A 144,179-nucleotide genomic window follows, 5' to 3' on the forward strand; every position below is an offset into this window, starting at 1 on the left:
AAAGCTTTGGAGTTTGTATGTTGGGTCTTTTTATTCTCTTGGTAATTTGTAAATTGAATATAAAGCCTAATGGTAGGAGGATTTTTTCAGAGTAAAAAAAAAAGAATTTGGTTGCAAAAACCGTAGCTGTTCCCTTTGACCGATCAAGACTAGAGAAGGCTTGTATGTACACATAATTTTAATATATTCTGCCAGAAAATCATGTTATCAGCCTTTAGCAGTACATAGAGTGTGCTTTTGAAATGCAGCACTAACACCAGCTTATTCCACTGTGAAATGCTTTGGAAAATTAAAGCTATTTTTAAGCACTGATTCAGTTTTTATCTTCTTTTAGTTTTTGTCATAATGTTTACAGGTTTGTGTTACAGACAAGACATAAGCTTTAAAAACTGACACAAGCCCTCATATGTGCAATGTGTCTACAAAGAGACACGATTGACCTGCAGCTACTCCCACACATTTTTCGTTAAAATGATTCTGAAATTTTCTTTTAAAGTCATACACAGCTCTATCACTAAACCCATTAGAAGCCAGTGCTAGTTTTCCTTTGTTTGTGTGAGTGAGTGTGTGTGTGTGTGTGTGTGTGTGAGTAAAACAGCTTCAAAGCAGCTGTCACTCAGCCCCTGGCTAATTAAGTGAGCTTAGGCACATCGCTAAGCCCTTCAGTCTGTCTTGTTTTGGTAAGAGATTGAGCGAACCCCCTTGTAGATTCATCCTGAAGAAGCGCAGAGATAAAGCTTTGGCTTGAAAGCCAATATGTGGTTATAATTAACATTAGTATTCTTCTTCTCTCAACCTCTGTAGCTCTTCATAGTATAGGTCACGGTCAGGATATGGCATATTTCACAAACAATCCATCACTTACATGATTATATCTCTGAATAACAGTGGACATTCAATGAACTGCAAAGCAACAGAATAAAGTATCAAAGTTTTGGATAAAGCGGGGTGTGTATCAAATAAATGAAGCATGTAAGGGATGATGGAGCAAGGAGGGTTAAGAACATAAAAAAAAGGGGGAAATAATTCCCAGTGCCATTGTAAACCATTCTCAACATGCTTAGTTATTTAGTCCATCTGCCCACCTCTCTCATAAGAATGATAGAAGACCATTCAGTCCACAAAGCTCATTTGGCTACCTAACAGCTTCTGCTACATGTGTTTACGTTCTAGCCATGGTCTCATCCCAGCTGTTTTAACAGAGCAGCTTCACCTTGTGCATTGCATTTCATTTCTGATGACTTTTTTGTGTTTCTCGTTGTAATGTTTGCTTTTCTAGGATATTTCTGGTTTATTGCATTTTTCTGCTGGGTATTGGATTCTACTACTGGATTGTGGACTTGGCCTTGTTTGACTTGGATTGCCTTTGTAGGCAAATGCTTTGTGCTTATTTGTGCCTTTTCTTTGTCTTTCTTTTATTTGTTCATTATTTTTGAATGAGATCTTTATTTATAAAGATTATAGTGGCCTTGTCCTTTACACATGAGGCTTTTCTGGTTTCCTCTACCTTTGTATATTTGGGGGCATTTAAACATATCTGTATAAAGCTTGTGCATCATTTTTAGACGTGAATAGGCATTAAAACTCACCTGTAGAGTTTGGGGTCAGGCTGTTTGGGGTGAGGTAGTCCATATATTTACCTATATTGTCAAAAATTACACCAAGTTGAGATGTGCAGCTCCATAAAGTCCTCCTCCAGCAGACTATTAGGTCATATAATTTCATGAATCTATGGTTCTGTGTAAGAAGAAAATTCTAACATACAGTAAGTGCAACCTCAGCCCTTAACAAGTTTCTAAGTAGATCTCCATCTAGTGGCTTCTGATACTCCATGCTCCACTCTAGAACTTTACATAATGTAACACCTAAAGGAGTAAAACCTCACGATGTTCACTCTATGTAAGCCTCAAGTGTTTCTTTCAGAAGTGGTATGCTTAATACCATTCAGATAGAGTAGCTGACTCCTGTCAAATGTTTGATAGGAGAGGGAGGGTCCCACAGTCCAGAATGTAGATTGGCCTGCCCCTTAGTGTTGAGTATATTCTTGCTGTTCTGTTAGTTCAAGTGTTTTCTAGTAGGTATCCCTGTCTGGCAAACATCTGGGCCACCTTCTGGTAATGAGGTAAGGGCTGCTCACACCTGGATTTCCTCTTTCATCCTTTAAACCCACCTTACGTCTAACTGAGCTTTTTTATGATTGCAGAGGTTATAAATAAGGATAGAACAGTAAACTGTTGTAATCGTGTTCAAATGCCACAGCTACATGTTTCATTACTATGTTTTACTCCCCATGTGAATGGAGGTGAGCTTCATGCAGGTGCTACAGTACAGACACAGCGTAAATATGCTTTTGAGAATGCATGCTGTCACTGGATTTAATTGAATACTTTATGTGGCAGACATGTTTTTTGTCAGTCAATTCCCTTTAGCCCTCATAACATTTTCAAAAAACTAAAAGCACATTGAATGAAAGTGACACATGTGCTCATTATACCGTAAATTGGAGTCAATGTCAGTAACCTACAACGTTTTTGTGTTTGTTGTTTGAAAACAAGTCCCCTGATTTTATACCGAGGATACAGAAATTGTTCCGACCCCTTCACTTTCTGCACTTTATTGTGTTGTAGATTTAATTTTAAAGGAATAAACTTGACATCTTTTTGACCATCAGTCTACACTGAATTGCCCATAACGACAAAGCGAAAACATGTTATAGCAAATTATTTGCATTCTGCATGATTTAGCACGGGCGGCACGGTGGCGCAGTGGTAGCGCTGCTGCCTCGCAGTTAGGAGACCCGGGTTTGCTTCCCGGGTCCTCCCTGCGTGGAGTTTGCATGTTCTCCCTGTGTCTGCGTGGGTTTCCTCCGGGCGCTCCGGTTTCCTCCCACAGTCCAAAGACATGCACGTTAGGTGGATTGGCGATTCTAAATCGGCCCTAGTGTGTGCTTGGTGTGTGTTTCTGTGTGTCCTGCGGTGGGTTGGCACCCTGCCCTGGATTGGTTCCTGCCTTGTGCCCTGTGTTGGCTGGGACTGGCTCCAGCAGACCCCCGTGACCCTGTGTTCGGATTCAGCGGGTTAGAAAATGGATGGATGGATGATTTAGCACAGGTCTGCATTTGGGATTTTTTTTTTTTACAGAAAGGTCAAGAAAATAGTTTAACACACTTTAACCCATAAGCTGATTAAAAATAAACTGCATATATGCATTTATGTGAGGTGTATAGACTACTGACCAAGAATTGCATAAGATGTCCAATATTAAGAGTTAAACCATGTACTGTATGTCCTTGAAAAAGAGACACTTTTAAAATATATGCAAGAAATATTTTTTTTTTGGTCGTTTTGCTAGTTTAAGGTGTTTTGTTTGTATAGTTGTATCTCTGTAAGTTCCTAATGATACTGATTTAATGACCCATCCATTTGATAAATCCACTTTTTCCATTAAGTGGTTGTGTGGATCAGGAGTTGGGTTGGGCAGCATCAGGTTGCAGGACTGGACAGCCTGGACTGGACTCCAGTCTAAAACAGACCTAATTCACTCACATTACACCAATTTTGAGACCAAAGTAAGGCATTACATGTTCATATTTTGGGTACGAGGAGAAATCCAAATACTGATGGAAAGTCAGAATGAATGTGAGGAGTACATGCAGACTCCACACAGACAGTAGTTCGACAACATACAGTGTATCACCATAACGCTTGATTATTAATTGTTTCCATCCATCCATCCATTATCCAACCTGCTATATCCTAACTACAGGGTCACGGGGGTCTGCTGGAACCAATCCCAGCCAACACAGGGTGCAAGGCAGGAAACAAACCCCAGGCAGGACGCCAGCCCACTGCAGTATTAATTGTTCCTCTACCTTAAAATTTTTAACTCAGAGTTTTGTAAAACGTTATTGTCTGTAATTCCATGAAGTTTAGCTACTATTCCTTTAGCATTGACCTTACTAATAATGAAGGCTGCTTTTTAATCTAGGGCATTCATCTTTTGAAAAAAGTGCATTACTGCAACCATAAGCAGTATAAAGTTTGGTTGCCTTTTGGATGAGATCTTTGCTGACTTTTTTCATGGCTTTAATGATACCTTTTTTATATTCACTCCCAATCAAAGTGACTTCCAGGATTACATTGCTGGAATGATTAATCATATATATGTGTATGTGTAGTATCTAAATTCACTTGGATCGAATGTGTTATACTTGAACTTTTGACAAAAACATTTATGCGTTTGGAGGGCATGACTAACAGTCAGAATGCACGTTTATGTTTTCAGTCAAAAAGCGTTTTTTTTTTTTTTAATTGAACATACAGTAGTTGCATACTCACTAGTACTTGGGTATTCATTTATCAGCCTTGCAATATGTTCAGATCTTTGTATCCCTTCATAATTGGATATTTCTGGATATTTTGAAAATGTTCATGACTGAAGTGAATACACATGGTAAAATATTAGGATTTTATTGTCTGATTTAGGTTATCACATTTGAATTCATAGTGTAAGAAGTGACCAGGCAGGCAGATGACTCTGAGAAGTCAAGAAAGGTTGGGGTATTGCTCTGGTAGCCCTGTTTAATAAATAACTGAAAAGACAGCTAGAAATGGGTCAAAAAAAGTGCAAAGGATAATTTCTCTACCAGCGATTCTGTCATCTGAAATTGTCAGTTTGGCTTCTGATGCCACCTTCTGAGAATGAGCCGGCTTTATATTCTGGGGAGTGGAAAGGGTGGAGTATCTTGGATGGTGGGCGAGGACACTCAGCTCTCTTGGGCATTTCTTCCTTGGCTGTGGAGTAGGATGGAGAAGTTAAGGTTAAGATCAGTGCCCCCCTCTCATCTCATGGTGGTATTGTTTACCTTGTCAGAGCCACATAAGATGTGCATGCGGGACAATAGTCTGTAAATCTTGAACTGATCAGGCTATCTGCAAGTTGAAATCATTATTAGGACTGGTAAGACTTTTGTCATCATTTCATATAAGTTTGTATCACTTATTTTTATTAAGTAAATTAATGAAATACATTAAAGCATGATCAAAATAGTACAACAGATGTGCCCATCTATTTCCTAAACCATCTTGTGACTGTATGGAGACAATCAGACAACTGGGCTGGGCTATGCCACAGCCAAGCTATATAAGCTATATAAAACGCAAATTTTTTAAAATGTCCCTAATTCTGCCAGCACGTTCAGCCTCTTGTGATTTCCCAGCAGATTAATTTTTGCTTCCCAAAAATGCATAGATTCAAAAGTCTTTGTCTTATCAGATTTTTCTTCTGTACCTCTTTATTTTTATAGGTCTGGTAACATTCCCCAAAAAAGTTGGTGTTCCCTGTTTGGTTGGTGGCCAAACCCCAACTGACTAGCTCTAGCTCTCAACAATTGTGTCCTTTAATGAAACCGTTTCGCATCATGTGACTGGAAGAGGTAGTCCTGTCTGCTCCTTCCTGGAACCTCATGGGGCAGTTCCTGGTGTGAGTGGCTTCTGTGGCCTACCTGGGTATGACTTCTTTTTTTTCAGACTGATGACCTTTTTTTGAGAAGAACAGAGAACACACCTTGATGACCCTGGAGCCTCTCTCTATTGAGACCGAGTTTTTCCTGGTGCTCCACTGCCTGATGTCACACAGAGGTGGAACAAACTGTAACTCACTAGACATTCAAAATAATGCCAGTCCATCTTCAAGTAGGCAAAATTAGCTGAGTTTTTAAGCTGTCAGTTTTAAATCATTTAGCCTCGTGTGTGTTTATTTCTTCACCACCCTGCCAATAATGCCACCTAAGTGCCATTTTGTGAAATGTTTCTGCAGCATACATAGCATGTGACCTGATCGTAGCCCTATTATAAAAGGCTGGCTTGTATCAGATAGTTAGGCATCAAACATAATTTAATCTATTTAAATTATTAAAGAACTTACAGTCTTATGCTTTAATATTTTTTTTAATTCTTGCTTGTTTACCAACTCATGACATGAATTGCCCTTTGTTTTTGTTGTTGTTTATAATTCATTCTGCACTGTATCTGACCCGGGATATCTGAGTTCTCTTTTGGATCTCACAAATGAAAATAAGAAAGCAATTTTTATTTTCACGCTCACTCTTTGGGCACCATATCAGCAGACTGAATGAGTCACTTAGTGTTACCCATAACTACTAAGCATTGCTGCTCCGAGAGGTTCCATATATTTTTCAGATGAATGGAAACCTGCTGATTTCAAAGGTATTTCTTTCATAATTAGAATTCATTCTTAGGACTGGGGCTGAGTTCTCAAAATTAAAATATCTCCCAATCCTGACTCTTCACACTTGGCAGTGAAAAAATAAAATACCACTTTAGAAAGAGAAAATTGAGTGTATTTTACAATAAAAATATGTGTTATCAAACAGACAAGTCTATATGTGGAAGAGCAAAAAAAATCACAATCAAAAATAATTCCTCATACAAATCAGTCAGGAGTTCAGCAACCAGGAAAATAAACAAAGAAGGATGGCATCACTACATGGAGAATAAAACATTGTGAAGAATAGCCAACAGTTCAACCCATATGGGACACCCCAAGAGAGGAAGGATAGGGGAAGGCAGCTAATTTGGGACCCTGCTTCCCTCAAGATGATAGAGGGCAAGGTCCCTATAGTACAGGGTGGTCCAAATCTAATTATGCAATTTTCATTATGCTATAACTTATTAAGTTTATTACTCCAAGCCTGTATCCAAATGAATGGAGGACAAGTGAGACATTACATTTAAAATCAGTGAATTAATTCAATGTAAGTCCATTTTCGTTTATTACAAGATATTTCAAGCAATTCTTTTGTCTTGTATTGTTTTCCTGCATTTCATTAAAAGTTGCATAATTAGATCTGGACCACCCTATATAATGGTTCCCCCAGACTCCTGCAGAGCATTATGGACTTTGGAGTTCAGTATCGCAACCCTGCTGGGTGCCGTGGGCACCGCCAGGAGACACTGCAGAACCATATAAGGACCTCGTAGGGCACTAGGGGGCATACCGCCACTCTAACCCCCGACACAGACAGGCAGGACAGGTTCACTCAACACCATGTTTATTTACAGTTTATTCACATTACCAACACCACGCCAATATACAGTCCATTCCCTTCCTTGCTGCCAGTCCATCCACCTCCACTCCTCCTCAGGCTTTGTCTCCTTCCTCCCGACTCTGGCATCTCAATGTAGTGAGGTAGCTCCTCTTATTCAGGTCCTGGGAGTTTTTCAAATAGCTCATCAGTATTACCTGGAATCACTCCCAGGTGCACTGGTGGTCCTGTACAGGGTTCTGCAGCTTCCCTTGGCGGCCCACACAGAACCCAACAGGGCTTCACCTAACTCCAGTTCCTAACATGCCCTGCAGGAATCTGTGGTGCCACAGCCGCCCAGGAGGGCTGCCCTCTAGTGTCCCAGGGGAGGTATTGCCTTATCAATGCCCTTTCCTCTGGTCCTTCCACCTTGCTGGCATCTCGGCTAGGTAGTGACCGTGACTGTCCATCACACTGCCCCTCCCTGCCTTGTTGGACGAAGCGCTCTGTCTCACGAGGGCTGTTTTTCTGTTGGATGGGAAGCTGCTTTAGTCCAGCCCATGGTTCCGTCCTGCAAGATATAAACACAAGGGGGACGGGGAGGTGCTGCGCTGATGCCTTCTCCAGGCTCCTGAGACCTTCTCCTGGCAGCCTCTCCACCTGTGGCCAACTTGTTGGCACTTGTAACAGCGCTGCTCCCCAACCTGCATTTGTGCCCTCTGGACACTAAAACACTGCGGGAACGACCGCTCTACTTTGCGCTCAGCTGGGGCCAGACCACCCTTGCACCCCCGCGGACAGCGGCCCTCCGTCACAGTGTTCGGAGACCTGGTCTTCCCTTTCTGAGTACTCCTTATAATCTGGGGTGCAGCGACAGTCTGAGTCTCTCTATGAAAGAAGAAGAGACCCCATACTGTCTGCACCCGTCGACTTATGCGAGACCGCGGCCGGTAGTTGGGGTGTGTTGCTTTGGGTATTGGCGCATACCAGCCGACCCCTCTTTTGCGCCTCAGCTGTTTTCACCCTCACTGCGCGATCGGTCATCACAATGTGGTCAACTGTTGGACACCTGGTTACTTGAATTCCATCAAGGATTACTTCCGGATTCACTTCGCTCAGGTTTCCTTTATTATTTACGATACAGGAACCACTTACCTGTACCGCCCAGTCAAGTAGATTTCTGAAGAGTCTACTGCGTCGTGTCAGCCACTGACATGCTACCTTTAGTGGCGCCTCAGCCGTCCTCTCCATCCTCTCGACTGCCTGTAAGAGAGACTGTACAGGTTTGAGGACGGACTATTTGGCGGCACTATTTGTGTGATTTTGGGCTATACAAAAATAAATCATATTGTATTGTGTGTTTCGCTGGCTAAGCAGTCATAGGAGCTTCCAAATCTCACTTATGCTTTTGAAAAAGTTGGACTTGCCTGTAGTCCCCACACTCTTCAGCACTGGCCGTCTAAAACTCAAATCAAATTTTATTTCTCACAGACAAATTATACATACAGGACAATATATAGTCAAGTTATTAGCTGCTCAACTCCACTGACTTTGCTTTTAAGAAGGGGCAATAGCAATACATGGCTTTATAAATATTCAAAAATTATTCATAGAATTTTAAATATGTGATAAATATTAACTAAATAAATAACTGAATGCACGAAAGTTAAAAGTAGGACATCATGTTCTTCTAGACGCATTGCTTATTCAAGATGCGAATGGACTATGGACAGAAGCGCCTCCTCAGTCTCGCTGAACTGGACTGTAGACAGCAGTGGGAGTGTTTTACCTGACCACAGCATAAATTAGAGGCCGTTGTTGTGATGGCTTTCCTCCGGGCGCTCCGGTTTCCTCCCACAATCCAAAGACATGCAGGTTAGGTGGATTGGCGATTCTTAATTGGCCCTAGTGTGTGCTTGGTGTGTGGGTGTGTTTGTGTGTGTCCTGCGGTGGGTTGGCACCCTTCCCCGGATTGGTTCCTGCCTTGTGCCCTGTGTTGGCTGGGATTGGCTCCAGCTGACCCCCGTGACCTTATTCGGATTCAGCGGGTTAGAAAATGGATGGATGGATGTTGTGATGGCTGCCGCCATTGGTAATTTTCTTTGACACTTTGTGTCAATGTCCTTGAAATTAGGGAGTGCACACCCAGTGATGCATTCGGCTGATCAAACCACTCTCTGTGGAGCTTTATGGTCGTTTTTTGTGCTGCTTCTAAACCAAGCAGTAGGGCTTCCTGTCAGGATACTTTCAAAGGTGGATATATAAAAGTTCTTTAGTAATTGGGAGGGCAGCTTGAAATCCCTGACGTGGTAAGAATGTTGTCATGCCTTCTTTAAAGTGTGTTTGGCTCAGGTTAGGTCCTCTGTGATGTGAACACCAAGGTATTTAAACTGTCCACTCTCTCTACCTCTGGGCTGTTAATACCTCGGAGGTGGTAGTGCCTCTGCTGTTTTCTCCCATAGTCCTTTTGTCTTGCTGACGTTCGTTAGCAGATTTTTGGCCTACCACCATGGTGACAGACTCTTCACTTCACCCACTTCACGCCTACTCATTGTTGGTAGATATCAGGCCTACCACAGCTGACACAGCAGACTGGACAATGATGATACAGTCATGTACATCCATGCAGTTTTATGTGTAGAAGGTGTACGGGAGTGGAAAACCCTGTGTTACGACAGAGGAATAATGAAGTGCAGCCACCCACTCAAATCACCTGGGGGTCTTCCTGTCATGAAGTTAAAAACCCAGATGCACAATAAAGTGTTCAGAAGCAAGTCCCTGAGCTTGGTGATGAGCTTAGAGGGGGTTATTATGTATAAATATAGTCAATCAATAGCATTTATACATAATAATAATACATTTTATTTATATAGCACCTTTCCCATGCTCAAGGCGCTTATTGTGAAAGCTCTTGTCGTATTGCATTCCAACACTGAGCACTGTTTCCTCAATGAACAGTTCTCCTTGTGTGGATGTGTTATATCGTCATCTGCTGTTAGCTGCATCCTTGTTGAAGCACGCATAGAATTTATTAAGCTTGTCTACCGTGGCGCAAGTAGTTGCATTATAGTCAGCTGCAATGATTTGTTCTTCCTAAATAGAAACTGCCTCTGATGGTCTTTGTAATTTAGACATCACAGGCTTACACTTGGCCACCAGCACTTTCCACTGTGCAGATATGTGATCTGAGATGCATCCTGGTGTGATTTCATATCAACACACTTGGGCATCTACTTGTCTACTGCTCTTTATTTTGTCAAAATGATGAGGACCAGAGAGGGGTAGACTAAATGGTTATAGCAGACATGCTTAGGAGAGTCATGCTACACATATAAAGTGTAGATCTGGATAGTTTGTAAATGAAGTAGGGATCCAAGTGCTGTGACTAGTTTGTATCCTAAACATAATTTACATAATCTTTCATATGTCATCTTCTCATTGTAAATTATGGTTTCAAAATAGTTGGCACAAACATTATTTAAATGTTGTCCTAGCTTTTTACAATAATATACGTTTAATTATTTAAATATTTTCCGAGCTCATTATAATTATATTTTTTGAATTTTCCCCAGGGAAAGTCATCACTCTTTCCTGGATAATTTAGTTCCCACATTAACATTAGTCTTAGCTTGTATCAAAATCAGGGTCAGTCGAGCAAATCGTTACTCACATCCTGTGTAGATGAATATACAGTCACTAGGTCTTTTTTCCATTTGTAAAGCCGTAGCAAAATAACACAACACTCACAGCAAATGTCAAGGAGATTCTGTGCATAGTCCAAGTGCCAGCAAATCACATGGTATATCTTTGAGGTACGATGAAATCTAAAGCACCTGGAGTGACGTATTCTAATTGCACAAGACCACTATGCATATTCTTGACATACAGAACTGAACTTCATTGACGTTTGACCGTTTCCTTGTTTTTCGAATATGTCCGAGTACTTTTACACCTGATGCTCACCTTTTCCTCTTGCATATCTTCATGGCTGTGAATGTCATCTAGCACAATAAAATATGCATTGTGCTCCTGTCATCATTCAAAGAGGTGCTTAACAGACTGTAAGGATATGTGAACAATTGCACCGATGCAACTAGCAGAACACTTCCTTGGGTTTTTGCCTTCACTTATGAAGTGGATGTTTTATATTTACCGTATGGGCCATGATTGATGTCTATTTCATTCCATTGCAATATTTTAGTGATATGAGACTTACAGAACAGACCAATTGATCATGTCTCCCAGTGAATAACAGCTGAAATATGCAGCTTTTCAAACAGATACTGTATAAAGGTTCATGTCATACACTCTTTTTCTGAAATTGCAGAGACAGAGAGATGCTGACTTTTTTGAGTTCAGGTTTTACAGTAAATGATTTGAAGTGAGAGAATGCTAATAACACAATAAAGTAACATTGACAATGACTATTAATTCACATTCCTGTTCTCAGCTGGTATCACTGTGATCACTACCGCCAAAGGAGCTATCAGAGGAACAGCTCATCTGAGGATGACAAGTTGGAAGGTCCGGAGCAAGGAAAAACGTAAGGTCAAAAACTGGGCAGCATCACTCACTATCACATCTCGTGGCGAATTTTGATGAGGTCAGATTTGCATTTTGGGTATTGCAATGACCTTCCTTAAGCCTCCTACTTCAGATGCTGGATGGATTACATCTGATACGATCAGACAGAGTGGAAAAAGCAGGAGGGGTTCTGGAGACTTATGTGAATACAATACTAAAAAAGTGAGCACATTACAATTAAAGCTGAAATATGCAATCCAGACTTTAAAATGTAACCTGAGCACCGCCCCATTACCAAATAGGAGGGGGTTGCATCATCATGTTGATGCACTTTTTAAGCTCAACAACAGAAGTGATTCATTCTGTTGTGAACTTTTTAAAGATGAGCCATTCTGAATGCAGGAATCTTAAACCAAGCAACGCTGGATCTAACTGCATCCTCCTTTTGTGGACAGAGTAAGCTTGACCTACTGTATTCAAATGTTAATACCTTTAAATGTAAACCTGTGGTATGTCTGGACAGGTCTCACCATCTTACTGCCACCTACAAGCCTGTTATTGACACCAATGACTCTTAAGTATCCAGACTGTAAGTTCTTATGTATGTTTAGGGGGCTGTATATATATATATATATATATATGAAATATTGGGATGCCAACAGGGCCGCCCTATTTACTGAAAATAATAAATTGGCTCAAATTGTAAAGAGCTAGATGCATAATCATAGGCTGTAGTTTAAAGACCTTGGAGAGTGGTCAGGCTTTACGGTTAAAGCTGTATAAGCGCAGGGGGCTCACCCTACGAACAGACATCCTGGCTAGGATGGAAGGTGATTTCTTCACCAGACTGGAGGCCAGGATGGAAGAACAGACGAGTTGGCTGGCTGGACGAGAAAACAACTTTGTGCTCAGCAGGAATAATAAACTGCTCAAAAAAAATGCTTCTAATGAGATGACGGATAGTGTCTTGGGGATCTCCTCCCAGATCTGGACTAGGGCATCACCGAGCTCCTTGACAGGATGAGGTGCAACCTGGTGGTAGTGGATGGGCCGTAACATAATGTCCCGGAGATGTTCTATCCGATTTAGGCCAGTCAATGGTATCGATTCCTTCATTCTACAGGAACTGCCTGCATACTTTCGCCACATGAGGCCGGACATTATCGTGCACCAGGAGGAACCCAGGAGCCACTGCACCTGCATAGGGTCTGACAATGGGTCCAAGGATTTCATCCTGATACCTAATGGCAGTCAAGGTGCTGTTGTCTAGCCTGTAGAGGTCTGTGTGTCCCTCCATGGATATGCCTCTCCAGACCATCACTGACCAACCACCAAAACAGTCATATTGAACGATGTTACAGGCAGCATAATGTTCTCCACGGCTTCTCCAGACCCTTTCATGTCTGTAACATGTGCTCAGGGTGAACCTTCTCTCATCTGTGAAAAGCACAGGGCGCCAGTGGTGGACTTGCCAATTCTGGCATTTTTTGGAAAATGCCAATTGAGCTCCATGGTGCCGGGCAGTTAGCACAGGGTCCACTAGAGGACACTGTTTCTGACTGTTTGGTCAGAGATATCCACACCAGTGGCCTGCCTGTTAGAGGCCATTTTGTAGGCTCTGGCAGTGCTCATCATGTTCCTCCTTGCCCAAAGGAGCAGATACCATTCCTGCTGATGGGTTAAGGACCTTCTATGAGGGGCCCTGTCCAGCTCTCCTAGAGTAACTGCCTGTCTGCTGGAATCTTCTCCATGCCCTTAAGACTGTGCTGGAAGACACAGCAAATCTTCTGGCAATAGCACGTATTGATGTGCCATCCTGGTGAAGTTGGACTACCTGTGGAACCTCTGTAGGGTCCAGGTATGTCCTCATGTTACCAGTAGTGACACTGTAGCCAAATGCAGAACTAGTGACGAAACAGATGACGAGGGAAAAATGTCAGTGGCTTCCACCTGTTAAACCATTCATTTCTGTTTTGGGGGTCATCTCATTGTTCCCTCTCGAGTGCACCAAAGCAGCTGAAACTGATGAACAAGCCCCTCTGCTACTTCAGTGACCAGATCAATAGCCCACAAGTTTCACTGACTTCATGCTATACTCGGATTAATAAGGGTTCCTTTAATTTTTTGAGATATATATATATATATTCATAGCATCCATAGTCTGAGTCTCGATCTAATTGTATGGGTGGTTACCTACCAGGTAACACATGTGGTTGGTCTGCCAGTCTGCAAACATCCGCCACGGGCCCTCTCAGATCGAGACTCAAACTACGGATGATATGAATGTAATTACTCCGATCTCCAGGATGTCAAATAAACAAACCACACGCCATGGCGCAGCATAAAGGGACTTCGTTTCTGACGTCCGAGATTCGATCCCTGCGAGGGGTACAGTGGAGTGTGTACACCTGATGAGCCCAAATAAGGGCAAAACATGTGTTGCGTACTCTTTCATTATTTGACAGTAAACTGTGTGTATCCTTATATATACTTTGATACTATCCGTATGTATGGTGTTCATGCCAATAACCCGTATGTATGGTGTTCGTGTCAATACCTCAACTCAATACAAGTTAGAACCATGCAATGGGACTCTGCATCTGTAATTAGAACATAACGTGGCAAACGCGGACGCAGTATGCTTCAGTGACGCCGCTGGACCGCCGAGTATAGTAAGTCGGTGTTAGTTCGAGCAGATAACAGTAAGTTCGGCTGGTTTTTGGAACGTCGACTGACTTAAACCCTTCGACAGCTCCATAACCATAAGTAATTTAGAACATATCGCCATTTGCTTGGTACGTCAAAATCTATCTTTGGGCAGTTCGGTTTTGACATCCATCCTTCTGACATCTATTGGCAAACTGAGTAATGACAGCTGGGTATTAACAATGGTCATTGTTTAAATTCTAGCCTATCTCAGATCTAAAATGACCACACCAACATAATTATTACTCTGACTTTGATTAGAGTCATAAAATATGGTTTGTTGTGAAAAGTTGTTTGCCGGAAAAAATCAAATGAGGTGCGCCGAAAAGCTGAGTTCATGTCTCGCAGCCCTGTTTAAACAGGAAGCTCTTCATTACATCGGCCGAAAAGGTCTATTTTAAGCACAAATCAGTGCCATGATAACAAAATCATTTCAAGGACTTAAAAAAACAAATAATTCTATGCAGAGAAAGTATGGATTTCACAAACATAGAATTTGTAGCCTGATTTGATCGGGCTCCCAATCGCTAGTATATATATATATATATATATATATATATATATATATATATATATATATATATATATATATATATATATATATATATAGTGCTGCGTCTGAGGAAAATACAATATGGGCATTTGGGGCTTGCCGCGAACATCGTAAATGCAGGGAACTATATTACTTGGCCACTAACCTGACCACAACCCTTCCTGACTGACATATCCTGAGTCCCCAGTATAAGAAAAACCCCACATATAGTGTAACATATGATTTGTCTTGATGGCTAGTTATGCAAGACATGAAGCTTTTTGGGGTTCCTCCTTATTTTTGATCCTCTAGACCAAAAACAAAATTCATATTTAGTCCATTTTTAACCATATATTGTGCAAGAAATTATACCCTGTGGAAGGAATAAACTGGAAATATATTTAAGAAATAAACTTTGCCCTCAACTAGGGCCTCTTTGAGTCAGAAATCAGACAGGAGAAAGCATGATCATGTGTCTTTAATTTCTCTTCTCTTCTCTACTAAAGGGTATGTTCCCCAAGTAGAGGTGCCACAGAGCAAAGTTTCAGTCTTATATTTAAAAGCAATGAAATTTAAATAAGAGTGCTGAATTAATGCTCACAACACATCTAACATTTACTCAGACTAGTTCATTAGCTTATACACCTCTTATACACCTACAGCAAATGAAAGTCTCATTTCTAGCACTTAAGTTCCGCTTTTACCCTTTTATAGAAACTTTAACTCTTCTTAATCATCATCATCTCGAACATTCTGTCTCCTTGTTGTTTAGCTATGTTACCCCTAGGTAACTAAATTATTCTCTCGCAACCCTTATGATAAAGAGTAAACCAACAGGTGTCTTCAGCAAAAATGATCAGAAGGACTTGAGGTTGTGCATGCCACATCAACCAGCCATGGGGGGCTTCACCTTCTAAAGGGATACGAAGAGTCAAAGTTACTCCTTTTAACAAAACTTTTAAAAAACAGGGATCGGTAATGTAGGTCATGTGGAGGGTTATTTTATATTATTTCAAGGTTGCTGATCACAAATATGAAAACATTTTGGATATTACATTCCCTACTGGCAATAATAGTCTTCTAAGAATCACTCCCAGAAGATTAAAAATGACAAATTTCTAACATATGTATGTGGGGTATCACTTTAGGCTATTCCAAGGTTAGTGATTACGAATATGATGTTATTTTTGATTTTTGATCCTTTCCTAAGGATCTAGCCCTCTGTGGCCCTCTATCAGAGAGTTAAAAACAGAAAATGTCTATTACAATCTGGAATATTTAGACTTCAACAATTTGAAATTGAAGCACACATTTTAATATTTCAAATATTTGACATAGTTGTTGTTGTTTATTATGTACTTCTACCTCATTAAGTAAATCAATACATTTCTGATGACCATCCCAAATCAGAGCAGTTCACGGTAATTCAGACCTTTTAATACTTCATTTTTTTTGCTTTTAAAAATAAGGCTTTGAGAAGGGATGAAGTTAATTCAAATGCAGGACCCATGCTCGTAATAATGACCCCCACAGTTAGGGTGGGCTGGTCTGTATCAAGTCACTTCAGGGCTTAAAGACAGTCCCACTCTGCCTCTACTACAATCTCAACCTGTGTCATTCTCTTTTTGTGACTCATGGAATGCATTAGAAATATATGACAAATTGTAGCAAATTGTTACATGTTTCATGCATAATATTTTTATTCTCAAATGTCCATTAGTGTGTTAATGGGCAGACACAGTATAGATGTGAGACATACAACTGCCGCCTCTCTATTTCAGCCACTAAGAACGTTTAATTGGATAATGACTAGAATAATGAGAAGAACCATGCAGCACTATGTGAAAATATTTTCTTTTGGCAGAACAAAACTGTGTTATAGTCCTAATTTTTTTCAAGCGTTAGTGTCACCAGTTTGTAAAACAATTAAACTTTTAACAAATATTTATATTCTCTTTCCACCTCATGGTAACACACTTTCAGCTCCTAGTAGGTATTAAAGAAAGAGTGTCAGAGATCAGTGGATTTTAACTTTTCTACCAAAAACCAAGAGGAGTCAAAAAAGAAACCAGTTTATTGAACTTTGATAAGCTAGCTTTCATTTTTCTCTTTTCATCAACTGAAGGAATTTGTTTTGTCTTTTCTCTGTGCTAACATTCACCTCTCTGACTGAATTTCTCTTTTTTTTCCTTTGAAAATACCTCTATCTCTATATCAAAAAAGAGAATTTGCCCCAGAGAGACTGTCTTCCTTTATATTTTTAACCTATGAGTTGTCACTCAGAAGCGTGTCACTCAAAATCCAGGTCTGACCCATTCTTAAGACCACATATTTATGTCTGTAGTAGTTGTAAGTCTCTATTGGCCTGTAATCCCATGGAACATTTGCTGCTCCACCCATCCATTTTCATTCTGCCGTTCTTGGTGACAGTATTGGCATCATTTATAATCATTAGGAACTTCAGCATTGTGCCACCGAGGACTGTAAATCCGACATTTGGGCAGACTTATCAGAGAGAACAGATTGAGCTCTTTTGGTGTCTTTGATGAAGGATGTCACCAGGAGCCATGCTTCTTATACCATTACAGAGCCGGGTTGATGTGACGGCTTTGTACATTGTCAGCTCATCAGCTTGCCTGTACGAACAAGTCACACTGGGTCACTGGAAGTAAATGATTTCCTCTTTAACACCTTGGTATACATCTTGACCAGCTTCTACTGTATGAAATTTTCTGTTGATTGCATTTTCCTGAAATAGAGAAGCCAAATAAAATTCTATCTATCTATCTATCTATCTATCTATCTATCTATCTATCTATCTATCTATCTATCTATCTATCTATCTATCTATCAAGAACATTCTTAAGGCATTAACATTAAGTCAAAATCTTGATCATTTATCTCAAGATTAAAAAATTATGTCAAATCAAAAAGATAACTACAGTATACTTAGTGGATAGCAACTTAAACTTAAAATGCTAAAGGAGCCTAAATAGGAAGTTAACTTATATAGCAATTAATGTTTCTGGATATAATACATCTATATATATAATTCACTAAGGCAAGACACCCATGGAAAGCACGCCGGAAGGGGCGTGGATTCACTAAGCCGCCGACAAGTAAGACGCCAATGGCGCACACAGGAAGAAGCCACACCCACCAACTCTAAGACCACTGGATACGATGACAACTCGCAGAACCACGCCCACCAACTCGGACGCGATGACACAGGAAAAACGGCATCATTTATGTTCGTCTGTCGTAGAGTCCACATGCACGTCTGAGCCACGTTGACTGTTCATAGAGGCATGTTTCTCACGGAAGTGAATCGCTATATGCAGCGTGTAAAACAGTTTGCGAGGGGTATCCTGTATCCTCAAACCCTCCCTTTTTAGACAACTGTGTCTTTCCAGAAGTGTTCAACCATCAATAAATAATTATGTGGCGTTTGTTATGCCGCTGGTTCACTATTGTGTTATATTTTGCTCTCTCCAGAGTTCCATCTTTTCATTCACTTTCTGTTCTATTCTCACACCAACCCGTTTTAGACAACCGTGTCTTTCCAGAAGTGTTTAGAATTCAATAAATAATTTTGCATGACATTGAGCGTGTGTCTACCCGGCACAGAGAGGCGTGGGTAAGCCGTTGAACCCCATTCGGGCTGCAAACCGTGGAATTTCCACTAAGTGCGACTCGTACGCTCCCACTGGTTACGTCCCTACCCTTTGTACAACAACAACAACAACATTTATTTATATAGCACATTTTCATACAAAAAAAATGTAGCTCAAAGTGTTTTACAAAATGAAGAATAAAAAAATAGAAGACACAATAAAAAATAAAAATAAGTCAACATTAATTAACATAGAATAAGTAAGGTCCTATGGCCAGGGTGGACAGAAAAAACAAAAAAAACTCCAAAGGCTGGAGAAAAAAAATAAAATCTGTAGGGATTCCAGACCACGAGACCACCCAGTCCCCTCTGGGCAATCTACCTAACATAAATCAAACAATCCTCTTTGTATTTAGGGTTCTCATGGAAGGACTCGATGATGATGGTCACGTAGACTTCTGGCTTTTAATCCATCCATCATTGTTGGAGCATCATGATGCTTTGAGTGGGTGGTGGTGGCGCAGGCCGCCACCACAAAGAAACCGGAAAAAGAAACAGAAGAGAGAGTTGGGGTCAAGAGAGTTGGGTTGTACACACCTCCTCCCACCTCGCTACTACCGTGGTCGGGTGTCTTGGTGGATTATATATAGGAAAGCAGCTAAAACCGCACAGAGCAATGAAAAGTCTACGTGAGTCACAGGTGCATCTGGACTGTGCAAAGATGACAACGACTCAAGTGATGAGTTGGAGGTGGGCACATGAGCGGGCAGTGCATACTGAACGAGAAATCAGCAGACTAGCATGACGGAGGGAGCGGAATGGACGTCCTTCTCCTCTCCTCCCGTTCCACCTTCCGCGCCTGACCGCCGTCCAACCCCATCCCTCCGTCTGGGAGGAGAAGGCATGATGGCGGTCTGCCAGTTTTCAGTCACGACGATTGTGTGTTGGTTCGTTCCGTGCATTGTTACAATGATGCTTTTCTTGCTAATTTATTACATTACCGATTTTTCAAATATTAATTTTCTCCCTGTGCTTAAAAATCATTAAAAACCGGACTGATTTATGTGACGTATGGTACACCACGGGTTGGCTAGTATAATATAATTTTACTGTTAACATTTCTCAGGTAAACTCCTAGATTGCCCCAGAATCTCTCCGTACTGCTGTTTTTTGCCTTAGTTTTTCTAGTTTTTCATTTTGACTGTGAGTGATTGGGTAAAAACAGACCAAGGATACCAATAAAATGTTTGGGTGCCAACTGGGCAACCCTGTTTAATCAGAACCAAAAAAAATGTAGTTTAGAGTTAAAGTTTTCATTAGCCCAACGTCCCGATCCAGATGTTTTTTTAGGATAGAAGGGGCAGAACCTGGAGATGCTTGGAAAAAGCAAAACAAAAGAAATAAAATATGAATGAAGCAACCAAAACCAAGACAAGAAGCAAGAATCACGAAGACAGGGCAAAAAGATCAATAGCAAAGAGAGTGTTTTGTTTTTGTACATTTGAAGGATTTGGATGAAGCTTGATGCAGCCGCTGACCTTTTTATCCTGTAATGCTGATGAGCTCAAGGAGACCACAACCCTAGAAACATGGAACACAACCCTAATGACGGTTATGCAAAATGGCATCTAATACAGAAAAAGCAATAGGTCCCTAAACTTCATCCCTGATCATGACACTAAAGATACATCTGTTGGACTGATTGGTGGGCTCATACAAGTGAATGTGGACATGGCACCGCATCCAAGGTCAATTCTAGTCTTGTGAGCTATGCAGTTGGGATAAGAAGGTTAGAGGATGGATATATGGTGTCACGCATGCACATCTGAGATTTGCCTTCCTTACTCATCCGAGATAAGCACTACTAGTTTGGGACACGAAGGGGGTATTGTTGCTCCTTTTCTTTACACAGCCCTGAGAAATCACCCATAGAGGGAAACTAACTCCGCCCCTTCCTGTCCCTCCACTATAAAACTGGGACACTCCTGGCATGGCGTATTTCATTCTGGAGAGAGCCAACTGCTGAATAAAGCTCACTGCTTGACAGAACATTAAACCACCTTGATTTTATTTTGCTTTGTTGATTTTTACTTTCTTGAACCTTAACACACCATCGAGCGGCTGTTTGTTGTGACTATATTGCATATACTTAGAAGGGGCCACCCTGTTCGTTTCCCAATGTTTCATTTTTGTGGACTGTGTATTTCCGTGCTCAACCAGCAATGGTTGGAGACTTAATACATTTGAGACTGCATTGTAATTTCGTATGCTGTGTAAAATAATCTGTGATGGTGGACAGAGTTCATTGTATCATGTAAAATAATTTTTTTTAAATTGATTGATATGCTTATTATTCTGAGAGCTAAACTTAAAAGAAGTGGTGAGGAAGCCTTCTGCTGTTATGCACCTAAAATCTGGAATAGCTTACTGATAGAAATTCGGCAGGCTAATATAGTGGAACACTTTAAAAAACTGCTAAAAACACATTACTTTAACATGGCTTTCTCATAGCTTCATCTTAGTTTAATCCTGATACTCTGTATATGCATTTAATTATCAATATCATTCCTGGTGGCTCCATAGTCCATACTGACCCTTACTTTCTCTTCTGTTCTTTTTCCGGTTTGCTGTGGTGGTGACCTGCGCCACCACCACCTGATCAAAGCACTGTGATATCCATTGATGGATTGAAGGCCAGAAGTCCATATGACAGTCATCATCAAATTCTTCCATGAGAACCCTGAATACAATGAGGACTGATTGAGGTCATTTATGTTAGGTAGGATGCCTAGAGGGGCTGGGTGGTCTCGTGGCCTCAGATCCCCTGCAGATTTTATTTTTTTTCTCCAGCTGTCTGGAGTTTTGTTTGCTTTTTCTGTCCTCCCTGGCCATCGGACCTTAATTTTATTCTATGTTAATTGGTGTTCCCTAATTCTTTTTTTCTAATTTATTTGGTCTTTTTGCTCTTTCTTCATTATGTAAAGCACTTTGAGCTACATCATTTATATGAAAATGTGCTATAGCAGCGGTTCTCAAACTGTGGGGTGTGCTGAGGCTGTACAAGGGGGGCACCGAATAAATGAATAAGACAACAAAATTTATTTTTTATATTTTTATTTCAAATTTAAATTTGCAAGCATTTAATCACAACAAATGCATTATAACTAAAATTAAAATAAAACATTTCTAAGGCATAGATCTAATGACTAACTGATGAGCGGCGCTGCTGCTGCTGCTTTAATAGTCGCGTATTTTCAATCTAGAAAGTTCAAGACATATCGGTATCTGTCGTGAACATTCGGGTAACAGTAGATCGGATGATAATGCGGCACGACTGCACCACATTGGCAACATAGCCAATATTGCCAAATTGAGTTAAATAATATACTGCGTATTGTGTTATTTTCATGATACAACTAACATTGGTATAATATGTGTTGGACGAAAAAACGTTCGTCTCGCGCAGATTGACTTCATCGGTGTCCTCGTTTACGAGATTGTTAAAAATGAAAGCATATTTAATCATTTCTTTACATAAAAAAATAATTAAATAAGAATAAATCATTTACTCTTTGTTTTTGGGATTAGAATTACTACCAAAAACCACACAAGGCATTTTAACAGTTATTAAAGCACTGTAAAAAAATAAATTGCAAATATTACAGCGAATTAGCCGAACACATGCAAATCTTATGGAAGTAAAAATGATAGGGAACTGCGACACAGCACGAGTATCATACCTTTGTTAGTTGTATCATGGGTTATTCTCATCTATCTTATACTATGCAGGGGGTGCAGAATTATTCCAGGTAGAAGGGTGGGGGGGGGAGGTTGTGCAAATCACGAAAGTTTGAGAACCGCTGTGCTATAGAAATAAATGTTGTTGTTGTGTTGTTGAATGCCAATACAAGTAGAGATTGACACAAAAAACACTTTATGGGTGAGTGAGAAGAATGATTGATTCATTAAAGTACATTGTAATCAATTCATCTGCTGTGTTACGAGTATAACCATGTGGCTTTCTATAAAGTACACTGACTAATTAAACTAACTGATTAATAAAGTCTTAACATGTTACAGTATTGTTTCTATTTACTGTACACTGTACAGCAAAAAAGGATAAACTCAAAAGAAGGTTTGCAATTATCTCTGATCTTGGTAACTTGCCACTAATCTTTCATGTTTATAAATTGCCAGATTTTAACATGTCATATTTATAGAGCTTTAATTACATAAAATGGTATCGCACACAAACAGTTCAGCTAAATCGGTACAAAACACAGGGATTACATAAAGTTAAGCCATGAGGAGTTATTTGTAATGCAAATCAAGTTAATAATAATGTGTACATCAAACAAGTTCTTTAGTTTTCACTGACAAAGACTTTCAAAACCATGAAGAATACTTGCCTCAAAGCCACTACCTTCAAGTTTCATTTGATCATTTATGCTTTAAAATGAAATCAGACCTTGCATTTACTTAGCAGGCTGCATTATGGATTTGCCTCATTTATACTCAGGCCTTGCGAGATTTTGATTACCATGACTGAAATTATAATGGCACCCTTTGTAGTCAGCTTACCTATGGATTTGATCTGTGCATGTCCGGAATAATTCTAATGAGGACTTTCTGAAGGTACAATGATCCACAATGCAGACACCTGAAAGACATTGAGGCATCGGGTCTCCAGCTTGGACCTTACCGAACTGTCGATGAAAACAGCCAACAGTCTCCTGCTGAGCATCTGATGGGCTTTCAGTTTATTTTGGTGTGCTTTGATTGTTTTTCTTTGTTGAGAATCATTTTTATCTGTTTATCGTGTTCTTTTAGGCATGATTTGGTTTAATTCTTTCAATGCACTGTTTTTTAAGAATGCTCTCCCACTTTCATGTTGCTGGTGCGTGATTATCAATCTGTGACGTATTAGGGGGCCTACTTACTGGACTTAAGAAGAACAGGGAAACTGATGTTCTGACCTTTATGAACAATGAAAGAAAGACTCCTCACATTCTCTAAAACCAATATTCAAAACAAATTAAGAACTTCCAGTTTCTGTACTTTAATAGTTCTTGGCTTTTTGTTACTATGTGTCATTTTGACCCTTTCATGTTTATTGATCCTGATTTCTGGTTAGTGATTTCATAGTTCAGCCGCTTGGTAATATACTGCTTATTTCATGGATCAGCGTATCCACTGCTCACAATGAGACTAAGCTGCTGTTCCATCATAGGCAACCCATCCCTTCTTCCTAGTTTTGTATTGTAGCTGAGTTTGATTTCTAAAGTAATTATTGGGGGTACTATTGTTAAACTTTTTTTTCTGGGGTCTTGACCCAAGAAAATGACCACCATCACACCAATCAAGGCATCCTCATCTTTTCATACATCTCAGTTCATACAGCTTAAAACCTTCACTTCCCAACCCACCACTGTTACTTCAGGTGAGCTCTGTCCTGGGGCCTCTTCTTTTTATTATTTACCTCCTTCCCCTTGGCAATATTTTCCTTAAGTATAACATTAATTTTCACTGTTATGCTGATGACACCCAGCTCTACCTTGCTAGTAAACCCACCTCCTCTTTTCCACCACCTTCGCTTATTGACTGCATTGCTGAAATTAAATCCTGGTTCTCTTCGAATTTTCTTAAATTTAACAGTGACAAAACTGAAGTTCTCCTCGTTGGATCAAAATCATCATTATCCAAAACCAATAATCTTTCTCTTATTATTGACTAGCAAAATACCGGCATTTCGCAGCGGCAAAGTACTGCCTTAAAATTTTTATTAAGAAAAAAAGTAAAAATTTTTAAATATAGAAATAATTATTTGTTAAGAATCTCTTTGTATACCACGTTGTCAGTTCGGCCCTCCAGGTGTAATATGACCAAGCTGTGCACTGAGCTTATTCTTGAGCATGCAACATACAGTTGGCCATGTGAAAAGCAATCCTGTCTCAAATCAATGCCAACCTCTTGTAGTGTTTGTCCCTGAGACTTATTAGTTGTCATTGCGAAGCAGAGCCTTACTGGAAATTGAAGGCATTTGAATTGAAATGGGAGATCAGAGGGTATAACGGGAATGCAAGGAATAAAAACTCTCCTACCTGAGCCACTGCCAGTAAAAATAGTTGCCTCAGTTAGGTTCTTTTGCAGACACGTGACCTGAAGTCTCGTGCCGTTACAAAGTATCGGTGGCTGTAAGTTTCTCAGTAACATTATTGGTGCCCCAACCTTCAAAATTAGTGTGGAGAAACTCTACTGGATAGTGCACCGCGTCTTCCACTTCTACAACTGAATCCACAGACTGATATGTTTTCGGTTGTGAAGGTAGTTCTTGAAGTATAAACAGCGGAGAAGCCGTGGATTAAATAAAAAGGCTGCAGTTATCAGCAGGGAGACGTGAATAACATGGCGAACCAAGGGAGCGAATGAAGAGACCGCAGCGAAGGACGGTCTTATATGGAAAGGCAGTCAATTATGTGGGAAGTGTGGGGATGGAGGACGCAACGCCGCCTCACACGGCGACCGAGCTGCAGGCTATAGACGTGTATATGTACGTAAGTAGGATTCAGTTATGACCGTTACGCATAGAATTTCGAAATGAAACCTGCTTAACTTTTGTAAGTAAGCTGTAAGGAATGAGCCTGCCAAATTTCAGCCTTCTACCTACATGGGAAGTTGGAGAATTAGTGATGAGTCGTGAGTCAGTGAGTGAGTGAGTGAGTGAGTGAGGGCTTTGCCTTATATTAGTTGTTGCATGCGGCTAGGGGTGGAGCCCAGCCGGGATGCCCAGGAGGACCGGAGGAGGGCTTGTGCCTCTCCAGACCACGAGGGGGCGACCTCCCTGGTTGTGTTGGTGGCCTCGGGTAGGGGGCTTGAGAGCCCAACCCTGTAGGGGCCCGTGGCCACCGCCAGGCGGCGCCCCGGTGCCTGAAGAACCCTGGAGCCCAGCACTTCCGCTACACCAGGAAGTGCTGGGGGGAAGAAGACTGGGGACACCCGGAGGGCTTCCGAGTGCACAGCCGGCACTTCCGCCACACAGGGGGCGTGTCTGCAGAGGAATGCCAAGAAGCAGCTGGAGCCCATCTGGGGTGTGATAAAAGGGGCCACTTCCTAACATTCGAGGGTGGAAGTCAGGTGGAAGAGGACGGAGCTGGAGAGAGGACTGAAGGCGGCCAGAAGAAAGGCACAAAAGACTGTGAAAGGCCCGGACTTTTGGGGGATCGGTGCTCAAGGCATTGGGACGTGCACTAAAGTTTGTAAATATTGTAGATAGTGGTGGTCTTAATAAACGTGCGTTGGGTGAACGAACGATGTCCGTCTGTCTGTGTCCTGGGCCAGTTCCACATAGTATAGATAACTCTGTTGTTTCCCCATCACCTCAGGTCAAGAGTCTGGGTGTCATCCTCGACAGTACTTTATCCTTCCAATCTCATATTAATAACATCACCCGGTCTGCTTATTTCCACCTACGTAATATTAATTGCATTCGCCCCTCCCTCACTCCTCATACCACTGCCATTCTTGTTCACAGTCTTGTTACTTCTCAGCTGGACTGCTGCAATTCACTCCTCTTTGGTCTCCCTAATAAATCTCTCCATAAGCTTCAGTTAGTCCAGAATTCTGCAGCACGCATCATTACTCGAATCCCATCTATTCACCATATTACTCCGGTCTTGCAGCAGCTCCACTGGCTCCCGATTAAGTTTCAAACTGTTTTTAAAATTCTGTTGTTAACATTTAAGGCCATTCATAACCTCGCCCCTCCATATCTGTCTGACCTTCTTCATGTTGCCATTCCCTCCCGTAACCCCGTTTAACCACCATGGGGAGCGAAGCATTCAGCCGTTCTACTCCCAAGTTCTGGAATTCATTACCTGCCGAGCTTAGAAATATCAAATCATATTCATCCTTTAAATGTGAACTTAAAGCGCATCTATTTAAAATGGCTTTTTCTTTATGATTACAGTGGTTATGTTTGGTTTTAAACATTTTCTGATGTTTTTAGTTGTTTATAATTGTGTTTTTTATTTATTCATTCATTGTTTGTTCGGTGTGTTTGAGTTTTCAGAAAGGCACCTTGTATAAATAAAATGTATTATTATTATTATTATTATTATTATTATTATTATTATTATTATTTTCAAGGACTGTTTGATGTCCCAGGGGACAGACGTGACAATTCCACTAAAGAGAGAAGGTGATTTTGTGAGTTGTTAATGTATTCAGATTGTTGCATTTCTCGTTACAGGTTCTTTGAATTTCAAAACTGACTAGCTGTGCTACTGTCTAAAATGGGTGAAAATCTAAATAATCCTCAATAAGCATCAGAAACAAAACTTGTAGCTGCCCTGCATGGAGTGCCAGACTCTTGTGTGGCACACCTACATACAAATCGAGACGTACTCACACCAGACTATGAAGTACTAATGGAGTATCTGATGGGTACCCTTGCAGACATGGTGAGAATGTGATGTGCAATCAAAACACAGAAGGTGAATGTAGTGACAATAAAACCTAACTTTATGGAACTGTGAGACAGAAGCCTTCACTGTTTGATTATTAGCATGAATTCTATTGCTTGAAATTGCAATGTGACTCAGAAAGTAGACATGCATTCAGTGGATCAACACATTCTTAAGCATAAGTAATGAGATTTAATAACTACTTTACATATGAGTTCTTCCAGAGAAGCCACAATGTAAGGAGATATTCTAAGAACACTTAAAGAATTAGTCCAATTAAGTTAAAAGAGGAACATTTGCATTTTTTCACAATCTACCTAGACTTTATTTCTTTCACAGCACTTTTTAAGTTAGTTATTATTACAATGCTCTTTTAAAATGTATTGTTTCAATCATCCTCTAATGCTCTTTTCCATTTGAGTGTTGCAAGGATTGAAAACTTACAGTATCTCATCTGGATTGGGATAGACATACAATAATGTGAGTAAAGCTAATTTCAATTTGACACAACATATATCAATTCTTAATCTGCTTGTTCATCCTTCACTGGTTCATAGGGGACCAAAACCAAACTCAGGAGCCACCGCTAAACAGAAGCCAACATGTAGATGACAAGTAAACTGAACGGCATGTCATTTAAGAGGAAGCTGGAGTAGAAGAAAGAGACCAATGACAACACGGTGAGAATGAACAGACTCTATAAAAATGACACTTTAGCTCAGAACGTAATTGAAGTTCAAGTACTGCTATATTTCAGCCCATCCCGACCTGGTTGTATAACAATGGATCCAGAAGTGGAAACACAGCTCAAGGAGAAGATAAATAATCAGTAAGCTTGCTATTTACAGTAAATTAAAAAGATGCAGATAACAGAGATACGAGAATCTATGTCAAATGTTGTTAATCCTTTCAACAAGCTTATAAACGACAAAAAGGGTGAAATAACACCTTTTTTTTACTTAACTAAATAGATTACAAATGCAAGCTTTCAAGGCAGCTAAGGTGCCATTTCACCCTACTTTCTCCTGTATCAATCTATGGCTAACATGGTACAACACTCTACTAACAAGCTAATAAAGAACACACGTTCAGTTATGGGACACCTTCTTGGTGCCCTGGAGGTATTAGAAGAGGAGAAAATAAAGACTAAATTTGATGGCCAATGCCTCACTGAAACTGCTCTCGTCATTAGCTTAGTTTCTTCTTCTTTGCTGCAATTCTTCTTGTGTGTGTCTGAGGAGGGCTGTTGTTTGTTATAATATTAATATATTTATTGAGCTTTAAAGGCAAGGTTACCCTTTGGGACAAATAGAGTGCTATATATAAATTGTCACACATCTGTGTCTGTGGATCACCCTCCTATCTCATTATGGGTAAGTAATCCCACCCCAGGATGAGAGGGGGTGTTGTCGCTAATGGCATCATCTCTTTCTGTTCCTACACCCAGGAGAAGACGCCCAGTCCGGCCCTTCTGATTGGTGGAGTATAAAACTGAGGCACTCACAGAAGGTGGCATCTCATTCTGGACAGACACTCAAGAGAAATGGAGCTCTGAACTAGACCTGATCACTTTAAGCATCCTGTTGATTCTCAGTTATACTTTGTAGAAGTGCCATTGTGCACCATTTATGTTTGAGTATTTCAATTTCAGCTGTCATACCTCATATGACCACATATCTATCTATCTATCTATCTATCTATCTATCTACAGTCATATGAAAAAGTTTGGGAACCCCTCTTAAATCTTTGGATTTTTGTTTATCATTGGCTGAGCTTTCAAACTAGCAACTTCCTTTTAATATATGAAATGTCTTATGGAAACAATAGTATTTCAGCAGTGACATTAAGTTTATTGGATTAACAGAAAATATGCAATACGCATCATAACAAAATTAGACAGTTGCATAAATTTGGGCACCCAAACAGAGATATTACACCAATACTTAGTTGAGCCTCCTTTTGCATATCTAACAGCCTCTAGACGCCTCCTATAGCCTTTGATGAGTGTCTGGATTCTGGATGGGTGTATTTTTGACTATACTCTGCATGTCCAATTCATCATAATAACTATTTATAGTGGCTCTAAAATCCGTACTAACCCCTACTCTCTCTTCTGTTTCTTTTTCCAGTTTCTTTGTGGGGGCGGCCTGCGCCACCACCACCTACTCAAAGCATCATGATGCTCCAACATTGATGGATCAAAAGCCAAAAGTCTACGTGACCATCATCATCAAATCCTTCCGTAAGAACCCTAACTACAAACAGGACTGTTTCATTTATGTTAGGTAGATTGCCCTGAAGGGACTGGGCAGTCTCATGGTCTGGAATCCCTACAGATTTTATTTTTTTTCTCCAGCCGTCTGTTTTTTTTTTTTTTGTTTTTTCTCTCCACCCTGGCCATCGGACCTTACTTATTCTATGTTAATTAATGTTGACTTATTTTATTTTCTTACTGTGTCTTTTGATTTTCTATTCTTCATTATGTAAAGCACTTTGAGCTACATTTTTTTGTATGAAAATGTGCTATATAAATAAATGTTGTTGTTGTATTCTTCCATACAGAATCTCTCCAGTTCAGTTAAATTTGATGGCTGCTGAGCATGGACAGCCTGCTTCAAATCATCTCATAGATATTCAATGATATTCAAGTCAGGGGACTGTGACGGCCATTCCAGAACATTGTACTTCTCCCTCTGCATGAATGCCTTTGTAGATTTCCAACTGTGTTTTGGGTCATTGTCTTGTTGGAATATCCAATCCCTGTGTAACTTCAACTTTGTGACTGATGCTTGGACATTATCCTGAAGAATTTGTTGATATTGGGTTGAACTCATCCAACCCTCGACTTTAACAAGGGCCCCAGCTCCTGAACTAGCCACACAGCATAATGGAACCTCCACCAAATTTGACAGTAGGTAGCGCTTTTTGTTCTGACCAAATAACTCAATTTTTGTCTCATCAGTCCAAAGCACTTTGTTTCAAAATGAATCTGGCTTGTCTAAATGAGCATTGGCATACAACAAGCGACTCTGTTTGTGGCGTGAGTGCAGAAAGGGCTTCTTTCTCATCACCCCGCCATACAGATTTTCTTTGTGCAAATTTTGCTGAATTGTAGAACAATGTCCAGATACACCATCTGCAGCAAGATGTTCTCGCAGATCTTTGGAGGTGATCTGTGGGTTGTCTGTAACAATCCTCTGCATATGCCGCTCCTGTATTTTTCTTGGCCTGCCAGACCTGAGTTGGTTTAACAGCAACTGTGCCTGTGGCCGTCCATTTCCTGATTATATTCCTTACAGTTGAAACTGACAGTTTAAACCTCTGAGATGGCTTTTTGTAGCCTTCCCCTAAACCATGAGACTCAACAATCTTTGTTTTCAGATCTTTAGAGAGTTGCTTTGAGGATCCCATGCTGTCTTTCACTCTTCAGAGGAGAGTCAAAGGGAAGCACAACTTGCAATTGACCACCTTAAATACCTTTTCTCATGATTGGGCACTCCTGTCTATGAAGTTCAAGGCTTAACAAGCTCACCCAACCAATTTGGTGTTGCAAGTAATCAGTATTGAGCAATGACAGGCATTCAAATCAGCAAAATGACAAGGGGGCCCACATTTTTGCACAGCCAGTCTTTCACATTTGGTTTAATTTAATTCAGCTAAATACTGCTTCCCTAAAAATCTTTGTTCGGAAAACACCCCAGTACTCAGATGTTCCTAGGAAATGAAAGACATACCACTGTTATCTTTTTTATTGAAAGTAGAGTCAATTATTATGCAAGCTGAGAGGGGTTCCCAAACTTTTTCAGATGACTGTATCTATCTACACTGTGTTGAATTACCAGTTGGAAGTCAGAAGGAAGGTCTCTTTTACCACCTAAACAAATTGTTTAACTGTCCCTGAACAGTTAAAGTGCAGAGGCTGAAAATGGAAGGCCACAAAGACCAAAAGTATTCAAATAAATGAGAAATGGTCAAAAAGTCAGCTGTTATAATTCTGTATGCTATAAAAATGTATGACAATCTGTTTCAGCTTCAATTATTATTGTTTTTAGTTACTCATAAAAATAATTGTGCCATTTCTGTGATAGTTTAGTTTTTTTATATACTCTGTCATTTTGAGATGCTGTCATTATTGATATTCGCTGCAGTAAAGAACCTATATATTGGTGTAGAGGTGGTCCACTCCAACAAGCACTTGGGGGTCTCAGAACACAGAGGAACTATATGTGAAAGGGCAGAGCAGGCTCTTTTTCCTGAGGAGACTTTGTTCAGTTTAATGTGGGAAGTGACATCCTTCACATCTTCAACAACTCGTTGGTGGCTTGTGCAGTTTTCTACGCTGTGGTCTGCTGTACTGGTAAGAACACTTCAAGAGAGGCCTACGGAATCAACAGGCTAATTAAAATGGCAGGCTCAGTTATAGGACACACTCTGGACGCTCTGCAGCAAAGAAGAACATGAACAATGCTGCACATCCTCGCTCTGACACACTATCACTGAGGACTTTCAATCAATGAGTTATTCAGTAAAAGTGTGTCAACAAACACTACAGGGACTCCTTTATACCAACAGCAATATGTCTGTAAAATGCGTCACTGGGACTGGGACTGCCAAATTAGAAGTTTTTTTATCTTTCTTTTTAATTTTCTTGCTTTATAGTCATTCTGGTGTGTGTTCAGACCAAAGTGTGTGTGTATATTTATTTATGTATTTATTTATCTACCTAGTTATTATTTGTTTAAACAGCTCCTGTAAAAAGCCAAATTTCGCCCAGGGACAAATAAAGTTCTATCTATCTATTTAGCTTTTCTTCCACCCAACATTTGGGTCCTTATTTAAATTCACTTTCCCTTGACCCACTCCTTAATCCCATGATAACTTATGGTCTGACCAAAAGAGTTTTTCAGACTCGTTCCAGAAACATGTAATTAGAGATTTCTAGGGTCATGAATGCCCTCGGGAACTTAGTGAGCTGTCTTCCTAATACTCATCGTGGTGACTACAGGTTTCTGGGCAGTCCAGAACAACCAGTCCTATTTAAGGAGCCCTGTAGCTCCACATAGACAACCCAACCCAACCAATGTACAGCAGGAGGCCATGTCCACTTTTTACTGACCACCCTACTGCTACCTTTTACACTCCAGGACATCTGTACTTAATGGCCCCATTGCCATGCTCTTATTTCTAACTCTGTGCCTGTGGCATTGTTATTTCTGGTGAATCCCTTACTGCTCATGAATTGTATTAATGTATATGTAACAAAGGTGTCACATGTCAAGGTCTTAGAAAGCGGTATGTTTGATCAATAGGGCCCTGTTTTGCCTGAATGTCTAGTGCTAACCTCTCTTCTCATGAACGTCCTGCATATCACCTACCATGTTTACCCAAAAATAAGATCTACTCCGAAATTGAGCCCTAGCATGATTTTCAGGCTGTTCTGTAATATAAGCCCTACCCCAAAAATAAGCCCTAGTCAAGATCGCAAGCTGAAAAGTAAGGCGCCTAAGGCCAGGTTTATATTTCACGCGATGTGACTCATGTGCCCGAAACATCCATTAAATTCCGAGGACACCTTGCCACAATATCTCTGAAAAGGATGTTTAATGATTACATCCAATAATCCGGGGATGTGCCCATTCCAGCAGCATTGAAGCAAGGCAGAAACAAAATCCCTGGACGGGACATTAGCTCATCGCAAGGTGAACACAAGCACTCACACACATACACTAACGTCATTGTAGCTTCACCAAATCCCCAAACCTTCATGTCTTTGGATGGAAAACTGAGCACACTGTAGAAACCCACTGGGAAAACATGGAAACTCCAGGCAGGGATCACAAGGGACGCGACTTCCTGTGAGACAGCAGCGCTACCCCTCTGCCATGTGTCACCCCCATATGTGTAACTATTAGTAGTATTCATTATTTAAACAAAGTTAACGATTTATCTGTAAAATGAAACATACATATTTTTAATGTATTTTATCATGAAATTGATATCAAGTATAAATCTAAGAATTCTAAATGTGCAGAGAGCTGGAATATCATAAATTTAATATGGTCTGTGTGGCGATGCTGCTTGCTGCTGCTGTCAGGTCAGAAGGAAGTCCCAGAAACGCATAGCGATTTAACAACTGGGTCGGTTTAATGATGATGTTTTCAACAGTGTTCTTTAATGATACAACTACGAGGTTAAAGAGGACATTTTAAGTTTAAAGCTGAAATTTCAATCCATCCATTATCCAACCCACTATATCCAAAGTACATGGTCTGCTGGAGCCAATCCCAGCCAACACAGGGCGCAAGGCAGGAAACAAATCCTGGGCAGGTCGCCAGCCCACCGCAGGATGCAAACACACACACTAGAATCGCCAATGCACCTTGGACTGTAGGAGGAAACCCACGCAGACATGGGAAGTACATGCAAACTCCACGCAGGGAGGACCCGGGAAGCGAACCTGTGTCTCTGAAATTTCCACTAAATCACAAGATAGAAATTTTCATTATGTCTAATTTTTTTTTTCTCTGTGCTCAAATACACCACTGTACATTCTGACAGTATTGTGAAGGTGCAAAAAAAAAAAAAAGACGGCACAGAAGATGGTATGTGAGACTTTTAAAATGTATCGTGTCATTACTTTGGGGAATATGCGACGCTTGAATATCAAAGCACCACGGACGCATTTGTATGTCGGTATTTTGCTTCACCATATCGAACCATTCATCAAACATCGAAGGACGCACATCGATCCTGGAGGATTCTACAAGCAGCTGGAGTAGCAAGAAATTCAGGCTGGAATTCAGGGTTTGAATGTGGAGAGTTATGACGATATTCCAAAAGAAAAGGACATGACTGTATTTGGATAAATGTATATTGTTGTACAAATAAAAGATAGCCCCTGAAAATAAGCCCTAGTGCATATTTTGGAGCAAAAATTAATATAAAACCCGGTCTTATTTTCAGGGAAACACGGTACTACATCTTCTGCATGGTGCAGCCCATCTGTTAGAAACCTCAATGCTGTTTTCTCGCTTGCTCTTACACACACAGTTGCCCTTATTTAACTGCTGTTTTTCTCAGCTAAAATAGTGTTTTTGCCTTTCATTTTATGTTTTCTTTTTTATGTTTAGGTTTTACAATATGATTTGCCTTTAAATTATTCGAATAGCAAATTTTGTCACATTGCAACAGAAAAACACCAAGCCAAAAGGAAGGGATGAACACAGAAAGAACCCAAAACACAAAGCAGAAACAAAATCCTGTATCCTGTACTGCCAAGATTACTCAGAAGTCAGTTTGGATTTGTATTAGGAAGGAAATGTTATGTTCTGACCAAGGTCCTCCCCTGCCTTATGTTTAAGTTCTTTTTTACATCTATTTTGTTCATCCTTTATTTTGTAATTACTGTGATTTATGTTAATATTGTTATTTATTTTTGTCTAAATATGTATTTTATGTCAATTTTATTTTTATTTAGTTTCTTCTAGGGTAAAGCTCCATCCTATTAAAGGAAAGCAGGGAGGTGGAGTCCCTTGCAGTTCATTGAGTGCTCTTTGGTAGAGTGTTGATGTTTCTGCAATCATTGATATTGTCTTTGGATTTTTTTTCAGCTTTTTGGTTCTGTCTAATAATTTTGATGTGGGATTTTGTATTGGGACTTGTTACTGTTGGATTGCCTTGTTGACAACTCCTTTTACTTCTTTTTTGCCTTTTTGAGAGTCTTGCTATATTTTTTGGTTATTTTTGTAGTACTGGGGTGTTGTACCGTCTTAGTCATTATGGATGTAGTGAGAAGTCAAGCAAAATGACACCTTTTATTGGATAACTAAAAGCATTATAATATGCAAGCTTTTGAGGCAACTCAGGCCCCTTCTTCAGATATCTCCTGTTATGAAGATTTTTTGTCGTTCATCTCTCTGCATGACGGGGTTTTTTTTTTTGTCTTTTTTTTTTGATAATCCTCTCATTTGTGACTGCATTTTGGTTATATTTTGGGACTGACTATTTTTTTTTAACTTTTGAAGCTAAAGCCCATTTGGTCCAGTGTTGGCCGCAGTTAGCCCGTAAAGTGTGGACTTAGGCTTCCCTATAGTGTACCTTATTTAGGCAGGCTGGGTAGGATTCTGCCCTGCTTTTTGGTTATACTTTGAAGGCCTCACACTACTTTGACATTTCATGTGCTGTATTCACAATATGAAATATGAAACATTGTTGTAAGAGCTGTCTAAGATTGAAAAACAGAAAGTCAGATTTAAGCCATAACACAAAACCAAAATCGAAAAGAGAAAGAGCAATAACATAATTTAGCAATAACATAATATGCAGAAACACACCTGCAGGAAGCACACGGCACTGAAACTTTATACCATCATGTAAGTGACGTCATGCACTGCGCACTCTGGGCAATCACTGCATTGTAGAACTCTGACAACAATGAACAAAACTGTCCATTTCAAAAGAACCCCAATTCTCTTTTTTTCTAAGACTCCCTTTGCCAGTTGCGACTGTGACCTGACTTACCTGTAGAGTCAAGACTCATAGTACCTCTAGTAGTGAGGTGGTTTAAACCTCTCCTGGGAGCACTCCTGGCTAGGCTCATACGTTGCTCCTTGGACCTATAGGCTGAAACCAACTCTACCAGCTCCTGGTCTCCCTGCACCCTTGAACATCCAGTTAAGATCTGGGTCTCCTGGAAAACACCCATACTTTGTTAAAGGGGCAGCACAGTCCCAAACTTGGCATTGTGTGTCCTTGAGCAGACAGGAAGCCTTACAACATCTTGTCATCCCCTTCCTGGACTAAGAAGGTCTTACTTCTATCTTTTCCTTGTTACTCTTTTTTTTTTTTTTTTTGCAATTTATTAAAATCTAATAACATTCCATACAAGCAAGTCAAGTTTAACAAAACTAGTTTCAAAACAAATCAACCCCCACCCATGAGAAAGAGAGTTAGGCCAATTGAGTAAGACTTTAAACTTGTAAAAATAAGTACCATATATACTCGCGGATAAGTCTCCTGCAAATATGTCGGGACTTGATTTTATCGTATAATTTCTGGTATTTTATAATGTCACTCCTACTGTATATGTCGAATGTGAAAAATTCACGCTATTGGTCCAAGAGATTATGATATGCTAACGCCCACCTGAGAGAGTAACCATGGAGCACACGGCCTTGTTTTTCTATGTCGATGTGGCAATGTGCTGTATCAGCGTGTGCTCCTAAACGCTCTCTCTCTCTCTCCCTCATACACCTTTATCGTAAGAGCATCCCTTATCTTTGACAGAGCATTTGATCAGAAGAAAATATGAAGCTGGTTTTAAATTAAATGTCATTGAAGTAGCAAAACAAATTGGCAACTGCGCTGCTGCAACAAAATTCGGTGCGACTGAGAAACTGATGTGAGATTGGAGGAGGCAAAAAGATGTAAAAAAAAAATTTAGTGTCGCATTTTTGAATGGGCATATAAGTCGGGTTCTGAGTTTATAATCGATTTTTCGGATTTCAAGACCCAACTTATATGTTAGTATATATGGTAAATAGATAAATTAATAAATGAATAAAAATAAATACTACGGTGAGTTGGTGCCCTGCCTGGGGTTTGTTTCCTGCCTTGTACCCTGTGTTGGCTGGGATTGGCTCCAGCAGATCCTGTGACCCTGTGGTTAGGATGTGGCAGGTTGGATAATAGATAGATAGATAGATAGATATTTTATTAATCCCAAGGGGAAATTCACAATGGATGGATGGATGGATAAAAATAAATATAATAAGAAAGAGGGGAGAGAACCTGCTTCCTCATTTTAAATACTTATTCTAATATATTATTGATCAGAACCTTTTGAAAAAAGTTTGGTAAAGATCATCTAAGTGAGAATTTGATTTTTTCTAATTTCAGATAGTATAGGGTGGTCCAGATCTAATTATGCAATTTTCATTATGCTATAACTTATTAAGTCTATTACATAGAAAATCACCAAAAAAATCCCGGACCATCGAGAAGTGTGCAAACTGACAACATGAAGAATCGTCTTTGTGCCAAACTGGAATCGTCCCCGCATAAATCAAAGTCATCCAGATGATCTGGATCTGCATAATTAGATCTGGACCACCCGGTATATAACATCAGTTACCCACTGACTTATTTAAAGAGGCGCGTTAGGATTCTTCCAGTTGAGCAAGATAAGTCTGCGTGCCAATAGTGAAGTAATGGCCATTACAGTTTGTTTGTCCTTCTCCACTTTAAGCCCCTCTGTGAATCCACCAAACACCACTGTTAATGGGTTAGGAGGGATTGGAACACCAAGGCTGTCTGAAAGGCATTTAAAGATTTTGGTCCAGAATGATGTTAACTTGGTGCAGGTCCAGAACATGTGATCCAATGAGGCTGGAGCTTGATTGTAATGTTCGTAGGTTGGTTCTTGCCCTGGAAACATTTTGGACAATTTTAAATGAGATAGACGGGCACAATATATAATTTTAAGTTGAATAATAGTATACTTTGCGCATATGGAGCTTGAATATCTGCATTGCTACCTTCCACTCCTTTTCTGATATGTTGAGTGAGAGATCCTTTTCCCACTGGATTTTTGAAAGGGGGGGGGGACTTTAAAATGGTTTTATATATTACGGAGATGCTGTCTGATTCCTCAATTGTCCCTGTTACTCTTGTGTTTCTTTCCCTCCAAAGGAACACAACAGTACACACCAAAAGACAGTGAGCCATCAACTTATGTCTCTGATATTTTTTAAAAAACATGACACAGATGGAGAGTAAACACCGCACAGGAGGTACCTGAGATGCCAGTGCTGTTGAGGCAACAATTCTACTCATTATATAACATCACTGACTATTATCATATTCTTCTGTAGTATAAAGTAGCGTTCATGATGAAAAACACTGTATGTAATTTAAACAGTGTAGGACCTCTACTTTCAGATACTATGCCAGTGCCTCTGATCTGATCTGCTCCATCCACAGTTTAAAATTACAAATCAAACATTTCAGATGTGATTAAAGTACATACTGCAGACTTTTATTTAAGGGTATTTGCATACAATTCAGTAACTACATGGTCCCCACATTTCAGGGCATCATAATGTCTGGGGGGCGGCACGGTGGCGCAGTGGTAGTGCTGCTGCCTCGCAGTTAGGAGACCCGGGTTCCTGCGTGGAGTTTGCATGTTCTCCCCGTGTCTGTGTGGGTTTCCTCCGGGCACTCCGGTTTCCTCCCACAATCCAAAGACATGCCAGTTAGGTGGATTGGCGATTCTAAAATTGGCCCTAGTGTGTGCTTGTTGTGTGGGTGTGTTTGTGTGTGTCCTGCGGTGGGTTGGCACCCTGCCCAGGGTTGGTTCCTGCCTTGTGCCCTGTGTTGACTGGGATTGGCTACAGCAGACCCCCGTGACCCTGTATTCGGATTCAGCGGGTTAGAAAATGGATGGATGTATGATGTCTGGGACACAGTGATTGCTGGTATATATTTAGTCTATAAGTCTAAGCTATCCACCTGTCAACTGGACCCCCTCCCTACAGTTCTGGTCAAAGCCTGCCTCCCTTCTCTTGTCCCCCTTATTTCTGCTATAATTCACTCTTCTCTCACTACTGGTACTGTTCCTTCATCTTTTAAAACTGCTGCAATACTGTAACCCCAATACTGAAAAAACCTGGTGCCGATCCTAGTAATTTCAGTCCTATTTTTAATCTACCCTTCATTTCCACAATTCTTGAAAAAATAGTGGGCATTCAACTTCATTCTCATTTATCTCAAAATAATCTGTATGAACAATTCCAATCTGGTTTTCGTCCTCTCCACATTACAGAAACGGCACTTATTTAAATTACTAATGACCTCCTTATGTCAGCTGATTCTGGTTTCATCACTATTCTCATCCTTCTTGATCTGAGTGCAGCCTTTTGGCACTATTTGTCACACTACTTTTCTTAATAGATTATCTTCGATTGGCATTACCCACACACCACTAGATTGGTTCAGATCCTACCTCTCAGGCTGCGCTCGGTTCATTCAGCTTAAAACTTTCACATCCCAACCCACCGCTGTTACTTCAGGTGTGCCCCAGGACTCTGCCCTGTGGCCTTTTGTTTTCATTATTTACCTCCTTCCCCTTGGCAATATCTTTCGTAAATATAACATTAGCTTCCACTGTTATGCTGATGACACTCAGCTCTATCTCACTAGCAAACTTACTGTTTCCTTTCCACCCTCCACACTTATTGATTGTATAGCAGAAATCAAATCCTGGTTTTCTTCAAATTTTCTTAAATTAAAGAGCGACAAAACTGAGGTTCTCCTTATTGGTACAAAATCAACATTATCCATTTGTTATTGATAATTCCTCTGTCTCCCCTTCCCCACAGGTTAGAAGTCTGGGAGTCATCATTGATAGTACTTTATCTTTTCAGTCCCTCATCAGTAACATCTCTCGGTCTGTATATTTCCACCTGCGTAACATTAATCGTATTCGCAACCCCCTCACTCCCCACACCACTGCTATCCTCGTTCATAGCCTGGTCACCTCTCGTCTGGATTATTGCAATTCCCTTTTCTTTGGTCTTTCTCACAAATCTCTTTATAAGCTTCAACTGGTCCAGAATTCAGCTGCCCACCCGCATCATTACTGAAACCCCCTCTATTCACCATATCACTCCCGTTTTGCAGCAGCTTCACTAGCTTCCAGTTAAGTTCCACATTCAATTCAAAATTCTTCTGTTAACTTTTAAGGCTCTCCACAACCTCGCCCCTCCATATCTGTCCAACCTCCTCCATGTTGCCATTCCCTCCTGTACCCTTAGATCCTCTTCCTCCATCCACTTCACTGTCCCCTTCGTCCGTCTTACCACTATGGGGAGCAGAGCATTGAGTTGCTCTGCTCCCCAGCTCTGGAACTCACTACCATCTGAGCTTAGAAATATTAAATCATTCTCACTTTTCAAATCTAAAATTAAAATTAATTTGTTTAAGACTGCTTTTTCTCTTTGATTACAATTGCTCTGTCTGATCTTAATTTTTGCATTTTACTTTTGTTTAGAATGTGTGTTTTATCTATTGTTCGGTGTCCTTGAGTGTTTAGGAAGGTGCCTATGAGTAAATTAAATGTATTATTATTATTATTATTATTATTGTTATATTAAAGCAGTAACATTTAATACTTTGTAGCACATCACTTGCATGCAGTGACTGCTTGAACTTGCAGAGAATCCTCTCTGGTGATGCTCTGCCAAGCACATCCAGTGCTGCCATCTTCAGCTACTGTTTCTTTCAGGGTTTGTCCCCTCATGTTTTCTCTTCAGCATGCTCAATTAAATTTGGTGACTGATTTTCTATTTTTTAGCTTTGAAAATCTCCTGTGTTGCCTTAGCAGTATGTTTGGATCATTATCTTGTTGAAGAATGAGGTTCTGTCAGATGAGTTTGGAAACATCATATCTGCTCAAGTTCCACTAAATGCCTCCAAATACCTCAGAATTCATTGTGTGACTCCCGTCAGCAATTACATCATTAATGAAGAGAAGTGTGCCAATACCTGTGTCTTAAATGCCCAAGACAAGACACCCACACCGCCTTGTTTAAGGTGGTATGCTTTGGATCTTGGGTAGCGCGTTGCGACTCCACACTTGGCTCTTGTCATTACTCTGATACAGCTTCATCATTTTCTTTGCAGTCCACAAGACTTTTTCCAGAAGTCATTTTTCACAAACTGTAATCTGGCAATCTTGTTTTTGTAGCTAACTACTGGCTTGCATCTTGCAGTGTGGCCTCTGTATTTCTATGGATCGAGTCTTCTGTGGACAGCAGTCTTCGAAACATTGAGGACTGATTTGTCAGACTGGTATTTGAGGCTTTTTCTTCACCATAGTGAGGATTCTTGTGTCATCAGCAGTGGAGGTTTTCTTTGGCCTACAAATCCCTTTTCAATTACTGAGCTCACCAGTGCGTTCTTTCTTCTTAATGATATTCCAGACAGTGGACAATCCTAAGGTTTTACCAATGCCTCTAATGGTTTTATTCTTGTTTTTCAGCCTCATAATGGCTTCTTTGACTTTAATTGCAGCTCTGTTCTCATATTGAACAATGGCAAATACAGACTCCAAAAGATAAAAGCAAGCGGAGGTTCCTTATAAAGCAATGAAACACACCTGAGGAATCACAAACACCTCCGACTGACTGTCCCAAACATTATGGTGCCCTGAGATGGGGGACCATGTAGAAAAAGTTCTGTGATTGTAGTTACCTTTATATGAAAGACTGCAATGTGCACTTTAATCACGTCTGAACTGTTTAATTTGTAATTGTAATCTGTGGTGCAGAGGGTTAAATCAAGGAAAAAAGTGACTTTGTCCCAAACATTATGGAGGGCACTTTAAGTGGCTGCCTTAACCACTTAACCATTAACCAATAATTACAAAAAAAGTAATAATAATCCATGAAATTCTTTAACACAGTCTACATGGAATAATAGCAGTACATCCGATGATTTCAATAGGAAGCAATTTATGCAATCCTTTACCCCAGTTAGATAATTTCATAAAGGTTACTAAAGTTTAATAGCGCTAGATTTATAGATACATTTAATGATCTTGACATTTGAACAGACCTGACTTTCCAGAGGACTGTGCTTTCACCTACAGCATAAATTAAAGCATGAATAAATATAACTGTGAATCTAATCAGTCTCACTCTTTGGAATCTGCAAACCTGGCCATACACCTCTAATGGGCAATACCAGATGTTGGAAGTGGAATTCATATAAAATTAAACAGTGCCATCAAATCACTTTTATCTGTGATCATTTTTGTTATGAATTTCTTTGTTTTGACCATTCATCAAGAAAACATGCAGTCTTCCTTAAGTGCCACGTCTTTATTGTTATGCTCATTAATGTATGTATTTGTTTTGCTTAAGAGAAATCACTTGGATGTATAAATTAGAGAATGAATGAATAACAAATCACTGCTTCTCTATTGTATTACAACTCTGTTTATACTCATAACTTCAGAACAAAACATTAGTTCGCTGTAGAAAAAATGAGCTAAAGCACTATGAACAGTAGGCGTTATTGGCTAAGAAATTTAAATGTGTTGTGGTTCAAGCTGATTATTTTTAAAGATTAGAGGAATCTACTATAATGAACATTGATTGTTTAAACAATACTTTAGTATATTTGTTTGCAGAAAAATAGTTAAATGTACAGTGGATTCATAAAGTATTTAGGCCCAATGACTTACTGCACACTCAATTGTGTTTATTTTTTATTGAATAAATTTGCCTTTTTTGCCCATTAATTTACACTCAATAATCTAAAATGATAAAGTGAAAACATGTTTTCTGAAAGGTTTGCAAATGTATTAGTGATCAAAAACTAAAATCATCCATTCACAGAAGTATTCAGACCCTTAATTTAGTACTTTGGAGATGCCCGTTTGGCAGCAATAACAGATTCAAGTCTTCTTGGATTGTCTCTATAAGCTTTGAGCGCCTGGATTTGTTCAGTTTATCCTATTCTTCCTGGCATATCCTATTAAGCCCCATTAGATTTAAAGGGAAGAGTCTGTAATTTGCCATCTTCAGGTCTCCCCACAGATTTAAAATGGGATTTAACTTTGGTTACGCCAGACTGAGGTCATATGCACATTAGAACAGGTTTTCTTCAAGGATCTCTCTGTATATGGATGCAATCATCCTTTTCTCAATTTTGCTCAGTCTCACTGTCCTTGCCACCATGCTTCACCATGCTTCACCATAGGAATGAAATTAGGCAAATGATGAGCAGTCCATGGTCTTCTCCAGACACAGTACTTAGAGTTCTGAGTACAATTTTTGTCTCATCAGACTAAATAGTATTTTCTCTCATATTCTCAGGGTCCTTAAAATTTTCAAGTGACTTTTAGTCAAGAGCAGTTTCCAGCTAACCACTCTACCAGAACTGCATGGTTGATGGAGTGCTGCTGATATGTTCTCTAATCTCAGCAGATGACTTCCAAAGCTCTTTGTAATATTCCAATAACCATTCGGAATACTTTCTCAATTGTGAATTTATTATTTTAAACTTGTTGGAAATGACAGGTGTCACGTCAAGTCACTCTTACAACTCCTGAGTTGACTTAACAGCGTTGAGCCCTTCTGCAAAACCTAAAACACGAGGTCCCTTGCTGTCTGGTCTGCCTAATTAACTGCCTGATTAATAATACAACCCCCCTTAAATTAATTCTAACCTCTCAACAATACTGAATTGAGAAAAAAAAACAAACATAATAATACCAATGAACAAGAACAATATCCATAATAATAATATGAATAATCATCATTTATCCACTTCTGGTGTTCTATCTAGTATATTGGCTTTGCTAACCTCCTGTAGAACTAAAATAATCCTGTTCATGTTCAAAAGTAATCTTTTAAAGAAGATGGTGTTTTCTTTAGTCGAACAGGATATCTTTGGAATGGTGGAACTGTCTCTGCCCTGTCTGTGTCCTCCAACTGTGGGCCACTGGACACATCTTCAGGTTCTGGCATAGTAAGGGGTTTAATTACTCAGCTGTCTTCTACCTGTTCTGTTCTCTGACGATCTCCTGCCAACGGCACCAAGAAGTCATCTTGTTGCATTGCCTGTAGTGCCCCAGGTCGGTCATAACTGGGACGGATGTGGTCTTGGTGTCCACCTGCCCATTCTCTGTCTCCACCCTCCAAGAAATAGGACCAGTCTGATTGACCACATCCCCCACGCATCCAACATTTCCTTGATGACTGGAAATTACGAATATAGACATTAAAGTGGCCATTGGCTTCTTGGTCATCTTCCTGGTCATTACCTAGTTGGTCAGTTTTGTGGAACTACCATCTGTAGGAAAAGTCCCAGTGGTTCCAAACCTCTTTGATTTCACAATTCTAGAGGTCACTGTGCTTGTGGGAACACTCAAAGCTTTAGAAATGGTTTTATCCCTTTGTCCTGTGTGAAGCCTAGAGTGTAGACAGGGACCCTAATGTGACACAGACGGGCACAGAGACGAGTTTTGTATACACACACACAGTTTAATTACAGTTCACAGCTCACAGCCTCTGCCACTACTCCTCCTCAGGCTTTGTCCTCTTCCTCCCGACTCATCTTCACTTCTGGCGACCGGCTACCTTTTATAGGGCACCTGGAAGGACTCCAGATGCACAACAAGCTTCTTCTGGCCGGACTACTGGGTTTGGCAGAAGTGTGGCCAAGTAGGGCCCTGGAAATGTCCATGCACCCCCTGGTGGTGGACACTGGCCCAACAGGGTTGAGCTTCTATGCTAATGATTCATCACCCGGCTGGAAACCAATGGGGCTGCCCTCTGTCATACTCTTTCCCCCAGTCCTTCCATTACCCGGGGCTCCCAGCAGGGTAAGGGCTCCGGCCGTCCGCCACACCTGATCTGTGTCTTACCACAATGGAGTGTGAATTGTAGGACCTGAAATACAGAGGTGTGTTCCTTTCTAAATGATGTCCACTCTGTTCAGTTTGCCACAGGTGGTCTTTAATTAAGTTCTACACACATCTCAAGGAGAATTACAGCAAACAGGACCACAATTTGGAGTGCTACAGCAAAGTGTCTAAATAATTCTATGAATGAGAGATTTTAGGTGTTGATTTTTAATAAATCTGTAAACCTTTCTGAAAACATGTTTTCATTTTTTCATTATGGCAAACTGAGTGTAGACTGATGGGTGAATGGAAAATTTATCAATTTAAAATTCAATCTAAAGCACAAAAAAACTATGCAGAAAATGAAGGGGGCTGAATACTTCCTGAATTCACTGTATGTATGTATGTATATATGTACAGTGCATCCGGAAAGTATTCACAGCACATCACTTTTTTCACATTTTGTTATGTTACAGCCTTATTCCAAAAGGGATTAAATTCATTTTATTCTCAGAATTCTACACACAACACCCCATAATGACAACGTGAAAAAAGTTTACTTGAGGTTTTTGCAAATTTATTAAAAATAAAAAACTGAGAAATCACATGTACATAAATAAGTATTCACAGCCTTTGCTCAATACTTTGTCAATGCACCTTTGGCAGCAATTACAGCCTCAAGTCTTTTTGAATATGATGCCACAAGCTTGGCACACCTATCCTTGGCCAGTTTCACCCATTCCTCTTTGCAGCACCTCTCAAGCTCCATCAGGTTGGATGGGAAGCGTCGGTGCACAGCCATTTTAAGATCTCTCCAGAGATGTTCAATCAGATTCAAGTCTGGGCTCTGGCTGGGCCACTCAAGGACATTCACAGAGTTGTCCTGAAGCCACTCCTTTGATATCTTGGCTGTGTGCTTAGGGTCGTTGTCCTGCTGAAAGATGAACCGTCTTCCCAGTCTGAGGTCAAGAGCGCTCTGGAGCAGGTTTTCATCCAGGATGTCTCAGTACATTGCTGCAGTCATCTTTCCCTTTATCCTGACTAGTCTCCCAGTACCTGCCACTGAAAAACATCCCCACAGCATGATGCTGCCACCACCATGCTTCACTGTAGGGATGGTATTGGCCTGGTGATGAGTGGTGCCTGGTTTACTCCAAACGTGACGCCCAGCATTCACACCAAAGAGTTCAATCTTTGTATCACCAGACCAGAGAATTTTGTTTCTCATGGTCTGAGAGTCCTTCAGGTGCCTTTTGGCAAACTCCAGGCGGGCTGCCATGTGCCTTTTACTAAGGGGTGGCTTCTGTCTGGCCACTCTACCATACAGGCCTGATTGGTGGATTGCTGCAGAGATGGTTGTCCTTCTGGAAGGTTCTCCTCTCTCCACAGAGGACCTCTGGAGCTCTGACAGAGTGACCATTGGGTTCTTGGTCACCTCCCTGACTAAGGCCCTTCTCCCCCGATCACTCAGTTTAGATGGCCGGCCAGCTCTAGGAAGAGTCCTGGTGGTTTCAAACTTCTTCCACTTACGGATGATGGAGGCCACTGTGCTCATTGGGTCCTTCAAAACAGCAGACATTTTTCTGTAACCTTCCCCAGATTTGTGCCTCGAGACAATCCTGTCTCGGAGGTCTACAGATAATTCCTTTAACTTCATGCTTGGTTTGTGCTCTGACATGAACTGTCAACTGTGGGACCTTATATAGACAGGTGTGTGCCTTTCCAAATCATGTCCAATCAACTGAATTTACCACAGGTGGACTCCAATTAAACATCTCAAGGATGATCAGGGGAAACAGGATGCACCTGAGCTCAATTTTGAGCTTCATGGCAAAGGCTGTGAATACTTATGTACATGTGCTTTCTCATTTTTTTTATTTTTCATAAATTTGCAAAAATCTCAAGTAAACTTTATTCACATTGTCATTATGGGATGTTGTGTGTAGAATTCTGAGAAAAAAAATGAATTTAATCCATTTTGGAATTAGGCTGTAACATAACAAAATGTGGAAAAAGTGATGCGCTGTGAATACTTTCTGGATGCACTGTATTACATATATACTGTATATACATATATATATAAATACATAGATATATATAGTTATATATATATATATATATAAATATAAATACATATTATATATATATATATATATATATATATATATATATATATATATATATATATAGTGAAGCTTGGATTGTAGAGTTGCACAAGAGACAGGGTTTCCAAGGAAAGTTAACTTTATCGTTGAACATGCAGGAACAGTCATAAGAGTTTATTCAGCAGGAGTGTTTAACTTCGGCACATAGGTAGCAACTTGCAAACGTCACACTCCAGCTGCACCCTTCAGTTTAAAAGACCGCAAAGTCTTCTTCGTCGAGCAGGTTCAGTGTCTCGGAACCAGCGGCTGGGGCAGATGCAGTGTACGGAAGAGAGGACAAAAGAGTGAGGAATCGGGTACACTGGGGCTCAGTCTTTTTCTAAGCATTGTGAGAGAAGTGGTACATGTGAAATTAATATTGCCAGTCAGAGGTGCAAACAGTCGCTCCTACTGAGATATTCTTACACTAAGATCCAAGTTTGTACATGTTCTTATTGGTATCACTACCACTACCATTGAAATTTCAAATGACTTTTTATTTAACAGCATACCTTCAGACAGGTTTTCTAATTCCACAACAAACACAGTTCTTTCTCTTATTTGTTTTTCCACATCTCCCAGGCAATCTTTGTCCACCTCTTCTCTCAGCTCAGGTACAGGAACAGGATCCACCTCTATTGGGTCTCCCGTGCATCCATTATAGTGAGACCCACACAAATATACAGAATTCATTGTGTACCAGCCAGCTTCAGTCATCCTTTGAGAATGTGGCTAATTAAAGTTGTGCATGTGAACAAATCACATCAAAGTCATTTTCTGTGCACATTTCCAGAAATTTATCAGAAATGGAAATTATCAGCAATGCAAATTTGTCATGTTTCCTTGGTTGCATACATTTTATTTCTTGATCGGCATCCAAGTGTAGTGAGGCCTTTTCACAGATATTAAATAAAGCCTGCTGATAATATTGGTGACTCACTGTGCAATTGCCATCAAAATATAAAAACACGTCATAATATTTAGAGAGAGCAGACGCATTCTGTGTAGTCAGTTGATTTCAGGTTTTTATGCTATGGAGTTTTGTGCAGCTCTGCTTGATGACCTGGCCCAGGGTCTTCACCACAAATCCAAGCCCTGATTTCATTCTCTATTCCCTGCAGTATTAACAGGAGAGGAATAACACAGGTATGATACAGCCAAGAGTTGTTACCTGGCTTATGAATATTTTCCTTTTTATTTTTAAATTATTTTTCTTTTTTTTTGTAATTTTTGTTAATATTGCATTCTTGTAAATGTTGTGTAATTGTGTTTTAGCACAGTATTCCTTGTGTTCTGTGGGTTGATGTCACTTTTAAGAGATCACCCTCATAGTCTTTATACTGATGTTGTAGTAGCACTACTGAAATGAACTGCAATTCCCAGCAGTACTGTGCCATTGGGCAGTGTCGACTGATGCCACAGGGGCTGCTGGGAGAAACATGATGAGGCTCTGGATTCAAAAGGGAGCAACAAGTAGCCAGCAGGAATGTGATCATCTTTTGTGTTTCCATCATTTTCACCAGTGCATCATAACATTTGAATTACACTTACTTACACCCAAAGAGTTACAGTTTTCATTGGATTTGTGTACTTGTCCTGTCCCTGCTTGTTCATGTGGTTTTGTTTGAGTTGGAAAACTTTTTTCTCCTTGGAAGACAGTGTTGTTTTTTTTTTGTTGTTGTTGGAGTGCTCCAAATCTCTACAGATCTTCATGTAATGGCCGCATCACGGTAGGACGAAACTTTACATAATATTCAGGAGGCTCTTCACTTGGGATCTCATTTCATTACTCACCATGATTTGCATTTGTGAAACTGGACTGTGTTTGGACTGGACCAAGAGTGCTTACCATTGATTGATTTGTACCTAGTGCTTTGTTGGGTTTCTTTTGTATTTGCATTAGTTAAATAATTGCTGACATTGGGGTATATTTGGGTGGGTTCCAGCATTCACATTACTGCTTTAATTGTTTTCGCGTTTTTTATAATAAATTCATCTCCATTTTTCTGTTTAAGTTCTGAGTTGGATGTCTTAATTGTGTGTGAGCTGAGTCCAGGCTGGGGCCCCCTAATTAAGTCAAAGAAACCACAGTTGTAAGACAATGAGAATCGGTGCACCTCTACAATATTAAGAAGATGAATCCCTCAAAGGTTCTAACCAGTTACTGACCTGTAGAATTGGACCTTTTTAGCCTTAGGTTGTTTTTTAGGGAAGGCCTTAATAAAATTTTTTTTTTTGCTTTTCTTCTTGTTGGCCATTTTTGGTGCTTCTTTTTGTTAAAATATAAATACATTCTTGTGTTATGAAGAGACTTAGCTTGTCCTTGTCTTCTTAAGACAGAGGCATTTGGTCATCCCCTCCCTTTGAGGGGCATTTGTATGTATTTTTGGCATTTTAGAGTAACATATAATGAATGAACCCTAGTTGGAATTTGGGGTCAGACTGCCTGTACTGAGGCTTATTTCATTTCAATTCCTGGTATCACTGGTGGTATTGGGAGGCCAAGTCACAATTTTTGCCATTTTTATTGCATTTCCATTACAAAGACAGGCAAAAGTATTCCTCAGACTTCCTCTGGACAGTCATGTGGCTCACATGAGCCTGGAGTCTGATAGCATTGTGGAAGCCATCATATAGCAATCTGCAGGAGGAACATGGCCTGTTTAATATCAGGGTGACTTTGGTACCCACCCTGGGGCCCTGCTTGCAACTGGCCCTTCACATATGCGAGCAATAAAGTGCCAAATGAAATAAAAACCGTGTGTTTTTACCAACAGTGCAGGCAGTACCAGCATCTGCTACTCCAAACCCAGTTCGATCCCCAAGATTATATACCTATCCAAACAGACCTAAAAGCTTTTAAAAGAAAAAAAAATATGAGTCATGGTTAGTTGATATGGGTGGGGCAAACTCGCAGAAGGTATCTGATAGGTTAATTTTTTGAGATTATACATTCATCAGTCCAAACAATACAAACGCAGGTTGCAAATGAATGTCTATTGTGAAGGACACTTCCTCTTCCTGTTTTCATTGATGCATGCATGCCAAGTGTAGGCAAATGGCTACATCATTGGTATTTTCAGTCGTTTAAATAGGGATAGAGATACTTGTGTAAATGATTTAAAACTGCTAGTGTGGACAGAGATTGTTTTAGTTTAAAAGTGCCATTTTAAATGAAATTGTAGCAGTGTGGATGTTGTCTTAATTTCTACATAAAATGAATTAGTGCAGGCATTGAGAGATTGAATTATGAATTTGAGAGAGTTGTGTATGAATTATTGGAATTAAACATAAAAACAAAAAATATATACACTGCTCAAAAAAATTAAAGGAACGCTTTTTAATCCGAGTTTAGCATCAAGTCAATGAACCTTCTGGGCTATTGATCTGGTCAGTTAAGTAGCAGAGGGGTTTGTTAATCAGTTTCAGCTGCTTTGGTGCTTTAGAGGGGCAGCAATGAGATGACCCCTAAAACAGGAACGAATGGTTTAATACGTGGAGGCCACTGACATTTTTCCCTCCTCATCTATTTTGTCATTAGTTTGGCATTTGGCTACAGTCAGTGTCACTACTGGTAGCATGAGGCGATACCTGGACCCTACAGAGGTTGCACACGTAGCCCAACTTCTCCAGGATGGCACATCAATATGTGCCATTGACAGAAGGTTTACTGTGTCTCCCAGCATGGTCTCAAGGGCATGGAGGAGATTCCAGGAGACAGGCAGTTACTCTAGGATAGTTGGACAGGGCCGTAGAAGGTCTTTAACCCATCAGCAAAACTGGTATCTGCTCCTTTGGGCAAGGAGGAACAGGATGAGCACTGCCAGAGCCCAACAAAATGACATCCAGCAGGCAGGCCACTGGTGTGAATATCTCTGACCAAACAATCAGAAACAGACGTCATGAGGGTGGCCTGAGGGCCCAATGTCCTCTAGTGAGCCCTGTGCTCACTGCCTGGCACCATGGAGCTCGATTGGCATTTGCCATAGAATACCACAATCCGCAGATTCACCACTGGAGCCCTGTGCTTTTCACAGATGAGAGCAGGTTCACTCTGAGCACATGTGACAGACGTGAAAGGGTCTGGAGAAGCCGTGGAGAACATTATTCTGTCTGTAACATCATTCAGCATGGCCGGTTTGGTGGTGGGTCAGTGATGGTCTGGGGAGGCATATTCATGGAGGTAGGCACAGACCTCTTCAGGCTAGACAATGGCACCTTGACTGCCATCAGGTATCAGGATGAAATCCTTGGACCCATTGTCAGACCCTATGCTGGTGCAGTGGGTCCTTAGTTCCTCCTGGTGCACAACAATGCCTGGCCTCATGTGGTGAGAGTTTGCAGGCAGTTCCTGGTGGATGAAGGAATTGATACCATTGACTGGACCTCACACTCACTCGCCTGACCTCAATCCAGTAGAACACCTCTAGGTGTGACATTATTTTTCGGTCCACCTGACACCTTAGACTGTCCTGGAGCTCAGTGATGCCCTGGTCCAGATCTGGGAGGAGATCCCCGCAGGACACCATCTGTCATCTCATTAGGATGTTGTCAGGCATGCATACAAGCATGTAGGGGCCATACAAACTACTGAGTACAATTTGGAGTTACTGCAATGAAATTTCGCCGAAATGGACTACCCTGCCACATCATTTTTTCACTTTGATTTTTGGGGGGTCTTTGAATTCAGCCCTCTGTATGTTGATCATTTTCATTTCCATCAAATAATGTGGCATCCTTTCATTCCTAACACATACCCAGTCCATATCAGCAGAGATAGCCAGCAGGATGTTTTTCCCATTTAGATCTGATGTGTTTTCAAAGTGTTCCTTTAATTTTTTTGAGCAGTATATTATATATATACAAATAGGTTCATAGGCTCAGTACTATCACATATACAGGGTACAGTAAAATTCCTGCTTGCTAATCAATGTGTGCCACAATCAGTGAATATTACTACCTTACCTCAAAACTTCTGTCTTCTTTATCTGGAATAACAAACTAACCTGAAAGTCAGAATTATAGCACAATATAAAGTTAAAGTGAAAGTATTTGCCTGTTTTATTATTGTTTCAGAAAAGACCCGAGATGCATGATTTGCGATTTCTTTTTTTCTTTTTTTTGACAATGGGTATTAATTTTGTCACAGGGCTTAGTAGGGGTGAGCTTGTTACATTTGGCCCCATGCTTTCACTCACACCTCCTATAAATAGGCCTGTTCACTTTTCTTAACTATGCAGTACCCTCCTGGGGTGTCCTGAATGGAGGACACCCCTCTCTTTGCGATCTGTAGGGTATGTTACTGCTATTGTACAGTCATAGTCTTAGCTCTCTGCCCTTTTTGTCCACCCCAGGGTCTAGCATTTAAGGAGGAGCACAGTCCCTTTAAAGTAAGGGCACTTGCACTACATGTATTAGTCTGAAAGGCTGCCAGATGCTAGAATTTTAAGCCCCTTGTGACACTATATAGAGGTTTCTACTGAGTAATTATTTTATGAAACCATAAATCAAATTCAATGGAATATTGACAATACTCCTCCATTACAATGTAATATCCCTGGAGTAATTTAAGTGTTCTTGAATTGCTGAACAAAATATAAAGGAAACAGTACTGGCATTTAGCTTCCTAGACTTAAAAGAAAAAAAAATGTAAAGCATTTCATTAACTTAGTGTGGCTGATGACACACTAGGTCCCAGGAGCCTTTAACTTGTAGTCTTTCCCTGTTCCCTAAGGAAGATTTAAAAACAAACATTAGGAAATTTCCTTTTCGGACATCATTTTCACGACAATGAAAATATTTTGGGTATGCAATGTCATTATACCTGTTATTGAACATTTGCATGGCTTGCCCTCTGCAGGTAAAAGCTGCCTCAAGTGGAGAAGCCCAAGTAGCATATCCATAGGTTATCACAAGGTGGACACGTTAATCTCTTCATTAGACACGATTTTGCAAGCGCAATACTTGACAGTGATAGCTTTGTGGAAACTAAGTTACTTGATAGTTTTCCATTGACCAATTAATCTGTTTTTCCATCTTCATAACATAATAACATCTCAGATGCAATTGAAATAATGAAGATGGCCAGCACCAGTGACCAAAATGGGGTTCATCAGCAGAGTTGATGGACTTATTTTCAACAGAGTAGGGAGCTCTGAAACAAAATTAGACCAGACAATAGAACCACAGTTTTTTTGCAACAACCTGACATGGCATTGGTATGTAGTGAAGTTGAGGTGGGCCAGACTCAGCTTACTGGGAGACGCCAGGGCATGCTGGACAAACAACATCTTCCTGCTGGTCTTCAGTCACTTAGAAAGTACACAGAAGAGTGTTGGAGACTCTTAGAGGGAATATGGTTGCCTGTTTAGCCCACTGCAAACCTCAACAGATCAAATGGATGGAGAATGTGAATTAACATTTGCAGCATAACCAGTGACAAACGTAGGTCACTACATTTATAGCCTACCATTCACTGTCCTCTGCTCACTGCCCTCTATAGCTCTACCAGCAATGTCAACATATTGGTACTGAAGGAGGACAATATTAACAAACAACACCAAAATTATATAAACTCTAACAGCAAAATGATTGTGAGCCCTACTAAATGGACCATAAAGGTAGGGCAGAAACCTAACCACCCTACTCAAGGTGGATTACCCCAAATACAGCTAGTCTTGCATTCCAGTTTAGCAAGTCCCAAACAGGAGAAGCTGACAAATGACTAGTAAAGTCTCAAAATATTGAAAAGAGAGAGAGAGAGAGAGAGGGTTACTGTAAACCCATGGTGTTCGTAAAGGGCAAACAAAGAGTCTTTATAAATGAAGGATTTATTCCTAAAAAATAGATGCATAAATGCAAGGAAAAGCTCAAAAGAACAAAAATAGACAAACAGCATTGCCTGAAAGGCAGTCCCTACAGTACACAAGTTCCAACTTACAATCTGTAATTGTAATCATTAAAACGGAAGCAAGAAAGCCAGCAAAACCAGGAAAAGGCAAAGGAAAAACATTAACATTTCTAATGCAATGATTTCTAGATCTGGGCTTACATGTACTCTGGCCTTAAATAGCCTGACAGGGTCTCAGAATTTAATGATGTCAGGATGGCCCCGCCTCCTGGGCCCAAACACTCAAAACAAAAGGAATGGAGGCACAATTAAAAGAACTGTGCATAATAGCTGACATAACTGAAAACACATAAATACATAATACATATGATAAAACATATGCATTTAGTCTGATCTGTAACATACAGAGCTTTCTAGAGTCATACCTAATTTGAAAAGAACTTCTGTTCACAAAATTCCATGTATTTTGCAAATGATACTTTGCCTTCACATTACCTGCTTTATTATTACAAAGATAAGACAAACTTTGTGATCTTCACTTTACCCTCGTATTAAACTTCAAATCAAAAATCTCTCTCTATATATAAAATCCAATGTCTGTCTCTACGCATGTCTGTCCACTTTCATGAGAGAACTACTTAACGGTTTTAGATTGGGTCTTTTTCTATAATTTGTTTGAACATTCTGGTTGATTTTTGCGGCTTCTCTCATCGCGCTAAGTATCATAGTTCGTTTGGGGTACTGATTTATTTGAGCAAATCCGAGAGAGAGGCTGCAGGCTGAGGTGAGGGGTCAGGATCCTCCTCACTCATGCACCAATCTCCATTCAATTCTGTCTAACTCTCACCACGTATTGGAGTGTACCTTGCCTCCGCTTAGCTAGCGATACCTGTTTGTTCTGCTAAAAAAACATTACTTTAACATGGCTTTCTCATAGCTTCAATTTAGTGTAACTTTGATATTCTGTATATACATTTAATATATTTTTTTCATGTCTCCAAAATCATGCCTCATACTTCTATGATGTTCTTTTTCTGGTATTCTGTGGTGGCGATCTGCTCCACCACCACCTGATCAAAGCACCGTGCAGTCCCTACATTGAGGGATTGAGGGCCAGATGTCCACATGGCCGTCATCATCAAGTTCTTCCATGTGGACTGATTGAGGTCATTTATGTTAGGTAGAATGCTTAGAGGGTGCTGGGTGGTCTCATGGCATTGGAACCCCTGCAGATATTGTTTTTTTTCCAGCTGTCCAGAGTTTGTTTTTTTTTTGTTTTTTCTGTCCTCCCTGGCCATAGGACCTTACTTTATTCTTTGTTAATTAATATTGCCAGATTTTTATATATTTTTCTTTTTTTTTTTTCTTCATCTTGTAAAGCACTTTTAGCTACCTCCTTTGTATGAAAATGTGAGATATAAATCAATGTTGTCGTTTTTGTTGTTATCGTTGCTCAAAAGACATTATCATCTACGAGTTGTTAAGGAGTAACGTTTGACGTTTTTGAGAGAGAGATCAGAGCTATGTTTGTTTTAGAGTACAGCTGCTGATTGCCAGAGATATCACAGCCACGTGTTTCCACATGGGGGACACTCTCCAGTCTGATCTGAACACATTCAGATACTGTACCAGCGTCTGACGTTGGAGAGTACCTAACTTCCACTTGGCCAGAATTTTTTTTAATTGTTTTTTAAAGTTTGTCCTGTTTCACTACTACGTTGTGAGCTGCGGGGGACAGCTAGTAAGTAAATAAATAAAAGTATTTAATGGAAACTTAGAAAATGTATTCATAGTATCATATTCAGACTGACTGAGTTCAGTAGGTAGGTTTTAGAACCTTCTCAGCCCATTTCAGGGTTGCGGGGCCAAAGGCTATCCTATAAGAACTGTGCAATAGGCCTGGATAAACAAATCCATGACAGAGAACACTCTCACTCCCACCCACACATAAACACGCCATATTCACACACAGCAACAATTTCCAAATGCCAATTATCATAGCTTAAAAAAACTGTTGCATTTGTAATTAATTCCTTCTTTGCTTGAACATGTCTGGTCATCCCATTTTATTAAATGGGACTTGCAAAGCTACTCAGTTATGGCAAATGTTAGGGAATAACAAAAGTGAAAAGCAGACTTTGTTATACCAACTGACCATTATGGATACCCAGTGAAAGTGGCACTCTGATGGTGTCACTGAGATACTGAAATATAATCTGCTGACAATGGAGATATCAGGTTGGTTTAGTGTAAGGTGAACACTGAAGAATTGTGCTGTGCATAATGGCTTAAACGGCACAGGGTACTTCAATCATATCTAGATAACCTTTTATTTTTCCATGCTTGCATTAATTTTACAGTTAGAAAGGCACTTAACTTATCTGTTACAACTCAAAGCATCGGGAACTGTAGTTCTTTTCTGTTTGCATTGAAGCAGCTTGGAAAACTTCATACTGTAAAGAAGAAACAATTTGTTAACGCAGATATTTCCGTACATGCCTAGCTGGACTTGCTGATAAAGGATTGCCCACCTGCACACAGGCAGCTCATGACAGTGACTTCCTAAATTATCGCACATTGCAAATTGATATTTTGTTAACTTGTACTGGGGATTTGTTTGCCGTCACTAGTGCCTGTCGGAGGTGAGAAAGAAAAAAATGCAGAAAATGTACAACTTGGTGTAAACCTCTGTCAAGTTCAACTACGAATTAGTTTACTGATTCTATATGAAGGCACACAGAATTTTGATCTGTTTTAAGGCAGACAAGTTTGCAGATTCACCAGTGCTTCTCTAAGGGAACTTTCAAAACTCTGTACAACACAGTCTGTTTGAAATATCTCAATGGAAACTGAACTGTCTCCACACATTTCTTTGAACAGTAAGATTTCCATGTGGACAGACAGGCATGGATATCGTAGTAGGTGCTTCTCGCATTATATGTGAATGCACCTAATAAAAAAGGAAGTTTTGGCAGAGAAATAAATGATTGAAAAAAATATATATATATATATATATATAAAATTCAACGTTTTCTGTCTGTATGCTTGTTTTTTTTCTATAATTTGCTTGAATACTCCAGTTGAATTTGCGACTCCTATCATCTACCTAAGTACTTTGTATCATAGTTTGCTTGTGGCAGTGATTTATTTGCTCTAATTCGAGAGAGATGCAGCGGGCCAAGGGGAGGGGTCGGGGCCCTCACACACATGCCAGCCTTGTGGCGTACCTTACATCCGCTTAGCTAGCAAACGAGAGAACTACTTAATGGATTTAGTTTGGATTTTATTTCTGTAAATTGCATGAACATTCTGGTTGATTTTATGACTTCTATCATCTCGCTAAGTATCATAGTTCACTTGCTGCAGCAATTTATTCGCGCTAATCCGAGATAGAGGCTGTGGGCTGGGGACGCATGAGGGGAGGGTGAAGAGTGACGTCAGGAGTGGAGAGCCGGACGGGCCCTCCTTATTCATATGCCAGCCTACGTTTGAGTCAATGTACCTTTTGCCATGTGTTGCCATGGGGGACAGCTAGTGTGCTAATAAAAAAAAAAAGTGACTTTGCCAATCAGAATTATCGAACCATTTCAGAGCTGATTAAGTTTAGTTTGTTTTGCTAGTCATGCATACTTGTTAAGGAGTAACGTTTGACGTTTTTGAGAGAGAGATCAGAGCTATGTTTGTTTTAGAGTACAGCTGCTGATTGCCAGAGATATCACAGCCACGTGTTTCCACATGGGGGACACTCTCCAGTCTGATCTGAACACATTCAGATACTGTACCAGCGTCTGACGTTGGAGAGTACCTAACTTCCACTTGGCCAGAATTTTTTTTAATTGTTTTTTAAAGTTTGTCCTGTTTCACTACTACGTTGTGAGCTGCGGGGGACAGCTAGTAAGTAAATAAATAAAAGTATTTAATGGAAACTTAGAAAATGTATTCATAGTATCATATTCAGACTGACTGAGTTCAGTAGGTAGGTTTTAGAACCTTCTCAGCCCATTTCAGGGTTGCGGGGCCAAAGGCTATCCTATAAGAACTGTGCAATAGGCCTGGATAAACAAATCCATGACAGAGAACACTCTCACTCCCACCCACACATAAACACGCCATATTCACACACAGCAACAATTTCCAAATGCCAATTATCATAGCTTAAAAAAACTGTTGCATTTGTAATTAATTCCTTCTTTGCTTGAACATGTCTGGTCATCCCATTTTATTAAATGGGACTTGCAAAGCTACTCAGTTATGGCAAATGTTAGGGAATAACAAAAGTGAAAAGCAGACTTTGTTATACCAACTGACCATTATGGATACCCAGTGAAAGTGGCACTCTGATGGTGTCACTGAGATACTGAAATATAATCTGCTGACAATGGAGATATCAGGTTGGTTTAGTGTAAGGTGAACACTGAAGAATTGTGCTGTGCATAATGGCTTAAACGGCACAGGGTACTTCAATCATATCTAGATAACCTTTTATTTTTCCATGCTTGCATTAATTTTACAGTTAGAAAGGCACTTAACTTATCTGTTACAACTCAAAGCATCGGGAACTGTAGTTCTTTTCTGTTTGCATTGAAGCAGCTTGGAAAACTTCATACTGTAAAGAAGAAACAATTTGTTAACGCAGATATTTCCGTACATGCCTAGCTGGACTTGCTGATAAAGGATTGCCCACCTGCACACAGGCAGCTCATGACAGTGACTTCCTAAATTATCGCACATTGCAAATTGATATTTTGTTAACTTGTACTGGGGATTTGTTTGCCGTCACTAGTGCCTGTCGGAGGTGAGAAAGAAAAAAATGCAGAAAATGTACAACTTGTTGTAAACCTCTGTCAAGTTCAACTACGAATTAGTTTACTGATTCTATATGAAGGCACACAGAATTTTGATCTGTTTTAAGGCAGACAAGTTTGCAGATTCACCAGTGATTCTTTAAGGGAACTATCAAAACTCTGTACAACACAGTCTGTTTGAAATATCTCAATGGAAACTGAACTGTCTCCACACATTTCTTTGAACAGTAAGATTTCCATGTGGACAGACAGGCATGGATATCGTAGTAGGTGCTTCTCGCATTATATGTGAATGCACCTAATAAAAAAGGAAGTTTTGGCAGAGAAATAAATGATTGAAAAAAAAAAATAAATATATATATATATATATATATAAATATATATATAAAATTCAACGTTTTTCTGTCTGTATGCTTGTTTTTTTTTTTTCTATAATTTGCTTGAATACTCCAGTTGAATTTGCGACTCCTATCATCTACCTAAGTACTTTGTATCATAGTTTGCTTGTGGCAGTGATTTATTTGCTCTAATTCGAGAGAGATGCAGCGGGCCAAGGGGAGGGGTCGGGGCCCTCACACACATGCCAGCCTTGTGGCGTACCTTACATCCGCTTAGCTAGCAAACGAGAGAACTACTTAATGGATTTAGTTTGGATTTTATTTCTGTAAATTGCATGAACATTCTGGTTGATTTTATGACTTCTATCATCTCGCTAAGTATCATAGTTCACTTGCTGCAGCAATTTATTCGCGCTAATCCGAGATAGAGGCTGTGGGCTGGGGACGCATGAGGGGAGGGTGAAGAGTGACGTCAGGAGTGGAGAGCCGGACGGGCCCTCCTTATTCATATGCCAGCCTACGTTTGAGTCAATGTACCTTTTGCCATGTGTTGCCATGGGGGACAGCTAGTGTGCTAATAAAAAAAAAAAGTGACTTTGCCAATCAGAATTATCGAACCATTTCAGAGCTGATTAAGTTTAGTTTGTTTTGCTAGTCATGCATACTAAAGACATGACCAGCAGGGAGACAAAAAGAAGTCTATGTTGCTTTAATAAATATTACAATAAAGTATTACTTAAGAAACTGGATAAATTCTTTTAAAAACATCTAAAACAAGTGTGTTGACAATAAATAAAAAGGTAATTAGTACTCCACATCTGAAGCAAATGTCAGCTCACCTTAAGAGACCCCTTAAAGTTTACCTCAGGTGACGATGCAGATGTTTAATAATCAGTAAGTTCCACAACTTACCCAAAATGAGTCTATTTTCTTCTGTGTAAATGATCCTGAAATCATAAGAGACCCACAATTTATTCACAGACCCCGTATTAGCTGCTCTTCTTAAACACAACAGGAACCAAGCCGAAAGTAAAAGCTCCTGGGCCCCAGTGTCCCAGCCATTGCACTTTTATTACACTTTTATTTTATTACAATTAGCATTGTAGTGAGTCACAGCTGAAATAAATAAGCATATTGTTACAACAAAGCAAAATGGTTCACCTGTGGACCATTTACAGAAATGCAATGGAGACAAATATTATTGATGAAGTTTTTGATGGTTGTATTTAGTAAAGAATTTGGAAGGTTATTCAGGGTAGCCTTGTATGTTTTGCACTTTATGTTGGCTGAAACTCAATATATATAGCAAGTTGGTTTGGATATTATTTGACCAAGGGCAAGATCTAAGAGTCTTCACCAGACATAATGATTCTAGCATCTCTGAAATAGATGCCATCTTCACACTATATAGTCCCTGGAGTTTAATATAAATGTTGTGGAAACAAAAACAAAAGTTCTGCTGGCAAAAAAAAACTCTAACAAATGAGAGTGGTTAGTGAAGAATTGCCAAACCCATCTGAGCTGAAAGAAAGTTCATGAATATTCAACAGCTCACTGCATCAGTGGTGTGCAGAAAAATAGAAGACTGCACTGAGTTTAGTCAATTAAGAACAGGAAGATGACGCTACAGTGAACATACTATCATCAAAACTGGATGACTGAATATTGGAAAAATGCCCCCTGGTCTGAGGAATCTCAATCTCAATATCTACTGTGGCATGCACTGAATTGCTCAAACAAAAGCCAGTCTTTCTGCTCCCCCCTTCTTGGATTAAAAACACACACATACCTGTCTTATCTTCTACTAGCAGTGCAGACAATCCTAATTCATCATCACCAAACTCAATGTCGATTCCCTTGGGAATCAAAAGCTACTAAAAGCTACAGACTCACTATACAAAACATTCTAAGGCCCGGCTTCGCTTTGTATGTAAAATACCCAAGATCCTGCTTTGCCTTTCAGCTTTCCCAAAATGCACTGAACCTCTATTCAGCATGACAACACTTTCTGGCTTTGGTCTCTCACCTTAGATCTGTCAGTTGAAAAGGTTAAAGTACCTCTTATACAGCTAGGAACTGGAGGATGTAGATGAACCTGGAGCTATCAAGACAGGATGCATCAAGACCGAGTTCTGCTGATCAAAGAAAAGTTTCTTTGGCCAGCATGTTGGTCTAGAAAGTGTCAAAGTTATTGAGAACTGCATTGGGAACTAATATATATTGTTACGAAGAAATACATCACTTATTCAGATGTTATGACAGGCCATGGCAAGACACCACTCCACACAATCTCATTATATACTTTTGGTTGAGTCCCTGGTGGCCATCGAAAATTTACTTTTATTCTATGTTAATTAGTTATTGTCTAATTATAATATATATATATGTGTGTGTGTGTCTGTGTATGTAAAATCCTAAGCCTAAAAGTGCAATGATTTTATGTGACATAAATTTATAGAATTTCGTGATTCTGACCCCAATAAATAATCATTTTTCTTTTGTACATTTACAGATTTTACTAATATTCTTGCTGGGGGTTGGATGCCGAAGGTGCCAGGGGACTTGGCCGTTCTGCTCCCCCTTTCTTGGATTAAACACACACACATACCTGTCTTACCTTCTATTAGCAGTGCAGATAATCCTAATTCATCATCACCAAGCTCAAATATATATATATATATATAAAAATAAATAAATATATTGTCACAGACGGCTGGGGTACTTACCCGGCCGGGATGCCTAAAAGGACCAGAAGGGGGCAAGAATAGCTTCCGGGCCACGAGGAGACAACCGCCCTGGAATAGGAAAGGACCACGAGAAAAGATTATAACCCATTTGGACCCGTGGCCACCGCCAGATGGCGCCTTAAACCTCATGGGACCTGGAAATAGTTACTTCCGCCACACTCGACAAGATGGCGGAGGAACCTACCAGGGACGCCCGGAGTGCTTCCGGTGCAAAGGGCAGCACTTCCGCCACACCATGAAGTGCTGCCGGATGGACGTCATCAGCCACCTGGAGCACATCCGGAGAGGAATAAAAGGGGCCGCCTTCCAGCAATCAGAGAGCTAGAGTCGGGAGAGGGAGCAGGACGATGCTCCCAGGAGGAGATTGGCGGCCAAGGACAGAGATTTCAAGTCTAATTGTGGTGATTATTGCTGTATGCATTGTGTGGTGTTTTGGGACTGTGTTTATTTATGGAAAATAAACGTGTGACTTTTTTAAAGATGGGGTTTCCGACTGGTGGTGTCCGGGCAAGTCTCACAATATATATATATATATACTCAGCAAAAAAAGAAACGTCCTCTGACTTTCAACTGTTTTTACTTTCAGTAAACTTAATGTGTAAATATTTGTATGAACACTAAAAGAGTCAACACCATAAGACATAAACTAAAAATGTTTCACAATGTGTCCCTGAATGAAGGGAGGCTCAAAATCAAAAGTACCAGTCAGTATGTGGTGTGGCCACCAGCTGCTTGAAGTACTGCAGTGCATCTCCTCCTCATGGACTGGACCAGATTTGTCAGTTCTTGCTGTGAGATGTTACCCCACTCTTCCACCAAGGCACCTGCAAGTTTCTGGACTTTTCTGGGGGGAATGGCCCTAGCCCTCACCCTGCGATCCAACAGGTCCCAGACGTGCTCAATGGGATTGAGATCCGGGCTGTTCCACTGCAAGGATGATCAGCTGTCCTTCCTGTCTCCCTGTAGCGCTGTCTTAGGCGTCTCACAGTGCGGACATGGCAATTTATTGCCCTAGCCACATCAGCAGTCCTCATGCCTCCCTGCAGCATGCCTAATGCACGTTCACGCAGATGAGCAGGGACCCTGGGCATCTTTCTTTGGGTGTTTTTCACAGTCGGTAGACAAGTCTCTTTAGTGTCCTGCATTTTTAGAACTGTGACCTTAAATGCCTACTTTCTGTAAGCTGTTAAGGTCTTAACGACCATTCCACAGGTGCATGTTAATTAATTGATTATGGTTAATTGAACATGCATGGAAAACATCGTTTAAACCCTTTACAATGAAGATCTGTAAAGTTATTTGGATTTTTAAAACATTATTGTTGAAATACACAGTCCTGAAAAAGGGACGTTTCTTTTTTTGCTGAGTATATATATATATTCTTCCTTCATCCTGTAAAGGCCTTCGAGCTAGATCTTTTTTATGAAAATGTGCTATATAAATAAATGTTGTTGTTGTTATACTTAGGCACGGTCATTTGTCGGAGCATGATTAGACAAAAACTCGTAACAACTACCAGTTACAACTAGCAGGGTTAGGCAGTCTCCTCACGCCACAAAATAGAAGGAGAGGTACTGTCTTGTCTAGGATGAAGTGGTAACAGCAGATGAGGATATATTTTAACAGCAAGATGGCAGGCTTGGAAAATCAAGGAGCATGAATAAGATGGGACATTGTAGTAGTATGGAGGCTTGCTTGGTCCGTTATCTAGTAAAGTCAGAACCAGCCTATTAAACCTCTTCTCCAGGCTGTCTATGATGTCTTACCCAGCCTAGCAAATCTTCACCTCTACGGTAAGCATGAGGAACCCTCTTGCCCAATTGGCTCTGAAAGAGGCACACAAGAGCACATCCTTAGCAGCTGCCCAAAAGCTCCGACATGGTCACTGTCATTGGTGATCTGATCAGGTGCTGAAGCAGTTAACAAGAGTGTCTCCTTAGCCATCACTAATAGCTGCGAGCAGCATGGGAGTAAGTACGAAACAGCAGGGTGGCAGGAATGGGACAACAGGGGACATAGATAAAACTTAAGAATTCAGTAGGAGACAGGCTTGCTTGGTCTGACATCTGGTGAGCTGAGCCACAGTGCATTACATTTACGAAGGCAGTTACAGAGAGTGTCTACTAAGCCATGACTAAAGACTGGCACCACTGCCCCTTCCCAAAAAAAAACTTAAAAAAAAGCTTAAACCACAGCCCAGGAAGTCAGCTGGCCTACTCAAAACCACTTATACGTACCGTATATACTCATGTATAAGTCGGGTCAAGAACCCCAAAAAATCGATCATAAAATCAGACCCTGACTAACACGCCCGTTCAAAAATACGAGATTTACATTTTGTTTTTATACCTTCTTGCTTCCTCCAATCTCGCACCAGAATCTCAGACACATCGAATTTTGTTGCAGCAGCGCAGTCACCAATTTCTTTCGCCACTTCAATGACTGTTAATTTAAAACCAGTTTTATATTTTCTTCTGATCGAACACTCCATCATAGATAAGGGATGCTTTTACGATAAAGGTGTATGAGGGTGTGAGACACACAAAACAGTGCAAACATTGCTTCAGAATAGTTTGGGTATTACCGTGTGGTCAGAGAGAGAGAGGTTAGGAGCACGTGCTGGTAGAAAATAAAAGGCAGTGCGCTCCGGGGTTTCTCTCTCAGGTGGGCATTAGCATATCATAATCTCTTGGACCAATAGCGTGAGTTTTCCGCATTCGACTTATATGACCGACATTACAAAATACCAGAAATTATACAGTAAAATCAAGCCATGACTTGTACGCAGAAGAACTTAAATAAGTATATACGGTAATTGCCAGCTAATGGTCGGCCTGGACAAGCAGCTCAAATTTCGATTTCAGACTGCAGTAACATGTTTCCAACCGGGGAGTTATTTTTTCAGTTACTTTCTTTGTTATTAAATTGACAGGGCCCTAGGAGGATCGGAAAAAGAAGGCACTTGAAAGGAACAAAGTTAAGTAGCAGAGACTTCTGGTGGAATGCCGTAAACAGGAATGCAGTCCTGTTGAGGTGAGCTGCTGGCTACTCTATCAGCAAAGTTTACACACTTTGATGGGCTATAAATGAGATCAGCCATCAGATCGGTGACAGCGGCTGACGTGAAAACCTCTAGATGACTGTGGATGAAGAAGGGTGATCTGTGGACGAATGCTGCTGGGATGCAGGTCAGGGCCTAATCAGCCCCATCTTGGCTGAGGGTGTTATGGTGTTGAGAAACTCTAAAAGCACCCAATGACCCCAGAAAACATCACTGATAATGTGTCTCAGTTGCACCCTTGCTCAAGAATCTAGTAACGAAACTAAGCACTTCTTTCTTCTGAAAATAAAACTCAGACTACATGTAGTGTGTATAATAACTTCCTGAATATATCTGGGCCACAAAAATGCCATTTCTGTCTGACTTGGCTATAATTATTATTATTATTGAATGAGTTGAAAGGTCAATGTAACATCACAACTCAAATAATTAGGGTAACATTTTCTCCAAATTTTCCCACTGGGAGCTACAACTTCGAAGGGCATTCAAGTGAAATTTCTCAGTAAGAAACTTGTATTTGCCATCTGTCCCGTAGCACATGAAGGCAGCAATAGCATATGGTATGATGAAGTGCAAGATGTGCCAGTAATTAGACATGTGTGTATTTTTGTATTTGTCTCCTGAAGTCGCCTATTTAAGTACAAGTTTGCAGGAAGCAAAAGCATACCTGGAGAGCTTTAGGTGCAAGGTAGCAATCAACGTACTCTCTCTCACACCCACATATACTCACACTCATTTAGAAGGGGCCAATTGAAAGGCAGAAGACAACGTGGCACAAACAACCTTTAGCACGCATAAGAAAGTACCTGGAGAAATCCCACAAAACCATGGGATTACAAGCTTTATATACAGTAAATAGTGACTGAGCTTAATTCAGTGGTGGAGCTATGACGTTACAAAACTAACTACTGCATCACCTATCCACTCTTAACTATAAGATTATTTCAGTTAAATGTATGGTATCTCAGAAAGCATTTTGTAAATGATAAAGTGGCAGATGGGATCAATTTTGTGATACTAAGGCAAGCAGGTTTGGTCATGGGATGATCACAGAGGCAACATCCAAGTCATCTACCAGGACCTAAATAAATCAAGCCACTCTGATGTTTTGCTTATATATGAGTGTTAATAAAAGATCCTGACAATGCTGGTTAGGCTTTCCGGTCCAAAGTTTTGGCATGAAGATGTAATTTTTGATTATATTTCAGACACAAGAGTGTATGCATTGTGAGGTATTCAGTAGTATATGATGAGACAATAATATGATGATGAAAAGAAAGGGGTGCAAATTATAAACACTGTATGAGTTGAAGTTAACATGATTTAATTCTTAAAAAAAAAGGTAAAAATCCATAACTGAATACTTCTTTCCTCCCCTGGAAACTCAAACTGAAGAGAATGAATATAACCTTGCATTAAAAATGCTGACAGTACCAGAAATCCACAAAATTATTTTCAAGACACCCTATGTCACACTGCCAGGTAATTTATGAGTTAAATTAGGCCATCAAGGAATCTGACTAATCAAAAGATAATATAGCTACTGATTAAGTGCTAGGATGTACTGTGAGCCCTCAGCCATAGCAGCCCAGCCACACTCTACGGCTTACAGTACAGTATTTTGAGTATTGCTTTTCTTTATCTAATAGACCAAGTAAGGCCATAAACAAGTAAGACTGATAAGAGTAAAATTGACTAAAGGGTATACTACAATCTAAGGTCAGAGACCGTGCATGGCTGTAGCCCTGGAATATATCTTAAGATTTTAACACATTTTCGGTATTATGTGATGATCTTCATTTATCTATCCAGCCAGCCATCCTTCGATCCATTTTTAGAACGGGTTTATCCTTATTCATGAGCTGTTTTGTAACATTTAATCTACAAAAATACAGCACATTTACTATATTGGGAGTCTACAAAATTGTAACAAAAACTCTTTAGACATTTTTCATCACTGAAAAGCCATTTGTTTAAAGCCCATTCTAATGAGGACATTTTTGCTGTGCAAGATCATCACTTCAGGATCATTAAAGAAAGAGGGAAAAAATCCTTCTTTTTTTTTTTCCATTTGCAACAGCTCACGTGATGGTAAGTTTTCTAGCTTTGTCAAATAAAAAAGCAATAATTAATTACCATATTTTTTGCAGGTTTAGAGGAGGAAAACAAGAAAAAAAAAATTCTGAACCAAATGGTGTACTAATATATATAATAAAATATAGCAGAATAATATTTCAACCATGTAAAGTCAACAGCGGTATTAAGAACCACCATCACTGTCATTAACAAATGAGGAGAGACTTTAAGGTTCAAGCACTCTTCTAGTTTTCTGGAAACCCCAAGAACTCCTCATAGCTAGTGTCAGAATTTATGAAGCTCAGTTGCTTGCAATCACTTTGCAGGAGCACATACTTATCATCACACAGCATAACCTGTTCAAAGCCACCAGGGGATAAAGCAAGTTTGGACTAATGCTTCCTGAAGTTATATCGCCAGTCTAGTCCCATCTCTATTTGTAATACCACAAAGCTCTCCATCTTGTCTTTAGTTGTGGGTTTCCACTTTGAAAAATGAGAATGTGGTGGAAGCGCAGCCGGTGATTCAAAAAACTGCTCTGCATATCGGTTTGTCTCATCTGACAGTAGCTGAAAGCCAGCCTCAGGAAAGAACAGCCTGAAGTAGTCCAGTGGCTGGTAATCTGTCGAGCCCAACAGCAAGCCATGCTGTCTTGTAAAGTCCAGTAGGCAGTTTGGCTCCCACAGTTCAATGTGTGGGTATTCCTCCCACATGAACCTTGCCGTAGGTGCATCGGCTGTGCAAATGCGCTCAGCTGGGGCGGCATCGGCTGGTGTCCGATCACTTGATGCCGGTTCCTCACTCTCTTGCTCGATCTCCTGATCACTCTCAACAAAATCAGATTCTGAAAAATCAGAGTCCAACTCAGCAATAATGCGCAAAACATCGTCTGATGAGTATTTTGTTTTCTGCACTCGATTCACTCCCTCGTGAGATGTCGATGTCATCTTGCCTTTGTTTACATTTGTTTACATTTCGTAACTCACACACATGCAAGGATTACGTGCCGAGTCAATGAGCCTAACATTCCTCCAAGCAGAGAGGGAATGCCTATAACGTAACGGTGAGCTTTGTCACCATTAACAGCTGATTTTCGCCCTGTACCCCTGTATGTTGACTTTTGTCAGGTAATACACATCACGGTCTGTGACACAATATTCGCTCCATAAGATGCACAGACATTGGGGAAAAAAAGTTCATCTTATGGAGCGAAAAATACGGTAATGAATAAACAATTCATTAATTACCTTGCCTTGGTCCACTCATCTTCCTCCTTTTCGCACAAGTGTGACCGTGCTCTAATGGTGTGAGCCCTGGAATTCCTCTGCCTCCTCCAGTGGTGTTGACACTCAGGCGGTGGGCTGCAACTCACCTTTTCATGTTGACTTTGATATCTGACCACTTCTTTTTTATTTTAGCCATTGTGTGACTTTATAAACTTGAACTTTTGAGTGCCTTCATCATACTGTGTCACACCATCCTTTTGTTTCTCATACCACTGCTTAAGCCACCAAATAGTATGCTTTTCCTTGCCTCCACTTCATTAAGCAGACCTCCATTTCTCATTCCCTGAAATTCTTAATTTTTACATGTGCTTTTGTCTTTTAGCAAAACACTGAAAGGAAAGGACTATTTATATTGATTTACATATTCAAGGAGGTGAAATTCTGGGAGGAGTCGGGGTGGGACTGTAGGCTCGTGCATGTGTGTTAAAATTCACATTGATTGGGATTTATAAAGGGAAAGGGGGTAGACCTTTGCTTACATAGAGTTTTATGCATCTGAAATTTTTTGTGCATATGCAGCAAACTTTAGTGTGAATTCTACACAAGGCATTATACATGAGGCCCCAGGAGTTTTGTTATTGTTCTGTTCTTTGAAAGCTTGTTCCAAATCTTTCAAAGAAGGTTCTTCTATAAGCAGATCAGGACCTCTCCTTTCTCCTTTTTCCCTTTCTTCTTCAATTCTTTCACTTTCTCCACTTAAACCCGCTTCAAAGTGCTCCATCCACCTGTACAGCACCTCTGTTTCACTGTTTACCAGGTTTCCATCTTTATCTTTGCAGCATTATGCTTGTGGCTGATACTCTCTATAATGGGAATGTGGGCACTAAACTACACACTAGGCACCCTTGTAGTTTGGGACCGAACAGGACCAGCATCTGACATCCAAGATACAGAGCCACAGAGAAAAATGTTGGGTTTAAACACAATGGTGCAATTTATTGACAGGTGCAGGATCAAAAACAGTGTCATGTGGGCTTTGTTACACAGTCCAATTGCAATAGCACACAAAAAACAATACAAAAAGAAAAATGATGATTATTTACAATAACTACAATGAAATCCTAATGTCCCAAAAACAAAAAGAAAAATGTATATATACTACATAACTAAGGTAATCTTCCTTGAGACACAAAATCAATCAACAGTCCTAAAATATTTCACAAAAATATTTACAAGAAGAATAAATAAGTGTGTATACAAAAAGACAAAAAGTGCACTAAAACCTAAAAGTATAAATACCTCCACCAAACAATAATTACTTCAATGAGATATCTGTACTAACTATCTAAAGAAAATATATACAAAAAAATAGGAACAAGTCACTATTATTTATTGCACTTTCAAACACTTTGCGATAAAATATCACCTCACTCTGGTCAAAAGACGACCCCTACAGGCAGGAAATGCCTTTTATACTCTGGTGCCTTTTGGCCAACCAATCATGCCTCATATCGTCACCTTCCACCAATCGCGGCTCATATGGGTACATTCAGCCAATGCAACAAGTCATGGCTCTGCAAGCCTTCTACTAATTACATTGCAGCCTTGCGTGTGCCCTTGAGAACTCACAGAGTGCCGCGGTCGAACACTTTGATACCTTCTGACATTACCATAAGTTTTAACCTTCTTAATTTTAAAATGGGATCTTTTTCCAACAAATGCTGACTTTAAACTAAATGCAATACACTTCATTCACCATAGCAGTTGGTGGCAACAGAGATGTCAATACTTGATCCAGACAGTATGTAAAGCTGTGTAGGCCTCCCTAAACTTTCCATGAGTGTGTAGACACTTGTGTTTCGCAGTGGTGTCCCACTGAAGATGCACTAAACTGCTAGTACCTTTACTGTACTTGCCTGTCACACCATCTTCCACTGTACTTTCAAAGCTGTTTTCCTTTACCCTGCTAATGCCCGATTATGCACATCACCAGACCCTCTTATTTCCCCTTTAAATAATTCATACATTTTCCTCACCTCCTTGCTGACTGTCATCTCCTCCAATGAACTGAACTTTTCTTGTTGTGCTGCTCTATTTTCTTGCTTACACAGATGGTTTACAATTCTTTTTTTAGTCTATTAGTCATCAATACTTTGCCTTGTTATTCTTCGATTCATTCTCTTTCTTACTTCATTGCACTCCTGAAAAGCTCTTTTACATTCGTCTTTGTACCACTCTTTCCATTGTCTCTTCTCTTTGAATTGTACTTCTTCCTCCGCTGCCTTTATAAAAAGCACTTAAGTCCACTGCCATTTTTCTTCAATAGTCCACTCTATTCCTCCTAGTTCTCTAACTCCTTTTATGATGTTACTTTTAAAGGCCTCCTCAACATTAACATCCCTAATGAGCTTTGTCACATTGCAATTTTTTTCTATATTCCTCATTTTGTGTGCCTTACATTTGCAAGTCACTGCCTTAGTTTGGCTACCGCCATGTTATGATCACTGTTGCAGTGTGCCCCAGTGTATGCTCTAACATCTAATTCATTCCTCACATGTCTTTTGTCAATTAACAGGTGATCTATCTGTTTCACAGTCCTATTCTCTAGCAAAGTTACTTGTGAATATCTTTAAGTGGGAACCAGATATAACAGCCTCTTGATGCCTCCTATAGCCTTTGATAAGTGTCTGGATTCTGGATGGAGATATTTTTGACCATTCTTCCATATAAAATCTCTCCAGTTCAGTTAAATTTGATGGCTGCCGAGCATGGACAGCTTGCTTCAAATCATCTCATAGATTTTCGATGATATTCAAGTCAGGGGACTGTGACAGTCATTCCAGAATATTGTACTTCTCCCTCTGCATGAATGCCTTTGTAGATTTCGAACTGCGTTGTGGGTCATTGTCTTCTTGGAATATCCAACCCCTGCGTAACTTCAACTTTGTGACTGATGCTTGAACATTATTCTGAAGAATTTGTTGATATTGGGTTGAATTCATCCGACCCTCGACTTTAACAAGGATCCCAGTCCCTGAACTAGCCACACAGCGCCACATCATGATGGAACCTCCACCATGCAAAAATAACTCCATTTTTGTCTCATCAGTCCAAAGCACTTTGTTCCAAAATGAATCTGGCTTGTCTTAATGAGCATTTGCATACAACAAGCGACTCTGTTCATGGCGCGAGTGCAGAAAGGGCTTCTTTCTCATCACCCTGCCATACAGATGTTCTTTGTGCAATTGTAAAACCATGTACAGATACACCATCTGCAGCAAGATGTTCTCCCAGGTCTTTGGAGGTGATCTGTGGGTTGTCTGTAACCATTCTCACAATCCTGGCATATGCCGCTCCTGTATTTTTCTTAGCCTGCCAGACCTGCTGGTTTAACAGCAACTGTGCCTGTGGCCTTCCATTTCCTGATTCCATTCCTTACAGTTGAAACTGACAGTTTAAACCTCTGAGATGGCTTTTTGTAGCCTTCCTCTAAACCATGAGACTGAACAATCTTTGTTTTCAGATCTTTTCAGAGTTGCTTTGCGGATCCCATTCTGTCTGTCACTCTTCAGAGGAGAGTCAAAGGGAAGCACAACTTGCAACTGACCATCTTAAATACCTTTTCTCATGATTGGACACACCTGTCTATGAAGTTCAAGGCTTAACGAGCTAATCCAACCAATTTGGTGTTGCAAGTAATCAGCATTGAGCAATGACAGGCATTCAAATCAGCAAAATCACAAGGGGACCCAAATTTTTGCACAGGAAGTTTTCCACATTTGATTTAATTTCGTACAACTAAATTTTGCTTCACTAAAAATCTTTATTCGGAAAACACCCCAGTACTCAGATGTTCCTAGGAAATGAAAGACATACCACTGTTATCTTTTTTGTTGAAAGTACAGTCAATTATTATGCAGGCTGAGAGGGATTCCCAAACATTTTCATATGACTGCATTATTAAGTTTTTTATATCCATGTTGTCTTTTAATATCCAGCATGTCTCTTGAATCGCTGCAATGTTCACTTTATATACAGTACTCTTAAATCTTCCAATGGTTGTTTAACAGCACCAATGGTTGTTAAGACTTGTCATGTCCTGTGTCAGTATCCATAACTCATAATCTGTTTTACCTTGCTTAGGTCTAATCAACTTTTCCATCCAGCTATCTTCTCTGGGCTTTTTAATGGTTTAAGTCCTTGACCATGTTGGTTTATTAACCCTATGACCAACCTCCTACATGAAAGGACAGGTACAGTACTTTGATATCAGAGTGTTCTTCCTTTAGAGTGTTGCCTTCACCATGGCTGTTGAGGTCAATCTCCCCATTTGCAGTAAGCCTCCTTACTCGGCTAATGTATGCCATTGACTACCTTCTTACTCTTCTGCTGCCATACTAAGTAGCACGCCACACTGTCAATGTGTATCATCTTTTCATTACCAATTATTAGTACTACTTATGTTTAGAAAAGTTGAAATAGCTTTCCAAACTCATTATTTCACAAGGATAAATTGAGGATTATCACACAAATTAGTGGCTTGAGTCTTTTACCCCAATTCTTAAGTCTCTTTACAGTCTTCCACTTAAGTTTACATGTGAGTTCGTAATTCTCTTATCCCAGTTCAGCCATCATCATGCTCAAAGTATTAATTCTTAAACGTCTACCTTTAATTATAGGGGACCTCAATTTTGAAAAATTTTACTGTCAAAAGTGACCCCTCAATCCTAGGATTTCCTGTAGAGCTAAAGTTGCATGTCACTTTATGACATTTTTAGAAATTTAATTCATCACTGTAGTTGTCCCTGTTATATTTATCGACTTTACATATATGTTTCTTCTTTATTCGGGGTCTTTGGAGAAGTTTTAACCTTAGATGAGGTGATTTCTTCTTGCTTTGCAGTGAAGCATTACAACGAAAGAAATGTCTGCCATTACACTGATTTCTATTGTTTCTATTTGTAGTTTTTATGTTTAGTAGCCTAATTAGTTCTCTGAGTCATGTAATGATATGTACAGTGAAGTAAAAAATACATTTTCTCCAGTTTCAGGAAAACTGCCAAATAAGTATCCTTATTATTATTATTATGGGAAAGTCATGTTGTGATGCTGACTGAACCCATTAACTGTGAATGAACATATCACCTTGACACCTTTAACACCCACTCTGAATTTCATACCCACTGTGTCGTCAAGTACAATGACTACATAGAAACAGGCAGATGAAAAGAAACTTCCTGAAGCCCAGCCGCAGGGCACTACACCGTCAATCGAAAGCACAATTGACCTCTGACACTTATCTCCAGCATGCAGTGAGGTTTGGCTTTTCTATTCTGCCTCTCAATGGCTTCATCACCTGTAACTTCTTCTGCTGTCTGTTAGTTTTACTTTTTAATTTTGTTTTTCTTAGTTAATCATCAATTAATATGTTTGATACTGAATTATAAATCAGCTTGTAATTGTGCATAGCCTTAAAGTCACTATAATGAATATTAACTGAATCTCTTTCTTCAACTTTGTGTTGTTAGCTGGGTACCAGAATCAGATATGCCCATTTACAGATTTACTGACACTCTGAACCGTACAGAAACTGCCACATGCCCTCATCTCAGAAAAATCAAAATGATGCCCTGTAATTCATAGTTGCAATAAAACTGGGTTGGCACAGGGGTGCTGTGGTTACTGCTTCTGCTTCACAGATCAAGTGTCCTGGATTTTGTACATTCTCAGGTTCTCCGGTTCACGCACCCACATCTCCAAAGATATGCAGGTTAGGGGTAATATCTATTCCAAATTAGCCCTGTGTGAGTGTGCCCTGCAATGGATTGGTACCCTGTTTTCTACCTGATTCCCAGTGTTGCCAGATGTTTTCTGCTCCACCAATAACCTTGAAGTGGATTAAGGTGGTTTCAAAATGTTATGATATGCAATCAAATAAATGGCTTAATATATGACCAATAGTTAAGAAGAGAGCTCCCAGCAAGTTTATAAATCAAAATATGCACTTTTATGCTCTAGGTTTGCAGGAATAATACCAACATTATACATTAGACACTGGAGCACTGCTCTGGGAAGGTAGGCCTGCTTCTCAAAGTGCCTTAGGGATTTCAATTGCTAATTCTTCCTTCCCTTTCACGCACAGACCGAACTGTAACATCACTTTTGTTTCCATCCGGAGGTCCTACCATTTCTGGCCGTAGGGGCAATTTAAAGAATGATGGCACCAGAAGCTGATGTTAAATGTGCATTTAAAGAGAAAAAGAGCGCCATGTCAGAAGACTAAATCTGATTGGCTGGAAAGTCAATGAGAGCCAGCAGCAATGGCCTACAGAGTACACAAGACATTTGTGATTCTCATTTTAACTTTTACTTTACCTTAATTTTGTTTGTATTAAGCGGGGTACCTGATTGGTCCTGCTGTAGAAAATGAGCCTTGAGTCATTATTACAAATCATCTCTCATATGGATGTCCCTTATTTTGACTAAATGGTTGAGCCCCATGTTTTCTTGTTCAATGCAACATGGCAGACTGAAGAAATGTAAGAAAGCAGTCTCTTATCATTTAGATGCATTTACATAAAACATATACGTATATTTTAAATTACGCCAGTCAGCATACGGATAAATGGTATTTTCTAGTAACACCCATTTTGCCATCAAGTATATGTAAAATCCTAAATTAGTTAAACATATTAAAAGTCTAAGTAAATCTCTGGTTTAAAGAAATAAGACTTCTGATATGTGAACTGTTATCAGAGATGAAAGTATAAAGTTAAATATTATATATAATATAATTTCCTAATTTAAATGTGCTGGTACAAATGAAGTTAGGTTGTCCGAGTTTAACAGGCAGACAGATTTTCAGGCACTTTATTTTGGTCTTTTTCCTTACAGTCCCTAACCTGTTAATGATTTCTTCCATCCTCAACCCCCCCAAGTCTTGCCATTACAAAATGTAGGACAAATCAGATATTCAGATGGCAAAAGCAGTCCAAATAATTGTGAAACGGTCTGGTGATGACCTTGTTTAGGGTAGTGTAAAAGACAGTCCTGGTAAGGTGATGTTAATGTTAAATTCACAGAATTGTTTGCTTAATTATAATGGAATGTTAGCTTTATAATGGAAGGTTTTACTTTATTCCCCATCAGCTAGGATGTTATAGGAAAATCCCTGACATTCATCTTAAACGTAACACCTGGTATGATAGACAGAAGGATAGCCTGTTAGATTGATTCAATTGTTTGCTTGCATATGGAAAGTTACAGAAGCATAAAGTTTTCTGTCACAGTGTATGTGAAATCATTGCAGTAACGTATACAACAATGTACTTAGCAAAATAAATAGTAATGAATTTAACTTATGGGTCCTGAACTAAGATATATAAACCTGAAAAAGAAAAATTACAAGCAAGCAGTTATTTTTTGTGTGTATTATCAATTTTTCGCTTCATTTCTGTGTGAACTGTTTTTGCTTTGAGTTTCATTAAAACCTTTAAAATAAATATATTTGGACTGTGGAAGCTTTTTTTGATGTACGTGTCATACTCAGAGCTTGAACTTTCCCAGAATTTGCAGAATTTTGAAAATATTTGGAAACGCAGCTAGAGTTGGTCGCAGTGAATTCTAAGAGTGTGTCTTACCTGGAGGGACACCCTGGTTTAGGGGTTGAGAGATGTGGAGGCTCTTAAGGTTCACCCTGCAGTTCCAGATCTCTAGTCCTAGCACTTGGTGTTGGGGTTTTAATAGGGAAGCCATTGCAGGTTATTGTCTAATGGACTGGTATTTAACATCCCTAAACTTGAATAAACCTTCAATAAAATCCCTATGTTCCCCCTACCATTACCACCTGTACCTTTAAGACCAGAAAAATGTAAGACTCTAATAATTAAATTAATATTAAAAGGGTTATCTTATTCTTTAACACTAGAATTACCAGACCCTACGAAAAAAACTCGTAGCTCCGGCCCACCTTAAATCCGTTCGCACCTCTCACTCAGTGTCTTTTGTTCTGTAAATGTGCTGATTAAGACAAGCAGCAAGCAGCCTGCTATTCCATCTCCCACCACCGCAAAACGTTCTCCCAGCTCATGCCTTGATTGATTATCTGGGAGTGAAGTGCTGGAGTTTTAGAGTGGAAATAATAGATCGTTATTTAAAACATATGAATTTCATTTGTGTTCTGTTTCTACAATAATCTGTGTAAACACATTGTTAAAACAGAAACGTTTATCATATTTTAGTAGTAAATGACAAAATGTTGGCTTAAACTATATAATGTGGCGTAGTGGTAGGATTTGCTGACTTGTAATCAAGAGTCCCCGGTTCGATCCCGACTGTCTCCTATATTTGCCGTTTTCAGTAGTGAGTTGATCTTATTGTTAATATTATACAGTACACACATACATTTGGTTTGCGTCTGTAACAGATGGTGTACATTTATAGGACTTGTAAAAGTTGCCATTTTTTTTTCACTTTTATTCTCTCTAAAATTCTATCTACCTGTCCGATCTATTTTAATAATAAGAAGGCTACAAATGTGGATATTGGTGGGAGAGAATATCTCTATTTGGATCTGACTCTTGCATTGGAATGTCTTGCTAGAGTCAATAATTAGAGTTACAGATACTGCAATTGCAAAAGACAAAATCATTTTCTGATGTTGTGTAAAATAGGGATAACCGTATGTCAGCAGTGTGTTGTTGTTATGGGTTCAAATGCCTGTGCAACTTCTGCACGCCATGGTACATTTCTGTTGGCACTTTCTACGGTCTTGTTTGCACTTACTTTATAATAATATGTGCCTTCCTGTGTCCCGGTGCTTTGTTTTTGTGCCATCTTTGTATGTTTAATTATCCCCTTTTTGATCTTCTGGTGTAACATTTCCCCTGTCAAGCTATATCTTTTATTCACCTTTATACTTTTCTTTGACTAAACTCTCACTCTTCCATCTTTCACTTTTAATGGCATCAGACTTATCCACCATACCATTGGATTGTGATTTGAAATGGTCTGAAGAAATTCTCTGCTTTATACAAAGCATTTGAAACAACTGAAGTTTGGGCTTCATTGTACTAGATATAAAACCTTCCTTTGGCACATCATGTCTACGAAAAATGGACATTATGCACGCGATTATGCAAGCGATAATGTTTTTTACTTTAACATGGCTTTCTCCTAACTTCACTTTAACTTAATCTTGATAATCTGTATGTTCAATTCATCATAATAACTATTCATAGTGGCTCTAAAATCCGTAATGACCTCAACTCTCTCTTCTGTTTATTTTTCTGGTTTCTTTGTGATGGCGGCCGGCGGCATCACCACCTACTCAAAGCATTATGATGCTCCAACATTGATGGACTGAAAGCCAGAAGTGTACATGACCATCATCATCAAGTCCTGCCAAGAGAACCCTAAATACAAAGAGGAATGTTTTATTTATGTTAGGTAGAATGCCCAGAGGGGACTGGGCGGTCTCATGGTCTGGAATCCCTACAGATTTTTTTTTTTTTCTCCAGCCGTCTGGAGTTTTTTTTTTTGTTTGTTTTTTCTGTCCACCCTGGCCATTGGACCTTACTTATTCTATGTTAATTAATGTTGACTTATTTTTATTTTTTACTGTGTCTTCTATTTTTCTATTCTCCATTTTGTAAAGCACTTTGAGCTACATTTTTTGTATGAAAATGTGCTATATAAATAAATGTTGTTATTGTTGTTTTGTCAGAATTGTTTAGTTGTACATGGTTTTGAGGTCGCCGTGGCCATTCCTGACTTTAGTTTTTAAAACTGTGGTTGTTTAAATATGTTTATATACTTGATTGTATTCTCCTGCATCCTATATTCTATTGCTGTGGAGTCACCACTTGGCATGGTTTTGTTTACAGGTTCTTTTGCAGTTGGTAGCAGCTTTTTTTAGTTGTCATAACTGAAGTAATGCCAGGTCTGAGAGTATATAATTTGTTTCCTGGGGTCATTTAATTGTCCAAGTTTGTGGATATCTCACAAAAAGAAAACAAAATCCAAGTTCATTTGTGTCTTTCTGGCTCTCTAATCTCGTTTTTGACTATGAGTTAAGATCACGCTTCAGGATTCGTCATTTTGATCTCGTCTTCTAGTTATGACGTTTGCTTTGTTCTTGACTTGTCCTGATTTATCATCTTGCCCTCAAAGAATAACAGCTTTTGGGCATTGTTATTTTCAGACCACCCACTTGTGGGTACAGGAAGTTGCAAACAGTCATGATAAGGTAATCTTTTTTCATTTCAGGTGAAAAATTTCATGTTTACCTTTTCTTATTATAATGTACTTGGTGTGTGCAGTTTAACAGTTTTGTTCAGCTGTTAAAAAATACAAGAGTCTCTTTGGACTGGATTCATGTTTTTTGCTTTTTTTTTTTTTTCTGGTCTCTTACTTTTGGAATTGCTTTCAGTTTTGGCCTGACGCTTCAGGGACAGGGCTTCTTTGTAAATTAGGACTTTCAGATTCTGGGGTCATGTGGACCACAGTTACCTGAGAGGGCCATAAAAGACTCTGGTTTGCCATAGTTCTTTGCTTAATATTTTGTGCTTTCGATCAGTTTATGCCTCTAGAATTACTAGTTTGAAAATCTTGAGTTTTATTTGAAGGTATTCTTCTTCTTGGTGATATTCAGTATATGTATAAACCTTCTTCTCTTTTTAGTTTTATTTTGATAGAGTTTGCCTCCTGTGAGACTTTTCCATTGTGGATTCCCTGCATTTTGATACTTTCTTCTGTGTTTATTTAGGAACTTATTTTGTTATTCAGTTTTGACTCTGCTACTTGAGAATTCTTTGGTTTTTAGTTCATTTTGGTTGTTTATTCCCTAAGTTCCTGCTTTTGGTGGTCTGTTTATCAAATTCTTTGTTTGTTGGTTCCTCCTCTGTTTACTCTTGGATGTGTTTGTTTAATTTAGGTATTTAATTGTTGTTTGTTTCAACACAGTTCTTTATTAGTCCTTTGTGCTTAATTCAAATATTTATTTGTGATACTGTGTGTTAGATTCCTCTTTTTGTCTCAGGATAATTACACTAATTATGGCAACTAATTTAATTTACTGTTGAAATAAATTTAAAGTTTTGTTTATTTTGAAGGATCTTTGTGTTTTTTTCTTTCCCATAAGGGGAATTTAATTTAGTGTCCTAGTTTATTGGCCAATATATTACCTGACAGGCCTTTTCTTATATGTTTTAATTCCCATGTGACCTTCATGGATTTTTTGTCAGGCATTTCCTTTCTTAATCCCTTCAGAATCACCTTTGGTGTATAATGTCATCAGCTACAGTCAGCTCAGCCCTGCAGTTTCAGTGCTCATGAATATTCAAATTCCAGTCTTGTTTTCTTGTCAGGCCAGCTATTTACTATGGCAGCTTCACCTATTCTTGTTTTTCATGTTTCGCTGTCTCCTCTTGAGTTAATGTCATTCTGACATTTGCTACAGGAAGGGCATCTGTAATCAAGTCCAGATATTCTTCAGCCTTACTGATAATTTGTAATCCGGTGGCAACTTTATTTAGCCAATCTTGAACAGACTCTGCAGTGTACATATGTTTCTAGAATTGTATACTACATTTAGCAGAAACAATTCACAATAAAATAATTTTTCCCTGTGCTATAGTATAAAGAGTAACTAAAACGGATGATTTGTTCACTGTATATACTTCAGACTCATCTGGTGCATCTTGGTTTCTAAGTACATTCACTGTGCAGTTCTTATTAACACTAGAATTACCAAAGCTTACGAAAAAACTTGTAATCTCAGCCAACCCAAATCCCTTTGCCCCTCTCCGTCAGCATCTTTTGTGTTGTAAATGTGCCGATCAAGACAAGCAGCCTACTATCCAATCCCTCCACTGCTGCAGAAAGGTCTCTCAGCTCAAGTCTGTTTACTTGCGTATGAGTTACCTGGAGTTGTAGACGGGAAAATAATATTTTGTTATTTGGAATACATGCATTTCGTGTGTGTTCCGTGTCTACAACAATCTATGTAAACACATCATTAAAACAGAAATGTTTTTCATGTTTTAGTAATAATTGACAAAATGTAGACTTGGAAGTGTATAATTTGTGAAACCTGAAGGCCAAATATCAAATAAACACTTTCACAAAAAGTGCATGTATAACAAAACAAGTGCGCTTTTATTAAAGAATGTAACTGCAGAAAAAGAACTTGCATTAGGGTACGACATTGACATGCCCTTAATACGACTGCTTTGGTGGTGCAGCGGTAAGAACTGTTGACTGGTAATCAAAAGGTCGCGAACAGATTTAAGGTGGATTACGAGTTTTTTCATAGGCTTTGGTTATTCAAGTGTTAATCAGCACTTTGGCTTAAGTCTTAACAGTTTCAATGGCCCACAAAATCATTTGCTAAATCTAGTTCTTATTCTTTTATAAGGTATTCCAAATTCAAATCTATCCTTTATTTAAAAAAATCTATTAGTTCTATTAGTTTTAAGATTTGGCACATTTTGCTGTGTTTTATCAGTAAGATTATATATTTTAAATAAGTCCACTTTCATAAAGCATCCAGTTTGGATGGGCTTTCAGGATGTTTATTTGAAATTGAAACAACCAAGCTGGCATTTTTACAGACGTCTTTGGAAAAGATACAAATTACCCCTGTTGCCAAAAAAATAATAGAAGTTGACTACCTCAGTGAATTACAGTGGCATTTACTCCCAGAGACTGGAGATGGGGCACATTACAAGGTATACTCTAGGTAGCCTGATCTCCATGTCCATTTTACATATTGATGATACCACATCCTTTGTCTTTTATACCATTTTAGCATAACTGAAAAAATACAAACTGCTATGCCTGAGCACTGCTGAGTATAGCTCAGAATCCAGCACTATTGTGCCATCAAAGCTGATCATCAAGCTCCTAGCCTGGGGAATTTGTGCCACCACTTGCTAGCTTCTAAATTTTAACTTTGCATGTATAGATTAGGAACATCATTTCCTCCACACGGGACACAGTCACCTCACATTATTAATACGATGAGCCCATGACTGTATTTCTATTTTGCCTATGACTATGTGGGCAGATGCATCTTGACCTCCATCTATACATTTGACACCAATACTGTAGGCCTGATCACCAACTACATCGATACAGCTTACTGAGAAGAGATTTGCCTTCTGACTCAGTGGTGCCAGGACAGCAACTTTTTCCTTCTTGTTAGTATACTCAAGATGCATGTCATATATTTCAGTAGGCACACTTCCATCTACAACAAAGAACTGTTGAAAAGTGCAAAGTGTTACACAAGAGACAAAAGGCCATCAATTATAAATGTAAGATAGGAGACACTGTCCTACAGGCAGTAACCTCTAAAAAAGCTTTCAACATTTAAGCAGTGGGCAGAAGCAATTAAAATGGCAACAAAAACATTAGGATATCATAAAAACTGTTGAATATAAATTGAGGGACTATGCTCAAACTATATAATGCTCTAGGGAGACAGCATCTGTAATACTCTGGGTAAAAAAGACACAGCAGCATTTGAAGCAGCACACAACCAGGTGTATCTAAGAACTTACGGACATGCCGTACTCAGAGACACAGATAATTAAACCTGCTTAGTCTCAAGTAGATGAGACTCTGTGGGACCTAATTCAGGTCTTCAAAATCTTCAAAGGCATTGATAAAGTAGATTCAGCAACATTCTTTCAACTAAACAGTGAATTGTGTACATTTAGAACTGAAGCCAGAAATGTGGGAAACTGGAACAAACTACTGAGATATATAGTTGAAACAAACATATAGTTGCCAGCAGAGGACCAAAAATGATACCATATAATGAAAGTTTGTCAACCAGCTGTTTTTCAGTTGATTTATGATGCTCTTTGCTAGAAACCTTCACAGATACGGTTAAGAAATAAATATTTATTTGTAAAATAGCCAATTCAAAAGGATTTTGAGAAACTCTCTGAAAATACCACACACATTATCCATGTACATCATACAGTTGCTTCATCATTTTCAGGAAGCTCATATCAGATTAAAGTACACAAGAACTGTATTCAGCAGAACACCCAAGTAACTGATCATGATTGGAGGACCTGTCCCCTGTGGCTCTATTCTAAAATAAAAAAGTGAAATAAAGAAGCAGTAATGGATCAACATATAAACTACAGCTGGGACACAGCCTCAGAAAAGACATAACAAATCAAGGATGATCATCTCTGGGTAAGATAGCCATCTGAGAAAACAGCCATGAAGAAAAGTAATACAGAGGAAGTGTAGCATAGAGCAAAGCTTCCCATCACATCAGATATCATTTGGAAATACAGTGGAACCTCGGTTCACAAACGTCTTGGTACACGTAAAAATTGGTTTACGACCAAAAAGTTCGCCAAACTTTTGCATCTGTTCACGACCACACACTCGGTATACGAACAAGCCAGTTTCCCTTTTCGTTTGAGCGTGCCGATGATTTCCGCACGTGTTCAGTCTCTCCCTGTGCATTCCCTGTGCACTGGGGCTTAGGAGGATCCGCAGTGTTGGGGAGATATACTATGTTATTTCTAATATCATTATTTTTTTGATTGAAAAATACAGCAATAGTCTCACAGGTTTCACTGGAAGTATTTTGGAGGCATTCCTTTGTGTTACCTGGGTTTAGCAGATGATCAATCGTAGAAAATAAGACTCTGGGATTACTAGCATTGTTATTTATAATCTTAGAGAAATAGCAACGCCTCTCAAGACACTTATTGTGTTATTGTATTCTGTTATTTTAACCTTCAATATCTCATAGTGGATAGTTTAGTTTTCCTTCATTTACGCTCAGCTCTACGACATGTTCTTTTTAAATCAGACACTCTTTGGGTCTTCCATGGAATAACAATGCTAGAAGATTTTTTAACTGTCTTTTCAGGTGCAACTATGTCAACAGCAGCTCTCACATTAGAATTAAATTTTTCCACCTTACTATTTGCATTATCCTCACTATTATAGTTAGCACTATAAATGGACTGATTGCTTAGAATGTTTGTAAGTTTTAAAGCTGATGAGTCAGAGAAGTGTTTTTTTTAACAATATGCTTCTCATGCATGTTTTCTATCATTATTTCTATATTAAAAAGCAGAAGAAAATGGTCTGATAGACCAATATCAATGATCTGCTTTACATCAACTTTTAGTCCTTTGGTAATTACTAAGTCTAACGTATGACCTGCTTTATGTGTAGGCTGACTAACGAGCTGTCTCAAATCAAAAGAGTCCAGGAGGTTCCTGAATCCCTTCCACTTCCACTTTGTGCCTTAGTAAAGAATGAGAGAGAGATTGGTTAGCTAACAAAAATCGGTTTACGACCAGAGATTTGGAACGAATTATGGTCGTGAACCGAAGTTCCACTGTACAGCCTAAAGTATTCTTAAAAAATAGCCCAAAAAACAGCCCAATTAAAATGGACAGCAGTACTGTGCCTTTTCATCAGTATACAATTACGAGAGTACGCTTGTGTATTTTGAGGGAGGATACCTCTTTCCTACATTAAGGTTGCAGGTTAACAATACATTTTCACTCACAAGTGGTGACATGTTAGATGTTGTTTAGCACAAGCAAAAAAGAATTTAATTAGACTCTGTACAGGAGACAGCTATGACTCAATAGACCATTATTTCTTAAACTGGGTGAATTGTGGGGTGTTACCTTTTGAGTGACACATGGTCGTAACCCACAGTTGAATTCAATGGAAAAGGCCTACAAGTGGTTTGTGAAGTGTCTCACAATGGGTCATTTTGGGCAGTTGAAACAATCAACATTGCTCTGCTATGAATTTTGGCAATGGTTCCCCAAGTAGGAAAATTACTTTAAGGGGGACTGGGGGGAACGCAGTCTGATTGTCATCATGGCCTGAATCTTGAAGATGCTAAGAAAGGCAAAAAAAAAGCTTAATGAGCACTGCTTTAAACCTAAAAAATGTAAAAACATGACATACTGGTTACTGCTTACTTTACTGCACACTCTTCAAAATAAATTTGCTAGAGTGGCTCTTCAGAGAGATGCCATAGAGGAACAATTTTTGGTTCCCAAACCATATGAAGTTTAGCTCATCCACATGAAGTTTCCAGAAAGAGCTACTTATTTAAATTAGATCCGCAACAGGCTTCATACAGTAAATAACCATGAATAGATAATAATAAATAATAATTATAATTCTTTACATTTATAGAGCGCTTTTATCACCACTCAAAATGCTCTCCATGCAAAGAGGACCCTGGAATCCATCCCACAATCTCCTTACTGCAAAGCAGCAGCGCTACCACTGCCCACCTGCGTGGATATGGTAACAGATTTGTAAAATACCAATGACTCTGGATTTGAAAAGAACTCTTGATGTATATAATAACACAGGCCCAGGTTTTCTTAATCTGCTAGTGTCTTTTAGACTTCCATACATTAAGATTTTAGGGTTTTTTTTCTACATATTTGGAAATTTTGCAAATCGCAAAGAACCCTTCCCAGAATGAAATGCTGATTTTTCAAGAAATGCTTCTATGAGGAACCACAAAATCCAGTAAAGAATCAAATAGTGCCATTAAAAAAAATGTGTAGTTCCAGCTTTCATACAAAATTCAGCTACTCATGAAAAATAACTATGTACTAAAAGTGTTTAACAGTGTGAACCACTAGGGGGCTAGCACCCCAAACACAACAGCACAGGTAAAGTCTCAGATGCCAATAAGGAGATTTATTGTTATCCAGGAAGCACTTCTGGGTGAGGTACCACAAACCAACCTGGTCAGAATGCCCATCCACCTTCATCCATCCATTAAAAGGGACTCCCAGCCAGGTAAGGAGCCATGCCATCCTAAGTTGACAGTTACAACAGTGTGAGTATTTTAACGTCAGCAGTTTTAAACTCAAGGTATCCTATTTTTTGTATTATCTTTATTAATATCTAACTCACTTGCTGATATTAACTAAAAAGTCATTTTTCCTATACTTTACTGTTTCACTTCTTTTTATCAGTTAATTATGCCCTTGAGATGTTTGATTATTTTAAAGGCCGTTTGCTTTTATTTCAGGTCTTCCTTTAGCCTGCAAACCATTTGTGACACTGAATAAGATTTAGACATCCGTGTCCTTGGATTAGGTGAAGAATCCAAAGCGAAGTTAGGGACTTGTTGGGGCTTTGTTGTGAGTTTGTATTCTTTTTTGTCAGGTTCTGCCCTAAGATGCGTGAAGTTATGCAAATTGTGCTTGGCACCATCATAGCAATTTTATTTTTACTTTTAAAAATAGCCCACAATACCATGTTGTTTTTTCAAAGGAAACCCAAAAAAACTGCACTCCCCTGTTCAAACAGCTCAAATGGGTGCGAACCCAGCAATGCACTGCATTACAAGCAAACTCCTCAGAAGAATCACTAGCATCACAACAGATGATTGCTTGTATGGATCACTTGTTAGCCTCCACAAACCATTACTCACTTCCAACAAATTGTAACCACCAGGGGGAGCCACTGAGCTTCCAAACATCAGACACACTAATGCCCAAAATGATTCTGGATTTAAAAAAAAGATATTTATTATCCAAAACACCATTTACCAATCACCTGTGCAAAAGAACAGTAATCACAATACAAACTCCTGTTGTTTCTTCATCCTTCCATCCTCCAAGAGTTTTGCCTGCTTCCTCCCAACTCTGACTCCTTGATGTGAGGTGGCAGGTTTCCTTTTTAAGCCGGACCCAGGAATGCATCTGGTGCCACAGCATGTCCATATGAAAAGTGGGAAGGTCCTCCCCAGCTGCTCCCTTTATTGGCACCCAGGGACTCCAGCTCCCATAAACCCCTGTAGGTGTCCAAACTGGGACACCACAAGAGGACCACTGCCACCCTACTGTATGGAGGATGGAACTGCTCCCAGCTTTCGACTCCCACTGGTCCAACAATTATATTATTCCAGCTCGGCACAAAGTTGTTTTCTCGTCCAGCCGGCCAGCTCGTCTGTTCTTCCATCCTGGCCTCCAGTCGGGTCAAGAAATCACCTTCCATCCTGGCCAGGATATCTGTCCATACTCTTGGGCACTTACAAGTATATTTTCACAATTTAAACTGCCATTTTACTATATAAATTCAATTTTAAGAGAAATTTTACATCTTTTAATGTAAAAATGTAAACCTCATATGAATTGAAAGGTAGTCCCTTGCAGACGTTTTGCATTGTACACCTCGATAATAAGGGTTCGATTAACTGAACATACTGTACAGTAGATGTACTTGGAATAATTTAACTATGTTATGTTTCTAAAAACACCGCTCAAGGCTGAAGTCTGTTTCATATGTACTCTGGCATCTCTGATCTAATCTGCTGTCAATTCATCTGATGGGATTAGCTGCACTACATTAGTTAGTGGAACAATGCAATACTGTCCCATTTCACACTTCAGTTATTTTCAATTGGGAAGCAATAGCCTTGGAGAAATAAAAGTTGGTCTGAAGTTGGTAAATTGTTAGCCAGTCACAGAGCTGCAGCAGGCAATTTATTTGAGTAAGTGGTGATTTTCATGAAACTCATTAGGCGGCATGTGGAATATTTAAGATAATATGAAAAGTGCTTTATGTAGGTATTCACAAGAGGGAACACAGGAAATGAAAATGCATCACAGAAACAGATTGGCTGGACAAGCATTTTTGAAGTTCTTGTTTAAAGGGGTAGATGTTATAATTGGAAAAAGAAATTTTAAAAAGAAAAGAAATTTTCCTTGGTGTCTTTTATTATAAGAAAAGAATGTGAAATCCTTGTCAGCTAACTTTAGAGTGTAACAGCCCTGAAGCTTATTATAGAAAAAATTCCCCTTTTTTACTTATTGTGCTGAAAAAAAAATGACAATATTCTAAAAAAAACATGTAATGTGGCTCACCCCAGTGGTATTTTTTTATATTTAACCTTGTGTTGGCTGGGATTGGCTCCAGCAGACCCCTGTGACCCTGTAGTTAGGATATAGCGGGTTGGATAATGGATGGATGGACTTTATAAATGGTTCTATGAAAGCAGATCACCTGTTTTAATATTTTAATTCATGAATATACAAGGCTTCTACAAATTCATATTAATGATATAACAAAATTAGGTCCTCTTTCTTTCTCACTCTGTATTCATCAAATGTTTCGGTAAGCATTGTTGACAGAACCATACATCTACCAGTAGAGGCTAATATGCTAGCGCCATCAAAAGCTCTTAGAATAAAGGAAATTAAGTAATACATGATGAATGATGAAGAGCCATAAAGGGAATTGGACACTGATTTGAAACTTATTCTCAATACTCCCTTTCTAGTGGATTTATTAGAACAGAATAGAAACATTTAAAAATCAAGCATGCACTCGTTAAGACAAATGATCTCAGAAAGCCCCCACATGACTGCATTTTGAGTATGCAGAACCACAAAGTGACTAGCTCTAGGAAAATAACACATAGAGCAACAGCCACATCAGCATCCTTCCTTGCGTGTTTAGGTCGTCTCTAAACAGATTTTTATCCCAAACTTACAAATTATTTCATATTTTAAAAAAAAATTATATTAGATTATTAAGAAAAGATGCTAATTTCAGTAACATATAAACTGTAGATCAGGGGTCTTCAAAGTTGGTCCTGCTGGTTCCAAACCAGGTTCTTAATGAGAAGTCAATCAATGATCAAACAACATTTTTATGGTTAATTATAGTTGTCTTATTTGTTTTATGGTACTTTTAGTCTTAAACCACTGCATTCACTCTTTTATGTTGTCCTGATTAGTAATTTGGAAGGAAATTAATGAGAAAATGTGAAGAGGTGTGAACTACAGTATTTGTAAAGGAAAAAAAAAACTATGATAGAAGAATGACCTATGAACACTATTAAGTCATATAATTATATAAGATCTGCTAGTGCCAAGGATTAGTTTCTGATAAAATTTTTCTGTTTGGAACAAAAACCTGCATCCACTATGTCCCTCCTGGACCAACTTTTGAGAGCCTTGCTTTACAATGTACAAGAAGAAAGCATTCATACATCATACTGGCTGCAGCACAGTATCGGGCCCAGTACTGAATTTAGCATGTTTGAGAGCATTATGATTTCAATGCAGTCTTGTGGAGTCGTGAACAACATGGGCGACATTATACTGGTTAGAGCACTGGACAGAACTGTCCTAATGAACCTCTCCTCTGCCTCAGCCTCATGACATAGTGGCCATTCAACAAAACCGCTACTAACCGAACATTACAAATGCATATTTTTGAACATTTCACTTCACGAGCAAAATAATACCAGTGCATTTTTTTTACATTTTAAGCCAAGTGCAAAACATTAACAGTATGTATATTTTAATACTGCAAATCAAGTGTAAAAAAATACAGTTTTAAAATAATTTAAAACTAATATAGTAATAACAGGTCTACCAGTTTTATACAAAATCCACCTCCGAGCTTTTGCAATTGTGAAATCTTTAATAACATCTGTAAAAATAACTTGATGCTCCAAAATGAAGGGCCAGGATTGGAAGATCATTCAGTCTTTCTTAGTACATCATTCAAGACACTTTCATTCATTTCAGTTTACTAAAATAGCCAGGGTTTAATGTGCATAAAACACACTGTGCAATGCACACATCTGGGTAAATTCTCTGGAGCTTCATTCCATGGATGACATTAAGTAATTCAAGAAGCCTCAGTTCATGTCTTCTCATTCCTGCCGATATTTTGGAGTGTCTCTCACTCCATGTTCCAACTCACGATCTGAGATCCTCCATCACTGTTTCCTTAATATATTGAGAACGTGGTGTGAAAGAACTGGTGAGGCGGCTTTCAGCGCTTACACACCTAAATTCTGGAAAGCTCTGCCGATAGAGATACACTATGAAACTTCTAAAGACCCAACCTTTAAACTTGGCCTTTCCTTTGTCTAGTATATGAGCATGCTTGGAAAGAATAAAATTGGCAGTTCAATATTTTGATTCTTGGATTGGAGTCTTAGATTATTTCATGAACTGCATTATTGGCTGAAGGGACAGACTCGGAACCCTGTCACTTTGATTTGCATTAGCTGGCTTTGAGAATATTATGTTACATTATGTGGTCAACTGAGCTGTCCTTGCTGAAGGCGTCTCTGTGTTATGATAATATGAACCAATTATCTCCTAATATAATGTGGAATTTATTTGAAGAACCCTCATGGATGAGCGTATGCTATTATCTTGACTTGCACTCCCCATTATATTTCAATTTTACTATACACTATATGGCCAAAAGTATGTGGCCATTCCTCCAAATCACTGAACCCCTAAAATCAGCACATAGCCATTCAGTCTCTTTTGACTAACACTGACAGTAGAATGAGTCGTACTAAAGAACGCAGTGACTTTAAACATGGCTCTGTCATAGGACGCCACCTTTGCCACAAGTCAATATGTGAAATTTCTGCTCTCCTAGATCTGCCCCGATCAACTATAAGTGCAGTTATTGTGAAGAGGGCGAGTCTAGTGACAACATCACCTCAGCCACTAAGTGGAAGACTACAGAAACTCACAGAGCAGGCCTGGTGAGTGTTGAAGATCACAACATCTAACAATCAATTATCCTCTGTTGCATCACTCAAAACAGAGTTCCAAACTGTGCGTTGGGAGCTTTCATGAAATGGCTTTCCAGGGCCGAACAACTTTGCTCAAGACGAGGATCAAGCATCAGTTGGAGTGGTGTAAAGCATGCCACTATTGGACTCTGGAGATTTGGAAATCAGTTCTCTGGAGTAATTAATACACGTCACTATTCTGGCAGTTTAATGAACGAATCTGATTTCAGCGATTGCCATTGATACACTACCTTCCACACTGCATAGTGCCTACTGTAAAGTTTGAAGGAGGAGGGATAATGGTGTGGGCCGCTTTTCAGGGTTTGGGCTAGGCCCCTTAGTTCCAGTGGGAGGATACTGAATGCTACAGAATACAAACACATTTTAGACAATTTTGGTCCTACAACTTTGTGCCAGCAGTCTGGGGAAGGTTCTTGTCTGTTCTAGTATGACTGTGTGCAAAGCCAGATCCATAAAGACATGGAGGAATGAGTCCTGACTTTACCCTATGGGATGAATTGGAACACCGATTGCCAGCAGATTTTCTCATCCAATTATCAGTAACTGGCCTTACCAATGTACTTTTGGCTGATAGGGCTTAAACTTCCAAAGACAAACTCCAAAATCTCGGGGAAAGCCTTACCAGAAGAGTGGAGGCTGTTATAGATGCAAACAAGGGTAAGTGGAAGAGGTGAGGAGAGGGTTAGGTACAACTCCATATTAATGCCCATGGTTTTGGAATGGAACACCGAAGAAGCTCATATAAGAGGAATGTTCAGGTGACCACAAACCTTTGGACATACAGAGTACATTATGAAAGTGTGCAAAACCTGTACGCTTGTCAAGGCGAGTATAATATATAAGAAAAAATGTAACTGAATTATTTGGGGGAATTGCTTAATTCAATAAACTAATGGCAGATGACTGAACAAGCCATTTTAATTAAGAGGCACAGAAGTTCAGCGATTTAGAGAATGGATCTCTCAGTGGCTCCAATGGTTCTCTGGTACTGTAGTATTTCAAAATGCAGCTTCATGTTCAACAGAGGTTTAATGGAGCTTATGCTAATGTGAATGAAGCTCAGTGGGGAAAGCAATGGTACTTAATATCTGTTCTGAATGTAATTGAGAGCATAGTGTAATTAAATGAAAGCACGCCCTAAAAAGCAATTAAGTTTTTGTAAGAACACCTAGCCACTTCGTATAAATAGCAAGATGCTCTTTATGAAAAGAAAAGAAAAAAAAAAACTTTTAAGGCCTCAGGTCATTCATTTAATGCATTTAATTAGAAGTAATTAGTAGGACTTGAGTGTTATTTGTTACGTTTAATTACACTTCACAGGCTTGTTTTTCAGGCAGGTTTACAGCTGCGGAAAGTCTTCTGTAGTTCTGAGCCATGCTTCCACTTGATTGCTATGTATTTAAAATGGTAATTCTTGTTACGGTCCATCCTCTCAGAATATTAATACATAATTAATAATATTCATTGTAGTGAACATTACAGTATTTCATTGTTTACTTTGCTAATTAGGTTATAAGCAGCAGTCCTTATTACTTTTTTCCTTATTTGGGGCCAATTCATTGACTTATTAGAATAAGTGCACATCCTAGTCCTGTCACTAAGTCATTTTGCAATGTTCGTACTCATACTTGTTGAAATAAATGGAATCAGATTAAAAAAAGGAAAGTCTCCCCCAAACGTTTAAGAAAATGACACATTATGAAATATTACAATGTATAAGTTTAGTCTGGAACATTCTCTCTCAGATTCATGTCAGACTGCTAGCTTTAACTTTCTCTGTTTGTGGTACAGGCATGGCAATAGACTGATTTTAAACAACAAACATCCTAATATAAATAAATAGATTGAATAGAACAAAAAAGTTTATTCACAACTAAAAATGAACTTATAGTGAATCAGATGAAAAAGTTAACTCATGTTTTGACAGTCAGTAAAGGATGATGACATGTCTCGAAATATGAAATTTTTGTCTCACATTCAAGTCAGGATGGCAGAACTATGAAGACATAAATTTCAACTTGGCGGAGACACACACACAAGTCAACATTCACTTCGTCTGTTCTGTTTCAATAAATAATCCAAACATGCTTGGTGAAATAAAAAAAGTCTATTCAAAATAAAAAAAATCTTAAAGTAAATCATATTTTATCAAGTAAACTCTCACCCAAATATATAAGAAAATGAAACATTTTGAAGCACGACAATATTTACTTTAATTCCGGAAATGTTTCCTTCACATTTAAGTTGGAACTCCAGAACCATGAAGACATATAAATTTTGTTTATAAACAAAGTTCATAAATTGAAAAAAACCACACACAAATCAACCTTTATTTGGACTGTTTGTCGCAATATTTTTCAGCAAATACACTGCTTTCAGAAAGTATTCAGACCGCTTCTCATTTTACACATTTTGTTCTGTTGCAGCCTCATGCGATAATCTTTTACATTAATTTTTTCCCACTTAAACCAACACTCAAAACCCCAGAATGACAAAGTGAAAACAGAATTTTGGAAGATTTTGCAGATTTTTTATATAAAATAATATATACATACATACTGTACAGCAGAAGAGAAGCCATTGAACAACACAATTGTCTTAAAGTTCTTCGGTGTGGTCTTTGACGATTGTCTGTCCATCTTTGGAGGAGTCGAGTGCATTTCTATAGGATGGATTTCTTTAATCTCTGAACGGTAGCTAATAGGTCAACAAGACTGTCGGAGGTAGCACTTACTGTAGGAGTCTGTGGCAGGGCACATTTAAAAAAATAAAAACAACGCGCTCAGGGTCAGGGGGTGTAGGTGTATGTGGTAGCATAGTTGGGCAATCCTATGGTGCTTAATTGAGAAGTTGGCTAATTGACATTCATATCTAAGTGTGACCGGTGGGGCCAGTTTTCTCATTGACTCTCCGTGGGGTGTAATCAAAGCATCAACACAAACTTCAGAACAGAATAAGAAATTCCTGAGGGTTAGATTGAGAAAAAAAAGGTTGGTGAAAGTTTGGAAGTATGAGCCAGCATGACAGTGGTCAGTAGGCCTACAGAGGAGCGAGAGATACTGTGCTTCTGGGGTGTGTCACTCCCCCTGAACATTCTGGAGGAGCGAGATTGACCGAGTGCACTGTTGCCAGGTGGCAGGACAATGGAGGTCCAGGTCCTAGTACTCTAGCGAGTACTGTCTGCTGGGGAGAGGAACCATAGCTTCCAGTGTCTCAGCCCATCTGCGAGACATGTAAAGGCTGAGATTGGGGACACATGGAAGGGAGATGCACTGGGCTGATGCCACAAGAGAGAATGGAGGTAATAATGGGAGGACAGTCAGGATCATGATAGGCTGGAGGGCGACGGTTGCTGCAAAGTGGACCGAAAAGGTTGAGCAGCACAGGAGGAAGCACCGAGAGTTTAGGGTTTAATGAATGGACCCTGAATGTGATTTTAACCTCAGACTTTTCACCTGTTTTTGGAGTATTTATTTATTAATTTTAACCTTCATCATGAACACTATTTTTATTATAGATTATTTATATATTGAAAAAGATATCTGCATCACACTTTTGTTTTGGAATACTGTACTGGAAAATAAAGGCACTAAGCACTATTTGCACCATACTCTTGCTTGTTTGTCTTTAATATCCCTGGCTTAGCTCAGTACCTGACTATTGACGGTCCTGGGTTCAAGAGGGTTAAGGCACCTGCCACCAACCCAGACCACTATGACAGGATCTTTTATAGCCACACTTTCCTCTAACCAATACTTTATACCGATTAGGCTCTGTTGTACCAGTTTAACACATTCAGTGAGTATCCGCAGGTTCTACTGACCAGTGCTATATGTGGATTAGGCTCATGCCCCCCAATGTAGCATATCTTTTCATTATCTGCGAACAATGTGCCTGCTGTAATCAATAAAAGTCTTTAAGGTCTCTTTTTACAGTCTTCAGATTGTCACAACTACCTGAAAAGTTTTTATGTTTTAGCCAGGCTTATATAGTATGCTGCAGAAATGTATGTATATATGAATGCTAAACACAGGTATTGTGGGTGGAGGCAAGGAAGCAGTTGGAAGCAGGGAGAAATGCCGGGGTGCTACCCCAGTAACCCCATTTATACAAAAATTAAAAGGCAAAAATGGATGTTTAAACACACAACTAAAAAGAAACTAACTTAAGATCAGTCTTACAGGCTTCCACGTCTCTGGCTCTTAGTGGACTCAGTCTTGGGCTGTTTAAAGGCACCACTTTCCCATGGCGTCGATTTATATGGCGGATCAACCAAAAAGGGTGTGATTTGTTTTCCAGAAGTCACGGTCGGGTGACAGCACCCTCACTAGGCATCTTCTCTGGGCTGTGGAAAAAGTACAGGAAACCGTTAGTAACAGTGCCCCCTCATGTGCCATTGTGGTATTGTTTACCTCAGTCAAGTTTGTCTGTAGACTCCTGGACCCGCATGACAGTATATTGATTGAAAATGGCACTCACAGTATTGTACAATTATTTATTCAACTCTGGTTACAGTTACAAACTCTCACTTTCTTTAAGCTTATTTTTATTTTCCCAACATATACTTTATGTACTAGACTGTACCATAAAGTATCGTGATGGTGATACAATTTCACCTGAATTAACACGTTTTAGGCATCCCTGAACATGATTTGACTACTTCCAAGTGGTACTGGTCTGCATGCATCTGAATGTTAAATCTTCAGCCTATTGACACAATAACTCAGAAAGCAATTATGCAGTCAGAATGAGATATGGCCCAGTCTTTAGGACTGCAACATGCAAGAAGACCTTTTACATTTGAGCAAAATCACTTTAATGGATTCTACCCTAAAATGGTGATAATGTTGAGTTTTTCCCCAAACTGCAGTAAAATTGGGGATGTAGAATACACATTTTTTTAAAGATGTGATTTCTATTTCATTCTACAAAATAAAATATTGGCCCATCACATACAGGGCACATTTGATTTTTATTCTTGAAACACAGAAACAGTATTACTATTTTAAACTATTTTTTCAGGTGCTTGTTAACATAGCTATTTTTTAGAAATAAAGTACGTGCTGAAGGGTTACATAAAGCAGAATTAACAGTCCTCTCCTACTGTTTATTATTTAACGAAGTGTTAGGGGCTAAGTGTCATTTGTCGCCTTCTTTTCTTTTCCTTAACAAATTTTCAGTTCAATTTTGATTTATTGTCAGAACACATTAATTCTTTAAGATTAATTAAAATGAAGATTGACCTTTTTAATAAAATTAGAAAGGGTCTTTAAAATAACAAACAGATGTAATTCCACTGAGCAAAAAATTTCACTGAGCTAAACATGGGCCGTTAAAATCTTAAAGTAGGTAAAAAGTTCCTCCTCATTTATTCACTGATTCAATAATTTACAATGTCACATTTATTTAATAAGTGGCTCCAAATATTGACGGATGAATGTAAGAAAGCTCTAAAAGGAGAAGCATGTCTATGGAAGACTAATTAGTTGGCAGTGACAAAATACAAGCAAATCTCTAACCGTTCACTTGAAATTTGACATGAATATTCCAGCGAGACCAACGAGACAATGACTACAACGTTAGAAATATCTAATAAACTATTTTCACATATTTAGTTTAGAAAGTTGTAGGATACACAATAAACAGCCTAAAGTGAAATACAAAATTTGCATACAACGGTTAATTCAATGTAGTAGTATTAATAATCCCCAGATAAAAGGAAGGGAAGCCAAAAGAAAGATGAGTAAAAAATCCTAACAGTCTGATCTGCTCTCTGTTCAGAAAGAGACCAGAAGTGTGGCAGGAAAATCATGTCCTAGAAGGATGACCTCAAGTTTCCAGGATAGCTGGAGGAGAGCCATTATGTAGCATCACCTCACAGAAGTATGAAAAAAAGGCTTGGAGGAGAGGAAGTCCAGCTCATTTATCACCTCCGTAATGTTTACCATAAAATCTCCAATATAATGTGCATTCTGATTTATTCCAAAATTTCCAGGTAAAAATACAAATTCATGTATAATGCACATCCTTTTCAAGATTTTAGGCGTATGTTGACTTTTGTTGACAGGAGGGGTGAGGGCAATAATCAGTTGTAAACGTCAAAAAAGGTAGACTCTCTTTGCTTGGAGGAATGGTAGACTCTGATTTGTGATATCTAATCCCTGCATGTGCATGAGCAGTGAAGAGCAAATAACGGCAAAAATGGCATTGACATGTAGATAGGGAGCGAAGTAAATGCTCAAAGCAAAATACGCAGTGGATGACATTTTGCATATATTTTATTATTTTGAATTGGACACTGACCTGTTAGACCCCGATTTTGGTGCAAGTGATCTGGAGATCGAGATTGAAAACAAAAGTGAGACACTGGCATCAGCTGATCGGTCCCCAGCTGATCGTGGTGCTGAACAAGTTTGTGTAGCTGAAGCTTTTATGGCAACATTCACTTGGGAGGACCACCTCGTACAATGAGGTACAAACCAGATTGCGTCACACTGCAGCCGCTGCGACTGTAGCCAAAGATGGAAAACACACAGCGAGAGTGGCCACAGAAACAGCAACAGACAATTTATGTTCATTTATGTGCGAAATTATTGCTTTGTGTGCTTTTAAGAAAACAGCCCAGCAGCCGCTCACCACCAAAGCCCCCCCTGGCACTCAACTGCTGCATTGACAGCGCACTACACGCAGCAACAGATGTTGTATGTTGACTTATGTGAGAAACTATTGCTTCAAAATTATATCTTGTGTATAATGTGCACCCCAATTTTTAGCGAACTAAAATAAAACGTGAATTTTCAACGCTGCATGAGGGGCTGCACCAGAACGAATATTTTTTACTAAAGTTGACCCTATATTGAGCCAGGTTTACAGTCTGTACACTTTATATGCCTGCATGGGCATTTATTTCTTAACAAGAGTCCTTCCCTGTTAATTTAAACAAGAGGTCTCACTTTGATTAAACAAATGCTATACACAAAGAAAATGGCTCAATTACAACCAAGGCAATGTTAAGCATTTTACGTAAGAACATCCATCCATCCATCCATTGTCTAACCCGCTGAATCCGAATACAGGGTCACGGGGGTCTGCTGGAGCCAATCCCAGCCAACACAGGGCACAAGGCAGGAACCCAGGAACCAATCCTGGGCAGGGTGCCAACCCACCGCAGACATAAGAACATAAGAAATTCAAAGAAATTGAAGAGGAGATCATTCAATCAATTAAGCTCATTTGTTTAGCTGATAGCCAAGCTATTCCAAAATCTCATCCAGATAATTATATAAGGTTGTCAAGGTTTCTGCTTCAACTTCATATCTCGTTAGTTTATTCCAGATTCCCCACCACTCGTTGAGTAAAGAAGTGCTTACTGGCTTTAGTCTTAAATACACTTCCCCTTAACTCTCACTGGTGCCCTTGAGTATGTGATTCACCTTTAAGCCGAAAGAATTCTTTTGGATCTACTACTGTATATTAATAGCTTTGAGAACTTTGAAGGTTACCCTTTCTTTTTTAGATCCACACCCCTGACTTGGCTTTATAAATACACTGAAATTAACCGCATATTGTTTATTAGTTTAATGCATCTGATTGTAATTAACCTGTAACAATATAATGGTTCACAGAATGGTCAAACTATTCTAAATACAATAGCTGCTTTAGCATTGTTACTCTCACTGTATCTTCTTCTTCCTCTTTCAGCTGCTCCCGTTAGGGGTTCCCACAAAGGATCATCTTTTTCCATATTACTCTCACTGCACCACTTGGAGTATCTGTATCACTGTATCTGAGTGGGGAATCACAGCTGTATAATAGCTGATGGTAAAGAGAATTATCGGTATACAGCATCAATCACACGCTGCCTCAGCCTTTGCTGCCTATTGAACTGCTCTATGGCAAACGCTTCAGAGCCTTTCCTGTACGCATCTCGCGGTACAGAAATAGTTTCATCCCAAGAACTATAAACGCACTTAATCAGTCCATCAAGTGCTCCTTGTAGAACTGTTTGTACTTATAAGTACAATTACCTCACTGCAAACTTGCAATACAGTTATAATATTGCACAACCTGAGCCACTTTATAAAGTGCGTATTTACATATGATGACAATATCATTTTGAAGATGAAATGCAGCAAAATAAAACTTTACCTTAATTGAAATAATCTATGTTGTTAATAAATAAACATGTGAGGACATGGTGTCGGAGTGCTAGCAAGTAACTTGTGCTCCATTCATGGACTGTTCCTGCCTCGCGCTGTATTCTTGCTGGGACTAGTGTGACACTGGATGGATAGAATAATTTAACATGTACTACAAAGATATTTCAATGATCCTTAAAAGTTTTGATGAATCGGCGTTCTAAGCATACAGATGGCTTAACGTCTGTTACAAAGCTGATTGTGTGGCGATTGGGTGTTTGGAGAAAGAAAAGTAAGGACAGGAATTGGTGGTTAGTACGTTTGAAAGAGACAGTATTGCTGCAATAAATTATTTCATCGAAGGTCGCACACCATCACTGCACCACCATGTTCCCATGTTTAATAACATGCTTTAACTCCTATCATTATGAAAATATCAAGTATACATCTCAGTATTTTAGTTATTCAGAGAGCTGTAATATCACAAATTTAATGTAAGAGAAAGATCGAATGTTATTTACCTATTTACCTTTATTTATTTACTTACTTCCTACAGCGTTAAGTTATAGAGTGCAGAGATTCCCATGTGCATATACAAAGTACAGCAATGGCAAAAGTGCATTCTTGCTCCGATGTAAAACCGTCGTCATGATCTGAGTTGACCTCTGTTATAGCGCGTCTATGTGAAAACAGCAGTGTCAAATGCGGGGGATGTGTTGGGACCGTGAACGCGGCTGAGAATAAAACTAAATAAAAAAAAATCAAAATTAACCTTTACAAGTATCATAAATTACACCGGCTGTTACAGACTGGAATCAAATGTATGTTTTTATTCTAAAATAGTAAGAATACGGGCAGCTCCTCTCAAAACGGACTCGTCTGGGATCGAACGTTTGAAGTTTTGATTACCAGTAAACAGTTGATACCAGTGCACCAACGAAGCGATTGTAACAAATGCATGTCAATATCGCGCCCTAGTGCGGGTTCTTTTTCTGCAGTTATATTCTTTAATAGAAGAGCACTTGTTCTGTTATATTTGTACCTTTTGTGAAAGTGTTTCTTTTATGTTTGAAATTCAGGCTTTACACATTATACACTTCATGTCTACATTTTGTCAATTAATACTAAAACATGAAAAAGTTTCTGTTTTAACGATGTATTTATATAGATTGTTGTAGAAACGGAACACACATGAAATGCAAGTGTTCCAAATAACGATATAGCATTTATAAAAGGTGTCGTTTTGCTTGACTTCTCACTCTATACAAGTCTAAACAACTGACACGCAGGTAAACAGACTTGAGCTGAGAAAACTGTGTGGCGGTGGGGGATGTGATAGCAGGCTGCTTGCTGCTTATCCACACATTTACAGGACAAAAGACACTGATGGTGAGGTGAGAAGCAATTTAAGGTGGGACAGATCTACGAGTTTTTTCGTAGGCTCTGGTAATTCTAGTGTTAAGGGCTATTTATATTGATCTGCATATTGAAAGAGGCGTAATTCTGGGAGGAGAAGGGGCGGGACAGCAGGCGCGTGCACGTGCGTTACTTTTCACGCTGACTGGGATTTATATAGTGGAAGAATGTGGAAGTGGGTGTTCTAACAGATTTATGCATCTGGATTTTTTTGTGGGCACGCACATTTCCGCTTTTGTCCATATGCCATGTTATAGTGTGAATTCTTCGCACGCCATTATGCATGAGGCCCCTGGAGAACACCTACCACCCACCACACACATTTGTTGTCTTAGTAGCAGTAGAGGCACATTTCAGCAATTTGTCAGTTTAAACGAAAGATTTATTTTAGATTGCCCTTCCAAAGAGATTGCTGTCATAAGGTCCTTTACAGATAGATTGGATTAAATACACTTCATTAATCTCATGGGAAATTCAGATATGTAAAGAAACAGAAACTTAGAAAACAAGGATACAGACTCACTGGACAGATAATAGAGCCAATCATTTAATAAGTAAATAAATAAAAATAAACTTAACAAGTACATTGTGTGGAAGCACTTAATTGCCTGATAGCAGTGGGCAGAAAAGACACCCAAAGGCACTTCTTAGCACACTGTGGTGGAATGTCTAAAGGTGCTCCAAAAGAGCACCTCCTGGAGGGGACAGAAGGGATTTTTCTTGATAGTATCCAAATTGCAAATTAACATATTTAATTTATTTTGATAAATTGTTTATTTAAAAATTCACAGAAAGGAAAATTTACAATTATGCATTGATGGGTCAATTCAACATTCATAAAGGCAAAGAAATTGTGACCTTTAACAAATTTTCTTCTGTTCCTTACTCCATTTAGTCTGAATATTACTTGTGGTAATTATAACGAGAGAATTAATCTCACCTCTTAATAAATCCATTTCATATTATTGTATAATTATGCAATTTGTTATTTCTCCTGCAAATAAATGCACAGATTATAAGAAAATCAACATTTACTTAAAATATGCTACACTCCAAAATTCAGGATGAGATTAACATTGACCATTTTACAAATAAGCACAATTCATTTGATGAACAAGCTTTAGTAAAAGCAGATCCTTTCAAAACAGAAATATTTCAAGTGAGAACAGATTTACCAGCCTTCCTATACAACATTAAAATGCTTAATATTAGAGGATAAATGAAGAACAACATAACTGTCATTTTACTAGTCTATTTTGGATGGGGAGTATACAACTGTACACAGCAACTCTCCACACTTGTCAAAATTAATAAATGAAAAGATAAATGGCTCTTGAATTTTATTAACAGAAATAGCTAACCTGACAAATAAGAAATGGGAGCTGTCTGGCACAATTCAATTTAACATTAGTACCAATAATTTTATGGATTTCTTTAATAATAAATTAGAGAGTGTGAGGTTACAGTTTGAGCATTGAGCTTCTAGTTCGAGTTGTTCTGGATGGCAACATTTCATAACATCCTAGTAATGTCATGATTTTGGCGGAACAGGAAATTGTTTCTTTGATTTCTAAAATAAAATGATCCACTAGACTAGAGAATTGAACAGCTCTCTTGTGGGTGATGCATAGCCTATCTTTACTCGCTGCCATATTCTAAGGTTCTTTCAAAATAGCAAATGTTAGACCTGTATGGATGAAATCAGTTTTAAACCAAGAATTTTCTTAAGTTTACAAATCAATTTAAAATATATATTTTCTCTCTGAACGTGTACAGAAATGATAAACTTTCCACTTCAATGTTACTTTAGTTAAATTGGCATTATCTCATATTGTTAATTATTTTCTAACACCATCTGATACAGCCATTATGCTTCATGACTTAAATGTAGCTCACCATAGTATTGTATCACACCAGCTTGAGAAGTAACTGACCCTATCAGATGTTTTATGGGAGATGTTTTAACCTGTGCAGCTGACAGTTTTCAGGAAAATTACATATAGCCTGTAAGCCTTGTAATGATTAGAAGAAATGTAGTGTATTGTGGGAAATCTGAATCCAAAGCTGGATTCAGAGAATTTTACACAGAAAGTGAAGACCTTAAAATGTTTTTGTATAGCCAGCCAGTCTGCAGCTTCGAGTAGCTTTTGATTCTCATGAGAATCAATCTTGAGCTTGTATGATAATGACTCACTACCATTTTCAGCGTTTTAAGGAACTGCCTGCCATGAATGCAGGAGTTTTAGAGTGGAAATAATAGATCGTTATTTGGAACACCTGCATTTCATTATGCCTATATTTTGTAACATTTATTACTAAAATATGAAAAAGTTTCTGTTTTAACAATGTGTTTACACAGATTACTGTAGAAACGGAACACACATGAAATGCATGTGTTCCAAATAACGATCTATTATTTCCACTCTAAAAATCCAGCACTTCACTCCCAGAAAATCAAACAAGGCATGAGCTGGGAGAACTTAGTGAACTTTCTGCGACGGTGGGGGGATGGAATAGCAGGCTGCTTGTCGGCACATTTACAGGACAAAAGACGCTGACGGAGAGGTACAAACGGATTTAAGATGGACCGGATTTACGAGTTTTCTCGTAGGCTCTGGTAATTCTAGTGTTAATAACCTGATTTTATATGTAAGTCGTAAAGGCACTGAAAATGTCCGTTAGTGGAAAAATAGCAAAAAGGCATAATGCTGCTTTCAAATGTATTGATAAAATTACAGTAAAGCAATATTGTTGTACTTTAAATCACAAAAGGCGAATAAACTAATCTAAAGCAAACCACAGGTGTATACAGTATGTTGATCTTATGCTTAGACATTCCGTAGTTTTTGATTATGACACAATACTAATGATGGCCACCACTAACTGATGACTGATCCCTCAGCAGAGACATGCTGTCCTTGCTACTCAATCACTAAAAGTTTCATGTTCCCCTCCCATCAGTTCTACTCCTTGAGAAGGCATTGAGCGAATTGTACTTAAGATGCTGGAAATTACAACTAGGTGGTTCTAACTCTCCTCAGTTAGACAGACAGCACCATATTTAGCTAGTAACCAGTGACTGAACCTACTGCACAGCTTTGTGTGCTGCCTTGGCTGATGGATTTCTAATAGTGTCACCTCCCCTTCCCAGCAGCTATACATCCTGAGACAGTACAGCTGGGAAACGTATTTAGAATCCTGGAAATTACAGCCAGCTGATGATTGAGTTGCTTATATGTGACACAGCTTACTATGTTTGTTACAAGTTATACTTGGTGACATGTGCGCACAAAAGCACAACATCATTGATATTATTGATGTGTCTAGTGTACAGGATGTATTCATCTGTCTCAAAACTAGTGTAAGAACTGGAGACCAGAGGCGTGGAAAGGTTTGGGGCAGCCACCCGTTTAATGCGGTTTCCCGGCTGCAAAAGTCTTTGAGGCATTTTTAAACAGTTTATCACAATAGGAGTCCAAAACAGAACTGCCTGCCAAGCAAAGGCAGTGAGCTTTATAGCACAGAGGGCGGAAATGATGTCGTCCTCTGGGCCGGAACTGGAAGTGACATCATCCTTGGGGCCGGAACCGGAAGTGACCTCATTCTTGGGGCCGGAACCGGAAGTGATGTGTCCTTCCTGGAAATGGCGGCTCCTGGTGGGATTTCCCGGGTAAGACCTGCAGAGAACTCAGAAAGAGCGTCAGCGTACCCGCCCCCCCCTGGGCAGATGTATAAACAGTATTGTCTAAGCCCTTTAGCTGCTTCCCATGCACACGTGTGTGACAAGACTCCCCCCTCAGCCCAGACCCGCCGGGTCGGGCGACCTGCACCGAGAGGTCGTGGGCCGGGAGAGGGCATCGGCGTTGGCATGAAGGGACCCCTGTCGATGAACGAGCGTATATTTGTACTGCTGCAGGTCAAGAAACCACCTCGTGACCCGTGGATTCGACTCCCTGTGAAGGGCCATCCACTTCAGAGGCGCATGATCCGTCACCAGAGTGAACACGCGACCCAAGAGGTAGTACCGCAGCTGAGTCACCGCCCATTTGATCGCCAGAGCCTCTTTCTCCACCGCCGCGTACCTGGTCTCCCGGTCCAACAGTTTCCGGCTCAGGTACATAACGGGTGTTCAACACCGCCGACGCTTTGGCTCAACACGGCTCCCAAGCCTGTGTCCGAAGCGTCCGGCTGGAGGACAAAAGGGAGAGAGAAGTTAGGGGAGATTAAGATAGGTGCTGAAGTCAGAGCCCTTTTTAAGTCACTGAATGCAGCCCCCGCTTTATCAGACCATACCACCGTATTAGGAGCTCTTTTCTTTGTCAAGTCGGTCAAGGCGCCTCTCGGAGAAACGAGGCACAAACCGGCGGTAGTACCCGCCAAACCGAGAAAGGATTGGACTTGCCGCTTGGTTTGCGGACGGGCCAGGCCATTATGGCTTGCAACTTGGAACACTGTGGCCTCACAGTACCCGCCCACTAGGTAGCCCAAATATTTGGCTTCTCTCAATCCAAGAAACATTTCTTGGGGTTGATGCGAGCCCGCCTCTCCCAATGTCCGTAATACTGCTGTGACCTGCTGTATGTGCTCCTTCCAGGTGCTGGAATAGATGACAACGCCATCCAGATAGGCAGCACAGAACGAGTTATGGGGCCGGAGCACTTTGTCCACCAGACGCTGAAAAGTCGCAGGCGCCCCGTGTAACCCGAATGGAAGGACACGATACTGCCAGTGTCCGCTAGGAGTGCTAAACGCGTTTTTTTCCTTCGCGGACTCCGCTAAAGGAACCTGCCAGTACCCCTTTGTCATGTCAAGTGTAGTCAAGAATTTGGCTGGTCCCAGTCTCGAGGAGGTCGCCCACGCGAGGCATGGGATAAGCATCAAATCGGAAACTTGGTTGAGCCGACGGAAGTCATTGCAAAACCTCCAACTGCCGCCAGGCTTAGCAATCAAGACGATGGGACTGGACCAGGGACTACTACTTTCCTCGATCACTCCTAGTGCCAGCATTCGCTTGATTTCCAGTTCCACTTCTACTTTCTTTGCCTCCGGAGTCTGTAGGGTCGCCACGGACGATCACCCCGGTCAGTCAATATGTCGTGCGCAATCAGAGAGGTCCGACCTGGCTGTTCACTTACCACCTCTGGGACCGAGCGGATAGCTGCTTCGAGCTCCTGTCTCTGTCTGGGAGATAGCTGTTGCCAAATTAAGGGAACTTACTTCCAAGAGAGAGCAGGGCTGTCGGAGGAGGGATCGATCCCTCTCCTTCCACGGTTTCAGCAGGTTTACATGATATATTCGCTCAGCTGGTCGGCATTGGGCTGTTTCACCAAATAGTCACCAATCCCTTCCTCTCCTTAATTTCAGAGGGGCCTAGCCAATGTGCGAGCAGTTTAGAGTGTGAAGTAGGAACCAATACCATGACGCGATCCCGGTTGGAACTCCCGGAGAGTCGTACACGGTCATACAGGCGGCCTGTGCTGATTGTGCCTCCTCGATATGACTTTTAGAATCGGTCTTATTGCATCAAATCTATCGCGCAATTGGCGATATATTCCAAAATATTAGTGGAGGGCTGTGCCTCCCCTTCCCAGCCCTCTTTAAAATATCTAATAAGCCCCGGGCTGTCTTCCGTATAGTAATTCAAAGGGAGAGAACCCGTAGAGGCTTGAGGAACTTCCCGTAGGCAAAGAGGACAAGGGGAGGAGTTGGTCCCAATTCCTCCCATCCTTGCTGACTACCTTACGTAGCATTTGCTTGAGAGTTTGGTTAAATCTCTCCACTAGCCCATCGGTTTGAGGATGATACACCGAGGTTTTTAAATGCTTTATTTTCAGTAACTTGGCAGTCTCCTTGAACGCTTCCGAGGTGAAAGGCGTTCCTTGGTCCGTCAGGACTTCTAGGAATGCCCACCCGTGAAAAGACTCCTACTAGTTCCCGTGCAATATTTTTAGTGGTAGCCGAGCGCAATGGAACGGCCTCAGGGAATCGGGTTGCATAATCCACGAGGACGAGTATATATTTATATCCTCGGCTGAGGGCTCTAGGGTCCTACTATATCCACCCCAATCCTGTCAAAGGGAACGCCAATAAGGGGAAGGGGAATCAGAGGAGCACGGTCCTTCCTAGGAATTTGCCGCAGTTGACACTCCGGACAGGAAATGCAAAAGCGGCGAACCTCCTCATTAATCCCCGGCCAAAAAAAACGGAGCTTAATGCGCTCTAATGTTTTATCGGAGCCGAGATGGCCTCCAAGAAGGTGGAGTGTGCTAACTCGCAAACCTGCCGCCGGTAGGTCCGCTGGACTAGCAACAACTTCGGACCTTCCCTCATGTTCAGCAACCCGATACAATAATCATTATCCATGACAAAGTGAGGTCCCTGTGGCATGGGCAAATGCGTCGTTGGCGTTAACGAGAACCACTGCATTCTTTATGTGCTTCAGAGAGTCGTCATTCCACTGTTCTCTCTTGAAAGAAGCCGGTGTTGCTCTAAACTGAAAGTGCAATTCAGAGAGAGGGTCCGGTCTGACCTCAAGGGGCGGAGAATCCTCCCTCGCTGCCGGGGCGCTAGTGGATGACGTAGTAGCCCGCGACGGGCCGGGAGTGTCTTCGTCACTCTCTTGGCCTACCGCCCCACTCCCTGTCGGCTGATTACACGGTGTGGAAGCAGCTTGAGATGAATCTTTATCATCTATAACGAGGCCAAAAGCTTTTCGGGGAATGCTTTCTAAACTACCGCGGTTACTGTCAGACCAGTCCCCCCGAGGATTACGGAAACGGAGGATCCGGTGTACCGCACGTAAGCTGCGAAGGGTTCCTCCGAGACATACGTAACACCGGGCGGTATTGTACGAGCGGATATCTCCGTGTATACATTTTAGACTGGTCTTTTCTTAATCCATTGTTGCGGTAGAACAAAACGGCGAGCAACGACAGACACGTTACTGCCGGAATCAAACAGCGCTGTTATCATATGTCCATTAATAAGAAGCTCTCCCGTATGTTTATCCGCCAGGGATTGCTAAGGGCACACAAACAACCCCGCCATTGTCCCCTACGGTCCGCCTTGTTCCCGACAGGTCGCAAGCCAGACGGCCCGGCGACTTCGAACAGGCTCTGGATTGCGTGGAAGGGACTGCTTTGTAGGACATAACTCCCGGTAGTCCACAGAGCGGCTGTTCTGCCTCCCGGGTTTCACAGCCGGCCTCTGGGGTTGCAAGAGCTGTAGCAGCTCGTCCAGAGAATGGAATTCGCCCCAGGCCGGCTGGGCAAATTCCTGGGGTATCCCTGTAGCAGCAAAAACAGGCCACTTGCTGCACTATTTGCAAGGGGTCAAATCAAATGGCGTAGCCACTCACCCACCTGTTGCCAGAGAGCCATAGCCTGCTCTGACAGCCCTTTGTTGGGTTAAACTCCCAGTCTATTATATTCTTCACCTGCCGGCCTGGGGACAGCCCATCGTTAACAGGGACCTTGGTCCCGATGGGCGGCTCGGCTTTCCTACCCAGAAGAGCATACTGAGCCACTCGTGTATTTTCCCCAGAAGCCAGCCCACGCCTGTGGGTCCCTCTACCTTCTCCACGAGATGGGTTGGTAGCCCCGGTTATGCTCGTGGAGCAGAGCCTGCACCGCGTCCTTCCTGACCCTCCGGCACACTCCCTGCCCCGAAACTCGGCCCCGGTACTCACCCACCTGGTTCCTTGAAGTTCGTGTCCCGGGTTCTTCGGGGACACCATCCTGCCGACTACGCCACTGTAAGAACTGGAGACCAGAGGCGTAGAAAGGTTTGGGGCAGCCACCCGTTTAATGCGGTTTCCCGGCTGCAAAAGTCTTTGAGGCATTTTAAACAGTTTACACAACAGAGTCCAAAACAGAACTGCCTGCCTAAGCAAAGGCAGTGAGCTTTATAGCACAGAGGGCGGAAATGATGTCGCCCTCTGGGCGGAACTGGAAGTGACATCATCCTTGGGGCCGGAACCGAAGTGACCTCATTCTTGGGGCCGGAACCGGAAGTGATGTGTCCTTCCTGGAAATGGCGGTCCTGGTGGGATTTCCGGTAAGACCTGCAGAGAACTCAGAAAGAGCGTCAGCGTACCCCGCCCCCCCCTGGGCAGATGTATAAACAGTATTGTCTAAGCCCTTTAGCTGCTTCCCATGCACACGTGTGTGACACTAGTCTGTGTTAGTAAAATACAGAAGTGGTTTGATAAAAATTAAAATTTAGTTGAAAAGAACAATTTTGGGGTTTTATGTGCTCGTTTGTATTTGTAAAATTGTAACCCAAGTTTGCCATAATTCAGAACCTTCCAGCATTTTCTCTGACAGTGTTGACATGATGTAACTTAACAATTAACAATGCAACAATTTAAAGAGAACATGTGGGAAGAATCTGGTAGCTGCGTCATGACTCATGTGTTCATATTTTTGCCCGTAATTGTAAAGTAGACAACCTGGAAGACAAACAATACCTCTTGCCTTTCCCTGACCTCTTCCATTTCACACGACATACAGATTCCACAACAAATCAACATGGTCTTTTCCTCTGAATAAACATCAAGACAGCACTATTGACCCGATGCATTAATTCAGATTTTTCCACTAACGCCTCGTGCCCTGATGGCAACAGACAGAGTTTTTCCCATTGGGGTCTCCGTACCTTTAACCTTCTTAGTGTTATGTTTACACCTAGAAAAACAAGTTAAAAACACTGATTTTTTTTCAACAATAAAAAATGTTATTATGTGTAACAGAAACATGTAAATACCAACACATTAACACAAATACAGCAGAAAAGGTATGTCTAGTGCCTACTGCTGTACTGATGCAGATTACTATATGTCTTATGTATGATATTTTTTGAAACAGTTATCAACGCACAACCCGATACTGCCATCAGGTCAGTAGAAGTGTGTTTCTTTGCACACTTTTAAAATTTTTTGTTGCGTGAGCATAAGAGGGTAGAATGTCCGGGCTTGATCCACACGATCGATCCATCCCTTGTGTTACTGTAGAATAGGGAAAGGTTAGTGACTTCCACATTTACCAGAGACAAACATTGACAGTTGCTGCATTGTGAACACTGCTTAGGGAGCTACAGTAATGTCTTTCTTGTTGTTCTACTTGATTCCAGTCATTGATTCCGCTAATGATTTACGTGACTGAAAACACTAGGCAAATGACGAAGGTTTGGTCTTACGATGTCAGATGCATCAGTTCCACTATCTATGTCAATGTCCGATGTCCTATTCACATTTTCACCACAATCACTTGACTCAACTAATGATTTAGTTTCAGTTTGTTCTAAAATAAACTTTATAGTTTCTCATTTTACATGCCTTTATGTGTTCGTTGAAGGCTCGCACTCCAGTTATGAACATTGATAAGTTACCTTAGAGTGGCAAAATGCTTAGCATTTTTTTGCAGCATGATGTTATTTCATCCACTCAATGGCAGCAGAATACTGTCCTGATAGTTATTTGGGCTTAAAACTGTAAAGTGGATTGTTACACATCACCCCGAGTCTGACACGGAAATAACCGTAATTACATAGAATTACAGGCCCAAAGGAGGTCTCATTCTTAATAGCTTCCACTTTTATGTTTTACACGTTTTAACTAGATCTTTTGTTACTAGGTTCTACAAGTAGCCACTTCACCATTGATTTCTGCCATGCACCAAATGTCTTAATTTATAGGAGATTTTCATGATTTTCATTTTATGTGCTCCCGTTCAAACTACACCCTTTCGTATATTTATTAGACATTCTAAACATAAATACATAAAAAGCACTGTTATTGTTTCTTCTTACTTTAACAATGTGTTCTATATTTAATGGAATAAAACCTTTTTATTTGTGATAAACAATCAGTAACATTAATTGCTGTTGAACATTTTTCGTAAAAATAGCAATACAGTTGCCCTTGCTGTGCACATTAATAGAAAGTTACAAATTACATAAATTAGACTTTCATTACTACAGCAAATTCATTTTAAACGTAAAGTGTTCTTGGATTTAAATGCCTCCTCAGCAAGGTTTAGGTTGATGAGCCGTGAAAGGTGATGGTTTATCCTGTGTTACATTCTCAGTGAGAAGGAGAACAAAGTGAATAATTGCCCATAGGTTTATTTAATGTATGGGGTGTCAAAAGTTAATCAAGTTGCCAAAGACAAAGAGAAAACGAGTCTCTACATCTACAATTCTCTTGTGTAATTTTGTTCATTTTTCAGCCTCATCTACCAGTAAACATTTTCATATTTTATGAGGCTACTGTTCAGCAGCGTAAATGACATTGTGCAGCAATAAGAGGTTCTCTTCATTACCCAAAGAGATATACTGCATTGGCATGAGTTTAATTAGCCAAAAAGAATGTGTACTGTAGGACATGTCAAGCAAAATGGGAACAGCCAAGTGGCAGAGCGTCATAAAGCTTGGTGTGGATGTGTTTCTCTAAATTCCAAATGGAGCCTAGCTGTTTACTTGGTTTACAGCTGAACTTTAAAGTTTCAATGATAGATCTTTAGCGTTGAGGGTAGGAATAATATATAGAAGAGCACAGCTTCATTATTAAAATCCATATGGAGGTTAGTTTATTTGTATACAGGGTGATCAAAAATCTGAGGGTTCAGAATGTTTGTGTATTGCTTTGCAAAATTTGCAAAAGATCTTATTCTTTAATATAATTTATTAATGGATCCCAATATGAGCACATTTATAACGGATGAAAGGGTTAAACCTTTTCTTCACTGCTTTTTTTTGCCTCTGAGTGGAACTATGAAGGCTAAACAGGAAATCAGTCAATGGTTATGCAAATGTGTTGCCTTTCCAACCTTTTGTTTCAGAAGATTTTTTTGCAGTACAGGTTAACTTTAAACTGTCTGCAAATAATGCTCTTGTGGAAACATAAAGAACCTATCACAATGAGGGAGACGAGTTACAGAGGGACCGTCCTCTAACTTCTGTAGGGAAAGTCACTTGGAAAATGTTTACATCACACTAAAAAAGCACTGTAACAAATGGTGGACAAGTGACAGCTGACTGCTCGCTTGATTTACTTCTTCCAGTTGCATCTCACGGAGACACTGCAAGAAAATAGAGCAGTTAGGTGCAATGTCTACCATATATACGCCACAGCTTGTGTGACTGCAGATAAGTCCTGAATGTTATTATGTCATTTACAACTAGAAATCACTGTGCAAGAGGACTGAGGGTGCAAATGAAAATAATTGAGCTGCGTAATGCAGGACTTTCCAAGGGGAATAAGCGAAAGGGTGTTCATTTATCAGGCAGGAATTGAAAACATTTTAGCTAAATAAACCATCTGACAAATTAAAACAAGCTAGAAACTGCAGGCATAGAATAACATTTATTGGTATTCAGGAAGTCACTTAACTGGTATTCGTCAAAGACAAATTAAATATTTTTGTAAGAATAAGTAAAAAAAAGAAAAAAGGTAACAAAACGCAATCACATGCATTAGTACAGTACCTAAGCCAGTATGATTTAGGCATCATTTTAAATTTATAATGATGTAGTTAACACCATCAAAATTCAAGATTCTTTATTTGTCACATGCATAGTTATACACAGTGAAATGCATCCTGATCCACTTAACAAAACTGTGCAAAGTTAGAAGAATATCAGTTAGATTAACAAAAAGTCCTAAATTGAAAGATAACAGTACAATAGAACATAAATAAATAAGTAAAATTAAGTGAAAGTAGAATTAAGTGTTAAAGTGCAATACTGTGGTGATTATTGTCCAAAACCAATATTAGACAGGTGCATAGCGTTAAAGGACAGAACAATTTCCAAAACAAGGTAAGGGTAAATGGAATGGTACAATTACAGTACAGTCTAAGTACGTGGAGGGTCATGGATGAGATGGCATGTTCTGATTTAACAGTCTTATGGCTTGAGGATAGAAACTCCTTCTGAGTCTCTCTGTCCTGGCCAGGATGCTACAAAACCTTTTGCCTGATTTTAACAGATGAAACAGGCTGAGATGAGTCTTTGATAATCCTGAGAGCTCTGATCCTGCATCTTCTGGTGTAAATGTCCTGAATAGATGGTACAGCTGACCTGCAGGAGCGTTACGCTGCACGGATCACTTTCTGTAGGGCTTTACTGAGATGGTAGAGTCTCCGCTTTGCCTTTTTGGTCTGAACTTGGATGTGTTTAAACCATGTCAGGTCCTCAGAGATGTCAACCACCAGGTATTTAAAACTGTTCACCCTTTCCACTGGAGTCCTGTTAATGATGAGGGGCTTACAGTCCTGCTGCTGGTTTTGCTGACGTTGTGCTGGAGGCAGTTTTCCTGACACCACAATGTCAGGTTCACACCTTCATCCATATAGGCCATCTCATCATTGTTCACAATGAAGCCCAGTACCACCGTGTCATCTGCCAACTTCACGATAGTGTTGGAGGAATACATGCCCATGCAGTCATGGGTGTAGAGAGAGTACAGTAGGGGGCTAAGAACACACCCTTGTGGAGCTCCTATGTTGATGATGATGCTGTTGGAAACACAGTTACCAACCTTCACTGCCTGTGTTCTGCCTGTGAGGAAGTCCAGCACCCACACATACAAGCGGTTGTTGAGTCCTAAGTCCCTTAGTTTTGCAAACAGTCTACAGGATATATTGTATTGAATGCTGAACTATAGTCAATGAACAACAATCTCCCATAGTTCTTCTGTTTCTTGTCCACATGGCTGAGGGTGGTGTGCAGTACGTGGGAAATGGCGTTCTCCATCGATCTGCTAGGACGGTATGTGAACTGGAGTGGGTCAATGGTGCTTGGGATGGAGAATGAGATGATATCTTTCAGTAGCCTCTCGAACACCTTCATGACTACTAATGTCAGTGCAACAGGTTGGTAGTCATTCAGGCACGAGGGCTTATTGTTCTTTTGAACAGGAATGATTGTGGATCTTTTGAAGCACATAGGAACCACGGACTGCGCTAGAGGCTCGTTAAAGATGGTGGTGAGTACTCCAGCTAGTTGGTCAGCGCAGCAACGTAGCAGGCGTCCAGAGATGCCATCTGGTTCTGCCGCCTTCCTGATGTTTACTCACTTCAGTGCTGTACGCACACCGCACTCTGCAATGCTGATGTCATCACCATCCTCCGTAGTCAGGCAGTAGTTAGTGCTAGCTGCATAATCAGCATCAAAACAGGCGTAAAACCTGCTGAGGTTGTTAGCAAATGAAAATGCAGAGTCTGCACTTACCGTCACATGAGATTTTCCTTTGTAGCCTGTAATGGTACGCAGTCCATGCCACATGCTCCGTATGCTGCCCTGTTGAAAGTGCAGCTTTACTCGTTTCTGATACCGGTGTTTGGTGTTTTTCACCGTGCATCAAACGCCGTATGAAGCCGCTTTGTGTATTAGTCCAACATTATAAGCAGCGGTTCGAGCATTTACTGCCGTGCGGATCGATCTATCAACCCATGGTTTCTGGTTGGGAAAAGATTTAACTCCCGCCGTGGGGACAACTTCATCAGCAAGCATACTAACAAAGCTAACTACTGCTTTGGCAAACTCTTTGATGTCGTGGCTTCTGATTGGGCAGACCAGCGCTTCACCTCCCTCATGACCGGAGCTTCACGAATGAAACTTTGTTTATATTCTGGCATGAGGAAAATGATGTTATGGTCAGACTTCCCAAATGCTGGATGTGAAAAAGCTTTGTAGCCCTACTTGAACGGGGTGTAGCAGTGATCCAGAATTCTGGCTCCCATAGTTGGACACATGACATGTTGGTGGAAGTTCGGCATTACTTGTCTGAGGTTTGCCTTTTTAAAGTCCCCTGCCACGATGAATGCTACGTCTGGGTGTTTGTTTTGAGTTGTACATCGTGGAGTGCAGACAAAGCCGCGCCTGTGTCCGGCTGGGGTGGGATGTAGACCGCCGTGGCGATGACAGAGGTAAACTCGTGAGGCAGATAGTGAGGACAACATTTGACAATTAAATACTCCAGATGAGGTGAGCAGTAGCCGGAGAGAATGGAAGCATTCCTGGCATCACACCATTTGTTAACAGTCATGAAGCAGACTCCCCCACCTTTAGCTTTGTTAGACTCCGCCGTTCTATCCATGCGAAACACAGAACAAATTCAACGTTGTTACGGCTTGGTCCAGTAGTGTGGGAGTCAGCCATGTGGTTAAATTGTACTTATGCAGAAAGTACAAACAGTTCTACCAGGAACACTTGATGGACTGATTGAGTGTGTTTAGAGCTCTTGGGATGAAACTGTTTCTGAACCGCAAGGTTCGTGCAGAAAAGGATCTGAAGCATTTGCTGAATGGGAAAAGTTCAAATAGACTGTGCGCATGGCTGAGGCAGCGTGTGTTAGATGCTTCATAACGATAATCCTCTTTCTCATCAGCTGCTGTAGAGCTGTGATCCCACACTCAGATATAGTGGGTTAAATACTGTGATTGCTGCACTGAGAGTGACAACGCTAAAGCAGCAATGGCATTTGGAAAAGTTTGGCCATTCCATGCACCATTATATGGTTACAGGTTGATTACAATCAAATGCCTTAAACTAATAAACAATATGCAGTTAATTTCAGTTTATTTGATAAAGCCATATCAGGGATGTGGATCTAAAAAAGAAAGCAAGTCAATACAGAAACAGTAGCACTGCTTTAATGCTGGGTGCCGCCATTTTGTAAAACTGAGCGGAGAAGTTGCAAATGCAAGGTATTGAGCTGGTGTGAAAATGTGCGTGGCTTTATGCCAAGTTAGTTTTTATACATTGTGATATGAGCGTGGAAACAGGCACGCACCATTTATACATGAGGCCCTTGGCTCTTTATTTTTATTTAGCCATTGTGACCACTCAATTGCACATGTGGCAGAATAACTACAAGCAAAAACAACAAAACAAAAACTAGGGATAGGGCCAAGTATGACTATGGCAATTTTCCTGTATAATCTAGAAGTTAATATTTTCAGATTTTCTAATCAATTGATTGGTCAGGTTTGTTATACTCATCAAAATCTTTATAATGGTGTTGTTGTGAGATGGCATCCTAAACATAGTACAGTGTGTGTGAGGCCTCCAGAAAATAGCCACAAAGCAGATCAGGACTTTCACTAGCCAGCCCAGGACAGGCTCATCCAGTCAAGGTTACATCTCAGTGCTGTGTGCAGGTTTCGGTCTAGAAGGCCCCCAAATAAGGAGAGCTGGCAAAATAATTTGAAATGTCCCAAAATATAATAAAACCCTGTTCTTGAAAATATAGTAAATAAAAAAACTCTTGAGTCGTTGCTATAAATGAAATCCAAAGATGTCCTTTATTTACACTAACTGGTAGATGCTCATCATGTGAGTAGCAAGGCTCTCCATACCAAGTCTGATTAGTCTTACAAGAACAACTCCTGTTATCACTTAGGTTCATTTGCATATACAGTAGTACCATAACTGGTAAATATTTCAATCCCACAATGGGCATTTACATAAAAGGTACATTCTAGCAATACCGCTCTCCTATTAAAAAACATCCAAAGATCCCAAAATAGTTAATCATTAAAAGTCTTGTCTAAATATTTGGTTACAGAAAAAGACATCTTATATGTAAATGTTTATCGCAGAATGGTAATCTCAATGCCTAAAATTGTATAAAATATACTGGTACATATGAAGTTAGGATGTCCAAGGATAACAGGTAGGCAGTTTTGAGCACCCTTTATTTTGTTTTCTCATACAAATCCCCACAAGAGGGAGGATGAAAATAAATCCAATTTGTAGACAGAATATCAAACAATGAATTTTTATAGTTTTTTCGAGCAAAAAATAGTAAATAAGGCAAAATGCTCAAAAGAGGCAAAAAGAAGTTGCATAAAAGGCACACCTAAATAAAATACATCCAACTACATACTCCAGTGATCAGAATCATCATAGCAAGGACAGGAAGCACCTTGAGCATGGGAAAGGTGCTACAAAAATAAAATATAATATTGCTATCATTATTATCTTTAAGAAGTCAACAAAAAACAGAAAATCCAAAAAAAAAATGGAAAATAGTAATACTTACAACTCCAAATGCAAGTTCAATAATCCCCTAATCTGAAATTTATCTGCTCTGGCCTAAATAGCCGGGTGGGGGCTCAGGAGTGGTAAAGTGGTTTCACCCACAAAGCACAAGGAACAGAAGTGCACTTAAAATAATAAAATGTAATTATAATGTAAAGATATTTAAAACAATAACTATATATATATATATATATATATATATATATATATATATATATATATATATATATATATATATAATACAGTTCATGTAAATACAAACTTTTCCAAAAAAGTGTGATGATGTCATACATCATGCCACGAGTGGCCACAAGCAATAACACCCAAAAAAATCAACATACAAAATGGTGCTGGTTATTAAGAAAGCCATAATCAAAATGGTAATGAGGTGAAGTAGCACTGGAATCATAGCACTGGAATGGTCCTTTCATCAAACTGGCCGGTGCAGCACTGTCTGAGCTGTAGAATGGCATATAGTCGGGAGGTGGCTAGTTAACCGAAGTCTCCAGGACTCTGATGTTGTCTGGCTTGACTGAATCATTTTCTACAATCTGGCTGTGGTTCTACAATTAACTTATAGACAGATATTGTTGGGTTTTGTTTATGTTAATTATTTCTGTATCTTTATATGTGATAGTTCTGTGTTTAGTGAGTGGTATAATCTATTTGTCCCTTTTGCCTTGTAGTTTGTACTACTGTATTGTATTTCTAAAAGTGGCAATGGTAGATTGGCCATCTAGCTCTGTGAAGTGGATTACTTGAGATCAGCTTTGTGGATTGTATTGTGCTTACCCCATTTTTTGACATCCATTGCACGGCCAACCCACATGGAAGGGGGGGGTCACTCTCTGAATTGCCTTTCCCAAGATTTCTTTCATTTTTCTGTTCCTACAAGGCTTTTTTTGGGGGGAGTTGTCTTCTTAGGGAGGCATAGCATGGGGGCTGTCAAAAAACAGGGTCTGATAAAGTTCATTGTGTGATTTTAGGTTATACAAGGTCAAAGATGTTGTTAAATTCAATGACATTAAATTTGAATAACAATAAAAACATATTAATTATAATACGAAGATTAATGTCACACATTGAGACCTATTAAAATTTGATACTGAATGGTGACTTCGGCTAGAATTTTATAAAAACAATAACTAAACTTTATCCTGCTTTCAAAGACCCTGCACAATAAAGTATTTTGATTCATTTTTATTAAATCCCGAAAAAAGGGAAAATATTTCAACCTGAATTTGCACTGTTGTGCTAACAAACAGTATAGAGTTTCTCTTGGGTTTTTCAGTGTCTTATTATTTTCATCAAGAACTTAATTCAATTGAAATGCTAATGTTGGCCTTTAAGTGGAGGTTACTCCATTTTCCCTGGCCGGTAACAATCATTGACATTAAACTTGCCATTTACATTGTTTAGTCTTTTCTCACACCTGAGCTGATTTAAGACTTCAAGTGAGTCAAGTGTTTCAGTTCACTATGTTCAACTGCGATTTTCTCGGCTCACTAATGAGGTTGTGCGCTGATAGGCAAACGTCTCTCTGCCCATTTTACAAGCAGATAGCTTATTTTGGGGGTGAGCGAGCATTTTAATTCTTTATTAAGAGTGGAGATTTTTAGTTGATTAATGCAATTTTCAAAGATTAATTCTTGCTTGAGCTTTCTTGCTCTGCTGATGGCTTTTTTCACGTTATTTGCTCATTAAAAATTCTCCAAGTCATTTGGCAATAGGTTGCTTTCATGTCTTTAAGTTCTATTAAAATAATCAGACATCAACATTTTCAGTTACATGTGGTTTTAAACAGCCTACTTGGTATGAACTTCTACTAGGAATTAGAGACTTGCAAGATCAGTCCCTGGCACTATCATACTTTGTGACCCTGAATAATTTGTAGACTGCACCTGTATTAATATGCATGTCTGCAAATGTTCTGGTGTATAATTAATGTTCTTTCAAATAAAATGCATAATTGAAAGTCCATCTGTACATCCATTTAATCAGTCAATTTATTGTGTTATAAGGTTTTGGGTAGCTGAAATATTGGTGTTGGTCGTGAAGCTTAACTAACCCTGGATAGTGTACAAGAGAACAACTTATTATCTGTTTGTCTTTTCTCCACTGTCTAATTCTGCAATTTATTGGTTATTTCACTAGTAGTAATGAAGATGTGAAAGTTGCATTAAAACTAACATTTTCCTCTAATATCAGAAAATGTTTTATCCATGGCAGAAATACTTATTCATTCCTATCAATTAATATACTTTATAAGCTGAAATGTTTAAGGTCTCAATTATAATCTTAAGAGAAAAGAACATGTCCTCACATCGCACATCTTTAAACAACAAGATAGTATTTTTAGAGTAGACGCACCCTGGCTGAAAAGAGACCGCAATGATCTTTTTTTTTTTTTTTCTACCTATGATATGCATGAGGCCCCTGGTTTTTTTAACGCCATGCATAGAATTCACACTATAATATGACGTAAGCACAAAAGCCGAAATGTGCTTACGCACAGAAAAATCCAGATGCAGGAATCTGTGCGTTCGCCCACTTCCACTTTCTTCCGCTACATAAATCCCTATCAGCGTGAAAAGTAACGCTCGTGCACGCACTTGCTGTAGCGCCCCATCTCCTCTGAGAATTATGCCTCTGAATATGCAAATCAATATAAATAGCCCTTAAGCTCAGTGTTCTGTGAAAAGACAATGGAAAAAGCAAGAGGGAAAATGGAAGAATTTCAGCAAATACCAAGTGGAGGCAAGGAAAAACGTACTGTTTGTTGGTTTAAACGGTGGTATAAACAAGAAAAGGAAGCTGATCGACGGACATAGCGTGTTGGAGAAACTCGAAAGCTGAAGTTCACAAAGTTGCACAGTGCCCGAAATAAAAAAGAAGCCGTCATATATCAAAGTCGCCATGAAAAGGCGAGTTGTAGCCCACCGTCTGAGTGTCATATGAAAGATTATTAGGGTACAGAGAAAAAAAAGGCACACAGTAGGAAAAAAGCACGAAATGTCAACTACAATCTCGAAATTTCCACTTTAATTACATAGTTTATTTTGTCATTAAAGTAGAACATCATAAACATCATCTTAAGATCATTTAATTAACCAGTTTCTCAAATCACATCAGAATTAAAATAGAACGTTAAATGCTCTGTTTTGTATCTGATCTTTTGCTCAATGTGTGTGAATCACTTCATGCTTCCGCTTTCTCTTTCCTCGACAGGACACAGAATTCATTACATTCATGATATTACAGCTCTCTGAATAATTAAAATACTGAGATGTATACGTGATATCTTTTACATGATGATAGGAGTTAAAGCATTTTATTAAATAGGGGAACACGGTGCGCAACCTTCGATGAAATTATTGTAGCAGTACTGTCTCTTTCAAACGTACTAACCTCGAATTCCTGTGCTTTCTTTTCTTTCTCCAAAGACCCAATTGCCACACAATCAGCTCTGTAATGGACGTTAAGCCATCTGTAAGCTTACAACGACGATTCTTGAAAACATTTAAGGAACATTCAAATATCTTTGTAGTACATGTTTAATTATTCTACCCATCTATCCTTCCAGTGTCGCGTCAGGTAGGATCAATCCGTGAACTAGCTAGCACTGCGGAACAGTGTCCTCACATGTTTAATTATTAACAATACAGATTATTTAAATGAAGTTAAAGTTTTATCTATCTATACTAATAAAAGGCAAAGCCCTCACTGACTCACTCACTCACTCACTGACTCATCACTAATTCTCCAACTTCCCGTGTAGGTAGAAGGCTGAAATTTGGCAGGCTCATTCCTTACAGCTTACTTACATAAGTTGGGCAGGTTTCATTTCGAAATTCTACGCGTAATGGTCATAACTGGAACCTATTTTTCTCCATATACTGTAATGGACGTTAGCTCGCTGGCCTTGGGGGGTGGAGCTGTGTGTGACATCATCACGCCTCCCACGTTATCACGTGAACTGACTGTGACCGCAGTAAGTAGAAAAGAAGGAAGAGCTCCCAAAGAGCGCTGAAGAAAAATGCTGAATACTTTATTTGCGAGATACAAGTTTAATGAGAAGACACGAGGTATAAACAAGACTTTGGATCACTTTGTAATGGAGTTAAAATTGCTGTAGCGAGAAACTTTTAAGTGCCGGGTCTTAGCTAACATTAAATAAAGCCATGGACATCGCAGCATCACACAAGAGAGCAGCTCACGTGAACTGACTGAACGCAGTACGAGTGATCACTTCCATGCATCAAACCTGTTCAAAAAACGCATTACACAATTGACAAGGTAGGAAAAGAATATTCTCCGAGTTGAGCTCCACAGCTAACGCGGTCTTGCGGAAGCAACTTCGTCACGCTGCCACCAAATACTCACAGAAAAATCCACAAGTTAATACACACGCTGTCTCTAGAGTTTCTCCACACTCAATGTATTCCTTGCATCCCCTTTATACCCTCTGATCTCCCATTTCAAGTCAGATGCCTCCAATTTCCAGTAAGGCTCTGCTGCGTGATGACAAGTAAAACGTCTCAGGGACAGACCCTACAAAAGAACGGCATTGATTTCAGGCAAGATTGCTTTTCTCCTGGACAACTATACGTTGCATTCTCAAGAGTGAGCTCGCGCAGCTTCGTCATATTACAACCAGAATGCTGAACTGACAACGTGATATATAAAGAGAACTATAATAATTGTAATAAACGAACAATAAAACAGCGGAGAACCCGTGGATTAAATAAAAAAGCAGCTTCCTTGGCAAAGCAAGGAAAAAGAATGGCTTTATATGTCATTCATTTATAAAACAGCAGAGAAGCTGTGTAAAGGCTGCTTCACAAAAAACCAGCGGAGCGCCTTATATGAGCAGGCAGTCAGCTAAAGAAGGGAATCAATAAATATCTATAATCGTAATAAACGAACAAAAAATAGCGTACAAGCCGCGGATTAAATAAAGGAAATGGGTACCTGAACAGTAGAGTAAGTCTCGAATAGCTACACAATAACTATAAGAATCGTAATAAACGAACAATAAAACAGAACAGAACCGCGAAGCAAGGAGAAACAACAGCCTTATATGGCTTTCATTTATAAAGCAGCGGAGAAGCTGTGTGAAGGCAGCTACACAAAAAAACAGCAGAGCGCCACACTCTGAATGTATTCCTCGCATCACCGTTATACCCTCTGATCTCCCATTTCAATTCAAATGCCTCAAATTTTCAGTAAGGCTCTGCTTCACGATGACAATTAATAAGTCTCAGGGACAGACCCTACAAAAGGTTGCCATTGATTTGAGGCAACATTGCTTTCCTCCTGGACAAAACTATACGTTGCATTCTCAAAAGTAATCTCAGTGCACAGCTTTGTCATATTACAACTGGACTGCTGAACTGACAACGTGGTATACAAAGAGATCCTTAACAGATAGTTATTGGTATATTTTCCCTCAGTTTAAAAAGGCTCAGGTTAGTTTCAGTGTATTTATAAAGCCACGGGAGGAATGTGGATCTAAGAAATAAAGAGTAACCACACAGGAACAGTAGCACTGCTTTGACGCTGGGTGCCGTCAGTCTGCAAAACCGAGCGGAGAACTTGTGTACAACAGGGTATGAGGTACCATGGAAATGTGTGTGTCTTTACGCCAAGTGTATGTTTTATACATCGGGATTTGAACATGGAAACATTCTTACACAACATTTCTGTGCGTACGCACCGTTTATGCATGAGGCCCCAGGTGTGTGGAAATGTAAGAATATTTGAACTTTAAGACAGCCCAGCAAAGTTTGTTGTTTCTATCCACTTAATTCTTCTAAAATAACATTGTCTAGTTTTGAAAGTCCCTAAACTCCTACTGTCTACCACAGAACTTAGTAGCTTATTCCATGTGTCTGTGGATCTCTGTGTAAAGAAAAACACTTCCTAATGTTTGTGCAAAAGCGACCTTTGACAAGTTTTCATCTGTGGCCCCATGTTCTTGATAAACTCATCCTTCTATATAAAAGCGGTCGGATGTCCTTCCGTCCCGTGGAGTGCTACGAGCGCTGAGTTTCACACGCCCGTCCATTTTGCAATGCACGATGGGATTTGTAGTTTTGTTTTTCCAGGTAAAAGATGATTTTCTACTCCAAACTGTGCGATATCTTCTTCTTCTTCTTTCTTACTATATAAAAGCGGTCGGGATTGTCCTTCCATCCCGTGAGTGGAAAGCGTAGCGGTATTCCACTTATCACAGACTTACTACTTTGACTGTTTGACTAATGTTAGGTAGATTGCCCAGAGGGGACTGGGCGGTCTCGTGGTCTGGAACCCCTACAGATTTTATATTTTTTCTCCAGCCTCTGGAGTTTTTTGTTTTTTCTGTCCACCCTGGCCATCAGACCTTACTTATTCTATGTTAATTAATGTTGACTTATGTTTATTTTTTATTGTGTCTTCTATTTTTCTATTCATTTTGTAAAGCACTTTGAGCTACATTTTTTGTATGAAAATGTGCTATTTAAATAAATGTTGATTGATTGATTGATTGATAACTTATCCTCTGCTTAATTTTGCAAATACAAAAAGTATTGTTATCTCTGACAGTGCTCCTGTTTTAGAGCTCACATAATGATGCCCTTTTAGCCCAACAAAACTGGTCACTTAAAAACCATTAATGCTAGCTGATAAATGAAATAAATGGCTTATAATAATGAAATTATTGTTATTATTATTCATTTATTTTGTTATGGTCATTTCTGCAATTTGCTTTTACTTTTGGGTGCCAATTTGTATTGCATGTGGAGTTTGGTTTTTTTTTTGCTCTTCCCAGTAATCAAGCTTCTGGATTTCATTGTAAATAACAAACATTTACAGAGTTAGGGGTCAAAGATTTCTTCAGGGCAAAACACTTTTTCCGTGTTTTCCTGTTTCAGGTTTTGATTTATTTTTGATTAGTTTCTTTGGCTTCTTATTTGGTCTCCAGGCTTTTGTATCTTCCTTCTGTTTCCAATTACAAATTTGTGTCCGTCCCATCTCTTGCACTACTCAAAACTATTTTTTTTCTTTTTCTGATTGTGGCAGAATAATAAGAACTTTCTAAAATTTTATTTTCCAATAATTGGTATTTTCTTATATACTAATTAATATCTTCTTAGAGTGTAATTCCTGAGAAAGCACAAACAGTATTGTATGTGTCACATTAAAATAAATAAATACTGTACAATAGATTGCCAAATGAGACACTCTAGGAAATAGTATATTTTACAAATGTTCTTGCTACAAAAAAAACAGAACAATTTATTAATTAAGTCATGTCACCACTGTTATAAACATGGAGAAAATTCCAATAAGGTTTTAGCACAATAAACACAAGTTCAGAATGCAATAGCAAAGAATGACGATGTGGAGGATAGCAAAATTAAGGAGCACAAAAAAAAGAACACATATAAGAAACATTATTAATCTCCATATCCTCTCAGTTTAAACAAGACAAGGCTCAAGCTAAAAATGTTTCTGATAAAAGATAAATGCCACAGATCCATACTCCTCTCTGTGTAGGGGAGCTTGATAAGCCTTCAGGATCGCAGAAACTCCCTCTGCTTTTCATTTGAATGTACGGTTTTTCTGGATTTGTTTTGTTTCTGTTTTTCTACTCCAGGAGGGTATTTTCCGTACGTCGCTTAAATCATCCAAGATCAGATGCCTCATCCTGGATGAGTTAATGCCAGTGAAACTCATCCAGGATAAGTTGGTTTTTCAAATGGAGCCGTGTAGTAGATTGGTCTAGCTTTATATAATCATCCTAGATGACTGTTCGCGCCTGCGCTGAGTGAAAAGCCCATATATATTGAGTCTAGAAAACATGATCAGCAAGTCTTTGATTGGCTGCAGCAAAATGACGAAAGAACGGGCGCATTTTTTTCACACAAGCTGTATGTGTTACTCGAAGGATTTCAAGATTTAATATGCACAATGCGTGTGCATTGTACTTACTGAAAGCAGCGTTATATTTCCTATGTGCCAGATTAATTATTATTTAATATGTCATAATTCCAGATCAAACGTGAGCACGAGGAGAACATGGGAACAGGTTAAAGTGAAGTATAAGAATATACTTCAAACTGGTAAATATTGGTATATTTAAAAAATTGTTGACATAAAGAATCATATTAAGAAGGCAGACAAGCAAAAAACAGGTGGAGGTCCACGCGGTACAGACCTAACCCCTGCAGAAGAGTTGGCTCTCCAGCAAAATGCCCATCGCCCTGTTTCTGAGGGCATTCCAGGGGAAGGTCCTCCTCAGAACCAGTGGCAGGATGCAGTGGTCCCTTCATTTCAGGTAAAGGATGGTCATTGCATATATTTGTCCTCAATGTGTGCCATAGGTATGTTCCATATAGCCCTGTTTTTTTGTTGGGTCAGTTGCAGGGAATGTCATATTCCTAGAACCTGTGTCTGACCAATGAGATATTGACGAAGGTCAAATATTTGATGAAGACACTGTGTCTGATTATTCATCAGGAGGAGAGGTAAATTTTCCAAATAACGTTTGATCAAACTCCACTCTGATCAGTCCCATGTGCCCCAATCACATTTTGAAATCCTGGGTAATGAGAATGTTAGGATGATTGTGAGATTCTTTATGGAACTGTTTGGTGTTTTTGCCTGTGTATTACCTACCTGCAATGGCATGAAATGCCTCTTTTATTGTCTGCACACGAAGGTGTCCAGGAAACACTATGAAAACCCGAAGGAAATATTTCAGAGCCAAACAGACTTTATGAATTGCCTGGCAAACCGCACTTTTAGATGGATTTCCGCATTGCCAACAATATATAAAAAAGTGCCGCTTGCAAAAAAACCTCAAAGCAATGCATACTGTCTGTGTGGTTGTGAGAGCCCGACTTCGCTTAGTTTACCTTCGAATATAAGGTGCTAATAAATCTTTGAGGTACAATATTCCCCCTCGGCTAAGGCTGTATCTTTCAAAAAGAATTTCCTCCAGAAGCAATAAAGGATTTGCCGATCACGCAAAACCCTCTCTATATGAAATTCTCTTCTTATAATTTACGCACCGATATCAATTGGTTGCTCATTCATGAATGGTGAAGCTATGACTGAATGAATTCCATGCACGGACACTAATTAAGTGTGTGAGCTAATCCTTGTTTACATTGGATATGCTGCTATGACAACACATCCAGCAAGAGTTTCGAAAAACCGACAGATCCAGGATCATGGCAAATCGTCAACAATTACATCCGGCTAAACGAGTAATCCACGTACGAAAAATACCCCCCTGTTTGTATAAGCTTTGAATTCTTAACCCTTAGAAGCCAGTAGGCCGATTTCATGGCTAACCATAAGAGAAACTGGTATAACGGCCTACCTATCTACCCTCATAACCCTGCTGGCCTGAATAACAGCCTACGTATATCTGTTAGGCAACACCACTGTTATGCTTCTCTGCCCTGTAAATCTTATAGTCTGCTACCATAGAGACATATTCCCGAAAGGCTGCTACATCTCCCTGCCATCACTACCAGCCTGGCTGGAATAACGGCCCCCCACTGTATCAGCATAAGAACATAATATAATGGCATCTAGATACACTATTACGCTACGTACATAAGTTACATTTTTTTCTTTACACCAGCAGGTCAGCTTTGGTTTTTCTTGTAGGTTTCAAGAAGAAAATAGAAAGGATTTAATTTGTACTTTATCATAGGAACAATAGATGCTTCGTGGGAACAGAGAAGAACAAGCAGGCAAAGTGAGCTTTTGCCCTTCTGCTCTATGAGATACTGTATTTCTTCCTTCATTGAGCTCACTTTAGGATATCCACGTTACGGTGTGACAGGTGTACAGCCCCAGTCAAACTCCCCTCCTACTACGGTCCACAGAGTGGGTTGCCTCATGTCTAAGGGAGTTTGGAGACTTGATTCCATAAGCAAGATCCCCATGGGAAAGGGGAGACGAAAGGCAATTGATCGGAAGATAATGAAAATCATGTGTAGTGTTCTTGTGCAGTGCTTCTGGCACGAAAAACTGTCTTGAAGCATGTCACTTAAATGTGCAGTTTTAGTGTTAGGTCCTTAAAATGGATGATAGAAAATGATGAAAACTGTGAGACCATTGATACATCTTGTTCAAGCTGTTGTTATAACATTCTGGCTTATCATCATATTATTATTATATAATTAAATTTTTCTTTTGTAAATTCAAAATTGTTTAAAATTATTGGAGAGTTAACAAATCTTTATATATTAGTGGGCCAGAGTTTTTTTGTTTTTTTTTTAGCAATGGCAAGGACATTTTTTGTTGTATATTTTGCTCTGTTCTCCATCTAACACTAATCATGGTCAATTTACCAGCAGTCCAGGAAATTCACCATTAGCTAAATGCATGATAAGGTGGTTCACCAGAGACTGAGTAGGGCAGAGAAAGACAGGAAGCACAGAGCAGGAGATAGAGGGAAAACTCACAGGGGACAAAAACAAGTTCAGACTACTAATGTGAGCAAAGCTTAATACACTAAACTGAAAGAATCAGTAGACAAGAGAAAGAAAGAAATAAATAAATAATGTCAAATCACATCATCAGCTACACACAAATGTTTTTGCTGAATCCAAAATCTTGGACAACCAGAAGTGTGCAGTGCAGCTTGTGTCGTGGTAGCAAACACTTTAGCAACAGTAAATACAAATACTAGAAACTGACAACCCCCATAAGAAAGCCTAAATGACATGTGCAAAAATAATAAAACTTAAGAAGGAAATCTAAGTAAAGAATTATATCTCCCATACTAAAAAAAGTAGAAGTAAAAAAGTATAGAGTGACCAAAATCATGACAATAAGAGCTTTCCCTTTAATGATCGTGTGAAACAAAGGTTAAGGAAATCTGTTAATTACAATTTTCAGAGTGGAATTCATCATTCATAAAATAAACTCTACCTCAATTTGCAGAAATCATGCCAACTAAACATTTTTCATATATCTCATCTAAAATTTTCTAAAAGTCACATGTATTCCAGACTTAAACCATTTTAGGGAAAATGTAAATTTCTCAGATTTCCTTGGATTTAAAATCTATCTTTAACTCTAACTGCAATATAAATATTAAATGGCATAAAAGCTGCCGGTGGCGCTGCTGCCTCGCAGTTAGGAGACCCGGGTTCGTTTCCCGGGTCCTCCCTGCGTGGAGTTTGCATGTTCCCCCGTGTCTGCGGGTTTCCTCCAGGCGCTCCGGTTTCCTTCCACAGTCCAAAGACATGCCGGTTAGGTGGATTGGCGATTCTAAATTGGCCCTAGTGTGTGCTTGGTGTGTTTGTGTGTGTCCTGCAGTGGGTTGGCACCCTGCCCAGGATGGGTCCCTGGCTTGTGCCCTGTGTTGGCTGAGATTGGCTCCAGCAGACCCCCGTGACCCTGTGTTCGGATTCAGTGGGTTGGAAAATGGATGGATAAAAGCTGGCGTGCTGTTAAAAACCACTTGTAATATCCTACTGTATGTCAGACTACTTGCACAGAAACTTTAGTTTGTCAACTGGAAGTATCCCATTCATTCCACCCTCGATACCGTATCACATTGAGAATGTGGTGTCTTATAATATCTCAGATTGGACAAAAATCTAATTTTCTCTTGTGATAAAATAAAATTGCAGTTTTCAAGGTGAAGATTAGGAACAAGATTGTTGAGTGTAATAATATGGAAGTATGTAAACAAAGAAAAAACATTTTGCTGACTTGATGCATAAAAGTGATTGATGTGTGTCGTCAGCAAGTGATTTGTTGTATAAGCAAAGCTTTGCAGGAGTTTCTGACACAGTGCTGCAGGTAGATTGCACTTGGGCGTTTCTTTTCATGATTAATAGGTAAACACAGCGATTCTTCAATTCGCTTGCTCCCTAGGTTGTTGATGAAGATATAAAATGCTGCTCTGCTATTTTACAGATACAATGGTATGCACGCAATGCGGCTATGGAAGAACTTAACACTATATACAATATACTGTAGTTTATGCAATGCAAAATAATGTTTGCCTATTTTGGTGAGCTAATGATGTGTTTATGTATTGCTGCATTTGACTGTTTTTATTTACCTCTTACAAATCTGTTTTCTTATTCCTGTGCATCTATGGATGCAAATTAATAGTTATTACAGGAGTGTTACTTTGCTGTCGCTTTTGAAATAAATCTTGTTGATTGGAAAGCTCCTTCTCTGTGCTCTGTTATGCACTAATTATCTACACTGTTTCCCTGTCGTTTACAGCAGGCCAGACCTTCTAGGTTATCAGGGTTGATAGCACTGGGAATTAATTGAGCAGGTTGAACAGAAGATGATAGGAATAGCATTAATGTTTGTCTTAAAGGAAGAAGTATCACAAGCTACAAGATGGCTTTGTAACAGTAAATTATAAATCACTTTCGGGATGCCCTATGCCCAACAGAACAGTTTTTTATATATTGTATGTACTCATCACTTGGTGTTTCATGTACATTTGTAATATATTTATATCACAGATGGGATTGACTAGAGTTGGACTTCATTTTTCTAACTTGTGACGTGCTTGACAAAATTTAAAAAACCGACTCAACTTGACTTTGACTTGCTTATTAATGGCTTGCGACTTAAACTAAATGACTTACAAAGTCTCATGTTATTGGGCCACAATTACTATTTTTCAAAACGTATTTTTTTAATTTACTTTCCGTTTATATACTCTAAACCATCCGTACCTGTCTAAATCATTTTAGCCAATAACCACGTTTAAGGGCACAGTAATATGGAGGACTTATTGTCAATTGAGAATATTTTCAGTTTACTGCAGATTACACTCTAAAAAATGGAATGGCGTTCTGCAAACATGTAAGAATCAAGATTCACCAACACAACAACAATATCTTTAAATTTTGTCATTTTAAGGTTCATAAAGACAGTTACGCTCTCTAGAGAGTTTATCCTAAATACTGTAAATGATGTGTCATTGTTCCAAATGCCTGCCTGTCTCCTCTGCTTCGTGTCACCTCCATTCTCCCATGTGACTCACTCTCCACATGCAGTGCAAAAAGACACATTACCCTGTCTACTGCACATATACTTTATTTTTCTACTATAACACATCTTAACAAGACCAAAGAGCAAATAAAGCAATTCCGTTCTCGTTACGTGAAATAACAAACATAACAGCAAGAGTTAAACTTTATGGAATCCCATCCGTGTATGATTTTACAAAATGCACACCATTGTTCTGTCATCACACTTGTCCTGCACTTCACAGAATTTCAGAATTGCATTATTTCACCATATTATACACCCATGCCAAGGCAATACTTTTGTTACTATGAACTTTAGCAATGTGTCTACTTTGTCCATGTTCAGGCCCTCTGTGTGTGTCTGTTATTAACAACAAAATAAGGTACAACAAACCTTACCTACATCTATACTGCTTAATATGAAACAGAACTTTTATCATTTTGTTAGTTTACCCGAGTTTTTAATGAGTTTTTACATTTTACTTATCATCTTTTAACTTTTATAACTACCTTCTGTATTTCTGTATAATTTTGTTACTAGTGGAACTTGTGAGGCTTTTGCTGTATTTTTTATTTAAAAAAATTAATGATAATAGAAATAATATAGTACCTTTCCCCAACACTGAACCACTTAAACCCCGGTACTCTGTTTTAAACAAATTAAATTCTTTCACCAGGATAGATTTACCTGATTTATATAAAATAATTTCTCAACTGAGACCCTTCACCTGTGTCCTTAACCCAATACCAACAAGTTTTTTCAATGAAGTATCGGGCGTGCTAATTGATAGTATTCTTGACATAGTAAACTCGTCACTAGATACGGGGGTCTTCCCAGACTGTCTTAAGACTGATGTAGTTAAACCCCAGCTCCAGAAAAATAATCTTGATTTCTCTGCTTTTGAAAATTTTAGGCCTATTTCTAACCCGCCTTTCTTAAGTAAAATCCTAGAGAAGGCCGTCATTATGCAGCTAAATGACCACCTCAATAAGTCTGCTATTCTTGATAAGTTTCAGTCGGGTTTCAGAACAAATCACAGTACAGAAACTGCACTCGTTAAAGTATTAAATGACTTGCGGGTAAATGCAGAGAGAGGCCGTTTAATCTGTTCTCATCCTCTTAGATCTGAGTGGGTGGGCCTGTCAGGCAGTGTCTTAAATTGGTTTGAATCCTACCTGGAAGGTAGAAAATTCATTGTTAGTTGTGGTAATTATACTTCGACAATACATGATATTCTATATGGTGTTCCACAAGGCTCTATCCTGGGTCCGCTGCTCTTTTCAATTTACATGCTTTCGTTAGGTCAGATTATCTCGGAGTATAACATGAGCTACCATAGCTATGCTGATGACACACAGTTGTACTTATCAATAGCGCCTGACGACCCCGACTCTCTTGATTCACTGACAGAATGTCTTAACTTGTGTTTCTGAATGGATGAGTAGTAATTTTCTCAAACTAAATAAAGAGAAAACAGAAATTTTAGTGATTTATAATGCATATAATGAAGTTATTAGAAATAAACTTGATGCATTAGGGTTAAAAGTCAAGAAGGAGATAAAGAATTTAGGGGTAACTATTGACTCTGACCTGAATTTTAAATCACATATTAATCAGATTACTAGGACAGCATTTTTCCACTTAAGAAATATGGCAAAAGTTAGACCTCTTATAACATTGCAAGATGCTGAGAAATTAATTCACACTTTTGTTTTCAGTCGACTAGATTAATGTAACGCACTCCTCTCAGGACCACCCAAAAAAGACATAAATCAATTGCAACTAGTGTAGAATGCAGCTGCTGGAATCTTAACTAGGAAAAGAAAATCCAAGCACATCTCTCCAGTTTTGATGTCACTACATTGGTTACCTGTGTCATTTAGAATTGACTTTAAAATCCTGTTTATAGTTTAAAAGCCATCAATAATCTCGCTCCATCCTATATTTCAGAATGTCTGTCACCTTACACTCCAAATCGTAACCTTAGATCTTCAAATGAGTGTCTGCTTAGAATTCCAAGAGCTAAACTTAAAAAACAGTGGTGAGGCAGCTTTCTGCTGTTATGCACCTAAAATCTGGAATAGCTTGCCAATAGGAATTCGCCAGGCTAATATGGTGGAGCACTTTAAAACACAGCTGAAAACACATTACTATAATATGGTTTTCTCATAGCTTCATCTTAGTTTAATCCTGATGCTCTGTATATTCAATTAATTACCATTATTATTCATGGTATTCATATTCAGAATCCGTACTAGCCCCTACTTTCTCTTCTGTTCTTTTATCGGTTTTCTGGGGTGGTGACCTGCACCACCACCACCTGATCAAAGCACCGTGATGTCCCTACATTGATGGATTAAAGGCCAAAAGTCCACATGACCGTCATCATCAAGTTCTTCCATGAGAACCCTGAATACCATGAGGACTGATTGAGGTCATTTATGTTTGGTAGAATGCCTAGAAGGGGCTGGGTGGTCTCGTGGCCTCTGAACCCCTGCAGATTTTATTTTTTTCTCCAGCCGTCTGGAGTTTTTTTTTTTGGTTTGTTTTTTCTGTCCTCCCTGGCCATCTGACCTTATTTTTATTCTAAACTATGTTAGTGTTCCCTTTTTTTAATTCTTATTTATTTTGTCTTTTTTCTCTTTGTTCATCATGTAAAGCTCTTTGAGCAGCATTATTTGCATGAAAATGTGCTATATAAATAAATGTTGTTGTTGTTTATACCACTGTTTAAACCAACAAATAGTATGTTTTTCCTTTCCTCCACGTGGTATTCGCTGAAATTCTTCTATTTCCCCCCATGCTTTTGCCATTGCCTTTTCACAGAACACTGAGCTTAAGGGCTATTTATGTTGATTTGCATATTCAAAGAGGCGTAATTCTAGGAGGAGTTGGGGTGGGGCAGCAGGTGTGTGCACGTGCGTTACTTTTCACGCTGATCAGGATTTATGGTGCAGAAGAATGTGGAAGTTGACATTCACACAGATTTATGCATCTGGATTTTTTTGTGTGTAAGCACATTTCCGTTTTTGTTCGTATGCCATGTTATAGTGTGAATTCTACACATGGCGTTATGCATTAGGCCCCAGATCACTTAACAGAATCTCTTATCAGTGATCACATTGCTAAAACTTTGTGGAGATACAATGGCTTATTTTTAGTCAGCTTCTTTCTTCAAGTCACCAATCCATTCCTAAATGATGTTATATCACTTAATTATCACGTATATAATTCAATTATCACTATTCTAGATATTACAAATATGCAGCAAGGGGAAATAGCAGTAAAAGTATGTAATACAGTGCATCCAGAAAGTATTCATAGCGCATCACTTTTTCCACATTTTGTTATGTTACAGCCTTATTCCAAAATGGATTAAATTATTTTTTTCCTCAGAATTCTACACACAACACCCCATAATGACAACATTAAAAAAGTTTACTTGAGATTTTTGCAAATTTATTAAAAATAAAAAAATTAAGAAAGCACATGTACATAAGTATTCACAGCCTTTGCCATGAAGCTCAAAATTGAGCTCAGGTGCATCCTTTTTCCCCTGATCATCCTTGAGATGTTTAATTAGAGTCCACCAGTGGTAAATTCAGTTGATTGGACATGATTTGGAAAGGCACACACCTGTCTATATAAGGTCCCACAGTCGACAGTTCATGTCAGAGCACAAGCCAAGCATGAAGTCAAAGGAATTGTCTGTAGACCTCCGAGACAGGATTGTCTCAAGGCACAAATCAGGGGAAGGTTACAGAACATTTTCTGCTGCTTTGAAGGTCCCAATGAGCACAGTGGCCTCCATCATCCGTAAGTGGAAGAAGTTCGAAACCACCAGGACTCTTCCTAGAGCTGGCCGGCCATCTAAACTGAGCGATCGGGGGAGAAGGGCCTAGTCAGGGAGGTGACCTAGAACCCAATGGTCACTCTGTCAGAGCTCCAGAGGTCCTCTGTGGAGAGAGGAGAACCTTCCAGAAGGACAACCATCTCTGCAGCAATCCACCAATCAGGCCTGTATGGTAGAGTGGCCAGACGGAAGCCACTCCTTAGTAAAAGGCACATGGCAGCCCGCCTGGAGTTTGCCAAAAGGCACCTGAAGGACTCTCAGACCATGAGAAACAAAATTCTCTGGTCTGATGAGACAAAGATTGAACTCTTTGGTGTGAATGCCAGATGTCACGTTTGGAGGAAACCAGGCACCGTTCATCACCAGGCCAATACCATCCCTACAGTGAAGCATGGTGGTGGCAGCATCATGCTGTGGAGATGTTTTTCACTGGCAGGAACTGGGAGACTAGTCAGGATAAAGGGAAAGATGACTGCAGCAATGTACAGACATCCTGGATGAAAACCTGCTCCAGAGCGCTCTTGACCTCAGACTGGGGCGACGGTTCATCTTTCAGCAGGACAACAACCCTAAGCACACAGCCAAGATATCAAAGGAGTGGCTTCTGGAAAACTTTGTGAATGTCCTCGAGTGGCCCAGCCAGAGCCCAGACTTGAATCCGATTGAACATCTCTGGAGAGATCTTAAAATGGCTGTGCACCGACACTTCCCATCCATCCTGATGGAGCTTGAGAGGTGCTGCAAAGAGGAATGGGCGAAACTGGCCAAGGATAGGTGTGCCAAGCTTGTGGCATCATATTCAAAAAGACTTGAGGCTGTAATTGCTGCCAAAGGTGCATCGACAAAGTATTGAGCAAAGGCTGTGAATACTTCTGTACATGTGATTTCTCAGTTTTTTTATTTTTAATAAATTTGCAAAAACCTCAAGTAAACTTTTTTCACGTTGTCATTATGAGGTGTTGTGTGTAGAATTCTGAGGAAAAAATTTTTTTTAATCCATTTTGGAAAACGGCTGTAACATAACAAAATACATAAAAAGTAATGCGCTGTGAATACTTTCCGGATGCAATGTAATTCATTGTTTTAGAAAATAATTGTACCTTTGTAATCCTTAATTTCTCTTCTGCATATTTTCATTTCTACGCATATTTGAATCACTATAACACATGAATAACAAGGTGTACACCCGGGCTTGGACAGTTTCATATTTTAAGTACCTCAACATCTCGTTCCTTGAGTGAGGGTAGAAAAGGTCTTGAGACTCAAAAATTGCATCAACCCAATGGCCATGATTCCTCAGGCACTGTACTGCGTGGTAGTAAAATGGGAGTTTATCCCTCAGACAAAGATTCCAGTTTACATGTCAGGCTAATTCTTTATTCTCATCTAGGATGTCAAGCTCTGAGTAGCATCTAACTGATAGATATCATGAGGTTCAGGGTTGTGGGGCCTCAGAAAAAAAAATACTGCTCTTGTGAACTATGCAGTATTTTATTTTTGGCATCAAGTGAGGGATGACTACATGGAACCTTCTAATAGAGGTGACCCACTGCGCATACCTAGGGGCCAATTCTCTCGGCTGACCTGACAAGGAACTTGGGTTAGACAAGACGGATTGTTTACTACATTGATAGTTTGCTACTTTAACTCTCTGTCTAGGACAGTGCTGCAGTGCTTTCTGTTGGCGTGAGGGGGGCATGCGGTGTGCTGAGAATGGATAGAGGAAAACAAAAGGCACGTTTCCATTGTGTTTTAGCACTCATATCAAAGTGTAGGTGTATATTAGAACCATAAGTAAGACATTTGAAGAATCATAATTATTCATTAGCATTAGATAATGACAAACAAATGAATGTTATGCAAGCACAACAGCTTAGAAGGAGCCTGAATAAGTCCAAAATACTAAATTTTTAATGTTCTCTAAATGAAATTTCATTTTTTTGTAGCTTGCAGGTGGCAGATGTCTTCATATGTCTATTTTATTTAAATTAGAACTGCAACAAAAATGTAACTTTAATTAAATTTGGCACCACAGCCATCATGAAGTAAAAATATATGTTGATCTATACTTTACACTTGAGAAAGAAACTGGAAGCCATGGGATATGATGAAAACTGGTTCTTTTTAGAGAAAAAGCAAAACACTGAGTGAGTGAATTAGGAGAAATTTTATACTTTTAAATGTACACCACAAATCACTGTTGATTGATTTCTACAGAATTGTTTTCTGTAAGTTTCGGAGTGGTGTGGATCTCCTCCATGGTTGTGATGGCTCGGGAATCTAAAGTATTTTCTGGTGACTCTTTATACGTATATTTAATCAGAGTCAAATTTAGCTAATTTGCTGCTTTCACATTTATTTTAACATGGGTGAGCAGGGAAAATGCACAGCTCATAATCTTCACTGGTGTTGAAGAGGCGGCTAATTTACAGCAAAGCTTCTCGTGATCTTGAATTACTGTAGAAAAGTGAAGGTTTAAAACGGATACCTGGATGGATGGACTTACGCTGATTTAAGAAAAAATTATGAACTCCATAGGCTGAGGCTAAATTTTTGTTTATTCAGGAAACTGCTGTGGGAAGATCACACAGTAGAATTCTCAAAACCAAAGCATGCTTTTTAGAATATTAGAACAATCTAGAGGAAAACAGGCCATTCAGCCCAACAAAGCTTGCTAGTCCAATCCACTTATTTCTTCCAAAAAACATGTAATTAAATGTACATTAAATTTATACAGTATGATGGATTATGAATTTGGATAGATGGATATTCTGTAAGCTCATAAATTGACAAAGTAAAAGTGACCATTCAGTACATCAAGTTCATTTGTAACTTAGACCTCACACTTTATGTATGAGCTGGGATTGGAGGTACCATTCACCCAGCTCCAGACAACAACCAATAATCTTGTCTCCAGTAATCCTAGTACATTGCTGATTGGCAAGGTAATGACAGGTGGATTTGTGTTAGGAGCCATTCACATACCAGCTCCATGATTAGCAGCATCCCAGAAATAAGTACATGTCTTAAAGACATGGATCAGGCCATACAAGAAGAGTATGTTTTGACTTTATTTAGTATAATATGTGTTAGATAAGGCGTCCAAAGGTAAAAATCAGAATTTTAGTTAAAACAAGAAAATTGTACTGGTGGTCAAAACCTATTCTGAAGTCAAAAAGCAAATCCCTAGATAATTCTGTTTGTAGTAGTCCTGTTGGTTTTATCTAATCACTGTTTACAAGATACTATCGGTCTGAATCCACGCCATTATGAAAGATGAGTATTCTGATTCTACATGCCAAGGCTTGTGTGCACAGGTACAGTGCATCCGGAAAGTATTCACAGCGCATCACTTTTCCCACATTTTGTTATGTTACAGCCTTATTCCAAATTGGATTAAATTCATTTTTTTTATCAGAATTCTACACACAACACCCCATAATGACAACGTGAAAAAAGTTTATTTGAGATTTTTGCATATTTATTAAAAACTAGCAAAATACTCGCTTCGAAGCCAGGCGAAGTATTGCCTTAAAATTTTTATTAAGAAGAAAATGAAACCTTTTTAAACTGAGGGAAAATATACCAATAATTATTTGTTAAGGATCTCTTTGTATACCACATTGTGAGTTTGGCCCTCCGGTTGTAATATGACCAAACTGGAGCTGTGCGCTGAGCTTACTCTTGAGCATGCAATGTACAGTTGGCCATGTGAACAGTAATCTAGTTTCAAATCTCACAGCTTGGATTGCTGCTGTCATAATTGGTTTAAGTTTCATGGTTTGTTTCAATTACAACAGTGTTTGTAGGACTTGTGTTGAAGAGACATTTGGCATCTGTCAGGCGTTGGAAGTATTCAACCGGTTTCATCGATAACTTCACATCCAGCTTTTGAGAGTTTAAACATTCATAAACATCAAAGTGTCCACTACTGAAATCTTCACCTGTGAATCTAAGATGTTTAAGAGGCATTGGTGGTTGTCAAAAGGTGTAAAATATTTGGCCATTTCGGTACACTTGAAAACGACAACCGAACAATTCAGCGGCAGCCATCAACTCACATGCAGATGCATAGGTGAAGGGCTTAAGCATTTCACTCTTATAGTGCTCCTGTGTAGTATAATTATCTCCTGTACCGTCATCAGTCCACACCTTGAACCTGTCCCAGTCATTCAATACATAAGACACAATGTTCAAGAGTGAGCCTGATATGGCCGTGCAATATGTAACAAAGAGAATGGAAAAGGCAGGTGCCATCTCTAAGCATGGAAACCACTCGGTAAGTGACAGTTCTTTGATCGATGGTGATCACCTAGATAGACATGTTAATGGGGGTTGGAATGATAAAGGAAATGGGTACCTGAACAATGTAAAGTAAGTCTAAAATACCTAAACAATAACTATAATCGTAATAAACGAACAATAAAACAGCGGTGAAGCCGTGGATTAAATGAAAAGGCTGTAGTTATCAGCAGGGAGATGTGAATCATGTGGCGAAGCAAGGAAGGGAATGTAGAGACTGGAGCGACGGACGGCCTTATATAGGTAGGCAGCCAACAACGTGGGAGGCATTTGGATGGGGGACCCAACGCCGCCTCACACGGTGACTGAGCTGCACGCTATGGACATATATATGTACGTAAGTAGGATTCAGTTAGCGTTGGGAACCTGTGTACCAAATTTCTTGAAGATGGGCCCATAAGTAACAAAGACCGTTGAAAAGTTCAATATGGCGGCCGACAGTGGCATCATACCACCGAAATAAGTACCAAATTTCAGCCTTCTACCTACACGGGAAGTTGGAGAATTAGTGACGTTGGAATGTTCAATATGGCGGCTGACAGAGGCATCGTACCACCAAAATAGGTACGTACATTGGTTTCGGTTAGGGCAGGGAAGCTGCCTACCAAATTTTGTGAAGATGGGGCCATGAATAAGAAAGTTCAACATGGCAGATGTTGTTGACCGTTATGACCGTTACGCGTAGAATTTCGAAATGAAACCTGCTTAACTTTTGTAAGTAAGCTGTAAGGAATGAGCCTGCCAAATTTCAGCCTTCTACCTACACGGGAAGTTGGAGAATTAGTGACGTTAGAAAGTTCAATATGGCAGCCGACAGTGGCGTCATACCGCCGAAATAAGTACGTACATTGCTTTTGGTTAGCGCAGGGAAGCCACTTACCAAATTTCGTGAAGATGGGGTCAGCCTTCTACCTACACGGGAAGTTGGAAAATTAGTGACGTTGGAAAGTTCAATATGGCGACCGACAGTGGCGTCATACCATTGAAATAAGTACGTACATCGGTTTCAGTTAGCGCAGGGAAGCCGCCTACCAGATTTCGTGAAGATGGGGCCATAAATAAGAAAGTTCAACATGGCGGACGTTGTTGACCATTATGACCGTCACGTTTAGAATTTCAAAATGAAACCTGCTTAACATTTGTAAGTAAGCTGTAAGGAATAAGCCTGCCGAATTTCAGCCTTCTACCTAAACGGGAATTTGGAGAATTAGTGATGAGTCAGTGAGTCAGTGAGGGCTTTGCCTTTTATTAGCATAGATAAAAAAACTGAGAAATCACATGAACATAAGTATTCACAGCCTTTGCCATGAAGCTCCAAATAGAGCTCAGGTGCATCCTGTTTCCCCTGATCATCCTTGAGATGTTTAATTGGAGTCCACCTGTGGTAAATTCAGTTGACTAGACATGATTTGGAAAGGCACACACCTGTCTATATAAGGTCCCACAGTTGACAGTTCATGTCAGAGCACAAACCAAGCATGAAGTCAAAGGAATTGTCTGTAGAGCTCCGAGACAGGATTGTCTCAAGGCACAAATCTGGGGAAGGTTATAGAAAAATTTCTACTGCTTTGAAGGTCCCAATGAGCACAGTGGCCTCCATCATCCATAAGTGGAAGAAGTTTGAAATCACCAGGACTCTTCCTAGAGCTGGCTGGCCATCTAAACTCAGCGATCGGGGGAGAAGGGCCTTAGTCAGGAAGGTGACCAAGAACCCGATGGTCACTCTGTCAGAGCTCCAGAGGTCCTATATGGAGAGAGGAGAACCTTCCAGAAGGACAACAATCTCTGCAGCAATCCACCAATCAGGCCTGTATGGTAGAGTGGCCAGACGGAAGCCACTCCTTAGTAAAAGGCACATGGCAGCCCACCTAGAGTTTGCCAAGTGGCACCTGAAGGACTCTCAGACCATGAGAAACAAAATTCTCTGGTCTGATGAGACAAAGATTGAACTCTTTGGTGTGAATGCTAGACGTCACGTTTGGAGGAAACCAGGCACCGCTCACCACCAGGCCAATACCATCCCTACAGTGAAGCATGGTGGTGGCAGCATCATGCTGTGGCGGTGTTTTTCAGCGGCAGGAACTGGGAGACTAGTCAGGATAAAGGGAAAGATGACTGCAGCAATGTACAGACATTCTGGATGAAAACCTGCTCCAGAGCGCACTTGACCTCAGACTGGGGCGACGGTTCATCTTTCAGCAGGACAACGACCCTAAGCACACAGCCAAGATATCAAAGGAGTGGCTTCCGGAAAACTCTGTGAATGTCCTCGAGTGGCCCAGCCAGAGCCCAGAGTTGAATCCGATTGAACATCTCTGGAGAGATCTTAAAATGGCTGTGCACCGACACTTCCCATCCAACCTGATAGTGCTGCAAAGTGGAATGGACGAAACTGGCCAAGGATAGGTGTGCCAAGCTTGTGGCATCATATTCAGAATGACTTGAGGCTGTAATTGCTGCCAAAGGTGCATCGACAAAGTATTGAGCAAAGGGTGTGAATACAAATGACCCTAAGCACACAGCCAAGATATTAAAGGAGTGGCTTCAGGACAACTTTGTGAATGTCCTTGAGTGGCCCAGCCAGAGCCCAGACTTCAATCCGATTGAACATGCATCGACAAAGTATTGAGTAAAGGCTGTGAATACTTATGTACTGTACATGTGATTTCTCAGTTTTTTTATTTTTAATAAATTTGCAAAAACCTCAAGTAAACTTTTTTCACGATGTCATTATGGGGTGTTGTGTGTAGAATTCTGAGGAAAAAATTAATTTAATCCATTTTGGAATAAAGCTGTAACATAACAAAATGTGGAAAAAGTGATGCGCTGTGAATACTTTCTGGATGCACTGTATATACCTAGCAACTACTGGAACCAGAAAGTGTCATTGGGATGCAACATCGAAAATGTAATGTTTAAAGAAAATAACAAGCTTTTTGAATTTTGAATAACCAATAAATAAAATCAATACATAAAATGGTGATATTGGTGTGTTTTACGTGCACATACAAAACCAGGATGAGCTGAGTAACTCAGTTAAGGCAGAAACCTGGTTTCTTAGAAACCTTCATTTACATGTGAGTGTCCACTTATGGAGTTCTTCTTTGACTAAACTGCCCCCATGTCTTAAGAATACACTTCCTCTTCTATCAGCTTCTCTTGTTAGGGATTGCCACAGCAGATCATCTTCTTCCATATCGTCCCATCCTCGTCATCTTGCTCTGTTACACCCATCATCTGCATGTCCTCTCTCACCACATCTATAAACCTTCTCTTAGGCTTTCCTCTTTTCCTCTTCCCTGGCAGCTCTATCCTTAGTACCCTTCTCCCAATATACCCAGCATCTCTCCTCTGCACATGTCCAAACAAACGCAATCTCGCCTCTCTGACTTTGTCTCCTAGCCGTCCAACTTGAGCTGACCCTCTAATGTGCTCATTTCTAATCCTATCCATCCTCGTCAATGCAAATCTTAGCATCTTTAACTCTGCCACTTCCAGCTCTGTCTCCTTCTTTCTGGTCAGTGCCACCCATATAACATAGTTGGTCTCACTACTGTCCTGTAATAATAATAATAATAATAATAATACATTTTATTTATATAGCGCCTTTCCCATGCTCAACGCTCTTCACAAAGTCTTAGAAAAAAAATAGCAGGGTATATGTAACATTGGATACAAATGTTTTCCTGAATAGAACAATGAAACAGCTAACAAAGCTTTAAATAGAATAAAGGACAATAAACCAGAGTAAAATACTAAATTCAATACTAACAGAAAAACCTACCAAATAACCTAATTTTTCATATACAGTAACAGACACACAAATTATCCTGAGCACCTGGACAGACCTTCCCTTTCACTCTTCCTGATACCCGTTTGTCACAGATTGCTCCTGACACTCTTCTCCAGTTTATGTTCAGCTCATCACCAATAATTTAGCGATTTCTGAAATATTTATATAGGATTATTTCAAACAGGAGAAGGAAGTGAGCATTTGCCTCACGGGATTTATCTTTATGGATGCTTCCACTATTTTCTTCCAGTGGCTGCTGGATGCGTATGTGAAGTAAACACATGCATAGGCTAACAAAGTGTTCAGACATACACAAACTACGAAACACGGTTAAGGGTTTACATGGCTGCATCAGTGGGTTACTCGTGTAAGAATCTACATATGTTGACTTGGTTTCTCTAACTGGGATAATGGTATAAAAGGTGTTTTAGAAACCAGGTTTTTGTGAATAATAGAATTGATAAAGCACATGTAAAGACATTTCTTGATGCTACAGATGTTCAGATCCTAACAGTAAAATCTTCAGTTCCTAATTAGATTCCCCCTTGAGGTCTGATAACAATGTCATCCCAATGGAGCATTTGAGTAAAGATTTCATCTCTTTCCCAGGCCCTTTTTTGAAGTCTTCTCAGTTTCATGTAGTCTTTGTCTTGAGTTCTGCAATTAAGAGAGGTAAAATACAAATATATCTAATTGTTATAAAGATTTTCCTAAAACTGCTCTCTCGGCACACAAAGTACTTGCATTTTGAAACAGCACTTGTGTTACCTCACCTACATTGCCACAATTCACACCAGCACTTCAGAATACAAAGAAAGTATTCACTATTGTCAGATGATCTGCCAGTAGCTAGCCATGTATTTTCTCTCTCTTTTTATTCATGGTAAAGAAAACTTTTCTTTTCTTGGCTTGCAGAATGTTAGAGATGTGAAGCATTACCGGTCTACTGTGCCATCACGCCCAATAAGCTGACATGGTGGCCGTTGGAGTTTGTGGTTTAGTCCAGTGGTTCTCAAGTTCTGTCCTAGTTTTTTTTTCCATTTAACTGGACTCCTAGAGTTGTTATTTCCAAGTTTGTGTTTTTCATGTCAATCCAGAAACTACAAATGGGTTATGTTAAATTTTTACTGAATGAATCAGGCTTTAAGATAGATAGATAGACAGAAAGATGAGAAAGGCACTATATCATAGATAGATAGATAGATATGAAATGCACTATATAATAGATAGATAGAACTTTATTTGTCCCCAGGGGGAAATTTGTCTTTTTGTTAGATGCATAATAATTCTTTTGGGCTTTTTAGTATTTTGTTCTTTTTATTTACAATATTATTTACTAATAAACGCAAGTGGGAAACACTAATTCCGTCACAGAGGAAATAGTAGACAGAAGGAGCAGGAAACGGCATGTGTGAGGATTGTTGAAGCGAAAAATAGGCACTTTGAATGAGGGCTCTAGGAGTCGGAGGCTAGGCAAATAGAGTAATTAGTTTTATTGCAATAAACAATAATACAGACTCAACCCAATTAGGCCAAACTGAGCTAAGCCCCGAACAGGCCAAAAATCACAGTTTATATAATCATTTTTTTATCGTCTTGACCTCGTTTGAAACAATGCCTTTGCTGTCTATTCTGACTCACTACTCCAGCTGGCTTCTCATGAGCCTTTCTTGACCATTAATATTTTCTGCATCTTATCATTCAATAATATTTTCTGCTTCCCTTATTTCTTAGTCAACCTTCAAACATCAGGTGTTCCCCCTTCTCTGTCCTCGGACAGTTTCTGTATGTCATTCTCTTCCTGCTCTGTCTTTCCGAGTTACTTAATATTGGTGGTTTTGCACTGAGCTTAACTAAAAAATATGACAAATGGCCTCTATTTAACTATTTGCTTGACATATCTAATTAACACTAAGTTTAATGCTTATAGAAGCTCTTAATTAGTTTTATGTCTATTTATGCTAATTCATGACTTTTTATTTTCCATAGGATCAAAATCCTGGAAATCAAGCCTCTCTTTCGCTTGTGCCAAAAACCAAAACACAAAAATCAGAAAACGTAGCTAAAGCGTCATTACCGGAATAATTCAAAATCAAAAATGGTATTGTGAAAATGTTTTCTTGGGGTTTATCTGTCAAACTCAGATAGAAACTGTCTGCCTCTTAACTCTTTACCTTAATTGACACTGAGGTTGTGGCTCCTGAGGCCACGCCCCTAGTAACCCAACTCACATCATAACAACAGGAGCACCAAAATGGTGTCAGAACAAAATGCATCTAAAACATTCTCAAAATAATTACAACGTTGTGAAATATGTTTTTGACCACAAAATAAATGTGAGAAATGGATTTCTTAAACACCCCCCACCCCAAAAACTTTAAAGAGCTAAAATATCTTAAAGACAAGTAAATAAAATTGAATCCAACCCAAAACTATAACAGCTGCCTTTTTCCAGTTAGTGTCTCTTACTCTGGTCTCTGCTATGCTTCCTATTGATTGCTAGCATTGAGATAGAATTAAGAGAGCAAAGACTGCAGAAAAAGTGAATAAAAAAGAAAATCCTGTCATTTTCTAACTTGCTTTATTCAGACCAGGGTTGTGAGGGGAGCCTGAGTCTTTCCCAGGTTGCATAGGGCACAAGGCAGAAACAAACCCCTGACAGAGCGGCAGTCCATTGCAGGTTAAATACACACACACACACCAAACAAACACCAGGGCCAATTTAGCTTCGCCAGTCCACCTAACCTGCATGCCTTTGGACTGTGGGAGGAATGTGGAGCACCCGGAAGTAACCCACACAGACACGGGGAGAACATGTAAACTTCACACAGAGTGTACTTAGGAGCACAAACCCTGGGGTCCTTACTGCAAGGCAGTATCACTACCACTGTGCCACCTTAAAATGAAAGTGAAAGAATTAAGCATCTAAAAATATGGCAAAAATACTGGTATTTTAAAATTTGTAATAAATGGTAATTTAACACCAATGTACTTTTCTGGATGTAAAATAAGTGAAGACATATAAAGGACAGCTATTTGAACAGTGAGATTGGTTAAAAGTAATAAATGATTCCCTGAATTATAAAACTGACTGTAACAAAAACTTAATCGTCGCAGGGAACCCCCAGGGCTGAAAATGAGTACCAATGGTGAAAACAAATTGTAAAAACTTTGAAACCTGTTTATAATTACATATATGATTATGAAAGCTTCAATGTAATAAATAAATTTTATGTAATCGAGGAATAGACACCCACATTGGTAGAAATCTATTCTCACCCCTACAAACATACCCACACAGTCCCAGAGTGACTGGTAAACATGAAACTAAAATGGCTGATATATTTTTTATTTGTTCAACCTTTAATGACATTTTACTATATAGAATTCTTTTTTTTTTTTGCAATTTTCTGCATGCCATGCTATTTCATTATATTTTTTATATTTAAATATGAATGTCCAGGAATGAGGTCTAGCATTAGAATTTAGTGGGGGAAAACACAATACGGTAGATCTCTAAGATTAATGTGGCCATTTTAGTTAGCAGTCCTGATATAATAATTGCTCCTCAGGGACTGAAACATACTCCTCAGTTTCACCATTTCAACATATTAATGATTCTATTTAGGTGTGAATTGATTTTGTAGCAAGAGGATAAGAATAATGAATGATCAATATGCGATATGTGCTACAAAATGCTTTTCATACTGTACATTTCTGTGTACGGTGGCTTCAGAAAATACTCAGACCCCTTCTTTTTTCACATTTTGTTATGTTGCAGCCTTTTGCTAAAATCATTTAAATTATTTTTTTTCCCTCACAGCAAGCAGCACAGAATACCCCAGAATGACAAAGCAAAATGGGGATTTTAGACTTTTTTCCAAATTTATTAAAATCTATTTTTCTAATATTCATCCATCCGTCCTCTTCCGCTTATCCGAGGTTGGGTCGCGGGTGCAGCAGCTTGAGCAGAGAGGCCCAGACTTCCCCCTCCCCAGCCACTTCTTCTAGCTCTTCCGTTAGAGAATCCCAAGGCGTTCCCAGGCTAGCCAGGAGACATAGTCCCTCCAGCGTGTCCTGGGTCTTCCCCGGGGCCTCCTCCCGGTTGGATGTGCCCGGAACACCTCACCAGGGAGGCATCCAGGAGGCATCCTGATCAGATGCCCGAGCCACCTCATCTGACTCCTCTCGATGCAGCGGATCTACTCTGAGCCCCTCCCGGATGACTGAGCTTCTCACCCTATCTTTAAGGGAAAGCTCAGACACCCTACGGAAGAAACTCATTTCAGCTGCTTGTATTCGCGATCTCGTTCTTTCGGTCACTACCCATAGCTCATGACCATAGGTGAGGGTAGGAGCGTAGATCGACTGGTAAACTGAGAGCTTTGCCTTACAGCTCAGCTCCTTTTTCACCACGACAGACCGATGCAGAGCCCGCATCACTGTGGACGCCGCACCGATCTTCCTGTCGATCCC

Source organism: Polypterus senegalus, chromosome 18 (assembly GCF_016835505.1).
Source record: "Polypterus senegalus isolate Bchr_013 chromosome 18, ASM1683550v1, whole genome shotgun sequence".
NCBI lineage: Eukaryota > Metazoa > Chordata > Cladistia > Polypteriformes > Polypteridae > Polypterus > Polypterus senegalus.